General features: G+C 41.9%; 1 protein-coding gene across 6 annotated transcripts; it reads left to right on the top strand.

The window, feature by feature from the left end:
- The first annotated feature begins 22,351 nt into the window (after nt 1-22,351).
- On the top strand, nt 22,352-127,677 carry CLOCK (clock circadian regulator). 6 transcript variants are annotated; one of them, XM_090035949.1, is made up of 23 exons: nt 22,352-22,504; nt 60,525-60,583; nt 77,110-77,222; nt 81,117-81,207; nt 82,906-82,980; nt 83,201-83,349; nt 89,174-89,265; nt 91,222-91,311; nt 93,081-93,201; nt 93,845-93,958; nt 95,407-95,525; nt 102,446-102,528; nt 102,721-102,827; nt 103,784-103,931; nt 104,110-104,185; nt 104,770-104,911; nt 106,790-106,890; nt 107,912-108,001; nt 110,280-110,426; nt 115,630-115,836; nt 116,946-117,154; nt 117,553-117,814; nt 122,730-127,677. In XM_090035949.1, the coding sequence occupies exons 4-23, from the start codon at nt 81,161-81,163 to the stop codon at nt 122,928-122,930; spliced, it is 2,580 nt and encodes an 859-aa protein (XP_089892075.1). In that variant the 5' UTR covers nt 22,352-22,504; nt 60,525-60,583; nt 77,110-77,222; nt 81,117-81,160; the 3' UTR covers nt 122,931-127,677. The 6 variants fall into 6 exon arrangements, with proteins under 6 accessions (XP_089892075.1, XP_089892078.1, XP_089892073.1 ...); XM_090035952.1 differs by having other exon boundaries at nt 22,353-22,504; nt 82,921-82,980; XM_090035947.1 differs by having other exon boundaries at nt 22,353-22,504; nt 110,268-110,426.
- The last annotated feature ends 5,665 nt before the right edge of the window (nt 127,678-133,342 follow it).

Genomic DNA, 133,342 nt, shown 5'->3' with positions numbered 1-133,342 from the left:
AAAAACAAATTTGAATTGGAAATTGTAGAACAACAAATCATCCACAGAGTAGATTGTATGATCTAAATTGAGACCGGATTCTTGTTCCTTTCCCTGGATTAGCTTTGATAAACTGTATGTCCCTCAATGAGTTAACTGGGTTTTTTTTCTCTGTCCTACCCATCTTGCTTCTCTCAGCAGCACCCCACCTGGTCCTTTCTCCTGCCCCTTTCCCTACCCCTTGTATTCTAATCCCTGCTTTCTATTTAGCAGCTCTGCATCCTTCACAGCACCTGTAGAAACAAGCTTTTTGTTTATAGCATGCCTGATTTAATTAGTCTATAAGGTGCCAATCTAGCCTGCCTGACTCAGACTAACACAGCTAACTACCTTGCTATGACTAGAGAACTAATTTGTAAAAACAAATACTTCAGCTGTAGTATTCAACTAATTTAATCCTGGAGAGTGGCTGTCACTTCCATGATATTCCCAGTCTTCACTGGCTAGTCCTAGAAGTTCAGTCCTAAAACCTACATATGCTGCCTGCTGAGCCATAAATGCAGCAGTCTTGACAAGTTAATGAGTCTGCTGTCAAAATTAGTTAATAAGTATGTGTAACACTGCTGCTACTGTTCCTGTGTCCTGTGTGACAACCTCTCTGTGGAGGTTATTTGCATACCCCTATTGGTATGCAAGGCTGAATTACAGTGAACTGAGTCTCTTATCCCTTGGGGGCTGGACTAGATGACCTATCAAAGTCCTTTCCAGCGCTGCTTTGATTCTATGATCTGCATTATCTTCCGCTGGTATGCGTGGGCAAAGGAGTAAAACTCTTGTGCTTTTTTACTGTAATAACTGCATGTGTTTTAACTGCTTTTGACAATTTGAATATAAGAAGCCAAGGGAATCGAGATTATATGCAGCAGCCCTGCCTGTCAAAATTGTAAAGCCTATAAGGATACTGATGTTATAAGAGAAAGTTGGGTAAATGTTGCTGAGGCGATCCGCATTCGCAGTGACTTGCATGGGAAAGAATCACAGGAAGAGAGGGAAAGCTCTAGGTGGGAGCTCTCCTAAGGGGATGGTATTATGTCTCCCCATCCAGCCTTGCACTGTTGATATACAAATCCCTCTAGTGGGCTCAGGCTGAACCTGTTACCCACTTGTTTCTAAAAGAGCTGAAATCCTTGAGGTTGCTCAGGGTCTAAAAGAGCTGGATTGCTTCTGCAACCAGAAGGGCAGCAGTGCCCCTGGTGGTGGCGTGCAACAGCAAAGCAGCACCTGCTGGTGGTAGTGAGCAGCAGAGCAGAACCCCCAGTAGTGGCAAGCACTAGTGGGACACTGTCCAGTTTTCCCCAGTGCCCCCCCACAGTGGTGTGGTGGTGAAGCAGTGCTCCCAGTGGCAGTGACCAACAGCAGAGCGGTGTGCTCTGAGCAGTGGAGAGAAATGATAATAGCAGTGAAGCAGCACCCCCCCCCCCCCCGCAGCTGTAGTGAGGTAGGAGAAACCTTGGGCTAGCAGCTACCCTATCTACACTGTTCAGTGTCCTGTGTGGGACTAGGAGACAGCCCTGAACATACTGCTAATACTTAGTTGAGGTGGGCTGCTGATGATTAAGGTTTTCCTAAATCTGTTTGTTGTCCCATTTTTCTTCCTCCATTCAGCCCTGTTATATTTAATATTACTTGCGAGTGGGAAAGTTTGTTCACACTGGAACACTTCAGGCGGAAATTATTCTTAGGTTTCTAGGTCGGGGCTCGAGCCAGAATAATCAATTTGTGTAAAACCCCTGCATTGAACTCAGCCCTTCTTACTGCTGTCTGCTGTCTAGAGAAAGGGTTACACAGGGAACAGCTGGTTGCTGACACTTCAAAATTATTATTATTATTATCTTAGCAATCAGCATTTTCATTGTTAAAGGCCCTGGGGAATGGGATATTACTGTTTAAATTTGAGCTTAATTGTTAAAGGAATAGGAAACTCTATGTTGTTCTTCATGTGCAAAAGTATCTGCAAACAAAGGACAGTGATGTTCATCCTGCTTTTAAATTAGGTGAACATCTAATATGTATTATTGGTCCTGAACAGATGCATTTGTCAATGGAGGTCATCAGATTTTCTTTGTCATAGAGGTGTTGAAGTGTAGCATTCATTTAAATTTCAAAAAGACTGAATTTATGTTATCGGTGATAGGAAAAATCAATTTGAAGGTCTTTAATCCCTTGGAGATGCTTCTTCACATCACAAAATCATAATATCAATCAGCACAGCTGGAGGCTTTACTCAGCAGAAGCCTTGAGTTAAGTTAACATGGTTGTTTAAAACTGAGGCATGCAGAAGAAATATCTAGACATTTCTAAGCTTTCAAAGTTTTGTTCAAAACTTCATTTCCTGTAAAAATGATTGCTAAATTTAAAAATCAAATCAAACAATTTACTATGAAATACTGAAATTCTCTCTAAAGAAATAAAAAGAAGATGTTGGGTCATTTGTGAAATTGGTATTTTTTCCTATCTCAACATTGTAGATCCCATGATTGTTGGTCTGCTGTGGTCTAGTAACCCAGCTTTCTTAACACTGAGAGTTTGCTCACATACATTCCACTGTAGGTGTGCTATGTCTAGTGAACTCCTTTGGGATGATGTCCACATCCTGCTCTCTCCAGCTGAGGATGTAACCATTGCCAGTTCATTCTTAGCACTTATAGCCTAGGAGTCAGAGTTTGTAGCGTCTACCCTGGTATACAATATTCAGTCTTTTATATATATTTAACATGTTCTTATGATTTTTTGGGTTAGGTTAGTGTTAGTGGAGTGGTTTTTTTAATTTTGATTTTCTTTTCTTTGAGGAAGTTGTTTTTGTTTACTTGGAATTAACTCATAATTAGGGACCTACCAAAATCACAATTTTGCAGATTTCACAGAAATTGTGAAATATGGCATTGCCTGCAAAAGTGAGTGATGTTTGTGAAAGCTGAGAGAAAAAAGGAAGCTTACTGAAAATAAAATACTGGCCCTTAGAAGCAGCCCACTATGGGAAAAGCAGGGATGGGGGCTGCCATCATGAAGGCTGCCCACAATGGTTGCCACCGCAGCCTCTTGCTGCTGATTGGCTGAGAGGGCTCGCCACAATGGACAGCCATCACAGCCAATCAGTGGTGAGGCTACTAGGGCCCCTTGGCTGATCAGCCTGTGAGAATGGTGGCCAGCCCCACGATCACCCTGTGAAATAAGCTGGACACCTCCTTGAGTTGGGTAGATGCCTACTGATAATAAAATGTTCAGTTCACTATGTATAAACATGAACCCAGAGAGTATAGGAATAGATTTTTGTGAAAGGCTTTAATACTCTTAAAATAAGGTCACCATGTGCCTGTTCATCTGAAGGAAGGCCACATCAGATATTTAAGGCATAGGCATGTAGAAGCGTAGGGCTGCAATGGGTTTCAGGAGATAATTTTGTCTATACAAAGACAGGACCTAGACCATCCTAGACAGATGTTTGCCTGTCTTGTTCTTAAAGACCTTAAATGACAGAGATTATACAACCCCCTTAGCAGCCTGTTTCAGAGCTCCACTATCCTTATAGTTTTTCCTAATAACTAAATCTTTTTTGCTGCAAGTTAAGCTGATTATTTGTCCTTTTCCCAGTGTGCACAGAGGACAATTGATTGCTATCCTTTTATAAGTGTCTTTTTTCATATTGTAAGCCTGTAATTAGGTCCCTCCATAGCCTTATGTTTTCTAAACAAATCTTCAACTCTTCTTCATTGGACATATTTTTATAAACTTTTTCATTTTTTTTACTGTCTTCTGAACTCTCTCTAGCTTACTCACATTTGGTGCCCAGAACTTATTATGCTACTTTAACTGAGACCCTACCAGCACACAATACAATAGTGCTAGCTAGCTAGTCGACATTCTGTATTTGTTCATTTCACTTCTCAGTCTCAAGAGCTACACTTTGTGCTTGTTTTACTGAATTAAAACCTGTAAATTTCAGACATTTTTTCCAGTGTATCATAGGATCACAGGAAAGTAGGGCTGGAAGAGACCTCACAAGGTCACGTAGTCCAGCTCCCAGATCACCTTGACTAAACCATGCCAGCCAAGTGTTGGCCTGGCCCTCTTAAAAATTTTCAGGGATGGACAGTCCACAAGTTCTCTATGCTATAATGCTTGACCACCCTCATAAAAAGTTTTTCCTAGTTTCTAACCAAAGTTTCCACTGCTGCAGTTTGAAGCCATTGGTCCTAGTTCTATCCTCTACAGCCACAGAGAAAAGTCTATCTCCATCCTCTTTATAATTGCTCTTCAGGTATTTGAGGACTGTTACCAAATCTCTCCTCAGTCTTCTCTTTTCCAAACTGGACCAGTACACCAGGTAAGGCCTCATTAGTGCTGAACAGAGTGGAAGAAACATTTCTCTTGATTTGCAAGAGACACCTCTGCATTTGTGCACCCAAATATTCCATCATAAGTGGAAGACTTTGCACTTACTGAATTTCATTTGATTGATTTTCCTTTTTTTGGAATGTTTCTCCAGTTTTTCCAGATCATTCAAAATTCTAATCCTGTGCTCTAACCTGTCTTAGTTTGACCTCATCTAAACATTTTTTTAAGTATGCACCTACAGCACAATGGCATAGGCAGTCTCTGTACGTGGCACATAGAAGACTGGGGAGGTGACATGCAGCCCAGCACCAGAAAGGGTGAGAAGCAAAAAGCAGAGTAGCAGATCAGGAAGTGAGCACAGGGAACAAAAAGCAGAACAGCATATCAAGCCAGGTAAGGGAATTGGTGGCACTGTGCAGGGACTGTGCAGGCCTAATTTGTGGCATGCCTGCCAAAAAGGTTATTCCCCCATGCCCCCTTCCTTGTACTGCTCTATTTCATCATCTAAATCATCTATGAAAGATTGACTAGAACTGAGTCCAGGTTAGAATCGTTTTGAACCTATGTGCTCATAGAATCCTGTTGAAATTTTCTTCCGGTTTGGCAATGACCTTTTTACAACCACTTCTCAACAAGTGCTTTTGAAATAGCTGTGTACTCACCTTGAGATTTCATCTAAATCATATTTTGCTAACTTGCTTTTGAGAATGTCATTTGAGACAGTATCAAAAGCTTTAGAAAGGTGAAATTATAGCACATCTAATACTTCCATACTGATGATGGGTGATCTCTCGCAAACAAGTAAGATTGTCTTGCAAGGATCTTAATAGTGAGCCCGCAGGTGGCGCCGTAGCTCAATTCTAGATCCCCATCTTGTCGCAGTGAGGACAAGTGTTTTGAGAAGGAATGGTTTTGAGGAGGGATGGGCACTGTGTTGCTGTATTGGGTATTCTGACATTCTTTTCACCTGTTCCTTTTTTCCTCTTCTGCCTGTTAACAAGCTGTTTCAAAGTGTTGAGGTCCCTCCCAAAGAGCCTTCTTCCATTTTGGTCGGTCCTGAACCACGGTCTCCCAAGTGTTGATGTTGATATTACACCTCTTTATGTTTTCTTTCTGGGTATCTTTGAAGTGCATTCTTTGTCCTCCGGTAATAGCTGACCTTTCAGCTGTGAGAAAAAGATTCTCTTTGAAGGCGTGAGTCAGGCATGTGAACAGCATGACCTGTCCATGCTGCTAGATTTTGCTTCAGCCAAGACGCTGATGTTTGTGCAACTATCCTCCCAGCTAATCCAAAGGATCTTGCAAAAGCACTGTTGGTGGTACTTTTCCAAGCTCTTGAGATGTTTTCTGTATGTGGTCCACGTTTCCAAGCCTACAGCAGAGATGAAATGACAATGGCTCGATAAACCAAGAACTTTGTTTCAGCAAGGATGTCATGATTTAAGAAGACTCTCTTACTCAGGAGTCCAAAGGCTGCGCTTGCACATTTCAAGTGGTGTTGTATTTCTGTGTCAATGTCTGTCTTTGATGAAAGATGACTTCCAAGATATGTTAAGTTCTCCAGCAATTCATGTTCTTCAGCAATTCTCTGTTGATTTAAACGGAGGGGGTGTTTGTTTCTCCATTTGGAGCAGGTTGGTAAAGGACTTGCGTTTTCCTGATGTTTACAGTTAGGCCAATACCCTTGCAGACTTCCAAGAATACATTAAGAATGGTTTGGAGGTCCATTTCCGAATGAGCAACAACAGCATTGTAATCCGCATACTGGAGCTCAATTATGGAAGTTGTCGTGGTGTTCGTTTTGGACTTAAGTCTGTTGAGGTTGAAGAGTCTTCCATCCATCCTATACACAATGTCAATTCCAGGTGGGAGCTTTCTGTTGACAAGGTACATTATGCTGGGGATGAAGATGGAAAACAAAGTTGGAGTGATGACACAACCTTCCTTCACTCCGGTTTTCACCTCTAATGATTCTGTTTGATTCCCGTTGCTGAGAACCCTTGCTGAAATATCATGGAGAAGTCTCAGAACACTGATTAACTTGTTTGGGCAGCCAATTTTGGACACGATTTTCTATAGGGCTTTGTGGTTTACAGAATTGAAGGCTTAAGAGAGCTTGATGAAGGCCAAGTAGAGAGGTCAATTTTTCTCACAACACTTCTTCTGGATTTGACATACCATAAAGATCATGTCTGCAGTTCCTCGAGATGGGCTGAAGGTGCTTTGAGATTCTGGAAGAATTTCTTCCGCATGGGGGAGAAGGCAGTTAGCAAGGATATGGGCGATGACTTTCTCAGCAGTGCCCAACATTGAGATACCTCAGTAGTTTCTGCAATCAGCTCTGTCCCCCTTCTTGAAGATGGTAACAATAAAGGTATCGTTTAGGTTGGCTGGGATTTCTTCCTTGTTTCAGATTTTAAGGATGAGGACGTGAAGCTGACACGTAAGTTTTTCTTCCCCTCCTTTGAAAATGTCTGCAGGTATTATTCCATCAACACTGGCTGCCTTGTTATTCTTCCTTTTCCCAATGGCACTCCCAATCTCTGCCAGAGTAGGCAGCAAACCAAGGTCTTTTCTGATTGCTTTTTGCAAAAAGTTTCATAGTTTCATAGTTTGTAGGGTCGGAAGGGACCTGAGCAGATCATCTAGTTTGACCCCCTGCCATGGCAGGAAAGAATACTGGAGTCAAATGACCCCAGCAAGATGTTCATCTAACCTCCTCTTAAACACCCCCAGGGTAGGAGCCTGCACCACTTCTCTTGGAAGCTGGTTCCAGACCCTAGCCGCCCTGACTGTGAAGTAGCGCCTCCTGATATCTAACCTAAATCTACCCTCTGCCAGTTTGTGACCGTTATTCCTGGTCACTCCTGGCGGTGCTCGGGGAAACAGTGACTTCCCCAATGCCTGCTGATCCCCCCTGACTAGTTTATAACAGGCCACAAGATCCCCCCTCAGTCTTCTCTTTTGGAGGCTGAACAGGTTCAGGTCCTGCAGCCTGTCCTCATAGGGCCTGCCCTGTTGTCCCCTGATCATACGAGTGGCCCTCCTCTGGACCCTCTCCATGCTGTCCACATCCCTCTTGAAGTGCGGCACCCAGAATTGGACACAGTACTCCAGCTGTGGCCTGACCAATGTCACATAGAGGGGGAGGATCACCTCCTTGGACCTGCTCGAGATGCATCTGTGGATGCATGCCAAGATGCGGTTGGCCTTCCTGACTGCCTCTCCACACTGCCGGGCCATGTTCATCTTGGAGTCAATGATGACCCCCAGATCCCTTTCCGCCTCCGTGCTGATAAGAGGGGAGTTCCCCAACCTATAGGTATGGTGCCGGTTGTTCCTCCCGAGGTGCATCACCTTGCACTTGTCTGTGTTGAAACCCATCCTATTCTCGTCCGCCCACCCTTGTAACCTGTCGAGGTCTGATTGTAGCCTGTTGCATCCTTCCAATGTTCCCACATCCCCCCACATCTTAGTGTCATCAGCAAATTTGAACAGGGTGCTTTTTACCCCCTCATCCAAATCGCTGATGAAGATGTTGAACAGTGCGGGCCCGAGGACCGAGCCCTGCGGAACCCCACTGCCCACGTCCTTCCAGGTTGAGAAGGACCCATCTACTACCACCCTCTGGGTGCGGCCCTCCAGCCAGTTGGCGACCCATTTGACTGTGTGGGTGTCTACACCACAGTCCCCCAGTTTCTTAATGAGAACAGGGTGAGAGACAGTGTCAAAAGCCTTCCGGAAGTCCAGGAAGATTATATCCACTGCTACCCCTGCATCTAACGATCTGGTGATCTGATCGTAAAAGGCCACCAGGTTGGTCTGACAGGACCTTCCACTGATGAACCCATGTTGGTTGCCCCTAAGCATGCAGTCTCCTGCTGGCCCCTCCTGGATGTGTGCCAGCATAATTTTCTCGAACAGCTTGCCTAGGATCAAGGTGAGACTAACTGGCCTATAGTTTCCCGGGTCCTCCTTCCTGCCTTTTTTGAAGATGGGGACCATGTTGGCCCTCTTCCAGTCCTCCAGTACCTCTTATCTTCATCAACAGTTGAGTCATGATTCAAAAGGTCCTGGAAACGTTCTTTCCAGCGAGCACTGGTAGATTCACTGTCTTTCAGGAGTGTTGTTCCATCCTTTGATCTTAGAGGATTAAGGCCTTGGGTGCTGGGGCCGTAGAGAGCTTTGGTAGCACTGAAGAAGCCATGAGTGTCACGGATGTCAGCAAAATATTGGATTTCTTTTGATTTCTGAATCCACCACTCATTCTTCAGTTCTCGTATTCTCCTCTGCACCTCTGATTTTGCTTGTTGGTGTCCATTTTTCTTGATGCCAGAGTTGGTGTCGTTCTGCCAGGCACAGGAAGCTTTATTTTCTGTTGGTGAGACCTTGAATTTCAGTGTCATTTTCGTCAAACCAGTCTTGATATTTCCTGGTCTTGTATCCTATGATATTTTCACAGGATGAAAGAACAGCTGTTTTGAGTCCTGTCCAGTGCGCCTCGATTCCTTCTGGGTGCTCTGTTGCTAGTGTCTCATTCAGGAGTTGCTGGAATTCTCTCTGCTTGAATGGGTCCTTCAATCACTCTGTGTTTAACTTGCACCTGATCTGCTTTCTTTGTATTCTTCATTTAGGAGCAGTCCTGATGGACGTGTAGGAATGGATGAGGCGGTGGTCAGTCCAACAGTTAGCAGCGCTAGTCATAGCTCTCATAATGAAGACATCCTGGTGATCATGAGTCTGAACAATCACATAGTTGATCAAATGCCAGTGTTTCGATCTAGGGTGTTTCCAGGATGTCTTGAACTTGTTCCTTTGACAGGACAGGGTATTTGTGATGACAAGTCTGTGTTCTGCGCATTTTGCCAGGAGGACCCCATTAGCATTTGAATTTCCAATGCCTTCTTTTCCAATAGTTCCATTCCAAAGTTTTGAGTCACTTTCCACACTGGCATTAAAATCTCCAAGAAGCATGATTTTATTTTCCCTTGGGATATTTGAGAGGATGGTGTCAAGCTGTGAGTAGAAGTTCTCCTTCATGATCTCATTGGCATCAAGAGTTGGGGCATATGTACTCACAATTGTCACCTCTTGGTTTGTGGCAAGTTTCAGATGGAGAGTCATGAGGTGTTCATTGACGCCAATTGGGAGTTTTGAGAGTTGGTTCACAAGTTCATTTTTGATGGCAAAACCAACTCCTTGCGTCCATGACTCTTCTTCTGCTCTCCCTTTCCAAAAGAAGGTGTATCCTCCACCTTCTTCTTTCTCCAGCACATCAAGTATCAGATAGGGCAGCAATGTTGATGTTGAACTTCCTCAGTTCATGAGAGAAGTTGTCCTTCGCTCAGGGCAATCACTATTTGTGTAGTCCATTAAGGTTTGTACGTTCCAGGTTCCGCAATCATTTTGTTTCCTTGTGACCACATATATATAGGTGATCCCACTGGACAGCTATCCAGTCAGGAACTGATCGAGACAGACTATGTTTGGGACACCTTTTCTAGTCTCCTCCTCATGTGGGGTGAGCAAAATGGATCCTAAATGGGAACGATCAGTCGTGGGTGCAGCTGCCAAACTGTTCTTACTGCCTCTGCCCCAAACAAGACAACTGAATCTAACACCCACCACCTACATGCCAGTCCATGACTAGGAACTTCCAGATCTCACAGTCCTGTCCCTGTTGCCACTCACCAATCGCCATAGGACTTTCCTGTTGTGCAGAGATGTATGATTCTCAATAGGAAGATGCCTGTGCATGACTTCACAGCTGCTGAAAAGGGGGTTACACTTTTCTTCCACCTGGTCCACCATTGAGGTTTTCTTCTTCCATACTAGCTACTAGGCCAATTATTCTATCAGAAAATAAAATCTATGTTGTCTGTTTTTATCACTTAATTATTTTCCATGAACTGGTAGTTCAGTTGTTTGTTCTAGTGCTGTTCTGGGTTCCTGTGCTGAAGTACCACAGCACAGGAACACATTGTCCCAGGTGGCAGATGGGAGAAGTCCCTCTTTGCAGGAAATGCACTGGATAATACAGAAGAAGGTGCTGTGGACCAACTGTGTCTACGAGAAGGGAAACTTGAGTCTAAACTGGGACAGGAAAGGCTCAACAACTTTTTGCCTTTTTCTGGCAAGCTCATTTAAGAGAAGTCAAACTGATTCCCACTGAAGGTTGAAAAAGTTAATTTAACCTTGGTAGGCTGCCTAGGAGGATCTCCACTTACAAACTAGGTCAGAAAGAAACTGACCTGCTTCCCATTTGATATTTCATTTATAAAGCATGATGAACAGAAGTGACAAGATATGATTCTATTGTGCCATCAGCCTTCAAAAGAAGATGGTTTACTTGTCATTACCATCATAATCTGTTCAGGTACTGAAGAGCACCCAAACTGTGACATTCTTCATACACTTGATTTTGGTCATCTTTCTTAACTAGGCAAGTATTCTGATATATTTCTGATTTTCTTGCTTCAGCACTCAAGAAAGTAAACTGTGATGAGCAGGTTCCTTCACAATCTCAGCAATTTTATCCTCAACCCACACCTAGCTCACTCAGAGCAGCAGTGGCAGAGGCACTATCATCTAATTCCCCACCACGAGAGGGAATTACTTCCTAGAATTGCAACGTCTTTAGCTCTGACATCCCATTCTTAGTTCTGAATGATTGGTACACCACACAGGCTCCAGAATGCTGGGTTTCATGTTGCAATTCATTTGGAACAAAGGCATTATTTCAGGTTCCAAGTAAACAACTGGTATTTCTGGTACAATTTCCCTTCCAACACATCAAGTTTTGTTTTTTTTTATGAAGAGACTTGAAGTTGTGGCAACTTACCTAAGGAAGCTGAGAGTTAAGTTATTTCTGTACTTATTTAAGGGAATCATAAATGACAGACTGAATTCAGCAGACTCTGTATCTATCTTCCTGATCAACCATGAAAATACAGATAAGTCAACACAGATTTTGAGACTAAAATTAGAAGTTATAGAAGCCATTCTGGATGTTACAACAGCAATAGCTTATCTACCCACAGGTACTTGCAATTCATTCTGAATGCACTACAGGTTTATCCTACGACCTCGATAAAATTTGCTTCAGATTGCTAGTCCAAGTTTGTGTCTTGCCTCTAATGACTCCAGCGTGTGAGGGTTCACCTGTGCTGCATGCAAGTGTGGTTAAAGTCAAGTAGCTAAGTAGTCATCAGTGGGCGCATCTACATGCGACATTTACTACAGTTGCCTAATTAGTTCTGCAGTAAATGTCTCAGAATCTACATGTGCAGTGCTATTAGGATGGAGTAAAGTAGTTAACTCTGCCAAGGGTACTATGTGTAAATGCAAGTACTGTTCTATGGCAGGGTTCTTTATTGTGCAGCAACACACGTGTAGATGCCGACCAGGCTGGCTGGGGCATGAGGGTGCTTCAGTGCAGGGGTATCTTCCAGCCAGCCCCGCTGCAGCACACTGAGTGGAGTCAGAGCAGCTCCAAGCTGGCAGGTTGACCCCCCAGATCTCCTGCAAGCCAGGGCTACTCCAACCCATCTCAATCTGCTGTGGTCCCAACCTCATGTTCAAACATGGTGCCTGGGAGCAATAAACTGGCACAACAGGTGCTGGAATTTATTGCTGCGCATTAATTGCACATATAGAGATAACTTGTGTCAACTAATTCGTGATTGGTCTTTTTGTTCTTAAAATAGTGGTTGGATTCCATTCTTCCCTACATTTCAATCCAGATCTCTTGTGATGGAGTAGGAAGCCTATCTGAACATCTGACAGAGGCAAGGCTTATGTAGTCGAGGCAAGGGCCATTTGTCAAACGTTCTGTCTTCCTCTCCATCAGCAAGGCTGTTTTAGTACAACTAGTGATAGACAATGCTACAGTCTTATTCCATTTAGTCAGACAGGGTGGAGCCACATCCGTCTCTATACCACAGACTTCCACATCACCAGATAAAAGCAGAAGTGTGATTTCTTTTGCTCGAGGAGTCAGAACCCTGTCACTACTTTTTGATGCATTTTCTGATCCCATTGTCTACAACAAGGGTGTTCAGCCACCAGTCCAGTCTGCGGGTCAGACCCAGACCCTGGTATCAGCTCATCTGTCCCAGGGAGCTCCCCACAGATACACAGGGAGCCCCAAGGGCTGGCCCTTCATACTAGATTAGGTGCACAGGACCGTATGGGTCCTGATACCAGCATGTGGTGCATAACAGGGATGGTGCAGGGCCTGATCCCAGGGTGCTGGGTCTGATCTAGACTGGCCCTGCATCAAAATGTTGAGCGCCACTGGTCTATGCCAAACTTGCTTTAAACATTTCTTTCAAGCTCAAGCAGGATTCGGCCAAGATTTGCCTTTCAAGTGCAACTGTCAATAAGCTATTCAATTTATCATGTGGCATTTGGATATATCGTGGAATTGCAGCCAGTTTTTAAAACCCAGTTCATGCACTCTCCATGTCATGGCATGGATACTTGGTTGACATAAGAAAGCACGTTAATAGAAAATCCAAAACATTCATCCTCATTCATAGTGGAAAAGACTACCTGGTATATCTGTTTAGACCAATGGAGAGATTAATAAGATAGGCACATGAGTACCAATTGTCACCTTCCACAATTCCATTTTCAGATGTTCAAAATCACCCTCTAAATTAACTCAGGGTTATCAGTGAACTCAAAGAGGGTTCATCTAGTAGTTATATCAGCAAATTCTGCCTCCCAGTCAACAAATATTCTGTATTTTCTTATCCAACAGTGGCTAGATTTCTAAAGGGTCTTATGAAAGTCTACTCCCAGTTCTTCTTTATTTTATACAGAGACCAATCCTGCAGACATGCATTAAGCATTGTCTGAGCACTTATAGCACACTGCGCTCACCAGGTGAACTAGATAGGGGAAAATACCTTAAGAATCCCAGTTGGTCTTGGGTATGTGCCAAGTTGCTCAACCCTGATGTGCGAAGCAGTTCTGACATAGCATATAGGAATATTTACTGGTAAAATCTTAGCTATAGAATTAAGTAGTTTGTCCCTGCCTCCCTTTAGAGATCAGGCCCTTAATGCTTTACATTTTCAAAGAACTATAGAAAATATTCTTTTGGTCGGGCAATAGCTATTGGTGAAAATACAAAAACATATTATTGTGCAACTGTACTGCCTTGATTTGATCTTGTCAGATCTCAAAAAAAAGGTGAAAGGTATTCAAGGAATGCTTGGGCACTGAAAGAAATTTCATTGTGATTCAGTAAGTGTAGCTGTTCTCTTTAGGTCATACCTCAATGATACATATGCACAGTATGCTACTACTACAAAAATGTCATTTGTAATACTGATTACTCCTGGTTATTAGATCTTAAAGGAAATACGTGTATGGGTTAGTTTTAACCTTGGTTTCTTGGACATAGTTCAGTTCAAATTAATTACATATTTATGTCTTAAGTTCTTGCAGCATCTCCTAGATTTTCTATTTCCTGCTGTGTAGGATATCCACTACCACAGAAGTTTACTGATCTTTTGTTATCTCCTACCTACTTTGCATTAGGAAGGTATTTAATTAATGTTTATAAAATTCTCTCCTCAGGTGAAAGCCATGGTGCAAAGTATTGTACATACTTCAGTAACATCAAGTAGACTCCTTATATACTACCTATCCCGAGTAGCAAGCTTTAGGTTCAGCTAAAAGCACCAAATGAAAGATATATCGATCTTAAGGATATAAGTTTTTCTCAATACCGATCAACGACACCGACAAAGTTCTAAATATGTGTGTGGGAGGACGAATGTTCAAGTGTGCCCACAGGGATACTGCAATGCACCTGCGTTAGCCACTAGTGCCATAAATGATAGCCTCCAAAAGTTCTATGAGAAAAGTCCAGAGAATAAAAAAGTGAGAATCTGGATCTATGCCATTATGGGTCGAGAAAAAACAACAGTGAAAAAGGCAACCGAAGACCTGGTACAACACCTCTCCAACGACGGTTGGATCGTAAATACGAAGAAATCTTGCCTTGAACCATCTAATAGTTTCAAATTCCTTGGAATGACTTTCACCAGGACTATCTGCCACGGAATGACTCATGACCAACCTGACACCACCATGTGGAAGGACCGAACACCATCAACCAAAGCTGAGTTTCAGTCCCTTCTCGGATGTTTAAACTGGCTCTACTATTATATCACAGCGAAGCACTTGCCAGGTACTTGCCCGAGTCCAGAAGCAAATTCGAGATAAAACTCACCAGAAGGTCCCATGGACATCAAAGGATACCCAGGCACTACATTAACTCCTGACTGCTGTGAGGGATACACCGTTACATGGTACTGACTTGTCGACAACGGTAACCATTTTAGTTGTTACACTGACGAACACCTGTTTGCTACAGCTAAAAATTCCGACGAAAATCTAATCTACATCGCTCATCGTACGATCCAAGCCGCTCAACATCGGTACGGTCCAGTGGGAAAAGTCCTCTTGGCAGCACAACTAGCCGAACCACTGGCGATCGGAAAGGGAAAACTCCGGGCTATAGGTGCGACTTTATTACCACAACTGATGTACGACCGACCGGATCCCAATTTTCAGGGAGAGCCTGCAACATGGAGTACGCTAGTTCTGAATCATCTGTATCATTGGCATGGCTGGCAGCATGAGAACCTTGCCCTGGTAGAGATCACATCAGTAAATCCCATCCTGTACGGAACCACGACCCCTGCCTGGATGGTGTCGGACGGAACGACTGGAAATGGGGGAGGCTTTGGATGCTATTGCAGGCCTTGTCATGATATACAGACGTGGGCAGGATGTGCTTTCACATAGAAAAATGAACTCCTCGGATTTGAAAGTATGATCCAACATTGCCTTTTGAACCATGACAGAACCCTCCCTGTTCCGGTCTTAGCAGTGGATTCCCAGTTCATTTATAACGTAGCAACAGGTACCGCCTCACCCACAGAGCACGTAAACATCTGGGAACGAATATGGGGGATGTTGTCCACCTTTACCGTACTACCTCTTATTAAGCACACTAGATCCCACATCTCTTCAACAGATTCGGTCCATGAGACCATTGACAAATTTCTGGAAGACCCACATCGCACTGACTGCATTCTTACCGCTGAAGGCATCAATTCTGGAGTGTGTGTCGACCCCTATTTCTCTTGGCTTCATGAGAATTGGAGCCACCCGGGCCCCTGAGCCAGTTACTTACGATGGCGCCAAGAATCAATAGACAAACCAAGGCACGAATCTCGTGCGGATTGGAAAAGAGTAACGCAAGCCTGCGAAGCTTGTGTGAAAGAGAGATGTCATCTCACAAGCAGTCTCCGAGGTGCACTGGACCCGAAAACTTTTAGTCCTGGGAAACCTGGCAAGTAGACCTGTTGGGACCCTTACCCAGGGCAGCACCACCAAACAAGGGGTTAATTGTCGTCAACCTCGGCACTCGCCAACTCACCCTGATACCCTTGAGAAAGACTCACGCTGCCGCCATAATAGATGCTTTATTAAGCATAATCGCTGTATGGCAAGTTCCAAACATGATCAAATCTGATGGTGGACCACCCTTTACATCTATAGCTGTGGATAAATTTGCGAGGCTACATAACATCGATTGGCATCACCATCTTCCATATCATCCACAGTCAAACGGAGTCGTGGAAAGGGCAGTCATATTGTATAAAGAAGCCCTCCGTTTGAAGGGAAATGGAAGTTACAAAAACTGGACGAAGTTGAATCACGAAATCCTGACGGCCCTTAATTCGGGAAAGGAACTCTGGGTTGAAAGAGACGTAAAAGCCACAACACCATGGAGACCAAAATTCCAACTGGCAGAACTTGTCTGGGTCACTTTGCCCAGTCCAAAAAATCGCCATCCAAAAGTGATGGAGTGATCCAAACTGCTGAGCACTATCCAAACACGTATTTAGCAACTTTAGAAGATAGTGGACAGAGCATCCTAGTCCATCACAACTGGTTGGCTAGATGATCCATCGTAACTACTGCTCAATAGGCACTTAGAGTAGACATGTAAATAGTTATAGCGCAGTGTCCGTTCTGTCCTGTTATTATTTTGTTTTTCAGCCCTGCACCTACGCCTTTATCGCGTCCCACCCAAAGCGACGAGAGACACTGATCAACCCCAAACAGGGACTACAGCAGGCCCAAGAAAAGACTACAATGATGTTGACTGAGAATCAAGTGACTATAACTTTGTATTGTATATATATTATGGTTGTTTTACCCTTGCAATCCACCAAACAGGTTACTGAGCCCGATCATTCCACCAACACGGTTTTACACCTGCTGTCACTCTGGGCTAATGCCACGGGCCATGGAGAGAAGGGAGATGGTTTAACAGCATGCCTAAAGATTCCTCTGTCTGTTGAGGACCCGGTCCTCACCCCTTTTCTTTCACCATTTAATGTGTCAGACTGGTTCAACCAAGTCTTTAAGGGTCCGAGAACCTCCATCAGTGTCTCCACAGGAGGGGGTTCTACCATTATTGATTTTTCCTGGCCCTGTAATTTCTCCCATAGAGATCTTTCCACCTACCTCCCTACACTTGCTCGGCCATTCCCTGGGGGATACATCCCCAAGGCGACAATTGATTTCGGCCCAACAGGTCATTCACTTGGGACCCAAAATCGATCAGCCTGCCTTAGCACCTCTCCCTCACACCCCATAGTAGAAAGACCATACCTATAGTCACTCCGACCCCACTAATCAGGCCAATTCCTTTAGTCACATGGAATGATTCTCTGGCCATCGACTTAACCCGACCAGGTCCACTAGGGAACGACTCTTGGTTTGCGTTTTACTATCCCGTATTACGAGCGGCATTATTGAGTGCTGCCTGTCATGGTGTTACACCCCGCATCAGGCAATCCGGTCCGCCTGAACGAGTGAGGAATGCTTTTCCATTCCCCGGTGTATGCTTTGAGTTAATCACTCCAGCACCATTTGGCCTCGTTTGGGCGTGTTCAGATGGGCGACTATACACTGCCCTGCCTGCCACACTCTCCGGGATACAATGTTTTCTAAGTTCCGTTGCGTTTTGCCTGCCGTTACAGGCCTTGACAGCACACCGAGTTTGGCTTTACATTGCCATACTCACTCCACCACTCCGGTATGGAGCTCACTCACACATGGGGAGCAGACCACACAAGGCCTTAGCTGGGGCTTCGAAGGATTTTTCCTTTGGGGCTATGCGATAGCTAAAGCCCGGATAGCCCTTGCCGAGCTATCCGAGCAGGTCGAGCTATTGGCAAACCGTACCGCGACCAGGTTTGAATTGTGGATAGACAACGGCAAGCAACCTCCCAGGTGACGATGCAAAACCATTTAGCCTTGGATACCCTACTCATCCAGCATGGAGGTCTTTGCCAATACCTGAACTTATCACGAGATATGTGCTGTCTGGCTATCCCCAATGTTTCTCTTCCCCTAAAAGACCAGGTGATAGAAATCCGAAGAATTGTGAAAGATGTTAATACCGTTTCTGGCATTGGGAAGGGTTGGTTATCCCGGATATTTAATTGGTTAGGATGGGATGCCTCATCCTGGTTACTGAATTTGTTGACCCCTTTATTGTCTTTCTTATTTGTTTTAGTCATAGTAATTACTATAGTGTTGTGTTTTCCAGTTTTTAAAACAAAAGTTACAAAGTTTATCTGTTGCTGTATATACAAGTATACCTATTCACATTGATCTAAGAGATGAAGACGAATGTTAAATGTTAACACCTGTGTTACAAGCAAGGGGGCATGTCAGAACAAAATTTGAATGAGGTGCTGGCTAGCACAGGGTTAAGCACAGACATACGCGGGCAAGTGAATGGAAAACCCCCAGAGGGCTATAAAGCATACCCCCTGCGTGACCTTTACAGCGAGGTAATCTAAATTGGCACTTTGCACATGCCCAGTCTTGTTGCAGCATGATGCAACTTGACTAGAAGCTTCCATGGGAAACGCTGCATGATTGGCCACTCAGATCATACTTAAGGCTAGTAAGTTTCCGCCCAGAGGGATGTCACAGAAAAATCTTAAGTGTATGCTGACAACACAGAAGAGCAGGAACTGACATGCGCATTTAACTCTGTGAACGGAAAATTCCAAGGCTCACCCAGCACGTGCCCCCTGGGTGACCTGAGGGCCTGTCAGTCATTGCTGACCTACTTTCCCCGCAGACACATGCTCAGTGACAGCTAAAGCATGAGGTAATCAGACCAGAAAATTCCATAGAGAGAGTGTTTTGATTGGCCACCAAATTCATATAAAAGATTAGTGAGCCCCTCCTTAGGGGGGAGACCCATTCAACTGAGGACTGAGGCTGGTCTCCAGGGACTGTCACTCAGTTAGGCTCTGTGGCCTATCGGTCTCCTCCAGCGTGGGCTCTCGCTGCGTTTCTATTTCTGATCTTACCTCATTCGTGCTGTATTGTTTTTCTGGCTTTCGGACTGTTTTGGCTTTCCATCTCAACCATGACTCTGCGCAACCTGACGTACATCTGATCACGATTTCATCGCCTATCTGGCTTTCGACCTCGGCATTGTCTCCGATCCGCTCGTTGTCCTGTTGGATTGGCGTCATGACTCCGTTCTTCATCTCGACGCGTTACAGTTTCATTTGTTTATTTGTTTATCCTTACATGAGCTGTTGACCAGCCCTGGGACTTAAGGAGCGGGCAGCCGCCCCTATCCCTCACGGGGTAGAAAGCAAGGGCTCACTCTGGAACCCCGTGGTCCAACAGACCCCTTTGTTGTCGTTTGTTCACTTGTTAACTTGTTATTGCTGTGCCAACTGTAACTGAAGAGCAACTTTACCTACGCCTTCAAAAGCATAAGTGGAATAAACCCAGTTTGTTTTTGAAACCACACGCTTCCGTGCCACTCAGACTCCATCGCCGCGAATCCCACCTGTCCGTGTCCAACTGCCACCACCTGGCCGCCCACCATGACACTGGGGCTTGGTTCATCCCCCCAGGACAAGGGAGAGACCAGACAAAACCTGAGCGGAGACTGCCGCAGCGGAGACCGCCTTAGGAGCCGCTTAGAACCCTGGTTCACTTAGGCCCAGGGCCCGCTGGCCTCTCCATGGCTGTCATATCTCGGTGTACCTAACGTTCACCTCATCTCGATCACTCGTTATTGATTATTGATTCCGGTCTTCGATTACTCACTTGTCACGCCTCTCTACCACTCGTTACCGATTTACTCGTTCCTCGACCACATTCCGGCTTCATTTCACGCCTCAGCTACTCATTCACGTTCTTCATTCCGGTTACTTCGTTCATCACCTCCGCCACTGTTACTGACTCGGCCTCGTTCACATCTCTTCATCATTCTTGTCATCGACCGTTCATTGTTCTCATTCTTCGTTGTAACATTATCATACTGTTGTAACCAAGCCTAAGATTGACCTACACTACAATACCATTAGTGGCATAAGTAAGACAACTACAATAAAAAGCATTACCTTTTGTAACCACACGCTTGTCTGACCGCTCTGACTCCTCGCCGCTAATCCCACCTGTTCGATCCATACTCGGGCCACCGTGGCACCGGGGCTCTCAGCTCCGACAGTACTCAGCAAAGTAAAGGGTACAATCTCTCAATCTGAGCATAGAAAATCCCCCACTTATATCTATCTACCAGTCATAGTGATATCCTTTTTGTACTAGAACAACATATTTTTTTGCAATGGATCTGTTTTCCATCACAAAAACCCCAAACCATCAAACAAAAGTTCTTCAAACTCATACTGGTTTATTAAACTGACAAAGTTGTCTTTTGTATTTTTCTTATATTTGTAATTGCAGCACAAAAAGCTCTAAGGCCTGGCTGATAAAGAAAAAAGGGAAGATTTGATTTAAAATATAAATTTTAAATCAGCAAGAAATCTTGATTAAAATCATTTTCTATTTTGGTTTGTACTTTAGTAGTTTTCTATATTACTGGTAAAACTTCATTCTTCCTTTGTCTAATTAGGAAGAGACACTGTGTCTATTAATATTAGCTCAACATCCTTTTAGTCAAAGTCCTACTTTTTACATTTTTAATGCTCAGAAATAGTGATTGATGCGTTTCTATTTACTAGTGATGACTGAATTCCCCCCAGCCCCCCAACCACTTGTCATTAAGCTGTATCTAGATGCAGCCTGGAAGTCAACATAAAATGCACAAAAACATAATTTTAGGGATATTTCTTATGCTTCTGGGCTTTGCTGGTTGCCCTTGCCATGCCCTCCCCTCCACACTTTTTGCTACGTGTCAGGGAATTTTTAAGCCTTCCCAGAGGCACCAGGTGCTGGCTACAGCCCAGGCTGGGGACCTTGACTCAGGCCAATGCTCCTGCTGGGAGCCAAGCCAGAGGTTCCTGGGTAGAGGGTCTTGCCCCTTCCCTCAGGGTCAGACTGATGGTCATATATGAGGTCAGGGGGGAATGCTTCCCCATGGTCAGACTGGTGTGGACTTGTTGGGGAGGCTTGCTTTTTGCTGTAGTAGGGGCCTGGCCCTTGAAGCAGAATCTTTTGAACATATATTGAAAAGTGTTTCCTGGAAACAACACTGGCTGCTATGGTTTTCCTGCTTTAGCTGTGGCAGGTTAAGGGGTTAAGTCTGTGTTGTGTCAGGACAAATAGTATAGTCTTATGTAGCGTTTAGATTATGATTTGTATGGGGTGGTTTGGATAGAGATGATCCTGCCTCAGGCAGGGCTGGACTAGGTGACCTCTAGAAGGCCCTTCCAGCCCTACTGCTCTATAATCGGAATTGGTTTTCCTGGGTTTTTTTCCTACTCGTGTTTTTTTTTCCAACTTTGAATGAGCTAAGCACTGAAACAAATTAGCAAAATAAAAATGTTCTCTCCCAAGCTACTGCCACAAAAGGCTAGTTTCATGCTTCCACAGGCCACATTTCCAGGTATTTAAGCAGCAACTTCCAGATTCACAGAAGTTTAGGGCTGGAAGGGACAGCAGGAGATCATCAGGTCCAGCCCCCCTGCTCTGGGCAGGAAAGATGGTCAGGGTCAAATAACCTCAGCAAAGTGGCTATCCAGTCTCCTTTTGAAGTTCTCCAGGGTAGGTGCTTGCACCACCACTGGGGGTCTGTTCCAGAGGCTGGTTACACAAACCATGAAGTTTTTCCTTATATCCAGACCTGTCCAATCCTTTTTCTTTTTTTTTTAAACATCAGGAGCAAATCCCATTTACATTTAAAATGTGACACATTTAAACCTATGGTATTTGAAAATTAAGAGGGTATCTGGGAGGCTGGGGAACCATTCCCTCCTGCAGTGAATGGTTTCATGGGTGAAAGTAGATCTAGACCCTAATCAAGCCCCAATCCTGCTACGGACTCTGGTGAAGTGGGGCAACCGACTGCCTCCTTTCCCGGCCCACGTCCCCTGGGCTGCCATAGCCCCGCCGGGCTCCCTCCTGCTGGCCCGAGCCAACCACGTCCGCACGACGCCCCGGAGCCCGGGGGGAGGGGGCCGATGTCCGCAGCCGCCCCGTGCAGAGCGAGGGGGTACCCGGGGGCTGCCGCCGTCCCGGCCGCTCCCGAGGAAGAAGCCGCGGGCGAACCCTCCCGCCTGCCGGGAGAGTCCCCGGGCGGGGCGGGACGCGGCCGCGGGACTGCCCCGCCAGCATCCAGGCCCGGTCTGGGGCAGCGCGAAGCCCCAGCGCAGCCCCACGACCAACTGCGCCAGAACCGCCCAACCGAGGCAGGGAGCGGCCGACGCCATTTTCCCCTCTCAGAGCCTCTCGCGCCTCCACCGGGGTAATCCGAGGTCAGGGCTCCGCGGCGCTCCACTGCGCCTGCGTGCGGGGCTCGCCGGGAGGGAAGCCCTGGCTGCGCCTGCGCGGCTGCGCCCCTCGAGACAGGGAATCACGGGGCAGGCGGCCGCTGTGCGCGGCGGTCGGTTGCGCCTGCGCACTGGTGGCGGCCAGGGCGCGCGGGCCCGGCCGCGGCCGCTTGCAGTGCGCGCGGGCGCACGCGCGGTGGCGCGAGGCTTCTGTGGCGGCGGCCGCTGTTTGCCGGCAGCTTGGGCGGCGCATGCGCTCTGCGGGCGGCTGAGGGACTGGCAGGCCCGGCTGCTGCTGCTGCGAGAGGAGGCTCCGGCTGCTGGTGGGTCGGCGCGGCGCGGCGCGGCAAGCCGCTGCTCTGCGGGGGGCGGGTGTGCGGCGGGGCCGCCCCGCGTGGCGGCTCCTTTGGTCCCGGCCCGCGCTGAGGAGCCATTAAAGTTTAACAGCCCAGCGGCGGGAGCGGGGGCGGCGGGTGGGGAGCACCGCGCCTGTCCCCGGGGCCGAAGGGCTTCCCCGGGCGACCCGCTAGGCCCCGCGACCCCACGGCTCGTGTCCCTGCTGCCCGGCCGGCCCGCGCGCCTCGTCCCGCTGTTTGTGGCCGGGTGCGGCCGCTATCTTGGGCCGGGGCCGCTCGAACCGAGGCGCTGGGCCGGGGCGGCAGCGGCTGAGGTGAAGCGCGTCTAGCTGCCGGCGGCCGCAGCTTCGTCCTGCGGGGCGGAGTCGCCCGGGGCCACCTGCGCTGCTTCCCGCTCCCGCCGCCTGGGGTATAGGGCTTGGGGGTCAGGTCCTGCCGGCGGTCCGCCCGGGCGAGGACTCTGTGCAGCTTGTGTGTGACGGGCCCCTGGGGTTCGAACGGGCTATGGCGGGGTGGCAGGACCCGGACCCTTTGCTGGGTAGCCGCGCACACTCCTCGCGTGACGGGATACGCCAGTCGGCAAAGCGAGGCATGTATGCCGCGCTTCACTTCAAAGCACTCTTCTTGTATTTTTGCGTCTGTTGGAGGGTTTTTAGCCTCATCTAGAGACTGCTTCAGAAGGTTGAAAGGTGACTTCAGAGCATCTTTGTTGGGTTCTTTAACTTTTCAGACTGAGATGCGCTGGTGGGCATGGTGATGCGGTGTTTCCTGGGGAGGGGGAACTGCTTTGCCTTGTTTTAGATTGGCATGAACAACAAGCACTTACTTCTAATAGCCGGAATGAATCTTCCTGCAGCTGAGCCTCATTCACTGCTCCTTTCTGCTGCCTTACCCACGTGTGCCAAGAAGAATAAGTCCCCGTGTTAAGTTCTTCCATTATGCATAGTTTGTTTATATTTTCCTCATTGTAAATTATATTCTTAGGACTGCTTAATCTCCCTCTGGTGGCTGATTGAAAATTTACAGCTCTAAAATGTAAATAAAGACTATGGGAGGTTGGTTATCATTTCAAACTTTGCTCTAGGTTGATGTTTTGCCTCTGGCACTGCTTCCTTAAGGTCTGTGGGGTTCTGTGCAGAGACCCACTGCGTGTGGGAAACAGTGCTCATCCTGTTAACATTTCTGAGAATTTGAATTTTCTTCCTGCTCTGAAATGAGACAAAAAAATCCACTTCAATTTTTTGCAAAAAGAGAGGGGGGGAAAAAAAGAGGCCAGATTCAGTTCAGGGACATTCAGTCAAAATGGGACATTTTAGAAAAAATGCTTTGAAATTGTCAGAATTTTTTAAGTGGAGACAGGTCTTTTCATGTGAATAGTTTTGGCCTTGATGAATTGACATTGCCAGATGAGAAATGTTTTTTCTGAATTTCTAGTTGCAGGGTTAGTACCTTGCATTGTATAACCTTACCTTTTGAATTCTTTTTTTCTAGGTAAAGAGTGAGTGATGTGTAAGCCCATATCCTTCATGTATATATTCATAAAGCACAGATTTTTTTTCAAAAGGGTTTTAAGAAGCAATTAAAATAATGAATACACTTCAGCAAAGTCTGCCTTGAGAAATCTAAGTATTCTTAATATGCAAATATGTTGCCACTGGAGTGTTGACCATGGGGCTCTTCTGTTCCTTGTACAGCTTTGAGAGAAGCATGACTGTGTTGTGCCAGTTGTCATAGGTGCCCTTGTATCTGGCTGATCAAGAGCAAATCTGCATAGGTTGCAGTCAGGATAGAATTCTGCTTTGGCTTGAAAATGCAGGCATTCTCTTTCAAATGCCATATTACAGCATTCAGTAGCGAGGGGCAGAAGCAAATTTAGATCATTGGTTTAGTAACATCAGGGTCAGACATTAGAAGTGTTGGAGTAAAGAAGAATATGTGGTTAGTGCTCCAGCTTAGCTTAACATTTTGAATTTGATTCCAAATGGGACCCTTTGATTCAGGGAAAGTGAATGGCTAAATCATTAAATTCTCCCTAATACAGAACTGCATCTGTATTTCAGTGACATACAGCTTTCTTATGTTTTAGTTTGAATTTTAAAATATTTCGAAGCACAAAGGTATAAGGTGGTTTTTAGTGATGTCAGATAAAGAGTTTTGCTTGTGAGGCTTTATATTTGCCTCGTTTGGTGGTGATTCATATTCCCGTTGGCTAGGCAAAGTTTATTTATTTTTTTGTTATGTTATCACCATAGTAAGTGAGAGTAATTTGGTGATAAATGCAGTTACACACTTTAGGTTTCAGATCACTTTGATATCTATAGTTTCACTGCTTGTTTGTATTCATTTAGATATGAAAAATAAATATTGATTCATTTTTTTCTGTTGTTTAAATTTAGCAGCTTCAGTATACATGCTAGTAGGCAGGATATGGTAACTCTGACAAATTACTCAACAAAGGTGTTTTAATAAACATTCAAAACACCAACTTGGTCTGATTACATTTGCTTGTGATTGTAGAATGATATTTAAACAGGTTATTTTCCTTGGAATTTGGAATATGCTTCTATTTTTAAATAACTGTTGCCTGTTTCTCATAACTTGATTTTTCTGTAATAGAGATTAAAAAGACTTTATTGGAAATGTAACCCCTTTTTGTATTAGAGCCGTGTATCTCTCTGAAACCTCAGGTATTTGGAAGACTTTAGGCTTTAAAAACTGCCATAGTGTAGGTGGGGTGGGAAGCACCAGAAATTACTAAGGTTGCCCAGCATTTCCTGGTATAAGTCTCTGTTTTCATTTGTTCTTAACTTTGCCAAACTTTAGCTGTCTGGGTTGAAATTTTCCATGTTGGATGTCTGACTCAGATTGATCTTTATTTTTTTTTTTACAGCCAACATGGCTTAGCTATTTCTAACATCAAGCCTAGGACAAAAAAGCATTTTTCAAAACTAAGAAATTGCTCCTTTGGAACAATCCATGTTCCTTAGGAACTTGAAATTGAGCAGAAGCATTACATTTGTATTAGGAGTGTGACATTGGTTATCCTTGTGAATATCCATCCAAATTTGGTTCACTTGCAAGCCTTTGAAAAATAGCAGGTTTCACTTTTTTAGTAGAGTTAATAAAGCTAAAATCTGCAAAGATTTCACACACTGAGCATATTTGAGCCCCTTGCAGTTTCAGGTGTTGAGCGCACTGCTTAGACAGCGTCTCCTAAGAGCTTATACATGTGACTGGACTGCACATGTGCCATTCCCAGCAGAGTGATTGAGTATGCTGCATCCCTTCACAGCTAGTCTAAATAAAGTGGATTGTGTACACAATACCTAAAGGGCTGAACCCTAGACCAGAGGGCAGAGAACCTCATTCAGTGCACATGTTATACCATATTCTGGGCTGGATCAGGATTTTGTAGTGAAGGAGAATGTTATCCAATTCATTTGGTGCAGGATTTGAAAGTGTGTGGTGGGAAAAACCTTGGATTTCAGGAAGAGAGAGGATGTTTTGTGATCAAAGCAGTTGAATTCTGCCCTGGAGAATTGCATTGGACTCTGTGCCTCTGCTCTAGAATTCATTTGTGATGTACAGGCAAGCTTAATTCTATGATATATCTTATCTTTGAGTATTTAACTGTGATTGCAATACTTTTTATGTGTATTACCATATTTACTTGAATACAGGATGAGGTTCCCCCTCCCAATTAACATGAAGGAAAAAGCCCTTTGTCTTATTTGCATACAAAGAAACCTCGTTAAATACATTGTTCATCATGAAACTGCTGCCAAAAGTAGCATGTGCTCAGTAATAGAAATCAACTATGAAGCTAATCAAGTGCAGTCAACACTGAGCATGACTATAAAATACTTGGCCCATATTGGGCAAACATGCTCATGGGAGCCTACCACAAGGATAGCTTAGTGCAGCCTATCTGAATAAGATGTATGCAAGTGTCTGTTGAGCACAGTTCCCCCTCAGTGCTGACTTTTTCAGATCATGGTGATCCACTACATTACATACATTTCTATTTCCTCTTTACCCCCACAGCTGAGCTGAGGCTTTCTTTCCTTTTTCCAGTGATTCCTGTTTCTTCATCAACCTTAAGAGTATTTTTACACATGCTGTGGGATGCAGTGCCAGGTGCTTTAAATAGTGAACTGCGCTAATTAAAAGTGCCTGCATGTCACATGTATCAGTGTCCCTGCACGTCCCTGCACTGAAGAACTGGCAGTGGGTTGCTTTGAACTAAAGCTCATCGAATGTGATTTATTTCAAAGTGTGCTGCCACCATTTTTTCACCATGCAGACATGCAGCGATGCTGATACATGTGACATGGAAGGCTGCCAGAGTGCATCAATTTCTGTTCTCCAGCAGACTCGATTAATTGAGTCTGCTTCGACACACTGGATTTCTAGTATGTCGGAGCAGGCTCTGGGCATGTGTATTGGAGCCTTAAAGGTCTGGCAGATCTCATCAGATGGGGCCTCAGACAGTTCACCCAGAACCCCTCTGTCGTCCCCTCTCTCAGCCTGTTGATATGGTTAGTATGCCCCTGCCCTCCACGAGCTGAATCTAGACAAAGCTGCCCTGTGCCTTATCTGCATATACATTTTTGGAGGATCCCAGGACTTATGACACGAACACCACATTCATGGTGAGAGTTATGAGTGAGAGACTAATTAGTATGTGGCTCCTTTGTGAGGGGTATCTGGAGTTAAACACACACATAATGAGCAATGCTGAGCTGTAGGGTCACCATGGCTTGAAATGATGTTGACTCTGCTGGTGCCCAGCCTAATGAACTACGTTGTAAATCATGAGTTTTTTGGCTTTGGACCAATATCATGGTAGTCCTTTGTGTAATTGCCATGATTTGAAGGGGACAGTGATGAATGCATGAGCATGTGGGAGCGTGGGTGCACAGTGTGATCTTTATAATAGGACTAAGAATGATGTAACTATAAAAGTGTGTTTTTGGACTATCAAGTGAACCATAGTGGTCACAAGACAGGTTGTTAGAGGTGCAGTTATATATAAAATACATATTTTTGCAAAAAAAAAAGTTTGTAACAGAGTAGGACTGAGGCAGAATTTAGGTGTCCAAATCAGGGACTGTAATCCTCATAACTCTGTTATGAGGTTTCTGTTCCCACAGGGACCTAAGTTTTCATCAGTAAAGTTTTCTAAGCAACTAAAGCTTCCCCTCTACACATGCAGTCATGTCAGATTTCCATTTTCCACTTGTCTTTTTCAGGGGCTCTGTCTGGTACAGTTGTCTGGTACAGTTGGATGTGCTCACAACACAGCTAATGAATGCTTACAGGCTCTGTACAAATTAGTGCAGTGGCTGTTGCGTTTATTAAAAAATAGGATCTCAGGAAGAAGTTGTAGTGATGCCTCTCCTTCTTATACAGTAGTTTATTGGTTCTTTTGAAGAAGTTCCATTGTGTAGAAAAGAATTAAAGATTCATTGGATGAGCAAGTGAGGGTGCAAAAATTGTTGAACTGTTTAACAATAAGGAGGGGCCCTGCCTTGACCACTGTTGCTGTATTTTATCCCCTGGTTGTTTTAATGCAAAGTATATAAGCAGTCTTTGGAGCCTGTATATTGAAACTGGAACCTAGAACTTCCCTCTCCCTAACACTAGAGAGTTATGAAATCACTCTTAGTGCTTTGTGACAGAGCTGTCTGACTGGTGGCGCATGGACCACGTGCATACTGTGAGGAGTTAGTATGTGGTTCCCAAGTTCCTACCTGATTGCACCTTTCCCTGTAGCTCTGGCTGTGGCAGCTGCTAGATTTTCCTGGTTTCCCCTCCCTCTCTTGTCTTCCACTTCTTGTAATTGGGACAGTCTGAGGGGTTGGGGGAGTTTGCAGCTGAAACACCCATGGTACTGCAGGGGCACCTGCAGTCAGGGAGTTGAGAGCGAAGGATGAGGTACTTGTGTGTGTACTTAAAAGTTGGATATCTCTGCTCTTTGTTATGGTGCCTAAGCCTTGGTGGGATAGGAGATGCATTCCTTGCTTAAGGATTTCTGATTGCCTACTTTAAATGGCTCCCTGGTATTGTGAACCCCATGTTGGTGTACCTCTTTTTCATTAAATAGGGAGTTTAGTCTCTCAATTCAGAACTCCGTGGTTTTAAAACTTTCTTTAGTTTTGTCCATTCTTAAGTTTGATATATAACTATGTATTCACAGACATTTTGTTCAATATCTTCATCAATGACCTGGAAGATGGCATAGAACACACCCTCAGCAAGTTTGCAGATGACACCAGACTGGGGCGGGGGGAGTAGTAGATACACTGGAGGGTAGGGCTACGATTCAGAGTGACCTAGGTGAATTGGAGGATTGGACCAGAAGGAATCTCAGGAGGTTCAACAAGGACAAGTGCAAAGTCATGCACTTAGGACAGAGCAATCCCATGCACTGGTACAGGCTGGGGGCTGACTTGCTGGGCAGGAGCTCTGCAGGAAAGGACCCAAGGGTTACAGTGGATAATAAGCTGAATATGAGCCAGCAGTGTGCCCTTGTTACCAAGAAGGCTAATGGCATACTGGGCTGCATTGGTAGGTGTGTTGTCAGCAAGTCAAGAGAAGTGATTATTCCCCTCTCTTCAGCACTGATGAGGTCACGTCTGGAGTATTGTGTTCAGTTTTGGACCCCCTGCTACAGAAAGGATGTGGGAAAATTGGATAGCATTCAGGAGAGGATGACAAAAATGGTGAGGCGGGGGGCAAGGAACATGACTTATGAGAGGCTGAGTGAACTGGGCTCATTTAGTTTAGAGAAGAGGAGACTGAGAGGGAATTTAATAGCAACCTTCAACTACCTGAAGGGGGGTTTGAAAGAGGATGGAACTAGACTGTTCTCAGTGGTGGCAGATGACAGAACAAGGAGCAATGGTCTCAAGTAGCAGTAAGGGAAGCTTAGGTTAAATATTAGTAAGAATTTTTTCATTAGGAGCATAGTAAAACACTGGAACAGGTTATCCAGAGAGGTGGTGGAAGCTCCATCGTTGGAGGTTTTCAAGAACAGGCTAGACTAAGGTTTGACTGGGATGATTGAATTGGGGATGGTCCTGTTTTGAGGTCCCTTCCAACCCTAACTTTCTATGATTCTATTCCTGTGAGACAATGTTATGAATAATAAAAAGAACTCTATAACAGCACTGTAATTTTTCCAGCAACCTCAGAGATATTGTACTTGTGCATCATTTCTTCTTTTTCCTCCATTTATATTTTCCCTTTCTCATTTTTTCCTCTTGTGTATCCTCTAGACGTTTGCTGCATATCCTCATATGAGTGCACCCTCAGCAACTTTGCAGATGACACCAGGCTGGCAGGGTAGTAGATACACTGGAGGATAGGGCTGGGATTCAGAGTGACCTAGATAAATTGGACAATTGGAACAGATGGAATCTCAGGAGGTTCAACAAGGACAAGTATACCCCACATGGGTATACCAGCCACAATTTGGGAAAAAACTAAATTAGCCTTTAGTCACCATCCAAGAAAGCATATGTTATAAAAAAACTGATTTAGCACACATGCTTTCTCAAGTAGTTTTATTATTGAAATAGTCCTGTTGCCTTCAGTGTGAGTACAGTGCCTGAATAGGATTCTCTGCATGAGAATTAACATTAGTATTCAGAAGATGAAGGTCCTCCAGCATCAGGCTTCTAATGAGCAGTCCCCTGCTCCAGTAATCCAGATCCACAGTGAAATGAGTATGATGAGTATTGCCTGTACCTCAGAAGCCATCTCTCACAGAAGGGTGACATTGACAAAGAAATCCAACATCACCTCAAATGTGCAAGTGCAGCCTTTGAACACCTCAAGAAATGGGTGTTTGAAGATCATGACTTCAGATCCGAAACCAAGCTCATGGTTTATCAAGTAGTCATGATCCACACCTTACTGTACAGAGCTGAGACATGGACAGCGTACAGGTTAGGAAACATCTAAAGTTGTTGGAAAAATACCATAAATGCTAGGGGTGTGTGAAGCGCACTACTATTTGATTTGGATTTGGCCTGAATCAGGGACAGTGATTCGATTAATTGATTCAGATCACTGTCCCTGATTCGATTTGGCCAAATCTGAATCTGATAACTCGATGCTTATTCAGAGAATCAGTGATTCAGACATAGACACAGCTTTAAAAGCTATTTCTACATACCTTGAAGTAGCAGGCATGGCTTGTGATCACTGCAATGCTGGGGTGCATGGACCATCCCACAGGAGTGCAGGGGGGCCCTTCATGTGCTCAGTGGTGAACCTGGAAGTGTACCAGAAGTACTTCCGGTCCACTTCCTGGTCTGTTGGGGGGCCCTCCCACAGCTCCACAGCTTAGCCATTGGCCGTAGGGGGACCCCGAGTGCCCCCACCAGACCCAGGAGGCACCAGTCACTGAGCTGGGGTGGGGGGAGAGCTCAGGGGGACCCCCCAGCTCCGTAGCAGACCCGGAAGTGGACCGGGCATGCTTCTGGTCCACTTCTGGGTCTGCTGATGAATGCACTGGGGAGCCCCCTGTACTTCTGTGGGACACTCCATGTGACCCAGCATTGCCACACTCATGAGCCCCTGCTACCTAGAGGTATGTAGAAAAAACATTTAAAGCTGTCTCTACGTCCGAATCGCCGAATCTCGCCAAATTGAATTGGAACCCTCTGAATCGATTCAGAGAGATTAAAGGGTCCTCTGATTTGATTTGAATTTGGAAATTCAGCCATTGAATCAGGCCAAATTTCTGCTGAATTGAATCAGGGACCAAAGCTTTGCACAGCAGAAGATCCTTCAAATCCAGTGTGAAGACAGATGCACTGGTATGAGCTTTCTCCTGCAAGCAAACACCACAAGTATTTAGGCAATGATCATCTGACATCAGCTTCATTGGGCTGGCCATGTTATCTGGATGTCTGACTCCAGATCCCTGAAGCAAGTTTTATTCTCCTTGCTCAGTCAAGGCGTTTGCTCAAGAGGAGGGCAAAGAAAGTGATTCAGGGACATCCTCAAGGCCAGCTTCATGACAACAAAAGATGGAAAGGCGGGAGAAGCAGAAATAGTGTTGTGGACCAAATCAAGAATCTAGCACTGCCCACCCCACATGGGATCATGTGTCTGAACTACAGTAGTCTGTTGATCCTGGATAGGCCTCATCAGCCATTTTTGGACACACAGATAAAACAGTCATTTTCAACTGTGAGGGATTGCTGAAAAAAAGACTCTGTGCTTGTATAGAACTCTTTGTGTGAATTTGTAGGATTGGACCTGATTGAAGTTTACACAAAAAATGATAGGTACCAAAGCAGGGAAGAGAGTGGGTGGGAACAAGGATTCAGAGGTTTAGCTTAGTTTATGACTGTGGTTGCTCTTACCACTAATATTTTCCTAGTGTTTGTTCTTAATATTTTTAGTAAATTGTTTTGTCCATGTTTTTAATACAAAAGTGATGGAGAAGAGTGGGGATAAGATGAACAGTGTTGACCAATGCAGAAGTGAAGTGTTAGAATAGTAGTAGGTATGGTGAAGTTGGGCCTGCAGTTTGTGAACACGGAAAGTGCTTGGAGTAATGCAAAGTATTGGTCATTCTAAAGCTGGTGGAGTTTGTCAAAACAGCAACAGTAAATAAGTTTACTTGAACAAGGTAAATAGCAGCAGCACTGCAATATAACAGTTGATTAAATGGCACTAATGTATATTTTATGAAAGTTTCTGAATAGCTGTAATGGGTCAAATAAAGACAGTATTACCAATAATGAAAACAGTAAAGCCATGACTTAAAAGGCAAGTTTTCTGTGGTTTCAGTTAACTACAGAGTAAAATTGCCAATGATATGTAAAAGTGAAAGAAACTAAGTTTTAATGAGTGAGTCAAGTTTATAACCCCCAATTCAGTGAATGAAAGTAATGCCTATTATCAGGTACAAACCTGAAAGCTTGCAAAGAACATTTTTTCCAACTATTTAGTTGGTCTAATAAAAGATAGCACATTCACCGAAAGAACCTTCTCTGCCTATGTCCTTAGACCAACATGGCTACAACCAACAGCCCTAATGTCTATTATCTTGTGTTCTATTATTTATAATGGTGGCATTCCCAAAATTGGAAGTATAGAAACTTGAGGTCAACTATAGTCACATAAAAATTACTCTCAACTTTTACATTTTTTCCACATTCCTAACATTAATTTCTTATTTCATGTAGAAATATTAAATATTTGTCTTGCAGAAAGATGCATGGACATCTGTAAGATCTCTGTATAGTGGTATTTTTATTTGTATTTGCCATCTCTTTAAAAATATCTGAAAATGTACATAGCTTTCAGTCACAGCTATGACTTTTGCCTGCCTGATCATTTCATAGGGAATATTTGTTGCTTTGGTGCATGAATTGGCTCAGCAGTTTGTAAGATGGACCAGCTGCAATCAAGTGACTTATCTTGTGATATATTTGGGAGCTGTTGTTTGCAAGCTGAAAGCTGTTCTTTTTATCTAGTTTAAAAAGTGTTACTATTGCCAATACCACTGTAAGCTACTATGGGAGTTGAGTGTCACATATGCCTATAGTGGGTGACTAGAGTATTACAGAAATAAGGGGCTTATGTCCATTTGAAGAAGGAAGACTAGACAGTTTTTGTTGGGGCGATTTGCTGCTTTTGGATACCAGTCAGTTTGCCTAAAATAATTTTCACGCTTAATTATCTATTCATTCCAGTTTTTCCCGCTTTTGGGGAAAAACGCATTTTTTACTAATTTATTTATCTGCCTGCACACATCCTCCATCTTTCTTATTTGTGCAAGGGTTAAATTATTCCATACTTGTTTCCCCTCCCCACACGCACACCTTTTTTTTTGTCCTCTTCCAGCAAACTCCTTGGGCATCTGCCCGTTTCCTTTCTTGCAGTCCGGTTTGGGGTATTATAGCTTAAAACATTTCTTTTTAGCTGAGACTAATCTTTATGAGCTGCAAGAAAGGATGATGAATAGATTACTTTAAGTGTCCTGATTACAAAAGTATTATCTTATATGTTAATATGAACTTTATGTCAAGGTGCTTTAGCTATATTATTAGTACTAGATTTAATATTGTACGTTCAGCCTATCTAGGCATATTGGTAAAGTAGTTTATATAATGGCTAATAATGTTTTGGCTTGAGGTGGTTAAGCAGGGATCCAGGATTGTCCAAAAGTATAGGGACACATGCATTTCTAGTTGAAATTAAATGTGAGGAGCAAAAATGTTTCCTCATAATTCGTTTCACAAAGGATAGTTGTTTGTGTAAACAGGATATTTCCTTGTGTTAATAAGCATCTTATTTTTCTAGCTCAGAAAAGATTGTTCAACCTGTTATGATTCTGTATTTATTTATTGGGTTCTTAAAATCAAAGTCCTGAATATAATTACTTTGAATCATAATGCGAGAGAAGGATGTCTGCATATGAATCCCAATTGCTTGGATTAACTCGTGATCTACGTAATTATTGTGGAAAGTCTGTACAAAAACTTTTCTTGAGAAATGATATTATGCTATGGGGAAAGGGGCTTCAGGGGCCCTTGATAAATAAGCAAGAAAATTTGAGAGATCAGAGAAATCAGAAAATGTATTTCACCAAAACTTTCTAGCGTCTCTTAATTCTGAAGACAGTTGAAAATCTTTCCTCATCAAGAGCTGTAGGGGTAGAAAGTGAGTCTTTTAATGATGAAGTTGTATGTGACGTTACTGTTGAACTACGCAACGTCCTTTTATTACCAGACACGATGGTTGTTTCTCTAACTCAGAGGCTAGGCTAACATATGACATCTACCTGAAACACATTAAATCTCTATGTTCTGATTTGTATATTCTGTCTTTCTAACCTGCATCCTTTTTCCAGTGCTTTGGGATAGATTCAAAGTTGACAACATCGATTTATAATTTAAATTTGACACATGACTTTCAACAGTAACAGTGGCATTAAGTAGTCACTGTTATATTAAGGACTCATAGAGATCCCTGACAGTTTATCAGACATTAATGGCTACAGGGCATGTAGCTTTTTGAGGGGTTTTTTGCTAGTCAGATGGCAGATGTTAAAGTGTTAAAAGATGACTCCTAAAAAGATGCTGTAGTATAGGCTCCTGGAAGCCTGGTGCTTCCAGACTCTGGTTGTTGTAGTGCATGCCATGTGCTATAAAATATACATGGCTCCCTGTGTACTATAAGATGAGGGAGGGGGAGCCTGGATTTTTTTATGGAATATAGTTCCCTAGTCATGAAAGATATTGGGATTCTCCTTTCTTCTTCTTTCTTGCTTGTGTTGGTGTTACCCATATCTTCTGTCTTGTATAAATCTCGCGCTGAAATTTATCTTACTGCGGTCAGCTACTAGATAATTTTAAATTGTAATGGAGGATGCTAGTCCAAGTTTCTGTTTAGCTGGCAAAAATAGTGTCAGGCAGTTTCAAGGAATACACTCCAGCAAATATTGCTCTTTTATTACCTCTCATTAATTTTCCAGATATTCCATGCTCATCATTTGCCAATATATTTTTAAGCCATCCGTAAACAATGACATATTTAAGTTAAATGATGTGCTGAAATCAAATCCATTAACTTCAAACCAGACTTTGGAAATTCTATTTTAAAATATTGTGAGTCTACAAAATTGTATTGTGGCTTTACGTTCTGTTTTTTTTTAAATAGGTTTCCATTGTAACAACTACTACTCTAAAAGAAACAAGATTTTCCTCTTTCTGCATCAGCCGCAGAGCAAGTAGCTACATGAATTACAGTCGAATTATCAAGACCTGCCAGATGAAAGGAAAAAAAAAGATTTTTCCCCCCCCTTCCTATGCTGTCAGTTTTCATAGAATGATTCAGTTTGATAAAGCTTGTTTTTTGGCTATCCAAAGCAAACCTTTTTTGCATATGTATAACTGAGCTACATATAGCAGTATCATGGTTGAGCCTGAAACTAGGATAACATAACAAGCAGTACACATAACCAGCATGTTTTCCAGTAATTTTGCTTACATGTTCTTTTAGCCTGAAAATTTCATGCTTATTGCTGTTGGGGCCAGGGAGATTTTTTTTTTTAAAAAACAATTGAATGTAGTATTTTTTTCTATAATAAGCATGGTCTTTTAAAGTGGTGTCTTTTTCTTTTTTCTGTCTCCCACCTCAGAAGCAGAATGTCTATTAAACATTTATATGTTGCTTAATGTTGCATGGTGCTTCAGAGATTCAAAAGACATGGTTCCTGTCTTGAAGAGCTTGCAATCTACCTTTGACTAATATAGAATGCGAAGAAAAAAGGACATGTATTAAAATGAATAAATGAGTCATCATGAGTGAATCATGCAAGTTGACATTTGTAAGCAGAGAATGAGAGAGGGAGGAGCAGAGAATGTAGAAGGAGAAAATAATGAAAAGCAAGGCCAAAGGAGTGGAGGGGTGTGATGTCTGGGGCCTTACGTGTTGCACAGCATGTCGTGTGCATAGCCCTGCCCTTCAACTCGCTTGCGCCTGCTCCTGCCATGACTTTGATAATAAACTATTAAGAGAGGGGGTTCAGTGGAGAGCTTTCTGGGAGGGCCTCCCGACAAATGGCAGTACTCATGATTTTGTTTGGTGCGATGTTCCACGGGGCTCCGCCTCCCCTACACCCTATCCACTCACCAACCGGATGAATATTTGTAGAGAGGGGATTTCGGTCCGGTGGGGTTGCCAGCAGCTTGCCTCGGGTGTGGTCCCACATTGATGTGGATGCAGATGACTCTTTTCCCACTGACCTTGAAGCACAGCCCACCTTCTCTAAGTTCCTTGATTTCCCTTTTCCTTTTTTTCTCTCTCTCTCTTTTTTTTAAGAATACTCCCTGGAGGAGGAGAGGGCTGTAGAGCTGCCTCCTTGGCCCCAGCCTCCTCCAGGGGCCTTAAATGCATCCTCTGCCTTGCTCCCTACAGGGAGCTTCAGTGCTTCCTGCAGCTTGTCTTCAGTGGGAAGCTGGAGGACTTCCCCTGCTCTGCCTCTTGCCAGGGGGCTCAGAAGTTTCCCCTGTGTAGCCTCAGTGTGTCTAATGAGCTGCCCACCAGCACTCTCTCTCCCCAGCTCTCACCTGGTTTCAGCAGGGCTTTTCAACTCTCCTGTGGCGGCTGGTACAGCCGCCGCGATTGGTCCAGCTGTTCCCCGCACAGGAAATAGCTGATTAAACAGCCAGCATAACGCCGGCTTGTGTGGCTGCAGCTGTGGTCCCGGCTCCTGCTCTGGCTGCCTGGCAGGGGGTAAGTCACCCCTGCCGGGATTCTATTTCTGGGCTTTGGGGCCCGTGGGGATTACCGTCTCCCCTTTGGGAGCCTGTGGTGGTGCCTCGCCGCCACAAGGGGTTTGAAGAAGTGTGGATGCCTGGCAGGTAGGAAGCAAGATGTTGTTTTAGATGTAGAAATGTGAAAAGTCACGAGTTGGTGAAAGCAATAAAGAAAGAAATTGGGAGATTATGGGAGATATAGAAAGGACAAGAGTTATGATGTTAGAAATTATGCTGAAGAGTTTTATATATGTGAAAAGAGACACTAGGAGACAATAAAGTGTCTTGAGGGTATAAGAGGGTTAATGTGTCAAGAAAGGAAGCACAGGGTTAGTATTGTGTTAAGACCTGTTTTAACTTTTTTAAAAACCTAGAAAGTTCAGATGCCAACATATATTGTCTAAAAGACTAATTGTGAAACAAGGGGGCAGAGATTTTGTTGGTGATATCTTTTATTGGACCAGCTGTATAGCTGAGATAGATGTTAGACAGGTGTTAGAGCACAGGATGCCCTTCCTCATGTATTGTGTTTGAACTATAAAATAAGGCATCTATGACTAGAAATTCAGTTCAGGGTTAACTCTTGTCTTGTATCTAGCTCATCATTTACATAAACCTGAGACCATTTTACTGATTTATCTCGCCTTACCTACATTACCTATATTTTAGTACAATTCATACATTTATACATCACAGTGACATGCTGACACTACCAATATTTAATACAAGTCAGAGTTTTAAGAGATGGTCTCTCACTACCTTAAATGAAACTGGCTTTTAATTATGTGGGTTAAACTGTGGTTTCCTTTCCATACACAAGCTTAAAATAGTTTATAGTTGTCTTATTTATTTAGTTTAATGTCTTCACATTGTTGACTTCATCAAAAATTAGAAAAGGATCATATGTCAAACCTGCACAGACCAGCTTAAAATAAGTACCAGAACTTTCCCTTATCCCACAGACTATTATTAGGTATGTGGTTTTGTCCTACATTATAGTGTGATTTATAATGCAAAAGTAAAGCCATTTTTTTTATTTGAAGAAGTGTTTGTCTGTATTATGCCAATGTGAAAACAAGTAGATGAGTAAGTGACAGTGGCCTGTCTGTAATCTGTTTAGACATATCCAGTCTATGTGCACTATGTTTTCCCAAGCATTGTGATTTCCATCTGCTCCTCTCCTGGTCCTTTGGTTTTTGGGGTTTTTTTATTTATGATTTGGGTAGCAGGGAGAAAAGGGGGCTCTAGGGATTACCTGTGGACAAACTTCTTCAAGCTATCAACTACCTGAGGGAATCTATTGATTTAATACGTAGAGATCACTAATAGTGTAATGGGTTTTTATAAAGTAAAAAAACCCATGGTGTATTGCCCTGAAGATTGCACATAAGTGGAATTAGGGTTGGATAGAAGTGATCATTTTATATGATAAAATTAGACCAAATTTATATGCAGGTATGGGTACCATCTGCCTCTGCGTGTTTTCAGGTGCAATGTAAAAATTATTTTAAAAAAATCAAATGTTGTACATAGGAGCAAATATTAGCTATGCAAAATATGTAGCTGATACCATTGGGTCCAGAAACACTAAGGGACAGACTTCTTGTTTTCTCTGTTAGTGCAAAGCTGAGTAACATCAGGATAGCCATAAACTTTCCTTAGGGTAAGAGCACCATTTTAGTCTAGGTCCTGGTAATGTTACTTTGTGGCACTTCCCTTTAGTTTTGAGATTTTTTTTCTTTCAATAATTGTGGTTAAAAAGACAAACATTTAAAAAATGGTCAAGTCTGTTTTTGTGTCCCTTTGGGAAGCAGAAATCTTTCTCATATTTTGTTTTTTTCAAGGATGCATAAAAAGGGGTTATCTGAAACCCTCACTAAGAAAATAAGTGCAAGTGAAAAGTTAGCCAAAACTTTGTAAACAACTTATTATGTAGATAATAAAACATGATGGAACAGAACCATGGTGCATTTACATCAAATATGCCAGTTCCAATTGATTTTCATTTGTGGATAAGATTGATACAGGTTTGCTCAGAACGCAGGCCCTAGTTTCTCAGTAATGCTTTTCTCACAGTACAAAAGTTTTCTTGTATAGATCTCATTGCAGGTTCAGTGCCACCATCATAAGTAAGCTCTAACTTATTTCGGTGTGCCCCACTTATGTGGCACCCATGAAATGTTTGTATAAAAACCAAGCACACACCAGTGACACTTTTAAAAAGGAAAACAGAATTTCATTAAATATATAATAGACTTTAAAAAGTTGGTTATGTCCAACTCTCAGTAGAAGTATTTTAAGATCATTTTTTAGTTTGTATCTTTACTTTTACCCCATTGTTGGGAATGCCAGCATCTTCATTTCAGAAGTTTTGCACATCTACATTATCCTTTAATTTCAGCTGGAGCTATGGGTGCTGGGTGCTTCTGAGAAATCAGGTTCTGCAAGTATGTGAGAACTAGAGATAAGATGGCCAACTGGGTGATGGAAAGGTAAACAAAGAAACTGCTCCACAAGATGCCTTAGTTCCAGACCATTCTCAAGTCTTGTTTCAAGCTTTGAGGAGAGATGGTTGAGATTTCAAGTGACAGTAATTGTGTGTTTTTTGTTACCACTTGCTGGTGGAGTTGTGGAGTATCACTAGTATCAGAGAGAGCCACAGCCAGTAAGGGAAAGGGCACCCTTGCTTTGTAAATGAAATAGAAAGGGTTAAAGAATGTATTGTAAAATTGGACGATTATGGAATACCTGGAAACCCCATTTAAGTGATTGCCAAGTGAGGCTGAGTACTTTGTCCTTGAATAACTGTGCTAGAACAGGAAGAAAGAGGTTATTGAATTGTTTTGCTAACTTAAAAATGAATTGCGTGCTAGGAAACCTCTGGATGTTGCAATAAGGATCTGCAGATATTAGTTCTTTTAAAGTAATAATGGGGTTGGTTCAGGGTAAATACAATTAATTAAATAATAGTTTCAGTATTTCCGGTGATACATTTCCAGTATCTTCTAATAGGTTTTAGAAGATGAAAACCAACAGGATAGCGATATATATAATAAGAATCTTAAATGAAGAATGCATTAATAAAATGGGTAAAAATTTAAGAAAATGCTTAACTGATCTTCTTTTTATTCCCTGTTAAGATTTTTTCAATAAGCTAGAGAAGTTTGGAACTTCAAGTAAGGATTATAGAAAACCTTGTCTTCCTTACCTCAGCACTTGTACTAGCTCCAATTCTAAACCCTCTGGTTCTATTTGTTTTTAATTTGTCTTTCTGCTCACAAATTTAAGACTAAAATAATTATGGCAACCTTAAAATATACCTCATTATACCGAAAAAATCCTAATTAAGTAAGTAAAAGTTGGTCATATTTTACTGAGCTTCTCCAGCTGATAATTCTAAGTATGCCATTTGCTGAGCAGAGTACCATTTTACTCTTAATTTTGAGGGGCTTGCATATAGATCCTGGCTCTTGCAAAGATTTAGGCATGTGCTTACTGTATGGATTGTCAATAGTTCTTTCAACTTCAGTTGAACAAGGGCATGTTTGCACTAGCTTCAGGCTGAGCCTGGGAATGCTGCTGGCATGCAAGCCCTACCCACTTGCTCTGCTTTGTGGGCACCAAATCCCAGAAATTAGGCAATGTAGCTGCTTTTGTGCAGCCCCAAATGTGCACCAGTGAGCATGCCTGAGACATGGAGTCTGAGAGTGGCTCTGAGTGCTCTTCTTCTGGAGCCTCTTCAAAATCCTATTGATTTTAGTGGTCTTTGGCTGAGGTCCCAAAAACTTGAGGACCTTTCATCTCAATCATTCTGTAAATCTTACGGTTTGTTTGTTTTTTCAACAGAGCATGGGGTAGACAACTTTTAAACACACAAGACTTGCCATTAGCCTTACATGCCTAATATGAAAAATCAACTTACATTGGAGCTAAAATATACATAATTATACCATAAAACCAAATTTTAATTGAATATTTTAAAGCTAAAATGCAAACTTAAGAGATGTGTGATATAGACAGTTAATTTCTCAGGTTTCTACCTATGGAATTAGATGCATCACAGCATTATTAATTAAATAAATCATTTGACAAATAATTGAAATATTATTAAATAATAATTTTAAATACTATTCAGCGAGTCCTGATAATAGTGCTTATGTTCATGTGTTTTCCTTCTTTCTCTCTCTTTGGCTTCATGCCTTGTTTTCTTTTCAGATCCTGTGGTGTATCTTTTTCCAGAGTTTTCATTGCGTTTCCTTTCAGTTTCCTTCAGATTGCCCTTCCTTTCCTCTGTGTTGTTCTCTGTTTTGCTCTCATCTTTCATGCTATCTTACTTTATTTATTAACTAATTTCATATTTAGTGTATTACATCCAAGTGGAAGCCCAATCATTTTTTAAGCTATGATTTCAAAACTACGGTCGTAATAGCCAAGTCTTTGTATCCATTACAAATAATGTGGTTATGTGAAATGAAGCGACTCTTCTGGGGCTACGTAGGAGGTCAGCTACAGAACTCAGAATATATCACAAGTCCCTTCTTGGTTTTGTTTTCTAGTGCAGTAGGGCCATGATCCTCATTTGAGGCATTAGCATGCTACTACTGTATTACAAATAATAATACCTTTTCTGAACTTATCCAACTCTACTTCTCTCTTCTCTACATTTACTCCAAAATCTGCACTTAGCAGTTGGAAATTTCACTACAGCCAGGAAAAAAATCTGGGTTTTTAAAATCTGGTGGGAGGGTATGTCCATGAAAGTGTGATAAACTTGTTGTATCAAATGTGTAACATTATATGTATGCTACTTTTTCATAAATTGTAATTGGTGCAGAACCTGGGAGAATGAGCTGTGCTGTGGTGGTTTTCTATTTTGCATGTATAATAATTAGGCCAAGCCAAAATTCAGGTCCAGAACAAAGGCCACAACATGTAGTTACTACTCTCCCCCTCAAGCTGGCACCTGTGGTGGTCGCCCCTCCCCTCCCCACGCCCAAGCCTTTCCTCCCCAGTTATACCGCTGTTTACAGTAGCCATATTGTCAAGCATCTTATGTATGGTTCTTGAAGCATTTGTCTCTGGATATATTAGAAATGCAATAGGTATACAATAGGATTTTTCTTTGTGTCTTTAAGGAGCAGTAATCCTACCGTCTGTTTCTTCCCCTTCATGCACGTTGTCCACTTCTGTCCTTTTTTTCTTCTCACCTGTCTTCTATTTCCCTGCTACATGGCAGATTGCAATGTGAAGGTTGGAAATTACCCTCCTATTAATAGATAGAAGGAGGAAAGTTTCTAAAACATTTTCTGTTTTAAAATGGAGTCACAATATACACACATTTTATAATCTCTGTTTTGGGAATAAAGGAACTGAAAGAAATCTCCTGGGCCACAGAGTCCAGATGTTGGTATGAAGTAGACCGCACTGGGAAGAGACAGTTTTATATCCATTCCCAGAGTTTGGCAAATGCATCTTTTCAGAGAGCTTTGTGTGGTGCTTCCATATGCGTATAAAGTACTACATGGCTGTATTTGTGACCATTGTGAAAGTGAGGAGCCAAATATGGTTTACACCTTAATTTTAGAAAAAGCTTAATGGCCCAAGATGATAATCTGAAAAATAAGTAGATGTTCCTAGGCAAGGAATAGGAGGGAGAGACAGACAAAGGGAGTGGAAGGGAGAGAGGTGGAAAAAGCGCAAAGTAACTGTGATCTGATTGTCATTCCCTCTTTTTTGAATGAGAAGCAACACTTCTGTATTCGTACCCCTGCTAATATGGCAGTGTAATGATTCATAATGTATGGTTGTCAGTGTTTTGGAAGCTGTTGAGTAAATAGTTTCCCAGATAACCTCTTACATCTTTTCAGTCCATGAACTGAGTGAGTGAGTGGTCATGATTGAGTGGTCTCATTGCTAAGTTATTTGGAGAGGCCCCCAGTTAAATATTAATCAGGACAGGTTTAAAATGGTATTTCTTTAAGATTGTCTGACAAAAACTGCATTAGTGCAGGCTTAAGGTTGTCCAATTGTATTTCCTGCCCCTCTTTAAAGGGTGAGTAGAACACAAATCAAAACTGCAGACCAATGTACAGAATTGGTCCTTTGGTCCTAGAGATGATGGTTGCTCCTGGGTATATCTTGATGCACTCTAGCTGTGTCCACTGTTTCGGCATTGGTGATTTAAATAGTGGATTGGCAGAGCTGTCAGTTGATCTGCAGGCCCCTGTCCTCACAGGTCTGCATAGCTCTGCCCCTCATGTTACATTATTGGAATATACCCATATATTTCCTGCTGGGGTTCAGTTTGTTTCATTTCAGTGATACAGTATGTACAATGTGTCATTAGCAGTGCTTCAGGGATCTTTTTGCCGTTGGGACTGGCAGCAGTGAAATGGGTTGTGAAAATGGCTTTTGGGTGGATTAGATGGCCTCCTTTGTGTAAGGATAAAGGGTTTATAAAATGTATTGTATGGGGAGTTGTATTTATAGAGTGTGCTTAATGTTTGTACAATAAATAGCACCTGTTTAGCGCAGCTCATTTAAACATTTTCCACTAGGAAAGAAAAAGCATTAAGCTTTGTTTCATGGTGGTTACATGCCCTTACTCTCTGAGTGCTCTGTACAGTCTGTAAGGCAGCGTGCCGGTATGTGTGTTATGGGAGTACCGGGTCACCACTCAAAGAAGATAGAGTTAAAGTTATGCTGGCCTCTACTTGGATTTCCTTGTTTTCAGATATTTGAATTTTTTGCTGAACTTAGTGATCTGGAAGGGCATGATACAACCATGGAATCTTTACTCTGTATTCATGAAGAAGTTTTAGCACTGAATTTTCAGCTTTTTAAAAATGAAAAGAGATTTTTTTAGGAGCAAGCAGTTAGGATGCTTGTAGAGAGTGCCTGCATCTACATGAGACACTGACTGCACAGTAGTTTGTTACTACTGTGCAATAGCATTGTGTGGCATGAAGCATGATGCGACTTTGCAGTCAGCATCATGAGAAAGCTGTTTGGAAATGCTACTGCACTGTAACTCTGGTTACTGCAGTCATTTAGTACTTGTGTATATGAGTAATGACTTTGCGGTCAGCAGCTCACATAGACATGGCCAGTTGTTAGTTATCTTACAAGTTTATAGTTGATGCAGTACTGTGCTTAGTTACAGGAATGGGAGCTATGTGATAAGCAGTCCTCCTTTGAATCTGAGGTAGTGGATGCTGCTGCTTTAACCATAGTGATAGTACTAAGGTGCCCCTTAGTGTCACTGCCATTTTTTCAGAAGAAGGAGTTTTTCTATCACTAGAGCTATTTGCACAATTCTGAATGGCATAAGTCATTCATATCTGCCGTTCCTTCAGAAATCACCTTTTGCCTGCAGAGCTATCCAGATCAGGGATTGTGCCAATTGAAGATGCAATGGATATGCAGTGCAATTCATAGTGTAGATAAGACATTAGTTTGGGGAAGGGGCCCTACATATGTTAAATTTCAGTTAAAAAGGTTTAGCTTGTCCTGAGCATGAAGTAAGTGTTTTTTTTCCAGGGCATCGAGGGGCAAGCTGTCTCACCATTCCTATGAAAATTCTTCCAAACTTGGTCAAGAGATAAAGTTGTAAAAACGTTGTTTGCCCAAGCTGAGAGGTTTCTGAGAGTTTGGCAGCTAAAATCTCAGAAGAGTCTCTTTGTGGAGTGTAATTCATTTCCACCTGTGTATAACCAGACTGGATGTGCACCGTTTCTAAAGAATGATTACATATGCTCTAGCATTGGCTACTGTGAATAGGCAAAACTGTACTGCTCTGGGCCATCATGATGTCACATACATGAACTAAGTATGAAGACTCTCTCCTGTGCTCTCCTGCTGTTGACTAGTCAAGTGGATGGGAAGGAGGATAAGAACAAAAAGGTGGCAGGGAGAAAACAGAAACTTATGGAGGTGAGGGGGGGTGAGGAATATATAAGCAGGAGTTGAGCAGAAGGAGAGAGAGAGAGAGAGAGAGACAGGAGAGCAGCATGGATGGGGACAAGAGCAGAAGGATCTGTAATAAGAATGTTGTCCCCTGCAGAACTGTAAGTGGCACTGTGTTCCTTGCTATCTAGTAAATAAATATCCATAACACTTGCAGCAGAGGCTGGGACTTTACCTCCTGTAGTGGAAGGTCTGCACCGGGGCGGGCAATTATTTTGGACAGAGCCGCTTACCCAGTTTTGGCAGGCTGTTGAGGGCTGCATGGATAGCCCCACCCAAGACAGATGCCCTGTCCCTTGACAGATGCCCTGCCCCCTGGTCACCATCTTGGGACCAACATCCCAGTGTCCCAGGGCCAGCACCAGTGGGGCCCAGAGTGGGGCACAGGCTGGCAAGGGTCTGTAGAGCTGGTCTGGGCTGCACCAGCAGGGAGGCGGGAGCTGGCCTGGCTCCATAGAGCCCCTGCCAGCTGGGACCTTGCACTCCTGCCACCCTGCTCTGGGCTCCACCGGCACTGGCCCCGGGACACTGGTGCAGGCCCGTGTTCCTGCTGGCTTCCCTCCCACTCGCACCCAGTGCCCCTGAGCCCCGCAGTACAGGTGGGGGGCAGCGCTCAGTCCCAACCCCCTGCTCACCAGCAGGGAAGAAGCTAGTGCTGAGCATGGGGAAAAGTGGCCCCTCTCCTGTCCCATGGCTGGGGCTCCCTGCTGCAGCTGCTCGTAGCCTATGTAGGGCTGTCTGGAGCAGGCACAGGCAGCCCTAGGCAGGCTGCAGGTGGCTGCAGTGTGGGTGCTGGCCATGGGATGGGCGAGGGGCCACTTTTCCCTGTGCTGAGCACAGTGGGGTGGGGAAAACAGCCCCTCCCATACCCAGTGCTCCACGCTGCAGCTGTTCACAGCCTGCCTGGGGCTGCCTGGGCCTGCTCCAGACAGCCCCGTGTGGGCTGCAAGCAGCTGTAGTGCGGGGTCCAGGCCATGGGGCAGGTAAGGGGCTGCTTTTCTCTGCGCACGGAAGGAGCCTGGGGAAAAGCTAAGCATGGAGGGGAAGTGGCCCCGCCCCATGGCCCGTGCCCCACACTTCAGGCGTTTGCAGCCCGCACGGGGCTTTCTGGAATGGGCACAGGCAGCCCCACGTGGGCTACAAGCAGCTGTGGCATGGGGTGGGGAGGGTCTGCTTTCCCCCCATCGTGCTCCTTCCCTGCCCGGGGTGTCCCCCCCCACTTACCTGAGTTTCCTGTGCCAGGGCAGCCAGGTGCTCCCAGCCCAGAAACTGTGGCTGGGGCTTCCAGATGGGAGGTGGGGCCGGGTGGGCCCCCACTGTTGTGGGAGCCCGCCAGGCTTCCCCTGGGTCCTACTGCCCTTGGTTCCTGTCATTTTTGACAGAACCATGGACAGAGAAATATTAATTTTCTACAATTTTTTTAGGGGCCCTGCAGGCTGGATAGAATGGCCTTGGGGGCTGGATGCGGCCCGCGAGCCATATTTTGCCCACCCCTGGTCTACACAGAAGGTGGGTTGGCGTGTTAGCAGCTACTTTGTTAGCTGGAGTGGTCAAAGTATGTTGTGTGCATCTCTAGATTCCAGCCCTGCTGGTGACCTGTGAGAACAGTATAGCTGCACGTGACGGAGTAGTGTTTATTCTGTTTACATGTGGTGTCTATAGGACCTTTTCCCCCTTTATTGTTTCAGTTAGAAATTTTATAAGGAATAAGGCAATGGCCGTTTAATTAATTAATTAAATAAATACAGGTGTAATTAAAGACAGAATCGGTTTACACAGTAGAGCAATTAAAATTGCATAATTAAGACTAATTCTGGCATTTCCTAACTTTTAAGTGCTTAACTTAGTACCTTTTACATTATAAATAAAGGATTTTATATAAATTAAATATGATAGACACAAGGATACATACATTCTTTAAGTAACAGCTTCTTGTGATAATTGCAATAAAACAATGGAAAGATGTGCAGAAGATAATTCTTTTGTAAGAGAAGAATGAAATACTAGCTTTTAATTATAATGTTATGGGTTAATGTATAGATGATTAATTGAAGCTAATCTTTTTAAATGGCTCTTTGATTCATTGTTGGAAAAGCTTTATTATAATCTTGTAAAAACAAACATTCATTTTAACATTTCAAAAACATTTTACACATTTTAAATATTTTATTTGCCAGTATTCAATGTTATTTTTTCCTTTGTTCTGAAGGATTTTCTTTTGCACTGTTTGTCATATCTCTATACATAGTAAACTTAACAATAGGGATCTGTTGAAAAAACCTAAAATTCTTTGATAAGATCCAAAATTCTCAGATTAAACCCCCCAAATCCATGTTTTTCTGCTATTCAAATGAAACACTACTAATATATAATATGCATCAGTTGAATATTGTTTTACTGATATATTAGCAATTTAGAAGCCTACCAGTACCTCGATTGTTATAATAAAATACATTTTAAATACCTATATATTTTGGTGTTTGATTGATTTATTATGGAAAATCAGAGCTCTCCTGCCCCCCTTTGCTCACCAGGATTTAGGTCCAGCTGCGGCTGTCCCTCCTGCTGCTTTCTGGTGCTGAGCAACCCTGATATGCTGGTGCCTTTCATTCCCAAGCCACAGTCCCCCTCAAGCTTGCCAGTGTGACCTGCACCTCCCTGCCATCGCCAGCCCTGTCGGCATGACCAGCATGCAGAGCTGGTCATAAGGGTGGGCAGTAAGGGCAACTTCCCGGAGCACCAAGGTGGGGGCATCACATTACCCCAGTGCAGGGCCCTGCCTCAGTTTAGGCAGGGGTAGAGGAGGCAGCAAGCCATGGGTGGCCCTCATTCCTGACCCCCTACCCCAGCCCCCAGTGTGTTGGCCAGTGTGCGTGTACGTGTGGGGCTGGGCGGTTGTGGGGCTTTTTGGAACTTGACTCCTACCCCAATAGCACAGGGCTGATTTGGATTCACCAGAGCTTAGCCCTTGCTAGTCTGGACTGGCCCTGTGCCATCAGGGCCATGCACCAAGCTCTAATGTATCCAGACCGCTCCTGTGCTGTTGGGGGACCCCCGTTAACACAGGGCCAGTCTGAGCCATCAAGGGGCCAAGCTTTGGCAAGCCTGAACTGGCCCTGCACCATCGGGAGGTCCCCCAATAGCACAGGGGCAGTGCAGGCATGCCCAATGGTGACGTGTCAGGGCAGGGTAATGGAGGGGGGGTGTCCCCCCTGATTGCTGTGGGGCATGGGGCTGCAGCCTGGCCACCAGCAGATGCAGTGCTGCCATCCCAACTGCTGTTGCTACTGGGAGCCCTGCACCACCATGGCCACCAAGGTGAGGTACCCCCTGGTGAGGGCACCAGTGGTGGCTGTGGCTGCAGCAGCTCTGGCTCATGCAGATGTTGGCAGAGTGAGATTGGCTCTGGCACACGCTGGAAAGAGGAGGAGAGAACACCCTGTGGCACTGCCTCGGTCTGGGGCTCCTGAGCTGCATCAGGTGGCCTGGTCATGGCACCTTCCCCCTGGCAGCATCTCCTGTCCGCCTTGCCTTGCCTTTACACTTGAGTGCACAGGCGCCAGCCCCTGGCACCACTGGGCAGGTCACACAGCTCTCTGCTGCTCCCAAAGGACCTCCCACCCCACCCCCTCCCGCTGCTGGAAGAGCAGGTGACCCCAGGCACGCTCCACTGGCAACAGCACGGACCTGGGTTTGCTGGCAGCACCAAGCATTTCCTCAGATCCCCCTGCCCTGCCACAGCTCTGGCTCCTGGACACCTTCCCCCAGTGCTGGCAGGCACCCACGCTGTCACAGACGCACACCCACAGATTTTTCCACACATATACCTCACACCCCCCTCCACATGCACATCGCCTCCACACACCTCTGCCACACATACCCTCCCCCTCTACATCCCACATAGTCCGGGGACAGTCCCCAAGCTCTGACTCTCCAACCCCACCTGGCCCTTGCATCTCATAGACTTACCTGTATTTAGCTTCTGGGGCTGCTCCCACCACCCTGCTTGGCTATATTTCCAGCCACATGCGTGTGTGTGCGCATACACGTGGTGTCCCCTGTCTCCAGTTGCTCTCCCCCCACTCCCATCAGCCCAAGCAGCGTTCTGCAGGCTGGAACTCTGCCAGCCTGCAAGGGAAAAGCTGACTCTTCCTCTGTTAAAGGGTAAGATCTGCACCTTTCTCCTGTTAAAGAGGAAAATCTATATTTTTCTTTTGGAAGTAGAAAAACCAGATCCCTGCCTATTAGGTAATGATTTTAAGTTTGCATCTCAGAATGATGGAGTGTTTTTTTTCTGTTCATTGTATATTGATTCTTTATCAAGTTCTTTCACTCTTTTCATGTATGTAGTGACTGCCTGAAGTTATTCTAAAAAGCTTTATAGGCTTTTCTATGAGCACAGATATGTTCTATGACTTCTCAACCATGGGATTTTAATCTTTTGGCATAATGGTTATACAGAATCTTAGCTTTCATTTTTTAAAAATCTAGTCCTGGAATTTATGAAGAAAAGCTTGGGAATAAAAGCAAAATATAATTGATGCAAAGATGTGTTTTGAAGTTTGCTAAGCTTGTGTAGTAATGGCACCCATTGAAGAGATATTATGTCAGTTATTTTTAAGGATTTCTGTAAACTCAGGCAGATGTCTATGCTTGGTCCTCATTTGAAGGGGTTTTTTTTTTTCCAGAACCAGTATAACTGGGGAAATCTTTGAAATAAGCTCTGTGGCTATAAAGAACAACCTGCAGGCTGGTTTGATTTATTTGTGGAGTGCACTCCACATTTTTGGAAGTGTTACCTTAAGGCTACAATAACAATACCCATTGTCATAGAAAACATTCAAGGCAGTAAAGTATTTTAAGTTTTACAGATAGAGAAAAATGAGGCACAGAGATTAAGTAGTCTGTGCAGGAAACCCTTTCCACATATTTTACTCCTACTATTACTTTTTTCTGTATTAAAAGCTAGGTCTGAAAATTTTAAAACATAGAACATTTACTTTGCTAAGTGAGCACTCACTATTTTATGACTAAAACATAGCTGAGAGCTCATATATAGAAGTCAGGATATTCAACAATAGGAATAATAGCAGTACACTGAAGCCTATCGTCTCACTCTACTAAAATATCTCTAGTGCTCAGGGACTTAAGGAAAGATCAAGATGCTTGTGCTATAGTGATCTCAAATTAGTTGAGCATCTCTTAGCACTAACCTCAATTACCTCAACAGAAGATTTAACCAAGTAGTTGTGCATAAAACAGCTGATATAATTTATGAAAATGTTATCACAATGAAATCAGAATGACATTGTCACAAGAGGAAGCCTTATATGTAGAGCTGACCCTAGGGGTGTGTGGGGCCTAGGACATATCAGTCTGTGTGGAGCCTGGTGGGGGGAACTGATGGGGTGGCGGGGGGTGGGGTGGCGAGTGGCTGAGGCGCCAAGCTGGCAACACGTGGCAGCACCCTTGGCATATGCCAGTGGTGCTGTCCACGGGGCGTGGGTCGGTGGGCCTAATTTGTCCCTCCCAAGGGACAGCTCTGCTTATACAGGACTTCTCCCATTCATCTCAAATTCGTACAGTTTTGCTCCAGTTGTACCTTTGTTCAGCGACTGATCTGTCTCCCCCCCCTCCCCCCCTTCCCTCTTCAGTCTTTGATATGTGATTTAAGGCAGATTTTCCTGTAGTGGCATTTGTGTTTCTGCAGTTACTTTGTTGTTTTCAGTTTATGAATATCTGGACTGGTACCAGTTTGCATGGTCTGTTGATTGCTTTTATGAACTATTGTCTACATGTGAGCTATTTTGAAGACTAGTTCAAACAAGCTGCTTATGTCCAAGTACAGTGAAATCTCTTATTTGGACTCATGGATTATGGCCAAGATCATTTAGCTGTGAGAGGATTAATAAGAAGCAAAACACAGTAGCCAGATAGTCTTGTACTACTTTGTAAAAGGTATATATTACAAACTATTCTGATACATTTGTCTCCTATATGAATTGATCCTAAAATTCAGTTACCATTGGAAGTTTAAATATTTATCCTTAAAGAGGAAATGGTTGGTTTTGCTACATATATCCACTGTAGACTTAAGATACTGTTTATATTAGTTCACTTAGCACTGGTGCTTCCTAAAAGCAGTGCTTTTAATAGTCTAATTGGTTAGCTAAAGTTTGTGTTGGAGGTATCAACATTAATATTTAGCAGTTCTGGCAAATGTAAAGTCTCAGAAGTTTGACTTTTATTGCAATTTACAAACATTAATTATGGCACTAAATCTTAGTGTCAGGCTGCCAAAAAAAACCCTGCTATAAGTGAAATTGTGTGCGTGTGTGGGGAGGTGGGTCCCTTCTGTTCCACTCCAGTGACTCTACACTAAGAGGGTATAAAGTAACAGAATCGGGCTCTATCTACTTTGTGACTACTGTAAGAAGCTGTAAGTTTGAATGTGTAGATCTTCAGGGTAAGGATTATCTTTTCTGTGTTTGTATAGTCTGGTGCAATGAGGCACCTGTTATTGATTGGGGTCTGTAGGTGCTGCCATAGCACAAATCATTAATTATTAAACCATGAGCCAGGATTCCAGGGTTCTAGTCCAGTCTGTGCAGGTGGCTTCCTGTACAACTCCAAGCAGATCAATTAACATCTGTGTCTCAATTTTTCTCTGTAAAATGTTTTATAAGAAGTTATCTAAAGTGTTGGTGAGGTTTGTTTGTAAAGTGTTTAGAGATCTTTGGACAAACATAACTATATAAATCTTAAGTGTTTTCTGGGACAGTGTTTTGCTTCTGGTTAATCAGTGAATTGTAGTAGTGATAGACCGTAACAAAATAAACTAAATGTCCGGTGCCTTCCACTGTTTGGAGTGAGTTGTATAGTCTTAAAATGATACAGCATCAAGAGCTTTTTTTGAAATGTATGTAAATATAAAATAACAGCAACAGTCAATACATAGCATTCTCAGTATTTTTAAAGGCTATAACAGATTATGCTTTTTTAACTCTTAGCAGAATTTCACAACTCTGGAAGCAAAATTATCTAAAACTTCATTCTTGAATAGTAAAACCAGGAAATTGGTTAACTCTGACATTTTAGATCATAAAAAGCAAATACCTTTAAAGATATCAAAGTATCCCAAATCAATGAAATGTTATGTAAGTTAGCGTTTCTGGAGAGAGTTAATGTTGTTAAATCAATACCTATTAAAAACAATTGGACTTTTATCACTTCCTTTAGACATACCATTATTAGAGAATTTTAGAGATCACTTCCTATTTTTCCCTTGTTCAGCTTTGTCCCTGGTCTAGATTCAAATCATGTAAACTTCCCTCTCCTCTCTTGCAACCATTTGTGGTGGCTCCATTTTCAGGCATTTGTACAGCAGTATAATCTACTTAATACGTTTTGCTCCAACTATGCTAAGTTCTTCTTACTTTTTCTTGTAAGTAAACCTTCAGGTCTGGTTGGCATTTGTTGTTGAGCTTTGAAATCCTTCCGATGTGCTGCTTTATGCTGTTGTGATCAGAACATGTTGTGGTGAAGTTAGGTATGTTTTCACCACTTGCATGCGTGTTGTTGTGTACAGTTCAGAACTGCAAATGGGTGAGGGGATTTTCTTATTAGTAAGCTGAAAGCTTATACCAAGAGTAAGCTTTGGTCCTACTGGGTTTGTTTTTTTATTTTTGCGTGTGTGCTTTCCTTATATTGAATACTTCTTTCTGATTATTAGTGTATATTTTCCAGATTACAGCTCAGTTTTCTTGCCCACTTCTTTAGGCTCTTTTGTTTTATTTTGTTGAACACTTGCGTTATTTGATACTTCCCCCCCTTCCCAAAATAAAGATTTGCTTATGATGTTAATCCTGAATTTAAAGCCATTGGTCCTCATTATGCTCCATTTTTGTAGATAAACCTATGCGTTTCTGCCAGGATTTTACTGGTGCTGCTGTTCATGCTGTGAGCACTTGCGCATTTCCTTGCTGTGGAAGTACAAGGAACAGGAGCACAATCTACCTCTAGGGGGTATGAAAACTGTAGGGACTACAACCCACTATTTCAAAATATGTGTAATGGGATGCAAGAAATTTGAGAACAATCTCTGAATTACTAACTGGGATTTAAGGAATAAAAAGTATAGAGTGTTTCAAAACAATCCATTCTACTTTTTATGATTGGCTGTATGTATTCACCGCAGATTTGCTGACCAAAACCAGGAAGAAATACTGGAAGAAAAAGTTGCTCTGTTTTGTAGTTTATATACCAAAAGGCATACTATGGAATGTGGCCAGAGACTTCGCTAGTCTTGAATTCTTTTGGTTGGTGAAGAGTCTTATAGGTCTGGGGGGAAGGACTGCAGAGCTTTTTGGGTTTTTTGTGCGTAGCTTAGGGCTCCTGCAAACTTTTCCTCAAAATGTTGAGATCCTAGCCAGTTACCTCATGATGGTGGGGGTTTTTTGCATATGTTAAAGAGCTAGTGGAAATGTGTTCAAGATAACTGTTTGAGATTGCAAAACTGAATAAATTCCTTGAGAATTCATTATCGCATATGTGTACCGTTCCTACAAATGGTGTAGCTAGTTATTTCACAGTGGCTTAACATTCAGAAGAAAACATGTATTTTTATTCAGTGCAAGCAAAAATACAGCTATCTGAATTGTTTTCCAATATTAAGACATAACTGCTGCCAAGCTTTGCGGCTGTTTTTCCATTGAAATCGAAGAGCAGAGGAAAGCTTCTGAAATAAGAATGCATATAATATAATTAGTCCTTTCATTTTACAGTGCATGTCAGCTTTGGTTTGGACACTGCGTCAAAGGGCTGTTTTTCTTTGCATTTGCTGCAACTCAGATGTGTAGCAGAGCCTGAACTTTCATTTTGTAAAAACCTTTCAAAAATTACTTTAATGCTGTAAATCTAATCTCAGTTACTTTAAGTGAGTCTTTGTGGACATTTTAGTTATTTTAAGTACTACATAAATATGAAGTATTGCTCATTTAACTTTCAACATTGAGAAGTAGTCCCAACAGGATGGAAAAGATGAAAGTAAAAAACTGAGGAAAAGAGGTGTCAGGGTCAGGTGAGAGAAACAGGAGCCCTAGTAATCATCATCTTCCTAATATTTATGCTTACAATATTGTTCCTCTCAGCCACGCTCACAGGGAAGCCATGTCTCTTTTGGCATGGCCACTAGACGTTATTGTAATAATAATCCCTACTAACCAAATGTTGTATGTCAGGAGATGGGTACCCCGTCTTTACGTTCCCTGAGCTTTTTATATTGTCTCTTCCATAGGTGGTGTCCAACACTTCTTTATGCTTTAATAATATTCTCTCTATGGGTTTTACCACCAATCCAATCACTTGCAGCCCCAAATAGCGTGCTTTACTGGCTTGTGGTATGGGTTTCTCATTTTGTTGGGTTCAGGTATGGGGAGACGCCAGGCTGCCTTGTTCCACTGGTTTCTGCTCAGGGCCTTGAACAGGTCTGAGGTGAAATCCAAAAAGGCTTCACTCCACTTTTAGTGCAACCCAAGTCCTTGGACTACTTAGCCCTTAAGCCCTTCTGGTGTCATATCTATCTGCTTAATAGGATTCTCTTTCACTTGTGTACACAGGCTCAAGCAACTCTGCAATCTTCAGTCCTTCATTTTTGCTATCTGGAAAATCCTTTTCACTCCCATTGGGAACTGTTCAGCACCACTTCCCTGGCTGATTTTGCCTCTAACTCCTAGTCTGAAGTTTGGCAGAGCTTAAAGTTCACAAGCTTTAACAGCCCGACTACTTGGGTGCTTCTCTCTGCACCTGTATGAGCTTCACTCCAACATACTACAATACATACATTTTGGGGAATAAGTTTTCATAAATCAATGTGGAATCTATCAGTGTTCTCTGACGTAGTCCAATATTTGACACATCTGCTTTAATTAGTTTGCTCTGGAAAGAGAAGATTAGAAGGGTATTTACTTGTCAGTGGTAGGGTATTATGCTGCAAATCCAGAACCTCTTTGCATATTTCATTATTACTATGTCCACTATTGGTTCTCTGAAGACTTTGGTTGCCTTTAGACAGCATTTCTTATTAGAGCATACCATGTTTTCTAGCATACAAAATGCACCCTCTCCCTCCAAAACAGCCTCCCAAAATTGGGGTTTGGGGGGAATGTTTGTGTGTATATTAATCAAGGAATCCAATTTTCTGCCTGGGATAGAAGCCCCCTATTTTGATTCCTGCTCCTCTGTGCAGTATCTATGGTATTAGGGCATTTATACACATACTTTTCTGTCCCGCAGCGTGCTGGAGATCTCCTGCTTCACAGCAGACTCAATTGAGTCTGCTTCGCACGCAGACTGAGGTGAACTGTGGTATGCTGCAAACAGTTGTATAAAGAGCGAAATGCACGTTAGTATGCAGGAAATGGTGGTGGTGCACCTCTGTGTTTTAGTTCAGAAGCATACCATATTCTCAGTGCTGATGAGCTCATGTGCATTTCGCCACTTATACAACTGTAAGTGTCACAGCACTGGACGCTTTTCAAAGCTGAGGGAGGATCTGCAAAGCTCCCAGCTGAGGGAGTCAGTTGACATAACGGATCGTTAATGGATGCATGTGTGTTAAAGATCGTCTGTCCTTTTTAATGGTCTTGATGTTCCACTAATCAAACTAACCTTTTGTAGGGCAATTTTGCTGTCTGCTAGCTTTTCCTGGTCTCTCTTCTCCTACTTCACTTCTATGCAGGAAAAGAAGAGCAAGATAGCTGAAGATTGGGGTCTATCCCTGCTCTACGTAGCCATAACTCTGAAAAAAAAATCTGTTTTCTTCATTTTGCCTTTCAAAAGCAAAAACAAAAGTATCTTCTGCAAGGAAATATGGTATAGTTTTTATCTTTTTTTTAAATAGGAGGAATATTCACTTGAAACCTGTTTTAATAAAAATCTGAACTGGAATAAGGATATTGAAAATGTGAGTACTAAAACCAGACAAGCCTCATGTGGAGTTTTCTACTTTTTTAGTAAAATGGGAAGAAGGGCAGCACTGGCAGCCCTAAGGATCTGTATATTTAGGGTTGAATGCATTTTACTGTATGGAGCTGAACTATGGAGTGCTGATCCCATGCTTTCCTCAAAAATAGAAAAAAAATGAATTACTGTACTTTTAAAGGCAGCTTTTCTCTCTGATCCTAATTTTATGATATGGGGCTCATGTCCTCTGAAACAGGACTGATTAACGTCAGCACCTTATCTTAATTAAACATTCTAAATTACTGGATGAAAATTAAGTCTTTAATGTCTACCAGATACCCTAAGAAGTGCGTTCAAGCCTCTCCTTTTCCAAATCAGCTTTTTTTTTGGGTGGTTAAATAACATCTCTAGTCTCCTCCAGCTAAATTGCCTGAGAAATATGCTGAGAATCACTGACCTCATGTTTCCCCTGTACTTATAACAAGACATACATTTAAGAATTAAGTATGCCAGCATGCATAGGCAGTGAGACTTTCTTTAACTTGCTTTTTTTGAGATAAAGCACTCCTTTGGCTTAGAAACCTACCTATCTATAGCACAAACTATAAACAACAAAAGGCTGTTACTAGATTGCAGTTCACTCATGAGATGTGCAGTTGTCATGGGTAGGTGTTGGATCTCATATTTGTATAGAATATGTGCTTGTGGAAGGAGTAAGATGACTTAAATCAGTATTTGTGGTCTTTCATTTTTCTTTTTTTGAAAGAAATGAGAGGAAAATTGATTGTGAAAAATGTTAAATCCTGAGCTACTGAAGAAAAAACAATTTGGCTTCTCTCTAATAACGTAATCTGTCCTATATTACCTGGGTGTATATATGCATTACAAAGAATAAGGACCAAAATCAAATAGAGCCAGCCCCTCCCCCCCCCCCCCGTTTTACTGTGTTCCCACTGCTTCATCTGGACTGAGGGAGCCTGCCGAGCTTGATGAGAAGTGTACACAGCATTCAGTGCCCCCCTCCCCACCCCCCCAGCTGCAGAAACATCACTGTAAGCTCTCTGCTCTTCAGAGCTCAGCATTTGAATGTCTGTTGTGGCATCTCCAGGCAAGTTTTTTCTAGGAGAAAAACAAACCCAGGAGAATTCTACCAGATCACTTTAATGTGTGTGTGCAGCCAATGTTGTTGAAGACAGTAAAAATGTGAAACTTTTAAATTGGTAAGTTCTGAATAGCACTGAATATCTTAAAGTAATCCTGACATGATTTTTCTACGAGCACCACAAATATTGCTCTTTTGTTTGAATTTCTATTTCATTAGTGCCCTTCGTTAATTTGTCAACATATTAGACATAGTTTCATAGTTGAAACCCTTAAACTTTATGGCTAGCCACAGTAAGTTTTCTTTCCAAAGTAGGGCATAGACACATCAGCTAATTTACATAGTTGATTTAGGATTTTCTGTTAAGGCTTTTAGTGGTTGGAGTCCTAATTTCTTGATGCCAGCATTAAGTTGAGTAGCAACAGGACCCTGCCTTTTACCGATGGCATCACTGAAACCTCATTCACAGTCTTTTGAGATTAAGGTATACTCTACTGAGCAGAAATGCATGTTCCCTTAAAAAGAAAACCTTTTGCCTATTTTATATCTGACCCACTTAAACAAGAGCCAAAAATCTGAATATCGTCTGTGTGGGTTCCTCTTTGTGGGATGTGTATGCCTGGGAATTTTTAAATAACAGTGTCCATCAGTGCAGTTTGTGAGAACCAAGCATTTTTATGGATCTCCCTTAGTGCTCTGGATTATTTGAGTCAAGTGCTGATTACCAAGAGGCAAATGAGACAGCTAGTTAGTATAAGGAATAGTTTCAGATTAATATGCCACAATAAACAGTTTTATTTGAAGTAGTCAACTATAAGTTTGTTTTAAACATATACAGACCTGGATTGGTTGTTGAGGTGTCTTGGCATTAAGTAGTTCTGATTTTAACTTGTTTGAGAGCAGTTTAGAAGGGAGAGGCTTAAACATCATGTTACTACCAAATTGGGGGCTGTTGAGAACACAAAAATGATGGAGGCTAGAGATGAACATGAATCATAGACATTAATCAGACTGGAAAAAGAGAGGTAGTATTTGTTTGGAGATGCCATGATTGTAGAAATGGCATCAGTTGCTGTTTCTGAACGAGGCCCAAAAGGGGCTGTGAATGGTCAAGTAGGCAGAACCAACACAGCCCCCAAACAGACACTATAATAAAATCAGAGGCATCAGCTTATGTAATGAGGGTGATGATGCTCTTTTTATGATGAATGCAGATAACACGTACATGCTAGAAAAAATTGAGATTAATAAAACCAGCTCATTTAGGAGACCTGAATTTGAGAAATGAAATCCCTACTCCTTCCTTCCCTCCCTCCACCCTGCCTGCTTTACTGCCTTCCAGTTCCTGCTGGGGCACTGCGTGGCTTCCTTTCCCCCTTTCCCTGCTGGACTGCGTTCAGCCCTTCACTAAACTATAACTGGTAAGCTAATCAGTTATCACTGGGCGTATCAGTTAAACCCTTCCTATCCCTATTAGGGAGCCCTGTGGGGCTTCTGCAACACTGTTTGACTAGGGACAGATGGTCAAAAAGCCTGAGGCTAAATCGATTCAGTCTTTGCAGGTTAGTCTAAACTGCACAGATTAAATTGAAACAGAAGTGAACAAACATTTACTTTTGATTCAGAAAATGCAGCCACAGGCCTGCAGTGGCTCAGGCCAGAAGCCGAGGGGCGCTCATGGCTCTCTGACTGTGTGTTCACTTCTTCCCCTGAGGTCTCTAGGATTTGCAGTTCACAATCAGAGCAGCAGGACTCTGCAGGGTTGTTCATCACTTCCTCTTCCTGCTTCCAGGTGCCTCTGAGATTTGTAGTCCACGGTTACAGCCAACAGTAAGTTTGAGTGGGGGAAAGGGTGTTTAACTCCCCTCCCTGTACCCAGCTCCTAGCCAGGGTTTGCTGCGGGGGTGGGGGAGGCAGGGAGCAGTCTCCATTCCCCCCTGACTGGGCTGCATTGCCAGCTGGGCTTGCTCCCCCCTTGTCAGCCAGCCCTCACTGCTCCAGTTAGGGAACAGAGAGACAGGCCAACCCTGCTCTCTGGAGGAGACAGCACAGCCTAACCCAGGGCTGCAAAGCATACTGGGGGACTGTGATTTAACTTGAACCATTAAGGGGCCTGGGATAGACGTTTCATAAACCGGTTTGACTCAAATCAGTTAAATCTGATACTACATTCAACCAGGTTTGTCTTAAATCAGTTTCAGCCAGTTTGCAACTGGTTTATGTGCATTTAGCTTCTGGTCTGTTACAGGTTTAAACCAGTTTTGGATTACTGAAATTGTTTTATGTGTAACTTCTCTCCCTACCCTTTGAACAGTGTGTGAAACTAATTGGCTTATATATAAATGTGACTTGAAATTGTAGGTGACTTGAAGTGAGGGCAGGATCAGTTCACATATTTGTTACTCTTTGACTGGTGAGAGTTTTTGGCAAGTCTGGATTCACAGGACAATATATGAATGTTGTGGCAGCTATATCATTACATTGAAAAGGTTAACATTTGGTTTTAAATGGGAAGCTTAGAATCTGCAGGAAGTTATAGGATTCACACCTTTGGGGAAGTCCATGCTGAAGTCATTTCTAAGAAACAAGGACAATTAAATCACACTGAGCTGCACGCTACTAGACTACATTATTACTCATACCTTAGATAACTCCTTTAAAGTTACCTTGGGTATCTCTGAGCTACACTAGCATTGTTTTGTGATCTCTCTCCTGCTGTAGTAATCTTGTTTCTGAGGAACTTTTTGTCACAGTAAGATTATAATCTTTTATCATGTCCCTTGGAAGCAATGCCCATTGTACATGGCTGACTGGATCAGAATAACATGCAGTTCTTATTGGTCCTAATAATCTTGAAAAGGTGACAGCTACTTTTGATGCGCTCTTATGGCACATAATAGTCACTCCTCGGCTATGTATATCTAATTAGTTCATCCTTCTCCCAAATTTAGTCAAGGGATGCTTTGTCATGAAAGACAAGCTATACGCAAAGTTTGTTTGTTTTCATTTGTTTTATTTCATATTGAATTGTTTCTCCCCAGATGTTCACTACAACCAAAAATATGCGCTAACACCTTCGATTTTCATTTTTGATGATTTTGTAATGCCAAAATGGTGAATTGATTTTTTTTGTTTGTTTGTTTTAACTCTAACTTCCCCAGAACCATTCCCTTCTGGCCTTAGTTCAAACATAAAGTTTCAGTCTTGGAAGAATCATAAGAGAATTATTTTAGAAAACATTATTGCATACATTTTTAAGAAACCCATGACACATGATATCTGGACATACCATGTATGACAACATTAGATGGATTGTTGAGATTTCCCGGTAAAAGGGATGAGGTATAAAAACACAGTAACTTTTTGCTGCGTATAACTTGGAAAGAATGGATCAGTTTGCAGTTGCCCTTGTATTGTGGCCACTTTGGCCAAGTTTTTTCATTAATTATTTGGAAGCAAATTCTTAAGGTGTAAACTGTATTGGAGAAGTTTATGAAGGTTTTATGTACTTGGAAACTGAATAAAATATGAAACTACTATTTTGAATGCTGTAATAAATCTCTTTCTTCTTTGTTTGGTAAGGGCAAGGAGGAGTGTAATGTAGGTGCCAAGGATTCAAATTCTGAGGTACAGAGTTGTTGTTAATTATAATTTACTGTTCCCATAACAGGCATCTGTAGTGGGAGGAAAGTGGAAGAATCCAGTGGCAGCCACCAGAACTTCAGAAAAGTAAGGTTTTTCATTTTGTTAAATGTTGTTGGTTTTATAACAATAAGGATATTGTCAGAATGGATGTCTCAATATACAATTTATTTCAATGCATCTGTTAAGTTTCTATGACCTTTTATCAATGTAAGGTAGCAAAACAGATTCAGCGTCAACCCTGCTTCATTTAGAGTCAAAATTAAAGTGCTTTAGCCAATTTGTATTAAGCAGCATCAACTTTTCTCCCACCTTTCTCTCTTAAAGCAACTAAAGTCCATATTTTAAATCGGTGGTTGCCAACCTGAGGCATACGTGTGCCATAAGTGGCATGGAAAGCCTGTATGTGTGGCACATGGCAGACCAAAGAAGGGACAGGCAGCCTAGTGGCTGATGGGGTAGAAAGCAGAAACAGTGGTAGATTGGTCAGGGAGCATAGGGCTGGAAGCTAAAATCAAAGTAACACATGAGGTAGGAACACAGGGCAGGGAGCAGAAGACAGAGCAGCCATTTGGGCAGAGGGATGGGATCGGATTGGCGTTTGGAGAGGGTGTGAAACTAATTAGTTACACCTGCCAAAAAGATGTAACCCTAAGCCATAACTAGACCAATACAGTACTGTACACTGTAACTGCAGTTAAAGTATTTTCTTTTCCTTGAGTCTGGTTTTTAAATTTGAGTCCTACAGAATTTATTCTCTCCAGTTTTTTTTTCTTCTTTCTTGTACTTTCTCTTGTTTACCACTTTCTACTTTCCAAGATTGTGTGAGGTTTTGAAGTCTTGAACACTGCTGCCATGTGGCCACTTCCATGCTAGGTCAAATTAATTGCCTCTGGCTCTCTGCTAAGAAAAAATATTTGAGATATAGAATCATAGAAAGTTGGGGTTGGTAGGGACTTCAGGAGGTCATGTAGTTAAAACGCCCACTCAGAGCAGGATCAACTCCAGCTAGATCATCCGAGCCAAGGCTTTGTTTAGCTGTGTCTTAAAAACCTCCAAGGATGGAGATATAACAGATTGTTGCTCCTTATCCTGTCATCTGCCACCACTGAGAACAATCTTTGTATCCTTCCTTCAGGTAGTTGAAGGTTGCTATTATATCCCCCCCATCTTTTCTGTAGACTAAATAAGCCCAGTTCCCTCAGCCTCTCCTGGTAAGTCATGTGCCTCAGCCCCCTCACCATTTTTGTTGCCCTCCACTGGAGTCTCTCCAATATACATCCTTTCTGTAGTGGGGGGCCCAAAACTGAACACAGTACTCCAGACGTGGCCTCACCAGTGCTGAAGAGAGGGGAATAATCACTTCCCTTGACCTGCTGACAGCACTTCTACTGATGCATCCCAATATGCCATTAGCCTTCTTTGCAACAAGAGCACACTGCTGGCGTATGTTCACTGTAACCCCCAGATCCTTTTCTGCAGAGCCATTGCCCAGCCAGTCAGCCCCAGCCTGTACTGGTACATGGGATTGTTCTGTCCTAAGTGCAGGACTTTGCATTGTCCTTATTGAACCTCATGAGATTTCTTTTGGCCCAGTTCTCCAATTTGTCTAGGTTACTCTGAATCCTAGACCTACCCTCCAGTGTATCTACTCCTCCCCCCAGCTTAGCGTCATCTGCAAACTTGCTGAGGGTGCGCTCTATGCCATCTTCCAGGTCATTGATGAAGATATTGAACAAAACCAACGCCTGGGGCACTCCACTTGATACTGGTTGCCAACTAGACATCGAGCCATTGATTATTACCCTCTGAGCCTGATGCTTCAGCCAGTTTTCTGTCTACTTTACAGTCCATTCATCCAGCCTGCACTTCCTTAGCTTGCCTGCAAGAATGTTATGAGAGACCACGGGCGACTGGTGCCGCCTTAGTCAGGGGGGCCGTATGCTCCCCGCGGTGACCAGTTCTGCTGACCCTGGGGGGGTGGGATCTCTCTGCAGCCGATCTTGGCGACTAGTAGGCGGGATGTCGCCCTGGCAATCCTGCAAACGCCAATTGCTGCAGCCGCTTCTGGGAGCAAGTGCTGGCTGATCAGTGCAGCACTGCCTCTAGCAGTTCTTCCTCCACAGTCCTGGAGGTCTCCTCCAGTATCCGACTGATGAACTCCTCATGGTAGAGGATGCTTTGGAGCCTCACCACTTCCTCCTGTAGGTCTCTTGCCTGTTCCCTGAGAGAGACCTCCCGGAGGCACCGCTTACATTGCAAGCACTCCCCCACCTGACCATCACTAGAAGGAACCTGCAAGCTGCAGTCCCCACAGCGCCAAACCTGGACCCAGGTGGAAGCCTCAATGGTGAGCAGTCCTTCCTGGACAGAAACCTCACAGGTGCAAGCAGTGGCTCTGGCATTGTGACATCCTCCAGCCATTTCCCTGAGTCTCTTAATCTGTCTCTTCTCTTACTGACCTTCTTCCAAGCGTACCTTCCCTAGCAAACTCTCCTGGAAGCTGGCCTGTTTACTGTTCCTTGGCCCCAAATGGTACCCTTTTCCCTGCTTCCTCGCACCAAGGTGAAAAGCTATCCCCTCGAAGTGGTCGGGGGTGGGGGGAACTGCAAACTGTTTGCCTTGTTTGCTGGTTCCTTGGATGCTCAGGAGGTCTTCTTTTATGCTCTGCTGGGCCTGGACTAGCTCCACTCCTCATTAGGGCTTCTGTCAGGCACAGGCAGCAATCACTCAGCTAGCAACACACCCAGCTTCTCAGAGCATAGGGCCCAAACACACACAGCCTACCAAACAAATACTCAACAAGTCAAAGGCACAGGCAGCTCTGGATCACTTACTTTCCTTGGGCAGAGTCTGGTGCCTTGTACCTGGCTTTGCTTCCCCTTCTGCTTCTTGCTACCAGCAGACTTGCCTGAAAACTGCTTGCCCTGTTTGCTGCCCCCATTTGTGTTAACCAATAGCATTTGGTTAAAAGGCATAATAAATTATCCCTTGCAAGGAAAAGGTTAAATTGCTTCAAGATATCTGTTCTGTATACATACAGCAGGAGTAGGAAGAAAAGAACTATTTTGAATACTTGAGGGAAAAATTAAGAGGTAAAGCAATAGTCTTTGCTGATTTTGGGCTGTGATGTTATAGACTGGAATCTTAGTATTCTTCCCTGCTCAAACTCTTGGGCTATAAGTGATGGTCCAAAGAGCTGGGGAGGCAGGGCAAATAGTCTTCTGTATACCAGCACTTAAATAATCATTTAGGTATGCGTGATTCACCCACATGGGGAGAGTTAAGCATCCATTTTAAAAATATACAGGTTTGGAGAAAGCTTGTCAACCATCAACTATTGTAAAAGTATCCCACTAACAGACCGTTACTTATATCTGTTTGCATTTCCACATAAGCAGAATAATTCTTTCAGAGCTTTCTGCAACACTATTTGTAGCTACAATATGTAGCCATATTTGTATATTTGAGTATTAAAATATGTTATCTGTCTGAACTTTTGTTCTTGTAGAAACTGTGAGGCCACTGTTCACAAATCTTAATACTAGCTTTGGGGTTTAATTCATCCTTTTATTTGATTTACTTAGCCTCATACTAGTGCTCTTTAGGTATATAAATACCCTGCAAAAATGTCATCAACATCTTATTGTAATATTCACAATTTAGGTTGATGTATGTTGGTAAATAAATGCATTGCTTTTTTCTTAGCAACATGTCAATATATTCACATTACCCTTGTGCTTTGCTTCCTTCATTGGCTCACCATTGCATAGAGACTTCAGTTCCAGGTTTGCCTTGGTATTCTCTTACCCTTACTTACGTAAGAGAATGCCTTGCTCCAGATACTCCATCCCATGACAGATTCCCTTGGATGATGAAATAGTCAAACAGCAGGGAAAACTTTTGTGTGGGAGGTTTTTTGTGCTTTTTTAACAGGAGCCACACCTAAATTATGGAACTGGCTTGCCCAGAAAAAAGTTAACATGGAACTAACAGATTCTGGAACTAATAACTTCCAGAACTAAATGCAAACATCATTTAACCAATTTAGTTAAAAAGAGGATGCTGGATTTCCTGCACACCAGCTACTCTGTGGTAACAGTTTTATCTGTCTTCCCTATCCTGTGCCAAATGGAAGTTAAACCACAATAAGTCAGCCTTGTTTTATTTAGGTGCTCTCTACACATGCAGGTTAAAGCATGATGGGATCTAATGTGTGATCCCAAAATTGTGCATTCTGCCATGCTTGTGTGGCATGGCAAGAGGCATGACTGTGTGGATCACACATTAGATCCAATTGCACCTTATTGCTGGTATAGGGGGAGCCCAATCAAGATTGGGCTTCCCTTGCATTGGCAAGAAGCAGGCACCTACGGCTAAGAGTCCCCTTTGCTGACAGGGCTCTCAGCTGCAGGGGGCACATGCAGTCTTGGGATCCAGAGAACCCACAGCTGATGAGTAAGATGCAGCTGGAGCCAAGAGCACCATTTGGGCCCATGGGTTTTGCACACCCCTGAGCCTTGGTGATCATGGCAGCTGCAATCCCTAGATCAGGGGTTACACCCATGTGGTTGAGTGCCCTGTTAGCTGATGTAGCTCCCAGCCACAGGACAGACCCTGCTACACATGCAAATTAAAGTTCAACAGCACCTAGCTTACATGTTTTTGAGATCTAGTTTCATAGCTGCTTGAAACTTTTTATTGTGTGATAGCTACTTTGCATGTGTAGCTGGTCTCAAGGTAATTGTGCGATACCTGTAACATGTAGAGGGGGCCTTAGTGATAATCAGTATGTATTTTATAAGGCTATCAGAGAACTTAGCTTTGTTTGGTTTGGTTTGGTTTGTTTTAGTACTGTGTATGTTCATAGCAGAGTTTGAACCAATTTTAGTTATAGTTAAGATTTCCTAGCACAGTAAATGGGGAAGGTGTTAGGAACATGGGGTGTATCTACACGTGTTTTTATGCGCACCTAAACTTAATGCACCTTTGCTTAAGGCGTATTAAGGTGATTTAGGGGCCCATCTACACATGGACGTAGTATTGCACATTAAATTTAGGTGCAAATAACCAAGTCACATTAGCGCACGTGTAGGCGCACTAATATACATTAATGCAGTGTCTATCCATTGACGCACGCTGTGTTAATGTGCATTAGCATGTCTACACTTGTGCTATTGCAACTTAACTATTTGCTCCTAAATTTCATACCTGCTTTATGCAGGTATCAAATTTAGGCTCACATAGCCTTAAGTTGCATGCCATTTTTAAGGTGCATTAAGAGTGTGTATGTGTAGACATACACCCTTAATGTGCCTTAAAAATGGCAATTTTAGGCTAAGCCCACTTAAAGGCATGTGTAGACACGCCCGTGCAGTTGGTAATCATCTGTTAAAAAAGATGGCTTTTAGTGAATGTACCAACACAACAAAGGCAGAACAGAGATAGTCAGTCACAGCTGAATCAATGACTTAGCAGCTGTCACATCCTTTTAACTTAAATGTTTTATAGGTATCATTTCCTAAGTTTAAAAAAAATACAATAAACACAGAGATTCTGTCACGTGGAACAAAACTGACCTGCAGCTTGGTTCATCAGCAGTTTTTCAACCTTTAGTTCTATAGCAGAGGCTAGAGTAATTAGTAGCAATGATAGGCAGGTCTTCTCTGTTGAATTCAAATTAAATGTATGCTTTCTCACACTTCACAGGTACTTACTGTCAGCTAAGGAATGAAAAGAGTTGAATTTCTAGGTTCAGTTATACACTCTGGAGAAATAGATACCAGTGGCCTTTTCCGCTCCTGCTCTTGCCTCTTCCATTTGTGCTTCTCCCCCACCAAACCTAATGGCTTGAGACCCTTCCCCTACTTCCTCTGTTCCTATCTAGGCTGTTCCCTACCTTTTCCTGCCAGATCCCAACACACAGTCACCACATTCTGTTTCTTTTACTCCAGCCCCTCTTCTTTTCTTGTCCTCATTTGTTAAGAACACAGGAAAAAAAAATAAAGAACACGTAAGATAGTCTTCCTGCCCTGAATCCTGGTACCTTCCATCACAATAACATGGAGCAGAAATTGTTTAGAAAGGCCCTGCCCTGTTCACTCTCTAGAGTACCTGGATGCAGCAGGCTCAGTCACTGAGGGATGGTGCATGTACTGGCTGGTTTGAAGGCTGGAGTTGGGATGAAGCATACTTAATACAGGTAGCACCTTCAGAGAATTGATTCAGAATCAGGTTGGCTTATTCTGAGTAATTTCATTGCTGTGTGATTTGTGTTTCTTTTTCGAATGCTCATAATGTAGCCACATTTGGTCATGTTTTCACAGGTACAGTAAAAGATACATAGCTGATACTAGGGTGACCAGCCTTTACAGTCATGTTCCATAGCAGGGAGGTGCAAGATGTTATCTTAACTTTTTTTGAACAACCATGCTTTTTACAATCCATTTTCTTGTAATTACTTTTTCAGACAATGTTAACCTTTTTTTTCTGAAATGTTTTTAAAAAATCATTAGAATTAACACCAAGCATAGAAAATTTTGGCACAAATGCTTAGTAGAGCAAAAACATAAGCCCCAGTTTTTCAGTTGTTTATAAATGGGAAATGATGGGCAACTTTAACTGTTAGCTACATTGCCTATACATAGTAATGTTATCACCTGTTTACAGTGTCTTATTTAACTTTCACTGGTAATTTAATTGAGAGAGAGCCTGAGGCTGGGTTTTCAGCATCCCAAGTTTCCTATTCACCAGGTTTTTAGGTGTTCTGAAGTGTGTCTCTCACCTTTTGAAGCTATTCCACTTTTTTATAAATGAAATATTAATTGAGCTACCAAAAGGATTTTGGTTGTCCTGTTTGGAATATTGGTTTATATCAATTTACCCATCTTAACCCTTCACCTGAAGTTTACCAGTAAAATGTATCAGCTTTATGCTGATGATTCCTCTTTGGTTCCAGGCCTTATATATACTGAATTGAGAGAAGTGGAAATATACAGTAGTAGGTTGTGGGGATTGCTGTTAGAGCCAATTTCATTGAATATCTTCAGTAGAAATCTGAAAGACTGCATAAACAATACATTAAATACTTGACAGTTTAGCTAATTAGTGGGGCTGTGCAAAATGGCTGTTTTGATTTGGTTTCAGATTCAGCTGTTTCAGAGGACAGAGATTCATTTTGGTGTTTCAGTTCACTGTCCTGTTTCGTTTCAGCCGCATCGCCTCTGAATCTGTTTCGAATGGGCTGCAAGGGAAGCTTTGCAGTCTTCCTGGCGCCCTGTGTGGGCTGCGCCAAGCGGCTGCTGCTAGCTCCAGACTGCAGCAGCAGCCTGCTGAAATCCTGCAAGCAGATTGGGGGGCCCGCACCTCCTAGGAAGAGCTGGGGAATTGAACTGGGAGCTAGATGTCAGTATCAGAGCAGTCTTTCCCCTCCCTCTTCTTAGTTTTTGTTTCCCTGCAAGCCAGGCTCCAAAACTCCAAAATTCTCCAAAACCTTTCCAAAATGTTCCATTTTGATTCGGATTCAGTGTTTTGGGCACTTGAAATGGCCCAAAATGCCTCCGAAACGAAGCAGCTGCCAAAATTTAACACAGCCCTAATGATTAGCAGTTGTTTAACCCAGGTGAGGAAAGAGATAGCAAAGCCGGTCTATAATCATTTAAAAAGATGATATGATTAAAAACCTGGATTGAAATATAGCATATGTAGGTTTTACTTGGATGTGTTACAGATTGCTTCTCTAACCTTGGAGAAGTATTGAAGGGCAGGTGTCTGTGGGTGCAAGGCTAAAGCTGGATCAAAATCGTACTTTTCGCATCTGAACTAATTTTTTGTACCTGAAATAGTACAAAATAACCTACCTACCTCCTGACCCACCCACTGTACCAGGATATTGTTTGTGAGAGGCCATTAGATGTTGACAAGTGATGCAGAAAATTCTGCAGACAGGAAATAAGACATTTAAAATGTTTAAGTTGAGCACAAAGGATGTAAAATCATGAATTTAAAGAAGAATAATTTCAAAAGCATAGCCATTAATTGAGAAATAAAGTACTAAAAAGCTAGTAATGTCAAAAGGATCCTAGGAGTGAATGGATAACAAACTTATAATATGCTTACAATGCAAGATGGGAGAAATGCAACTATAGACCTAAAACCATGAAAGCATATCCCAGATGAAGTAGATAATTTCTGGGAACCTCTATTAGAGAACATGACAAATTGGGAAGGTAAAACAAAATGAATAATAGATTTCTAAGACTGACAAGTATTTGAAATGCTTAAATATTGAAGAGGAGGAGGAAGAAATCTGTAAGATGTTTATTTCCTCCCATTTTTCTTGTATTAAAGGAAAATTCAGGTTAAATTCTCCACAAGAAAATCTGGTCTGTGAGACTGGAGAGCAGCGGTTGGCAAACCCTGGCATGTGTGCCAGAGTGTGGTATATGAAGGCATTTTGCTTGGCACGTGCGCCTCGGTGTGGATAGTTGGGAAGCTATGAGGGCCCGGTCCTTATTGTGGTAGTACAGCCCCTGTCTCTAGTACAGCCCCTGTCTCTTCCCTGTCATCTGCAACAAACCAGGCCAGGGCTCCATGGACCCCAGTGCAGCTGCTTCCAGCCTCCCCACCACCTGCTGCAAGCAGCCCAGGCTCTGTAGCCAGTGGCAGGGGCCTGCCCAGAGGTCTGGGCCAGCTGTGGCAGGCAGCCAGGAAGTTACAAGCAGCTTCACCAGGGTCTGCGAAGTCCCGGCTAAGCTTGTTGCTGGTGGCAGGTGCACATTCACCTCAGGGCAGATGATGAGGAAGGGGCCAGGGCTGTGCTGCCACAACAAGGATCAGGCCCCTCGTGCCTCTCCCACCCTCCACCCCTGACATGCCAATATCTTGTAAGTCTATGTTGTGGGTGTTTTTGGCACCCTGTCCAAAAACATTGTCAGCCCCTGTAGAGTGTCTTCCCTGTAGTGGAATTGGCTGGAGCTGGGAAGATCTTTCATCCTGAATGTCCTGGCTTCTGTGGGAATGTTCTTTATACTTTCTTTCACATGACTGTCTCAACAGGTTTATCAGGATTTGAGAATTTGTAAAGATTTTTCCTGTTGTCAGTACTTTTAATGATCTGTGCCTTCTGTTTTTTATTTTTAGCCTTTCTTCTTGAGTAGGTGTTAAAATAACTTTGGTGACAAAGCCTTTTAATAAGATTTTTCTTTTCATTTTATTCCCCACATGGATTTTTTTTCTTATGAAAGTATGCAGTAAGATATAAAAGCAGGAGTCTTGTCAGTCACAAATATAGAAAGAATTACATAACCAACATTATATACAAACAAATTGGTACAATTTAGGCCAGTGAAATATTAGAGAAAGGTATTGGAAACAGAACTAATTTAGTATTTGGTACAAGCGTTTAGGTATAATGATAGGAATCATACATCTGTCACTTTCACTCTTCTCCCTTACACATGGTGGCTTCCAGGCTTTTGTTGACTGCTGCCACTGGAAGGATTTTTCTTGTGACTACATGCTACAACCAAAAGGTACATAAAGTGCAACAGAGCTAATATAATTTTAAGTTTGTGTTTTGTGGGTTTCATTGGTCTTCTGCACAGTTTCATGCCTTAATTAAAATATTCTATTCTGTCCTCTTTTTTCCCCTATTGAATTTCTTTTTCTAATTTAAAAACTCATGTAGTTTATTAGCCTCAGAAATTCTATATGACTTTCTTTGTCACTTGCAAATTTTTTCTGATTAGGCTGTTTTCAGACTTTAGCTTCGCTTAGGATCTCTTGCAGCTGTTGATGTTTTCCTTACAGCTTGATCCCCTTAAATGTACTTAAAATCCATCTTCTCACCTGCTCACTGCCAGCAATACTTTCATCATCAGTAATCCCTCACATCTTTCATCCTTTGGGATGAAAGATCTTCCCTGCTTCAGCCAATTTCACTACAGGGAAGACACTCTTCAGCAGGGGTTTGTTCTTGTAGAAACTTCATCAGTTATTCTCCTTTGTCATGTCCACACTTATGGTTGTGTCTGAGTTTGTTATCACTTTTGAAAGCACCTTAATTCTTGTAGCTCCAATTCAAATAGTTTGTTCATTTATTTATTTTGCCTGGCACACTGAAAAGTTACAGGATCCCCAACATATCACTTGATGTCCATTTATTTATTTGTTTGTTTGTTTGTTTGTTTTAAAGAAAGAGGCTGGAATGTCAACTTTTAAGTTGAGAGGTCTTAATAGGTTTTGAAGGAGAGGAGAAAAAGGTCAATGATAGCAGCAGGAAGGACCCTTATTTACCTCCTACATCACTGTGCTTCTGGAGTTGCCAGTAAAGAGACAGTATGTCCTACCTATCTGCAGGCATTTGCCCAAGGTTTCAGCTTCCATGGTATTTTTGGCTCAATTCAGCCATGAAAGAGAATGTGGCCAAGCTACCTCTGACTAATATTTTTTGCAGAGGGAAGCCAAAAAAGAAAAATAGTTTAAGACATACCCAAGAAAAAGCAGGAAGGAAGAAGAAACAAAAGAGGAAGAGCTTGGCAGAAGAGATGGCAGCAATTCTTATGAGCCATGGCAAGATATGCGATTGCCCCCTCCATCCATCTGCTGCAGTGAGATACTCAATGAAAAGGTGGAATATTAGTATAAATTACAAATAATAGCCTTTTTCTCATAACTAGCAATTATAAATATATCTCTATCATAAAGATGGTTAATGCTGTTGTAGTCAGATGAAGAGTCTAGCTCTATTTCTGACTGTCACTGACTCACCGTCTGACTTCAGACAAGTGTCTTTGCATACTAATACATTTGATGTTTGCAATCCTAAGAAAGTCACTGAATAAATGCACTGAATAAATGCACAATACTATAATATACAACAAAATTGATTCTGTAAAGTCATAAGAGGATCTGTTAAATCATTAGCCTGTTTATTAAATTAAAGATGTATAATGGAGACCAGGAAGAAGCCAGGATACTAGGAATTGCTTCTGTTTTAAGACAAGAAACCTTTAAAAAAAATCAGAAAACTAGCTGGCATTCAGAATATATTAGAAACCTAAATTCTACTTTTTGTGTTCTTTCTTGGATGAGAATCTTAGACCCAGTGCTATTACAGCGAGTCACAATGGATGATTATAATTGTCCCTTCTGGCCCTAATCTTTGACAATAATGTTTTTAAATGAAGCAACTTAAAATAGATTTACAGGAGATCCCTGCAAATGGTGAAATCCACAAATACTGACGGGCCTCCCCATCATACCCCACAACTTCTCCCTGCTTCCCCTCCCCCCCAGTTGTTCACAGGGCTCCCTTACAACACCTGGGGACTGACCCCTTCCCTCTGAGCACCACTACCGCTGCTGCTAGGGGCAGAGATGTCGCTGCCACCTCCTTCCACTTTTCCAGTGCTCGCTGTCTGCCTGCCTCCTGGCTCTGCCCTCCCCCACGAATATTTGAATCTGCAAATCTAGAATTTGCAAAAAGCGAGGGTTTCCTGTTCTAAATACTTGAACAAGACCATCAATTTTAAATGTATTTTGTTATTTAATGATACAGTAAAATACCAAAGACACACTTTTCAACCCTCTTGTGAAGGAACTTTTGCTGCGAGTGATGTTATTGCTTAATCTCCAGACTGGGTCAGTTTGAATTTGATTATGAACCTTAGTAATGTCAATTTTAATGTTAATTATGGTGGTAAAACCAGACCACCATTTCCTTTGGCCTACATAACTGAACCCCATTGTCAGGTAGTAACTTTCATGTTTACCCTAAACCAGCTTTGACCGTTGATTTCTCTGAGAGACAGTTCCTTGTTTTATTCACCCAGTCATTCACTGCCTTTCTGTCCACTGCAGGTCATAGAAGTGTGTTGCAGCATTGTCAACTCTCTCAATTTTGCTGAAAGTCTGGAAATACTGCATGTTTTTCTTAGTCTAAGCTGCAGGAATCAGGAGATTGCATGAGAATCTCAGTTTTCATCAAAAAATATCATCGCTTGTGATTGCAAAAAAAACTTGAAAATCTGCCCTAATTGCACACTAAAAGCTCAGAAACTTAAGACAAATAACATCAAACTAATATAAAAAAAATCTCGAGTTTAAGCTGGTCTCATAATTTGAGACGCCACTCGCGTCTGGCAATACTGAGGTTGTGTAGGTGTCCAGCCCCTTTTGCTAGCTTTCATATGCATACCATTTCTACTGACTAGAGCTCTATGTGGTTTTGGTTTTCAAAGCTTTTCCACTGTGATTAGCTTTTCTTTGAGCTTTGTGTGTTCGGTTACCAGTTTGGTCTTTAATTCCCTCCCTTGAAATACTCTCTTCAAGTGTTCCTTTAACTACCTTTTTACATTACTTTTGTTAGACATTATGCTCTATGGCTGTGTGCTGTTTAACTTGAGTGTATTCCTGGCAGTGAAGGAGAATTCTATAAGCTGCAAATACAGGATGTAAAATGTTCCTCCTTTGAGCTGTCAGAACTTGTGTGAGGGCTGGCAGAGCTCTCATCCTCCAAACAATTTAAAAACATAGGTTTCATTTTACAGCCTCTGTAATCTAGGTTTCCACAGGGCTCTTTGTGACTATTAATGTTTACATTTGTCAAACAGAACAAAATTGTCTGAATGTGAGATGAGGGTTTAACCATCTAACAAAAAAGTAGGTCAATGGGCTAGCAGGTTATTAGGCCAGAAAAGAATGAGTGGGTTCACTGAGTCATGCTGTAGTTGTTTTTCTTCTTTTGGCAGAGCTCTCTGCTCTGCTTTAATTTAGTATGTTAATTTTTTACCAATGGTGATTAACCATTTAAAAGCTTTCAGTAGCTATAGGGAGAGCTTTTTAATGAATCTGAAATGTACTTCTTGTACTTTTTACTTGTGTAAAAATAGAAGTGCTTAAACCGTTAGCAAAACACAGGGCCAGTAAGCAAAAGTGAAGCACAGAAATTTTGAGTAATTTTTCCTTTAGAGAAAAGCAATATTTTTCTTAGTATATATTCTAGTTAAAGCATTGTACAGTGCAGTAACAGAAAAGAGTAGTGCAGTGCAACATATAATAAATAATTTAAAGCATTCTGCCCTAAAGATAATAAAATGTGAAGATATCTCAGATTTCCCCTAGGGAGCACTTGCATCAGACCCCTGACCTTGTCTAGTCTGTGTATCCCATGAAGCCAGCCCCTGAAGAAAAGTGATATTAATATAAAAACCTGGGAGACTCAAACATTAAATCATTCACAGTGGTGCAGGGATGTACAAGGCACTGATCTTTTCTAGCAGACTCATTTCACTGTGGAGGCAGATAGAGGAGAGGGACAAAAGAAAAGAACTGTCACCTGACTTCACCAGGATCTACTCCTTCCTCACAGAACTGGCAGATTGGCTCCCAGAGAGTGGTAGTAGACAGGTCTGTATCCACTTGGAAGGATGTGGACAGTGGGGTCCCACAGGGTTTGATCCTTGGACCTGTACTCTTCAATATCTTCATCAGTGACTTGGATGTGGGTGTGAGGTGTACTCTGTCCAAGTTTATGGATGATACTAAATCATGGGGTGAAGTGCACACTCCAGAGGGTAGGGAAAAATTGCAGGCAGACCTGGACAGGTTAGAAACGTAAGGTCTGTTTTCCTGACCTCTGATCATACGAGAGTCCAGAGAAGAGCCACGTGCATGATCAGAGGTCAGAAAAACAGACCTTATGATGACAGGCTGAGAGCAATGGGGCTCAGGGGTGATCTGATGGCCACCTATAAGTTTATCAGGGGTGACCACCAGGATCTGGGGGAACGTTTGTTCACCAGAGCGCCCCAAGGGATGGCGAGGTTGAACGGTCGTAAACTACTACAAGTCCGTTTCAGGCTGGACATAAGGAAGAATTTCCTTACTGTCCGAGCCCCCAAGGTCTGGAACAGTCTGCTATCGGAGGTGGTTCAAGCACCTACATTGAACACCTTCAAGAGCAAATTGAATGCTTATCTTGCTGGGATCCTATGACCCCAGCTGACTTCCTGCCCTTTGGGCGGGAGGCTGGACTCAATGATCTGACGAGGTTCCTTCCAGCCCTAATGTCTATGAAATCTATGAAAAGTGGGCAGTACACAATAGGATGCAGTACAACAAGGACAAATGCAGAGTGCTGCACCTAGGGCACAAAAATATCCAGCACACCTATTGGCTGGGAAGCGACCCTCTCAGCAGCACAGAAGCAGAAAGGGATCTCAGAGTCATAGTGGACTCCAAGATGAACTTGATTCATCAGTGTGATGAAAACAACAGCAAAGCTAACTGCACTTTATCATGCATCAATAGAAGCATGACAAATAATACTTACCCTCTATGCAGCAATGGTCACACCTCAGTTGGAGTACTGTACCCAGTTTTAATCGCTGTACTTCAAGAAGGACGTTGATAAACTTGAGGGTCCAGAGGAGGGCCACTCATATGGTTAGGGGTTTACAGGACAAGCCCTGTGAGGAGAGACTGAGGGACCTGGACCTCTTCAGCCTCTGCAAGAGAAGGTTGAGAGGTGATATTGTAACTGCCTACAAACTCATTAGGGGAATACAGCAAAGGATCAGAGATGCTCTGTTCACTAGGGCGCCTCTTGGGGTAACAAGGAACAATGGTCACAAACTAATAGAGCAGTTTTAGGCTAGATATCAGGAAAAACTTCTTCATGATAAGGGTGGCCAAAATCTGGAATGGGCATCCAAGGGATGTGGTGCTCTCCCCTACCTTGGGGGTCTTTAAGAGACGACTGGATGGGCATGTGGCTGGGGTCATCTGACCCCAACACTCTTTCCTGCCTAGACAGAGGGTCAGACTCGATGATCTGTTGAGGTCCCTTCTGACCCTAGCGTCTATGAATCCATGAAACTATTTGCCACATCTGCAGTTTGAACAAGCTGCTATCGGATTGGCTTCCTCAGTCATCTGTAGACTCACTGATGACTTTCCTGTTTACTGGAAGACTGTCCTCCTTGTATTGAGGGACTGTTGCCACTGCTGATGAAGCCAGCCCCAGGCATGGCTTCTAGAGTGGGATGAGCCCCTGGCTCTTTTCAGCTAAGAGTTGTGGCTGTTCAGTTCTTGACCCTCCCTTGTCGCACAGCATCTGTCCTCAGTTCAGCTTCTCAGAGGGGGAAACTTAACCTCTTCAAATTGGACGAGAGGCACCCCAAAGTACCAAGCAGCAAAACAGTTTCTCTTCAACAAAGACATTAATTGGGTAACTCCAGTACAGCCAGCAAAGTTCTTGCTCTCTCCAAAGGATCGAGCAGTACCTCTGTCTCTGGTTCAGTCTGCATTGCCTCTGAGCACTCAAGTTAGCTCAGCTGTCACTTTCTTGCTCTTAAGCAGAAACTCCCTAGTTCAGACCCTTCCCCTGTTGTTCTTATTTCATCCATGTTCTCCAGTCTCTACATAGAGACACCACATCATTTCCAGATGGTTGTTGATTGCTACATCAGCAAAGGCTGTTCAGCTCTGTGTTGCTGCAGATGCATCATGTCTTGTATGGCAGGTATGCAGCTGTGGGTCCTATTAACCCTTTTCCCCCTATGTACAAACTAGCTGGAGAAACCAAGGCATGCAACAGTATTGCAACATAAACACATTTTAAACCCCAAATACTACAATAAAACTAGTCTATCACAAGGGAAAGGGGAGGAAATCTAGAGAAAAGCCAGCACAGAAGGCTTGTTCAAGACTAAATGAACTCTAGAGGGGAATACATTTGAACCAAAAGAGTGATTGCATAAAGAGAATGAATGGTGGTGGTTGAGAGGTTGGTGGGAAAGGAGTAGGAGAGAGCAAAGGTAGGAGATAAGTTTCGAACAGTAACTTAAAGTAATTTTGGCCTCTAAAAGAAACGCAGACCAATAGCTGTCTGAGGTGGTAGGAGAAATATAGCAGAGAGTCTTTGCATGTCTTTGAGTAGACAGCACGTTTTATACATCAGAGAGGAACTGAGGTAATCACCAGTGAGAGAAGGATATAGAGGTCAATGAGATCTTCAAGGAGTTTTAAGTAGTGGTGGCAACAGATGCTATTTTAACTGTAGCAGTAGGCAGATTTGGAGATTGAAGTCAGGGCTCTTCAACCTGAGGCCTGCAGGTACCCACCTTACTGCTGCTCCCCCATCATTCCTGCTGCTGCTAGTGTCTCTGGGCTCCCCTTCCCTCCTCCTGCTTCCACTTCCTGTCCCCAGCCGTAGGGTCAGGTGGGATGGTCCATCGGGTCATCTGCACACTCTGCAAGGGAAAAAGGGACTACATGGCAGGTGAGCCTATGTGGCGTGCAGCCACTGGTTGCTCAGTAATTGGGCAGCCTGAGAGTTCAGAGGTAAGGATGATGATAAAGTTACAGAGAGGGGAAAATCTGAAATCTTAGGCAAAAACAGGTGTCTCTTCTTTTTCACAGTATTCCAACTGTTGAAGAAAAGCAGTAGTTCGATATATTGTCTTAGCTAAATTGATTAAAATGTTACAATTTAACAGGTAAAATGTCACATAATTATAGGTGATTAGACTAGAAGAGTATTTTGCTAGTATTCAAAATAAGTGGCTGTAGTCATTCTAACTTGCTTTTTTTGAATTCTTTACATTTAGAGTTTTAATGTTCTTCTGTACAAGACGATAAATTTTAAACCCACGTTCTTTGGAAGAATCAGTGTTTTATCCATCACATCACGGTTCAGTTTAACATCCCAAAGGTGTCAGAGGTAAAAGTGCTCTTGTAATTGAGTTCTTGTGATTGTTAACTTTCATGAGAGCATTAGAGAACTTGATTTCAAAAGGGGATCAGTAAGGGGGGGTTTTTCAGCAGGGGTTACTCTAAAGCACTTCAAATTCAATTATAGCCTTTTCAGTGGTTTTAGCAAGGTTTTGCTCAGACCCATAGACTCAGAGTTGAAGGCTCAGCATTTGGCAGATTTGAATGTAAAGAGCCTCGAACCGGAAAACAGATTTACTTCTGATCCTTAATATGACACGTCTTTTCTGTAGTCTGGGAACTTACTGTTTAGGGTACCAAATTTAGGCTGAAAATGACATAAAATCTTCATGTGATCCAAAGTCAGGTGAAGTATGCATTTTGATAATATTGAAAGCATTTTGTTATTATGGAAATATTGACTTGACTTCTTATTCTGCATATTGAAAAGATCAGTCTTGTCACAGGTAAAAAATTTTTGTGCTTTGCTATTCATGCATTAGTTTCCTTTGTAAAGCACTGGAGTATTATGTGATTTGCTAGTTTACAAAGCTGATGTAATCTTTGATCTATATAATCTTGAATATCAAATTTGTTGAAAGCTAATTGTATGATTAATTACATAATTAATGCATAGTGTTCAGACTGAGGGAACTGCATCTACCTTTCTTTAGCTGTTGACTAGTTGGTGATTAATCTGTCTTTTTTGAACCCTACATTTTAATTTCATGCTGTTACTGGAAGTAGTTTGCTTTCAGCAGTAAACAGGTTTTTTTAATATTACACTTGCATTATACACATAGTGTACATTTTTGTTATGTGCATGAGGGCAGACAAGTGGATGTGGTATACCTTAACTTCAGCAAGGCTATCAACACAGTCTCCCATGACATTCTGATTAAAACTCTAAGAAAATATAGGCTAGACAAAAGTACCTAATTGATTGGATCATTGTACTCGGTGAGTAGTCCTCAATGGCTCAATGGCTACTTGGGAGGAGGTACCAAGTGGAGTCCCCCCAGGAGTCTGTCACGGGTCTGATATTTTTCAGCATCTTCATTGATTGTTTCGATTATGGGATCCAGTGCACGCTTAGCAAGTTTGTGGATGACACCAAGTTGGGTGGGATTGCAGACACTCCAGAGGACAGGGCTGAGATCCAGAATAACCTAGATAGACTCAAGAAATGTTCCGCAGTCAAGGAGATGAGATTCAGTAAGGACAAGTTCAAAGTCCTTAACTGTAACCTCATGCACGAATACAGACTGGGGAATGACTAGCTAGGGTGCACTACAGAGAAAGATCTGGAGGTTACAGTGGCCAACTGAGCCAACAGGTTGCAAAAAAAGCCAGCAGCATCCCGTGTTGTATTTCCTTGTATTAACTTGTAAATCAAGGGAAGTGATTCTTCTGTTCTTTTCAGCACTGGTGAAGTCTCAGATGGAGTACCGTGTCTGGTTTTGGGCCCCACGTTTCAAGAAGGAAGTGGACAATTTGGAAAGAGTCCAGTGCTGAGCAGCAAAAAATGATCAGCGACCTGAGAGATGAGACTTGAAAGAACTATTTAGCCTGAAGAAGATAAGACTGAGGAGGGATTTGATAACAGTTTTCAAATACCTGAAGCATGATTACAGAAAGGACAGATCCAGGCTTTTCTCTTCGGCTATGGGAGACAGGACTAGGAGCAATGGTTTCAAGATGTACACATTTAGGCTAGAGCTTTCCTGGTAGAGGGAACATTTTTCTTCTACTAGGAAAGCTGCATTTTGTTCCCTTTTATTTAAAATAAAACAAAAGAAATGCTGCATTTTTTTGTTCACATAGGGAAGACAAAGCATTTTAAAATAAGTATAAATTTGTTATGGAAAGATTTTGCTTTCATTTCCTATCGCAGAAACCCACACAGGCAGACACTTGCAAAGGCTCTGTGGACTTCAACAAGATTATCCAACCTGAAAAATCCCACATGCATGAAGGTGGCCTAAATTACTGACTGATTACAATGGAACCAAGTTGCCTAGTTACAGGTTGAAAGCAGAGCAAAGTGGCACCTTAGAAACTAACTTCATAATATCTGACAAAGTAAGCTGTTGCCTATGAAAGCTGCTGCATTTCTGAACATTAGGTTGCTAAGGCACACTTTGCCCCCATTTCAAACTAACACAACTAACTCGTCTCCCCAAAAGTTGAAAAACAGGGTCATTTAGGAAAAACAGGGTATCTGGACATATTTGTTTAAAAGTCTCTCACTTTTGTTTTAATCTCTCAGATCTAAAGTAGCAGAAAAAGCAATTTCTCAAATTCTTTGCCTGCACTCAAATGGTCGTTACGTTTGGAATCTATTATACTTTTTCCAAAAATGGAGGAAGATTCATTTTTTAAAGCAGGGGTTAGAGTTCTGGAGAGCTGTCTGGGGCTGCGGGGAGAGTGAAGGGAGGGCAATTGAGCCTGTTCAGCCCCAGACTCATCCACCCCGCACACCCAACCAGCGACACCAGATGGAGTGGGCACAGCAGGGTCTCCATGGAAACCGGCCCAGGATCCCTGTAGGCAGAGTGCACTTGGCCAGGCAGATGGGATGGCTGGGTGGGAGGGTGGGACCATAATTGTGGGGCACTAATAGTGTGTGGCTGTGGCAGAGCCATAATCTGCTCCTTGCACATCCTTATAATGGATGCCAGTTCCATGGCCAGGGACCTACAGGGAATGGATCCCGGCTCTGCCCCAGCCCCAGCCCCATACTGCTCCTAGTTTGCACCATGGCTTCTCACAGCCCAGCAGCACATGGAGGCCCTAATGGATCACGACCAGCCCAACCTGGAAGGGTGGTAGAGTGCACATCTGTGACTTATAGTTTCATAGTTGGTAGGGTCGGAAGGGACCTGAGCAGATCCTCAAGTCTGACCCCCTGCCATGGCAGGAAAAGGTACTGGGGTCAGACAACCCCAGCAAGGTGTTTGTGTAGCCTCCTCTTAAAGACCCCCAGGGTAGGAGCCAGCACCACTTCGCTTGGAAGTTGGTTCCAGATCCTAGCCGCCCTGACCATGAAGTAGCACCTCTTGATAGCTCGTCTGAATCTACCCTCTGCCAGCTTGTGACCGTTATTCCTAGCCGCTCCTGGCAGTGCTTGGGGGAACAGGGACTCCCCCAATGCCTGCTGGTCCCCTCTGACTAGTTTGTAACAGGCCACTAGATCCCCCTCAGCCTTCTCTTGTGGAGGCTGAACACGTTCAGGTCCTGTAGCCTCTCCCCATAGGGCCTGCCCTGCTGCCCCCTGATCAGGCCCTCCTCTGGACCCTCTCCATGTTGTCCACATCCCTCTTGAAGTGCGGCGCTCAGAACTGGACACAGTACTCCAGCTGTGGCCTGACCAGTGCCGCATAGAGGGGGAGTATCACCTCCTTGGACCTGCTTGAGATGCATCTGTGGATGCATGACAAGGTGAGGTTGGCCTTCCTGACTGCATCCCCACACTGCTAGCCCATGTTCATCTTGGCATCAGTGACTCCAAGATCCTTTTCTGCCTCTGCAGAACTTATTATTTATGATAAAGAAATTACATTTAAAATAGTTAATATAGCTACTGTATAATGACTCAGAATATTTTAATACCAGAGTGAACAATGTATTATTTCCCATGTCTAATATAAACAATGTTCTCAAGGAAATTTTGCATTTTTAAAAAAAATCTCTTAAATGTTATTCCTTATCTCTGCTAATTCATAGTTCATAAACATGTGGTATTATAAGTTCAGAGATGATTGCTTTGCAGTTGATTGTGCGTCCTCTATCCTGCATTATATAACGAATAAGAAGTTATCACTGAATACAGAAGTGAATGAATTGGAAATAATATTGTTCTACAAAAGTTATATTTCCCTCTTTTTTTTCCATTTTCATGCAGGCAGTCGTACAAATGTCTACCACAAGACTAAAGTGTGATATGTTATGTTCTTTACCGTAAGCACCCATAAAATGAGCTCCATTGCAGACAGGTATTTTGTTAAATGATTTCTTTTTGAATTATTTATAGTTATAGTGTTTTTATTAATATTTTTATTTTAACCTTAAAAAAGAAGTGGATCCAAATCAGACTGGACTGTAATAGGTTTTTTTGATAAGATCAATAATAAGACCTGTGAGATACATAAATGTGTCATTACAAGTGGCAGATGTTTTTGCTTAAAATAAATATGCTTTATATTTGGAGCTATGTCTAGAAACTGCCTCATTTCAATTAATTTTCAATTATGTTTTCTGCCTATGTTTGCCTGTAAGTAAATCTTGACAGTTTATCAATTAATTTAAGAAAATTAATAAATAAGCACCTTAAGTGAAAACTACTATCTGGGGATTTATTTCTATTTTACTTGAGTTCTTGAGCTGAGTTTTTTTCCGCAACTCAAAATTTCCATTTTGTTGAGATTAGTATTTTGGATTCTACAGAAAATGAGAAAAAGTTTACTGCCCACTTTTGTGCCCTTTTTACTATAAGTTCATCAATCCAGAGAATAGAGGCAATGTTTTTAAAGCACTTATGACAGATTTTTTTAATTACTAAAAAGTTATTAAATTAAGCTCTATTAGTATTCACTAAAATTAAGTTTGTAATTTTGATCTATAAAACTCCTGCTGTGATCTATAATAAGAAAATATTAACAATACATTTTTATAATGTTGCACTCTTTGATTTCACACCTGAAAGTCAGCTACAAGTCTTGTGCCAAAGAATACCATTATTTATTGACAGCACCATTCACAGAATGTCAGTTTGCTCTATTGTGTATCAGTCATAAATTAGAGAGAGGGAAGCACTCAAGGTAAGATGGGGGAAAGCTATTAGATGCATCAGAGGAGAAGGGATACTTCTTCAAACTTTTCCAAACTTTAAAAGTTAAGAAGAGAAACAGAAGATCAGAACTGGAGGACTGTACCAAGTAGATATGGAACTAGGTAACATAAGCTAGAGAGGTATGATGGAGAAAGTTCATTAGTTGGGTGATCTTGAAAATAAAAAATGCAGTTTTGAATTTTTAAAATTTTAAATGAAATTATGAAAGCAACAAGTACCAAGTGGTAATTATTTTTAAAATGAAAGAGTATATTCTGACTTTTAATGCTTAGAGATATCTTTAGGAATACAAAAAGAAGGAAATACCGTACTTGAGATGAAGAAGTATTATGTAATGTTTTAAAGCTGTATTGGGAATATTATAGCTAATTTTGAATTGCATATTTATAAATTGCTTAAATAGGATACATTCCTCTTTCTTTCAATCTTAAAATGTAATACTTATAGAAAGAGGGTATCTTTTTATTAAAAAAAAACCTGTAAGTTAAAATGGTTAAGGGATTAAGAACAGGCAGTGAAAATACCTTAGCAAAGAGTTCCTGTCTGTTCACTTAAGAGAATACCAGCAAAGCTAATGTTCATGAAGAGCTAAAACTAAGAGGGGTGTCAGAGTAGGCATACAGATGGGGTTATTTGTGAGTTCTCACTTACTTATATTCTGAAATTAACTTAAGGCATTATGCCACATCAGATGTCCACTGTATAGGAAAAGTCAGCAAATGGTTTGCTTTCCAAAATATAGATTACCATATAACAGGATATAATCATTGAATAAGGAGATTTTTGCTTATTCATTCTCATAATGATTGCACGCTGACTGTTGCACTCTAATGTTTGTCAGTTTTTTCTCTTGTAGAGATGATAGTAGCATTTTTGATGGGCTGGTGGAAGAAGATGACAAGGATAAAGCAAAAAGGTAATCTGTTATCTAACATTTAAAAATGTGTTAATCTGAAAGTATAAATCTTGTAAATAATTAATATTTACTATCAGAAATATGCATCTTTCTAATAGTTGACTCTAGCAACTTTAATTCAGACCCGATAGATATGATTACAACTTGAAATCTGAATACTGGTGTAGTCATTAAGATCTGGTTCTTTTTATAAAATACATTGCTGTTGTATCTTTTTCAGAGTGTCTAGAAACAAGTCTGAAAAGAAACGTAGAGATCAGTTTAATGTTCTCATCAAAGAACTGGGTTCTATGCTCCCGGGCAATGCTCGAAAGATGGATAAATCCACTGTACTGCAGAAGAGTATTGACTTTTTACGGAAGCACAAAGGTAATGTTTTAGTGCAATAAGAAAGCTGTGAAATCTCCCAAGAGGAGAATTGGGACCAAGTAACTTGGGCATGTCCAAGCCCTCTATCTTCTGACTAGATCTGTTTAAAAAGTACAGAAAACTTCTGCAAAATGATGAATTTTCAAGGACTGTCCCCTGATTGATATACAAGTTAGTAGAGAAATCTTTTCAAAATCTTCAGCTGAAAATTTAGAAGCGTGAAATGTTTTGAGTCTGTTTATTTTGATTGTCTATATTGGCTGCCAAAGAGGCCTTTGCACTTTGTCATTAAAGTAGCTTACTTCAGTACAAGAAAAGGTGTTACCAGCATGCTTAGTAAGCTTACCAGCATGCTTAGATCTGGCTTTCCAACTCAAACTGTTTGTGGAGTTAAAATACATTTTTCAATTTTTTCATAGATAATTCATTTCTCAGATGGTTTTTCATTAAGGGTCTGATCCAAAGCCTATTGAACTCAATGGAAGTTCAATTCAATCCATTGTTCTCTCTAATAACATACAGAACAGCTTCCTGAACCAAGGCTGTACAGAGGGCATCTATACAGATGTCATCAATGAAAAGTGATTTTTAGTCATGCTCAGTAAGATGGACATGCCAAGAAAAGTTAATTTGGGTGGTATTTTGCTTTGTTTTTTTCCTTTCTTATTCTTTTTATTTATTTTTTTTACTTTTGATTAGAGTAGTACAGTGTAAGCCAACCAGTGTCTTCATTTATAGTTTATAAATTATTGTAGAGATAATTTTACTTTTTGATTAAGCTAAAAAGTGTTTTCACTTAATTCCCTGTCTTGTTATCTTGTTAGATTATTCTGAGGTTCTATCTGTTTTTAAAGCCACTTGGGGCAGAAAATTTTGAATGAAGTTAGGACTGTACACGTGCTTGTTTAACTCTGTGTCTCTGAGTGACTTTTTGTATGGTAGCTTTATTTCAAAGGTGTGAAGCTCATCTGGCCCCGTGGGCTGGATTAGCGGTGCAGAGCTAGATCAGGCCCGTATACTCCATACTCACATACCTAATCCAGTGCCTATGGCACCCATCCAGACTGGTCTGGGAAGCCAACCCAAGCAAGCATCACAGGCCAGCACAGACCCAAGCCCAGCGAGCGACGTAGATGGTACAGGGCCAGCCACTGCAGCATGTGGGTCAACAAGGCAGTATGGGGAACCAGATTATAGGGGTCTGCAGGCCATATCCTGCCTGTGGGCCCTATGGTTGATGCCCCCGCTTTATAACAGTACTTGTCTGAGCTCTGGGAACAAAGTGGAAGGTTAGGGCACTTTTACACATGCTCCGGGTGTGGGGGTGGTGGCGGGACTTTAATTAGAGCAGCTCTGAGAGCTGTTGTAATTAAAGTGCTGCAGCATTTCATGTATCAGTGTCCCCATGCTTCAAAATGGCCTTGGGGGTGCTTGAACTAAAGCTTGTTCAAGTGCTTCCATTGCCATTTTGAAGCGTGGGGATGCTGATACATGAGACACAGGAGGCTGCCACAGCATGATAATTATCATGCTCCAGCAGACTTGATTAATTGAGTTTGCTCCGATGCACTGTAATTACAGCACGTTGGAGCAGCATCCGTGGTCATGTACAGGCACCCCTACTGCTTATCTGCCTGTCTTAAGTTTGTTTGCACATGCTTAAACTTAGCTGAGACCCCTAGTTTTAAAGAAACTCTGAAGTTTGATAGGAGAACTTTCTCTTCAATGGAAAATTTCCTGTACTTGTTCCAGTTTCTATATCAAGGAAGCTTCTCGGTGTCCTGAAGGAGTGGAACATATATACAGATACTTCACTCTGATTCAAACATTATATATTTTATTCAATACTTTGAAAGCAAAAGTAAGGCAGTTACTGGCTTCTTTACATCTCATTTTACCTCTTGCCCTTAGCTCATATATATATATATATTTTAGACCTGGCAGTTTGTTGCCAAAAGAAGAAAATGACAAAAAGACATTTTTGTATCTTTCCAGGAAAATAAACATTTTTGTTCTTTGCCTAATACTGATTTGTTGCTTTGTAATTTTTATTTATTCAGTTGCTTCAGGTTTTTTGAAGGGGATAAGGGAGATCCAGCATTTGCTTGTGATTCTAACAATGTTGAGAGATGGCAGGTCATGAGTAAACTTTTGTTTATTTGTTTTTAATTTCCTTTGTCATTTGTAAATAAAAATGATATGGGCCTGAATAAAACATTTTTACATTGTTGCAGCTTCCTTGTTGGGCTTTCATGGAGCAACTGCATTTCTCATGCTGCATGCTTAATGATCAGATTGTATTCTGACATCCTCTCTGAGCATTTGACATGCTGGGTTGTGGAGCATCATTTGCAGAAATACTGCTTAGGAGTTCTAGGGAAAGCATTCATTGTACTTCTCCACAGCACTTCTAGTCAGCTTTCCAAAGTCCCTTTGAAGAGTGTGTCTCTATGTATGTCCTAGTCTATATGGCCACAACTTCTGGGAGTAAAAATTCTTCCATGAGTATATTTACAATAGACCCTGTTTCACTCAGAGATATGTAGGTCAGTGTTCTGTTTGGTTTCTGCACCTCCTATCCCTTCACTGGCCACATCAGGTGTTATGTTTCTACCAGGAGAATCAATGCTCTCCCAGTAGATGCTATGAGCCTACAAGTGTTCATTCAGTTTCTCCTGGGGGGAAACATCACCCTCTGGGAGAAAGGTATTCCAAGTATCAGCCTAGAAGATCTCCACTGTGAGACAGTCTTGCAAAAATGAACACCAGTACATTCTCCCCCCAGTCTGGTGCAGGAGGAGGTTGGGGTAGTAGGGGAAAGTCTCCTTCCTACCTGTTTCCCAGATTGCAGTCAGAAATTTCCACTGTTAAAAATGAATACCTGTGTGTGGTCTTTGTGACCAGATTGTATGCAGTAATAGTCTACGCTAGCAAAGAATAAACCAGGTAAAATTAAGTGTTTACTCAGAGCATATCATGAAGAGATATTGTCTGTAGGCAAGTCCTAGCTAATGTACTACTCAGAAGGAATTGGGAAGAGAAGAAACAAATGAGTAGCTTAACAGCTGAGCACTATAGTTAAGCTTCTAATAGCTGTGTATGCTATTAAAATAGTAAATGCAATGATGAAAATGGCATGAAAGAAGAAGTGAGCATGTGCTGATATATGCATTATTGTGAAACGTTTAAATATGCTGCTTTATATTAGACAAGTGTTTTAACACTTCTGAAGGCAGAGAATAAAGTTGTTATAGTATTTTAAACCTTCCTACGAGGGACATCAGTTCTTGTAGAAATCTGGAGCTTTTGTAATTCTTTCAGACAATAGGTAGTTACAATGGGCAGAATATACATGTGTTCTGTTCTGTAATTGTTTGATTGCTCGTATTTTTAATTATCAATAATATATTAAAATATAAAATTGTGTAATGAATATATATACTATTCAACCAGAAGAACATCCTACTTCCTTTTTTATGCAAAAAAGGAAAAGTATCAGAGACCCTGAAGTCTGCTAGGAACTTCCGTGTAACATCAGTATAGATTGCGAAGTGCTCAGATGCTGTTATCAGGGATAGCTGTATACAAACTCTCACATAGATGCATAGAGTCTGGAATAGGCATTCTTATGTTTGTTTAAAGTGACTAATAAACATAGTTTTTTCAGAGCTATGGATTAATGTAATTTGATGAGTCCAAATCGGAGCAATCAGTAGTTGCTGGTCATAAATAAATGTGCTCTTTATCAGAAACATGTACACAAATTAAATGTTTCACAAGTAATAAAACAGTTGGATTTTAATACCAGATTCATTTTTCATTTTCCAAAATGTCACTAACAGATATAATGGAAATATACTGCCCTCGATCCTTGAAAATATAGGTCTACCATTTGCTGTAGTTTACAATTTGAAAAACCATTAGACTCAGCTTCAACTAGGAGATCAGACAGCAGCAGCAGTAGTCAGAACAGCATTCTCTTGTGCATGCATGGCTCAGGGCTGTCCCTTTTTCTTTTGGCTATAATTTTTTTTTGTCTTTGTCATCTTAAGATTGGACTGCTGAAACTTGCTCTGCATAACCTTTAATCATGCAAAAACTGAAGCTGGCATTAAATTTGGCACCTTATTAAAATATTTTGTCCCACGTATGTTCAAACCATCCCGTGCTATGGCTTGTGCTGTCTGCCTGAAGGTATCAGGTTAACGTTCAAACTGTTTCTTTCTTTTCTACTTGCCATATTATGTCTCCTCATATAATGAAGCTGCATTAGAGAATGTCAGAGCTAAAATTTTATTTGTGTAAACAAGAAAGGATTACTTCTGATGGGTTCTCTGGGCTATCCCTCTGGGCTTGGAATTTGGCAAAATCTTCCCTGATGGTCCAGAATGGTTGAAAACGAATGACCTTTGGAATATGCTGTGCCCTTCATTCCTGACTAGTTGGAAACTAGATAGCTGTGAGAGTGATAAATTGTGGAGGATGTTTCTGATTATTATCATTCACTTGCAGTTTGCATTTGTGCATGCCACAAACCTGTGTACAGATCTTGGCAAAATTGGTCATTTCTGCTCAACTGGTCCATGATTAAATATAGGCTATCCTAAATCCAATTTGAAGGCTATCTGTGTGGAGTGGGAGAATTTACACAATGTTACTCAGTACATTGCTTGACTCAGGCTGTTACCTAGAAGTGGTTCATTTTTAAGATCTCTATGTTCAGCCGCAGTTTAAGAGTTCCTCTGTAGTCATTCAAATAAAAAGAACTATGGGTTACTACTGCTTTTGTTTTCCAGTTTCAGTTTTACAATGAGGACTTGTCCTGTTACTGAGAACCTGGAGCATACTTTATATGGGTGGTTATGTGCCTCATTAGGGTTCTTTAAATGTATGAATATAGTACCACAAACTTGTGTATCCCTTCACTTTGTTTTTAAAGTCAGTTTATTATTGAAAACAAATTGGCTTCATATTCATTATTAAAGTCATATACTTCAGCATAGAGCTTTTCATCCCAAAGGTTCTTAAATGTTTTATGATCAAAATAAGAAAGTTAATATGTAAACATCCCAGAGTGCTTTCAAATGCATAAAGAGAGCACAAGAAGCAAAATGTAGCCATTTTTCAGAACATACCATACATAATGAAGGATGCTACCACAGGCAACTGAAGCTAAGGGGAATGGAGAGTGGATTCTACTATAAAGAATTAATTAGAATTGGTCAGGATACTAGGATTAGTTGTTTATTGTTATGAAAAGTGCCAGGGGACCGTTAGTGACCAAAAATTACCAGGACTTTTGTTTTATATTTTTCTGAAAGATGACACCTTAAAAATACAGTATCTGCTAATATGATGAGACATAATATTCTTACACCTGAGATTATACTGAATGACTAATTCCACTTCCTACAGTGTGTCCAAATTCTTGATCAGTATAACACAACAGTAGCTTGGAGATCTAACATGCTCACTACACAACTATAGGATAAGTGAGCTTGTACTGTGATCTTTGTCTTTCTGCTCCATTGAAAAAAAAATGTCATGCAATGAGATAACCGATGGATGGAGTTGATTTTTCTGGGGTTTTTGTTTGTTTGTTTTTTAGGTTTTTTTTAAAATCAGAGTCCTGAAGTTTAATCTTGTATGTTGAAGGGCCTACAAATAGAAAATGAAAAAAATGGATGCTTCCCCCCCCCACAGTTCAAATTTCTGCAGAGTAAAAAGCTTTTCTACAATTTGCATAATAATTTGGTGGTTAAAAGTAACTGTTCAAGAGTTTGAATCATAATAAATGTTCATTCACATCTGTTTTTGATTACAGAAATTACTGCACAGTCAGATGCCAGTGAAATTCGACAGGACTGGAAACCAACATTCCTTAGTAATGAAGAGTTTACACAGTTAATGTTGGAGGTACATTAATATTTCTGTCTTTCTGAAATAAGAAGAATCTTTTGTAATCAAACCACCCTCATATTGTGGTAAAATCTTTACTGGCATTCCTTTCAACTTCATATTTTAATTACAACTATGTTTCCATAGATGTATGTAATTAAATGGGTTTTTTTAAATGTATAACTATAAATTGTCTGTAAATGTAATACAAATCAGTACATAATAAAAGGGGTTCTTTTAAACAGAATAAGGCATTTCTAATAGCTGTGGCCTATCCCTATACGTACAGATTTGCACACCTAGGCTGAGGTAGTGCTGAGCTGATTGATATCTTCCTGTTGATGTTAACTTAAATGTATTCTCTGTGCTTAAACTAAAAAGTTAGTTACCAAAGACATTGAGCCTATTTTATCCTGAATTAGAAGTAGGACTATAATTTGTGAAATAGGATACATGCTAAAAATGTTTCAATGTCTCTTAAAAAATTGGCATACTATTTGTATAACTTAATAGATTGATGTATTCGTACTAGAATTATATTTAAAAATGTAAACAGTTTTGGTTCCTTATGAGCGAATGAAAGCATGGTCTTCTGTTCCTTAATTTATAGAAGGGCTGTCCAACTGTTGGCCTGTGGGCTGCATGTAGCCTGCAGAGGTTAAGTTGGGACCCCTGGACTCCTGCCAGGTTGCTGCTTTTCCCATCACTCTTGCTGCAAAAGCAGCTGGAGTCTGCAGGCTTTCCATCCTTCCTCTGGCTTCTGCTTCCTGCCCCACCCCAAATAGCCGAGGCTGGGGTCACACAGATACATGGTGCAGCAGTGAAAGAGAAGGGTGGACACACAGCATAGCGAGGGAATGGTACTTGTGCAGCCCAAGAGGGCCAGTGGTCTGCATGAAAGGCAGCCCATGTTAATGTGGCCTGCAGAGAGTGTGGTCCTTGGCCACTCACAAGTTAGACAGCCCTATTGATTGTAATAGTTAATGGAATAAATGGAAGAGGTCTTTTTTTGCCTTTTCTTAATATGTAAATATTTACAAGTTACTTCAGAAGCTATAACTGCTCCATTGTTTCTGAAGACCTCTTATTATGTGTTTGTATCCACATATGATATTTGTCAAGCCCACAGCCAGTTGACATAAAAGCCAATTTCTTACCCTGTTGACAAAAGGCTGGACTGTGCTTTTGAATGACAGTTTAAAAGGTGATTCAACTTCCATTTAAAATGATGAAATGGAAAGGTCATGGTTTTTAATAAAACTTACCTGTACTTCTTTTAACATATATATTTTAAAATGTGTAATCTTAAAAATTCCTTGTTGAGAGCACATTTCTGCCATCTTTTTGCTTTCAGTTAATATCTGACTCTGATCTAAGTGGTAACACTTGCATGATAAGGTGCAACTTAAAGTGAGCAGATTTCAAGTCTACAGTTTGTAAATTAAAAAGATTATTCTTCATTCTGAGTTTCTTCGAAAAGTTTTTGAACTTCAAAGATTTTGATAATAAAAATCTATCAGTTTTTCTTCCTACCCCTTTTATTCCTTTTTCTCTTCCTTGTCTTGGGTTTATTTTGCTGCCTTTTCTTGCTTTCCTGTTTGTTCCATTCCTGTTTGGCTTTTCCTCCCACCTTTCTCAGGCCATGTTCTTTTTAAACAGTAAAAGTCTTAGTAGGCTGAAGGTAGGAGAAGAGGGAAACATGCACTGCTATAAGTTAGATCTATTTTCTGAGTTAAGTATACCTTTGTAAAGTATAGATGTTTCCTTGAGAGAAGAATAGCATGGAAATTATAATGATAATGCTGATAGAGTAGAAATGATATTCAAAAGCCTTAGTGGGAACAACAGTTACTCTTGTCAGAGTAAATTACAATTAAATCAATCTAGCCTTCATTCCTATGTTAAATATAGATTCTTTTATTTCTGTCATGTACTGTTTCTTTTCATTTAACTGCCCATTATGTTTAATTTCAGGCTCTTGATGGGTTTTTTTTAGCAATCATGACAGATGGAAGTATAATATATGTGTCTGAAAGTGTAACTCCCTTACTTGAACATTTACCAGTAAGTATAAACTGATTCCAATAAGATATCGGAATTGCCACAAGTGCCATTAACCTTCCATCTTTTAAGGCACCAGGAGCACAGACGATGTAATTCTCTGATTTTTGTCCAACAGTTCTTTCCTTTGTTGTTTACCTGTCCTCAGTTTTAACCACCCCTGTTGGAAAAGTGGAATATACAGTCCAGAACTTTTCTGAAGCTACAGTCATCAGCTGAGACCTCAGATAGAAGTATGCTAGGTCACTGGTGCCCAACTTTCTGACCCTGCAGGCCTAATGAGCATTACAAGGATTTGGTAAACTTGGGCCATGTTGTCCAGCCCATGGTGCTCCCTCTGGGTCTTGAAATTTGTCAAAAGGGGAGTGGCAATTGACGCTGCGACCAGTTTTCCACTGCCAAATTTCCAGATCTGTGGGAAACCCTGCAGCTTGGATGACATGGCTTGGAGAGCTAAATGTGACACATGGGTTGAGCACCAGATATTTTGATACGTTTGAAATTACCTCTGAAACTCATCTGTGCTTATCATTATTTCTCAGTCTCGGGCCCTATAAAGAACAAATATACTGTGGCTTATACTGCTTTTCTAGCCAGACTCATTTTTTGTATTTGTATTGCATTTCATTCTTTTTTTTTTAAATTTGTATTGTTTTACCTCATTGATATATTTAACTCTGTAGTCCGCTGTAGGCTTTGTCACTTGGTTTCAAAGACTACACCCCCAAAGCAAATAGCAAGACAGAGCTCGCTTAGGGACCTATACACGTGCAGCGAGGCTGTTCCAACGTGCTGTAATTACAGCACATTGGAGCAGACTTGTTTAATTGCGTCTACTGGTAATTATTGCGCTCCAGCAGACTCCAGCATCTCTTACATCAATGTCCTAGGGCTGAAAAATGATGGTGGGGATGCTTTAATTAAAGCTTATTCGACGAGTTTGGAAGTGCCGTCCGCCACCATTTTTCAGCACAGGAACACTGATACATGAGGCGCTCCAGGCACTTTAAGTAAAGCAGCCCTCAGAGCCACTCTAATTAGAGCGCCCCCTTCTCCCAAGCACATGTATAAACACCTCTTGTGTACAGACATTTTTAGAATGAGAACTTATCTAAAATGAAAGCATTGAAATAACTTGATTTTAAGCATAAATAGAATTAAAAAGTTGCCCTGGTTCAAAAACTTAATTATGGAGGTTCAACTTCCCTTTTCTTTTAAATTCAGTTTTTAGTTTTTAAAGTGTATTTCACACAATTTTTCCCTTGGACATTTAGTTCATGTACTTATGCACAGAAGTAGTATATGATAATTCTTTTGTTCTTGGTAACACTTTTCATACATAGGTTTTATTTGTTAAATACTTTGTACATACTTAAACACAGAAAAGGGCATACAATTGATAATATGTATTCGTATAAGTGTGTGTGTTTTTGTTCTTACGTAGTGGGTGCCACCAAGAGGTGACAATGTGTACTGGTATTTTAAATCAACAGTACATAATTAGACTTTGATTCTCCAGTATTGTAAATGATTGCAGCCAGGAAAGGTGAAGCAGGTTTCATATTTTCATATGTATAATGTTTTTACAGTAATTTTTATAATGTGACCTTTTCTTGCAAAATATTCTTCTGTCCCTCATAAGGTAGTTTTGATAATTCTGTAATGTTTTGTATATCTGTGTTCTTTCCTGAGTTGTTTAATTATTCTGCATTAAAAAGTTGTCATGTTTTGTATTATTAAAATATTTCTTATTTTTTTTCCCCCTTTCTCAGTCTGATCTTGTGGATCAGAGTATATTTAATTTTGTCCCAGAGGGAGAACACTCAGAAGTTTATAAAATACTGTCTAATCATCTGCCGGAAAGTGATTCATTGACCCCAGAATATTTAAAATGTAAGTTGTAGTGCTGAAAACATTGCTGGATGTTAAACTTGGTCCTGTTTTCTTTAGAGACACGACTTTGATTTCAATGGAAATACCTGGGTAAGGCCTCCAGAATAAATTGTGTGTCTTGAGGACAGAGACAAATTTATGTTCAGATTATTCTGTGAATTAAATCAATACTGCATTCTGAAAATCTCACACAACCAGGTTGACATTGTATATCATAAACGCTTACAATATTTTGAAGAATTATCTCTTCTCTATATAATATATATTCACTGTCCTAGATTTGGAAAGGATAAAGACCTGTTATGTTGTACTGTTTTGGACTTGTACCTCATGCACTTCCCTGAAGCAGGCTGCTGCTGAAAGCCTCTTTAAAAATTGTTCCCCTCTTTTTTGGATTCTTTGGAGAGTACAAGTATAGAGAGCTCTGTTGAGCCCTTCCACATCCAAATCCTCTAAAATCTCCTCTCCACTGTGTTGCTTAATTCCACGATGGAGAAAAATAGCAGCCTGTGGCCATTTTTCTCTATAGCAGCATTTACAGTAATGTCTATGAATCATGTATGCTAATTATTATTGCTTTCATTTGCATGCCAACTGGTGCGTGTATCATCTTGTATACAGCCTTTTCATTCTATTGTTTCAGCAAAAAATCAGCTAGAATTCTGTTGCCATATGCTACGAGGAACAATAGACCCAAAGGAGCAAACTACATATGAATATGTAAAGTTTATAGGAAATTTCAAGTGTTTGAACAATAGTAAGTAATCATAAACATGTTATTGAAATATTTTTAAAGCATTTACCAAATTTTGCGAATTAGAAACTGTTTGTGCAAGTTTGAGAATACTAAGAATACTTGGGTATTTATTTTGGAAGATTATAGATGATACAGGATAGTGTTATTTGTATACTGTATTATTGACAGAGGATAATATTTTTATATATGGGGTCTATCTAAGCAGATTGAATTTAAAGTAAAACTGCCTGGCAGCTTCATAATATCGTCTATCAGAGAGAATGTTCACTGAAGTATTTTATGAACATTTTACAGTCAAAGAAATTGGGGTAAAGTGAAATTTAGGCCAATACTTTCAAACTGGTGTGCTTGAATTTAAGTGTCTAAATTCATATTTAGGCATATAATCTAAGCAAGTTGACTTCCAGAAGTACTGAATACTTCATCAACTTCCAGTGAGTTGAGAATTGAAACATAGATCTCCTTACTCACAATGCCATGCTTTAATTAAAAACTGTCCTCTGTACAGGTCAGGCCAGAGGAGTAGGTTCTTAAAAGTTTGATAACAGAAACACAGCAAAACCAAAGCCAAAAATAGTATCTGGTAAATGGGCCTGTATTTTTTTTTGCATGGTATCAAGAGAGTAGGAGAATTTATTCCTTAGATGCAGTATTTGTCCTGCAGAATATGAAAAGTTGAGCAGGAGAGGGGACTACCAGAGCTGCTATATATTTTGTAAGTAAATGTATTCTGCATTAGAAAAATCCTGTTTTGGATAAACTTGCAAATTCTACATGACATTTAACAAAAAATATTCAATTATAGAATTAGGATATATTGTGTTACCTGCTGGTTTCAGAAAAGTATGGTATAGGAAGTGGAGGTGTAACCAGCCATAAAGAGATGTTTATTCTGCACTAGATACCCGTATTTTTCCCCATGTAGAAGGATCAGTGGGACCCTGAGCTGTTCCATTAATAAAATGGATAGTATCATCTCAGTGTGATCAATGCCTTGATAAGAAGGCTTGGTAATGGTACAAGAGAAGGGCTGTAATGATTTTACTTCAGGACTTTACTGGGGCTTATCAACATTCAGAAATATAAAAGTATTTTGAAAGTTTTAAAATAAGCTTCCCATTTAAGAAGATTACTAGTAAGAACACTGCAGCTTTCACTGGTTTGTTAAAGACATCCATTATCTATTATTTAATTTTTTGAACTCCAGTTTTAGTTTGAAGAAGCTTCTTGCTGGTTTCGGTAACATGCCACATAGTATTAAATTATATGGCATGAATATGTTTTTAGCACAGCTTTATTTATAATTCAAGGTAAACCATATAGTACCTTACAATAGATGCATTGAGATTTAACTGTTGTTGGGACTTCTGCTCTGTCACTTTGACTATATGCTGCCACATATTTTTGTAGCTAATGATGCTGATCTTTCCTATTCCATTTTCCTGCAGTGCCTAACTCAGCACACAATGGTTATGAAGGAACTATTCAGCGGTCCCATAGGCCTTCATATGAAGACAAAGTTTGCTTTGTAGCTACAGTAAGGTTAGCTACACCTCAGTTTATCAAGGTATGCACCAGTGGGGGAAAAAAGCTGTATGACTTTGACATTTACATGTAGCGCAGAAAACACTTCTTGTGGACAGAATAACTCTTACAAGAGGTCAGATTATGAAATTTTCAGTAAGAGTGACTATCACTTTAAGTACTGCTAATGCATATTCACCATGAAACTTTCTACATAAAACTGAATGTTTATCTGTTACTTGTTTAACGTTTGCACCAAGTTAGTTGTTAAGCAACTTCATTTGGCATTTCCATCAATATTAAGAATCCTATAAAATCTAATGAATTGCAAATTAGCATTTTCAAATTAAAATTAATAAATTTGTGATTGATACTGTGTGTGCCCACATACACATAACAGTATTATGTGTTATGTATATATGATAATTCAAAAATAGGAGTGGAAGGGGCTTCAAATTAATCTAGTCCCAATCCCTTGATCAGGACAGAAATACCTTGTCTAAATTATTCCAGACACATGTTTGTCTAACCCAGGGTGGGCAAAATGGTGGAACCAGCCAGTGGCTAGATTCCATTTCCCAGCAGCCCCTGCCCATGTTGCTGTGGCCACTTTCCATAAAGAGCCCAACAACAGAACTGTAACAGCACAGGGCCAGGGTTTTCATGGAGACCTGCCCCAGCAGCGCTGGCAGGGCATGTGGCTGGGTGGAGTGTGCTCCGGGGTCGGGGCTGGGATCTTGCAGTGATGACAGCATGGTCCGGAGCCAGGGCAGAGCCACAATCCTCTGCCTGTACAACCCTGCCTGAGGTGTCTGGGTAACGGATCTCTCTGCTGCTCCAGCTGTGGAGCACACTGTCACGGTCACAATATCCCAGCCCCAGAGCAGCACCCCACCCAGCCACACACCCTGCCAGCACTGTTGGGGCCAGTCTGTGGAAACCCTAGCCCTGTGCTGTCAAGGCCCTGCGGCTGCTGGAGTCTCTATGGAAACCAGCTGCAATGACGGGGGTAGGGACTGCTGGGAAATGGAGTCCACCCCAGGTCCGATCTGGCCCATAGGCCAGACTTGGCCCACCCTGGTCTAGCCTGTAGTTAAAAACTTCCAATGATGGAGTTTCCACAACCTCTAGGTAATTGGTTCCAATACTTAAGTACTTTCATAGTTAAAAAGATCTTCCTAATACCAAACCTAAATCTCCCTTCTTGCAGACTTATAGCTTATTCTGTCCCCTGTAACCTCTGAGAATAGTCTGTTGTTATCCTATCTCACCTCTCAGGTACTTAGATGGTTATCAAACCCCCCTGCTCAGTCTTCTCTATTCCACAGTCTAAATAATTTCAGTTTTTGAACCTTTCCTCATAAGTTATGTTTCCCAGATCTCTAATAATTGTTATCACTGTCTACTAGACTCTTCCTAATTTTTGTTCATGTCTTCCTTGAAGTGAAGTGCCCAAACCTAGACACAGCACTCCAGGTAATGCTAAATAAAGGGGAAAAATCTCATCCCTTGACTATCAGGGAACAGTCCTATTAATACAGCAAAATATGCTATTGTCTATTTTTTTCGGCAAGATCATAGCGTTAGCTCATATTCAGCCTATAGTCCTCTATAACCTCCAAGTTCTTTTCATGTAATATTGCAACTGTCACGTGTGTATAAGCCTGTTTTCATACTATTGAGCTATAAATGGGCCAAACTTTACTTTTGGATGGAGCAAATTCAGTAAAACCTCTTTCAAAACTGCTCCAAGTATACATTTTGTTTATACCCTCAGTTCTCTCCTCCAATCCACAAATGGAGATACTGAGCTCTACTGGACCCATGGCAGCACCTAGGGAGCCCAGCTTGATCTCTCTTCCCAGTTGGGCATTGAGCCATTGATTGTAGCATCTCACAGGCTGGATAAGTTTTGATGATAGGGATGATGGAGTAGCATTCCTACATTACAGTAGGGTTGGATCAGGTGAGACTCAAATCCCCTTCAATCCTATGGGTGTGTGTGGATGTGCAGAGCCGCTGCTGCAATGTGCTGTAATGACAGTATGGGGGCGCTGCTCTGATGCGCTGTAATTACAGTGCATCAGAGCAGACTTGATTACTCTGTGTCTCATGTGAGAATCCACATCTCTTGCATTGAACGAGCTTTAGTTAAAGTGCTCCCAATGCCGTTTTAAAGCGCAGGATGCTGAATACATGAGATGCTGCAGGCACTTTAATTAGAGTGGCTCTTGCAGCCGCTCTAATTAAAATACCGCCTATGATTCTATGCACAACTAGTGGAAACATGCTGACCCTCTCGACATAAGTGATGGAGCCACCCAACATTCCTGAGATCCTTTGTACTACACATTCTATGAATTGGAGCTCCCCAAGTTGCTTCAGACTACCCCTTGGGGCTCTTTCTATTTCATCGTGTCTGTATGGGAGCAGTTTACCTTGCTTACTAACTCCCCGGAACTTAATTGCTAAAGACCAGTGCATTCTAGGCCTTCAGTTTCATCCCCGTGCTGCCACAGCCTACCTTACCCACCTTTATTCAGGGACTTATCTTATTAGACTACATTGTTCCAAGAAGTGCAATCTGTGTTTTATCTTAATGCTGTGGAGAAAGTTCCCCTACAGCATAGAGAAAGAAGTGACTTCTATTACTTCCTTATGCCCAAAAGAAGTGAGGATCTGAGGCCTATCTTTGATTTTAAGGAAACTGAATGCTCTTAAGAAAAATTATTTATAGTTTTCCTAGTTTCTTTTATTTTTTCCTTCAGTCACAGAGACTATAAGCTGCTTTCTCTAAACAAGATGTCCATTTCCACGTAGCTGCCTTCTAAACTATGGAAAGTATCAGTTTTGTAGTTCAACCCTCATTGCCCTTATCTTGTACTATGTCTCAGAGTCTGTCAGCCCACATGATCTTAACAAAATGTATGGTATCAATGCAGCTCACCTCAGAAGAAACAGTCCAGGCATTTCTTTACCTTAAAAACTGACTGATTCAAAGATGGTCCCAACATCAACCAGGAAGCCGCACTCAGATCAAATTCAGCAGAGCAGTCATTTGTGGGGTACACCAATAAAGATTTTCTTGGCTGATACCGGTAGTCGATGGTTAACATTAATTGCTGATGCCGATCCGTTAACCAATATTTAGTAACTACTGACATAAACCTTTTTTCTGTTTGTGTCTCTGTGTGTGTTAGAAATGCAAAACACACACTTCCTGCCTGCTTCAGCCCTTGACGAGGAAGGTGGTGACCTCCTTATTCCCACACATATCTCCCTCTCACATGTGGCTCCTACCTGCAGCTGCGTTCGGAGCCCCAGAGTATGCAGCGGGCAGTGTTTGGAGTCCCAGAGCACACTGCTGCCTCAGTGTTGGTGAGCCCCGTGCAGCTGAGGTCCTGTGGCCTCTAGGGCGAAGCCGCTTTTGCAAAGGCACGTGATGGAGCAGATTGTCTCTCGTGTTACCCTGCCTGCATGCAGCCCAATGTCTCCATGCCAGTCCTGTTACTCGGCAATCCCGTGTGCACAGCGGGGGCCTATGGCAGTGGCAGCAGGAGCCAGTAATGGTCCTTTGTTGCTGAGCACAGTGTCCTGCGACCACTCCCTGGCACCCCCTCCCCCTCCTGCTGCTCGGCGGACCTGTAGTCTGCTATGGGCTTGGGCTGGCGGTGAGATGCAGGAACTGGGCTGTACTCACCAGGGTGCTCCAGGCACGCTGCCATAATTATCAGCTACAACGATGAAAAAAGCCAATAGCCGCTAATGTCATTTCTCCTTTTTTTATTGGTGCCAATCCGAGAGCCAACTGATATTGGCACACCCCTAATTATTTGTTCAAGTATAGCAACTGATTACTTATGCCAAGAGGGAATTCAGTCTATTCTAGATGCTTGTAACTACTGCTGGTCTTACCCAAGAATGAGATGTTGCCTAGACTGCAGGGACATCTGACATACTACAAATATGTGACTCAGGATACTAGATTACACACAGTGCTTGTAGGAGGACTGAGATACAAATGTTAAGCACAACTGACATCAGGAAGTCATGCTGATTCACATACATATTCAATCTCTGTTGGTCTTAGGCTTATGGAAAAGTTCACAAGGTCTTTACTCATTTTGTTTCCAACAAATCTGGTAACAGATGCATTTATGTTAGAGTGGAGAGCCAAACTGGGAGGAAGGCAGATGTAATCAGGTGTGGTAGGTATTCCGTCCCTAAAGAAAACTCCTGATGATTTGGGATTTCAAAATATGGCCATTGTATCAGTATGAATTTGTTACATCTTGGTTGGCAGCGTGGGATTGAAAGAAATAGTCTAGTTGTGGAACTTCTAAGAACCAGAAAAGTGTCTCTTTCAAAAGGTCCCACATTCTAGTAGCTTGCAATGTTCTTACAGACTTCATCAGCATGGAGAACTTTAAGAGGTTTCTGAAAAATAAGTGAGATTCATTTTCAACAAATATGAGTTCTCTGCCATTGATCTTTTTGCAACAAAAGCAAGTTTTGTTCAAAGGATGGTCAAAGCTTGGGCCTGCCTTCCGATACCATGAGATTTATGCTGTGCTATGTATTCCCACCACTTGTGCTGATCACAAAGTGTATCTTATGTCTAAAATGGGACTGTATCCACCCATCCAGAATCATCCTGGTCACCCCAGTCTGACCCAAACAGCAATGCCACTCTGCCCTTCAAATGAAGATCATTCAGCTGTCTGACAGTTGCTTATTTGGGATGTAGCTTCTACAAGATTATGAGCAGATCCTACACTCTAACCTCAGAGCCTTTGTTTCTCCGTTTTGATCTTGAGCAGCGTTTGATCTTCGAGAGGGTTGCTCTTGGAAGACAAAATGTCTTAGAATGCCAAAAAATAGGAAAAACTGTTCCAGACTGTGCTTTATGGCCAAATAAAAATTATTTAACCTTTGAATTTCTTATTGATTTTGTTCCTTCTCTTGAGGATTCATTTTAAACTCCAGAGGTCTTTAGCTCCACGAGGTTGCTTTTGGCAGGCATTTCAGCAATCCACACTCTCCAGTCCGGGAACATTCAATTTTTTTACAATCTGTGGTTTTTAGAGGTCTTATCAGAATATTCCGTTTCATGTAAGGATCCAGTCCCTGTATGAGACTTAAATCTCTTACTTGTGATCCTTTAAAACTTACGGATATCTGTATTTTTTTTCTTGGCTGCCAAACCATCACTGCAAAGGTAGCCTACTGATTGCTGCAAGTTCAGCAACAGACAAGAAAATTTTAATCTTTTGTTTTAGCTTCAGCATCTATGGAACTCTTCAAAACCTGAGACCTTCACACTACATTGTCTCCAAAGTGGTTTTGAACTTCCACCTCATTCAGACAATTCACTTAATCTCTTTCTTTTTCTTTACACATTGCATATCTGGAGGTGAGAAGATGCTATGTATATCAGATGTATGCAGAAGCCCCCTTTTTTTTACATTCACAAAATAAAGGACTTTAGAGAAAAATGGTGCCGCGGTTCATCTTCAAATAGATTTTGTTGCTCTGTCAGCAGGAATACTGCTTGCAAATCACATACAAGTGGAATCTAGATGTACACAAGCACTTGGACAAAGAAAGAAGTTCCTTATTCCTATGATAACTGTTGTTCCTCAAGAGATTTTTGTGTACTCTCTTTGATTTGTTCTCCTTTTCTGTCCTTGGGAATCCAGTGCTATAACATTTCCAGTGCAATAGAATTGGGTCGGATTGGGTGATTTATGTCCTAACAAGAGGCATGAGGTCAGGCAAAGCACCTTGAGCATCCTGGAGATATTACTACCAACAACCTTGGATTTGGGTGCCCTGGTACATGCATACTTACAAGCAGATTGTACGTGTGCACAAAACATCTTGAAAAACAAGTGAAAATAGAAGTAAATAACAATTTCTTTGTCATGCAGTTTGTTGCAGAAAACATAGCATCAGCTGTGTATAGTGCATCTCTGTGCCACTGAATCAGTTGACATTTAATATGCTATATAATATACAGTATTTACTCAAATGTAATATGAGTCTGTCCTCCCCCCAACCCCATTCCCCCAAATCAACATGGAGGAAAAAAGCCGCATGTCTTATAGCAGAAAACCCCTCCCCCCTGTTAAATACATTGTCTATCATTAAACTTCTGCTAGGTTTTATTTCAGTCATGGAAATCAAATGAGAAACTGATTGAATGTAGACCATGCTGAGCGTGCCCATAAAACACTTGGCCTACATTGGACAAGTACTCCAATAGAAACCCCTTCTTTTTTCGGTTATCTTTAAAAAAACAAAACAACAAACAGGTAGTTGCTTCCCCAGGAGGGAACTGGCACTGGGCCTGGAGGTACTGCAGTACCAGGCCTGTACCAGGAGACCAGAACAAGCCCTGACATCCTCCCCTTGGTGCCAGAAATGCTGGATCTTAGCCAAAAGGCCAGGGTGCTGATGGAAACCTCTGTGTGTGTGTGTGTGTGTGTGTGTGTGTGTGTGTGCATGCTTGCATGGCCCTTAAAAAAACAAAACAAAAAAAACCAAGTGGGTGGAATTGGACCAGGCTGTCCTGTACCTCATCTGCATATCAAAATTTGAAAGGTCCCAGAACTTGTGACAAGAACACTTAGTTCCAGTCAAAGTGGGGAGCTAATTAGCACATGGCTCCATTTTGAGGGGGGTCCTGTTGTAAGGCCATGTCCCCAGATAACTTGCTTTAATTCAATTGTTCTTTCAAACCCTGAACTTCACTTCCAGCCTGTTATGAGCAAGAATAGATTCTGGTTTTGTGTACATCTTAATGAATAAAAACAATTTTGCTGCCTGAAAATAAGAGGCACTATTTTACATTAATTTGTCTGCTGTATACTAATCTTAATTTTGAAAGAGATTTGATGTTAAAAGAGCAGTTTTAAGAAAGAGACATCACATCTTTTTCTTTTCTTTTCTTTTTTTTTTAAGGAAATGTGTACTGTTGAAGAACCCAATGAAGAATTCACATCCAGACACAGCTTAGAATGGAAGTTTCTGTTCTTGGATCACAGGTGCTATCCCTTGTGATGAATATTACATACTAACAGTCTGATTTTAATTTTTAGAGTTCACTGATTAGCATTAACTATTTAGAGTCAGGATTTAATTTTTATGAGCATTTTTTTAAGAGAACACAAACTAGATTGTAATTGGACTGAATTTTGTTTGTGTGAAAATAAAATAATAATTTCTGTATTACGTAGGGCGCCTCCAATAATAGGCTATTTACCATTTGAAGTTCTGGGGACATCAGGCTATGATTACTATCATGTGGATGACCTAGAAAATCTGGCAAAATGTCATGAACACCGTAAGTGAATGTCAAAACACTGCTACAAAAAATGTAAACATTTATGAGTTATGTGGAAGCCCTGTTTAATCATTGAGTTGAGTGGAGGGCACCAGGTGTTGTCAGAAATCCTTTATCATTCTGTCTCATGGTAAAATTAGCTGTAGCAGTAAAAATTTGTATTACAAACTTGCTTAGATTTCATTCCTGTACATTGCTAATTTTAAGATGGTAATGGACAATGCTTTTTTTTGTTTTTAAAATTATGTAACTTAAATTTAAAAATCCAACTGTGGTGTCAAGATTCCTAGTCAAAGTATTCAAATAAATTATGAAAATTTTCCTTCTACTTCTTTGAGAATTTAATTTTTAACATTTTTTTTTTCAGTTTTCCTCTCATCTGACCCTCCTTTCCCATTGTTAGCTTTATTTCTTTATTTTTTCTCTCCCACTTTTTTCAGTATCTATTCCTTTTTCTCAACATCCCTCGTCTCCTTACATTCATTGTAAAAACCCTTTTATCTACAGAATGAGTCCAACATGATTCCTAGAATCCAGAGAAAATGAGGAATGAATGAAATCTGAGTACAAGTCTGATAAGAGTACTAACAAAATTGTTTCTTGGCAGATGTCAGGATTTTCCTGTGTATAATATGAAATAAAAATGTAATAAGTGTTCAGAAAATTTGATGATGAAAATTCCTACATTTTAGCTGGAGTGTACCTTGTAAACTTAGACTTTTAAAAAATTACATTAAAATTACTTGGAGAATTCCTCTCTTACTGTTACAGATTCCCCGTTAAATTTGGTGCTGTTCGCAATGCTTATTAAAAAGAACTACTCTTTTTTCAGCTTGTTTTGAGTTATTATAATACTATTAGCCAGATATGACTGCTGTGTAATATAAATCTTTGAGTTGTTGGATCACAATTCTCATGGTATGTAAAGTAAAGATGTCTTATTTTGTATCTTTCAGTAATGCAATATGGGAAAGGAAAGTCGTGTTATTACAGGTTCCTGACAAAGGGGCAACAGTGGATTTGGCTACAAACCCATTACTATATTACTTATCATCAGTGGAATTCCAGGCCAGAGTTTATTGTCTGTACGCACACTGTAGTAAGGTAATATTTTAATTGCTAAGTAGTTCTTCTAAATAAATGGTAATTGTATTGCTGACATTTGTTAGAAATTAAGAGAACAAGATGGTATGAAACTTCCTGACCTACATTTTGTTATGGGAGAAAAGCAACGTGAACTTTTAGAGGAAATAATGTAAAAATTGTGTTTGCCTTTCTATAGCTATGCAGAAGTTCGAGCAGAAAGAAGGCGAGAACTTGGTATTGAAGAGTCTCTTCCAGAGATAACAGCAGATAAAGTGAGCTTCCCATCATCTTTTATATGCTCGCTCTCGCTGTCTCTCTCACCTCGGGTTTCTTTTTCTTTTTACTGTATATAAATATGCAGTGTGTGGGGCCTGGTTCCCAGGTCAAATTTCTACACCCCTGTGGGCCAGATCCAGTCTGCAGGGCTGTTGACTGAACATCACTGACCTAAAGACAATACTGCTTCTGCCATAAAACTCACCCAACATGATTTTTTTCTTCATCCAAAAGACATAGTATAGTTGGGTAGGAATCATTTTGTTAAAGGAGAAGGAAGTCAGTGTTGTAACACACTGACTGCTGGCATAGTACCTAGATCTTACAAGATTTGTCTTGTATGTTTTGGGGGTTTTATGGCTTTGCCTGAGATTTGCTTCACCTGGAGACAGACCCCCCAAAATGGAAATTATATGAACTTCCAGAGAATGAAAAGGATATTTCCTCTTCTACACGTTTACCTGTGAAAACTGTTGAATTTCTCCCAGATTTTCTTAAAATTTGGTAATAAGTGTTTGCTGGTTGTAATAGCTGTGTGCTGAACCACCCAATAAAACCATTGCTATTTGTACTTCTTCAGAGTCAGGACTCTGGGTCTGACAATCATATAAATACAGTAAGTCTCAAAGAAGCTTTGGAAAGATTTGATCGCAGCCCCACACCTTCTGCTTCTTCCAGGAGTTCAAGGAAATCTTCTCATACTGCAGTCTCAGATCATTCATGTAAGCATTTAACATTGAAAACAGCACTGTCTTTTTACTTCTCTACTCTTTAGGTTTTACTATTTTTATTAAATCCATATGTTGTATAGTTTCAAGCAGTTTGAATTTTGAAATTTCTCTTTTAGTAGCTCATCTGTTATTACTATGGTAGCTTGATGGCACTTCTGTACTACAAGATTGACATAGAAAATTATATTTTTATTAGAGGTGCACCAATATATTGGTGCCATATAAAATTGGCACTGATAAAAGGAAAATTAATATTATCAGCTTTTTGTGGCCAGTGTAGCCAATAATGCACTGATAAATATAATATGTCTTCCAGCCGAGGCCCCCAGACACCGTGCACATGCACACACCTGCACACATGCAGTGGCTAGGAATCCAGCTGGGTAGTATGGAGAGCAGTAGGGGTGTGCAAAAAGGGCTGTATTTGATGCGGATCCCTGTTCAGCCCGAATCGGGGACAGTGATTTGATTCGGATCACTGTCTCAATTCAATTCGGCCGAATCCAAATCTGAAGATTTGATGCGGATTCAGAGAATCAGCTATTTGGCCAGAGATACAGCTTTAAATGTTTCTTCTACATACCTTGAGGTACCAGCCATGGCTCGTGAAAGCTGCAGTGCTGGGGCAGATGGAACGTACCGCAGGAGCACGGGGGCAGTCCCTGCTTGCTTGGCAATGGCCCCCCCCCCCGCTTCCCCCCCTCCACGCCCTCCTGGCTCAACAGTTGGCTGCAGGAGGACCCTGGGTGCCCCCCTGACTCAGGAGGCACCAGTGTGGGGGGTGGGGAAGGGTCCCCCCACGCACTCCTCGGCAGACCTGGAAGTGGACCGGAATTGCTTCTGGTCTGCTTCTGGGTCCACTGCCAGGCACACTGTGGACCCCTCCCACGCTCCCATGGGATGCTCCATCCATCCTAGCATCTCATGAGCCACCTGGTACCTTAAGGCATGTAGAAAAAACATTTAAAGCTGTGTCTATGTCTGAATCATTGAATCTCTCTGAATCGATTTGGAGGATTCCAGTTTGACTCAGGGAGATTAAAGGGTCTGCTGATTCAATTCAAATTCAGAAATTCAGCTGCTGAATTTGGCTGAATCTCTGCCAAGTCAAATTAGCGACCAAAACTTTGTACAGGCCTAGAGAGCAGTGCCCTGCAGCTAAGTCTGTGGAGGGGAAGAAGCATGGGGGAGGGCAGATCGAGGTCTCCATGGTGAGGGAGGGGCTGAGGCTGGGTGGTGAATGGGACCCTGGCAGAGTAGGACAGAGCCATGGATGGCTCATCCAGGGGATCAGTGTTCTGGTGCTTAAAAATAGCAGCAGAGATGCTTGAACTAAAGCTCATTTGATAAGCTTTAGTTCAAATGTCCCGCTGCCATTTTTAAGTCCCAAAACACCATTCTCTTGGACAAACCTCCCACAGCTCCATCCCTCACCTGCCTCTGTCCTGCCCCACTCCCTCCCTCACTGTGGTGGCCTCGATCTTCCCCCCTCCATTCCTCTCCCCCTCTCCCCCCCCCAGACTTACATGCAGGGCGCTGCTCTCCACGCTGCCCAGCTGTATTCCTGTAAATTGGCTTACTGGATCGGTATCAGCCGGTATGCTGATCAGCTATCTGTATTGGCCAAGATAATCTTTATCAGTACACTCTTAATTTTTATATTTTGTACAAATAAGATGCCTTTAGAATGTCTGATATCAAAATAAAATCTTGTTTCATACTATCAGGTTATACAGTTATTTGAAATATATTTTTAAAAACTGAACCCCTTGATCTCTTGATTTGAAACTGAATTCCTTGATTTGAGAATAGAGTTGCAGGTTCAGTATGATCAACAGTGTCTCTTTGCCTTTACACTGATCATCTCAGCAACACCAACAAAGATGACAATGGACACTAGCACGCCTCCAAGACAAAATTTATCTGGCCATGAAAAGACTACACAAAGAAGATCATCACTTAGTAGCCAGGTAACTCTTTAGAGAAGCATCTCTACATTAAAATCCATTGTTTTCATTTGTTGAAGATCCTAGGTTTTGCATTAATTTTTTCTGGAGTTTGAATAGTAAGTACATGCATTTTCAGTAAGGGTATCAAAACTGTTTGTGTTTACATTAAAACGTAAGGGGACTTCACACAGGTGGGCATATGCCTAAAATGTTTTCAGGATTGAGGTCTTAATTCTGTTTTTATTCTCCTGTAACTTTTCACGCAGTAGGTATATTAAAGCTTTTAAAAAGTTACATAATTCCTGCTTCCCTGATAATAATAGAAAATGAAAACGAGCCATTTGTCATTGGCTATTTGTACCCCAATTCAGTTGCATAAGGTGGTTGTGTTTCAGGGGAACTTTTAGTATTTAAGATTTCAATTTATTTTTACAGTAATCATTATCAATTAAATATTGAAAACAAAAAGTGTCTTTGCCAGTCTTGCAAATAACATTTCTACAGCACTGCAGTTCTAAAATTCCTTCTCCCCCCTTATTTATGTTTGTTTTCTTTTGACATAGTTCTCAACACAGAAATTCATGTAATCAGTTGAACATTCATATTCATACTGCTGCATATTTCCAAACATTGCAGGGAACATTTATTTCTTAAATGATTTCCTCCTAAAATATTAAAGCATATAAATGTCCTATAGGGGTGTAGGTTGTAGCCATGTTAGTCTAAGGACATAGGCAAACAAGGTTCTTTGAGTGAATCTGATATATTTTACTAGACCAACTTAAATAGTTGGAAAAAAAATTTCTTAGCAAGCTTTTGGGTTTTTTTTAAAAACTCTTCATCAGGTTGAAGAAGTCTCTGCAGTTGGTTTGTGGTCTTCAGATTCACCCAAAGAACCTTGTCTGCCTATAAATGTCCTAAACCTTTTTTAAAAGAAAATTTACACTTTTTGCCTTCTTGAAATTGATGGTTTCCCTGAGATTATTTCCTCAAAGTGTGGCATGCACTGTACTGATTATTGTGATATACATTTAAATTGCAGTCTTTAAGCTCTCAATCCGCTGGACAACCATTAGCACAGCCAATGATGTCTCAATCTGCATCTTTACAGATCCAGCCAGGCATGTCCCAGGTATGGATTTTTATTCATATACTGACCAGCTTTTTCAGCAACAAATCAAATTTGGCTTCAGAGGATTAAAGGTCTTTCTTACTAAATTAGTTCTGATGGAAGTGTATTTTATTCAAAGCACCTTAATTTCCATTCTGTTACTTTCCTCTGTATAGGAATGATTAAATTTACCTGAAAAGAACAGATGTTCCATTGATTTTTTTTTTTTAAATGGGTACAAATAATTGTTTTTGCAGTTTGTCATTTTAACATAAAAGTACTTGATTTTTCTAAAAGATCCCTATGTCCAAATGAAAAATTACTAGTGCTAAAAAGAAGTTTTAAAAAATCTTTCCCTTAATATACCAGAGTTTAATACTCAGTTAATCCTCTTTCAGATTTGTGAGGGGGATGAGAGACTTGCAATGAAGTGGTATGATGATAGGGATCTATTCAGTAAGAAACAACTAATGTAAGGATCTTGGGCATCAGATTATGAAAACAGATTATTATAGATATCACACAGGCTTGAAAGGTATGTGCTGGTTAAATGTGATAGAAACGAAAGTGAAAGTGATGTGTTTGTTTTATATGTTGATGATTCCATAGCCTGTGGAGAAATAAGAAAGCATAATATGAATACAATCATATGAGTTCAAATCACTTTAGGGAAGGATAGGAGGCTTATCTGAGATTGAGTCTGAATGTGGATACAGGTCCCTAATGTTAGTGTGAAACTTCATGTGAGTATTTGTGGGAGACTTCAACTTCCCAGATACAGATATGATGATAGATGCTCCTAGTAATAATGATAGGATACAGTGGGGCTGAGGCTGGGGCTGGTCTGTTATTTAAAAAATAAGAACTTGTGCCATTTTAGACCAGGTTTTGGTAAATAGCAAGAATGTTAACAAAGAGGTGGTCATAAAAAAAAAAAAAAAGTGATCACAAAGTTAGTTCAATTTAAATTAAGGGTCTATAGGTCTTGAACTAAGGGTTTTGATTTCAAAATGGCACACTTAGAATTTTAGGGAACCAGGTAATGAAGCAAATAGGACTGAGAAGTGAGAGATTTAAATGTAGAAAGGGCTTGGAAGTTCTTTAACTCAAAAATGCAAAAACTATCTGCATCTTAACTCAGGAAAGTGTGGGAAGTACTTGATGAAAGGGTCTCCAAACCAAGCTGGATGAATTATTCCAAGAGGTTGTTAGGATAAGCAGAGAGCACAAAAGGAAGATGGAGAAGGGTTTGAATCAGGAAAAAATCCTGTATTTAACACATGAGAAAATGTAGGGATAATATGAAAGTAGTTATGAAGTCACAGTGAGTTAGGCCTAGCTGCATAAATTTAAATAGCAAATGGCTCTTCAACCATACAATTTAAAGGGAGAACCAGAAAAGAGCAAGTGTGGTCATTATGCAATGGTAGATTAAAGATAATATAGGTATTAATATAGAATGTAAATTAATGTTTTGCCTCACTTTTCAGTAAGGAAATGATGTGAAATGGGAGAAGGCAGATCAATAATGTGAAGCAGGGCATGGAAATGGAAAATTTCACATCCAGGGTGGAAACAAGACTCCAAATGTTCTCAAGACAAGGAAACTGAATGATGATTGATTAACTGCTTGCCCACCCTGTAGGCATTGTTGGGACAGAAACCTTGCTTATCTGTAGAGATCCTGGTTTTTTCTGATTAAAAAAAATCCCCAATTTTTGGATGAAAAAAGTAACCCAAAATCCACCTTCTCCTGTGATTAAAATGAAATGTCACTAATACATAGATGCATATATAGTGGTGTTTCATTTTAATCTTGGAAAAATATGATTTTTGGGTTACTTTTTTAAATCTGAAGATTGGGATTTATTAACAGAGAAAACCAGGATCCCTGCTTATCTGAAAGACTGCATGGTAATGCTAAAAGTCAGCTGATGCTAGCTATCTTGAAGGATGTACAATTAAGTGTTTTTTCTCATTCGGGATGCATATGGTGCCTAACTAATAATTCAGGCTTTCTTTTGTGAGGATGGGATTATTTGAGCACAAGCCAGCTTCTTTTGCTTTTGAGTTTTCCTTAGCAGGCAGTCAATCTAATATTAAATCTACAAAGTGCTTATATTTACGCATTGTTCCTTGAGCCTGCAACAGATGATGTGCCTGTAGCATGATACTAGGTGAGGCTTGGCTTTTGCTGCTGTTATGGAGGGGTTGGTTTTATCTTTTTGCAGATAAAATAGAGTATGTTTCTGATTTAAGTTTTTTAAACCTATGCCTTGCACTGCAGCCTATGTTTCAGTTTTCAGCTCAGTTAGGAGCTATGCAGCACCTGAAGGACCAATTAGAGCAAAGAACGCGAATGATAGAGGCAAATATTCATCGACAGCAAGAAGAGTTGCGGAAGATTCAAGAACAGCTTCAACTGGTCCATGGTCAAGGACTTCAGGTGGGTTACGGTTTAATTAAACATAGATCCTGAGTGAAACTCAGGCAGTTCTTAAGCATCTATATTACAGAGTTATATCCTCAAAATTCTTATTCAGTTACTGTCTAAACTTGGAGATGCACAACTTTGTAGGCAGTGAAACTTTTAACATTAAATTTCCCCATGGTTGGCACTTTCTGTAGTACTTAGGTCTGGAAAAAGCTAAAATACTAAAGCCCTGGAAATGGGTAGGACTTATTAGGCACTCATGTCCTTGGCATTTACTTCTGGCTTTTCTCCAGTTAGGGATGTTGCCTTTTGTGAATACCATTTTGGGAGGCCTAACTCTTTCCATGTCTGGTTTAGGAAACAACATGTCTAAAGCTATGTCTATGCCTTGGGGGGATGCTGCTGTTTTAACTAAGGGCATTTTTACATGTGCTCTAGGGTTGGGGGAGGGAGGAGCACTCTAATTAACACACCTGGAGGATCTCATGCATCAGTGTTTCCATGCTTCAAAATAAGCAACAGAAGCACTTTACCTAAGGCTCATCAAACAAGCTTTAGTTAAAGCACCCCTCCTGGCATTTTGAAGCATGGGTATGCTGATATACAAGACGTGGAGGCTGCTTGAGCGTAGTAATTGCCACACTCCATCAGACTTGATTAATTGAATCTGCTCCAATGCACTGTAATTATAGCGCATTGGAACAGCCTCCAGGCTCTTGTACAGGCAGACCAAGACAGCTGGAGCCCCGGGAATAGAAGCAAGCAGAGTTATTCTCATATGAGGATTTTGCTAGGAGAGCTTATATCAGCTACAGGGCACTACCTTTTCATACCATTAGCCAGCAGTCCTGCAGGGAGAGCTTTGTAATGTAGTTAAGTTCTGTGGACTCTACTGCAGAGGCCAAGCAGCTAAAAGCTAAGCACTTTGACATTGAGTGCCGTATCATTTGAGATCCCTTTCTTTTACCTAGTGGGTGCATCTACATGAGATGCTTTACTGCACAGCAGACTCATTTTCTGCGCAGTAAAGCATTGCCGTCTATACGTGCATGGCAGTTAGGGCACAGTAGACTAATGTACTGTGCTGCTGGATAGTTGCATTAGATACAAGTGGTATCTGACAGTGCAGTAAATTACTGTACTTAAATGCACGTGTAGACAGTGACATTAGGATTTGTTTACTCTGGCTCAAATTGAGCTGAAGTATATTCAGTCACATTAATTGTATATGTAGACACTGGAGGTGCACCAGTACATTGGTCTGATATCGGATTGGTCCCGATATAAAGAAAATTGTCTATGTTGGATATCAGCCTCATGGGGCCAATAATTTGGCCAGTAAATGTCCGTGCTGCACGCAGCCTCAGCACAGCACTCAAGCAGCTAGGAGCACAGCCCGGCAATGTGGAGAGCTGCCACCAGCTGGTAAGTCAGAAGGGGGAGGGGCATGGGGGGGCAAATCAGTACCCCCCCCATCGTGAGGGAGGGAATAGGCACTGCCCAGAGGGGGGAGGGGGCCCACAAGATGGAGTCATGACTTGGGTGGGGGCAGCTCCTGCTGCTGCTTGTAAGCAGGGGCAGGGGAGCATGTGCCCCTGGATCTGCGTGATGCAGGGCTGACTGCAAGCCCCACCTCCATGCAAGCACTGGAAAAAGCTGTGGCTACACCGGGTAGTGGTGCGCCTGGGAGTGGAGCTGCAGCAAAATTTGGGGTGGTTGCATCCTCCTCCCAGCGCCATGAGAGCCTGCTCCAAGTCCATCCCTTGGTGAGAAGAGCCTGCACAGTGCCAGCTCCAGCTCCACTGCACAGCTGCAGCCTGCCCCACACTGCGCAGATCCAGGGGCGCACACCCCCCTGCCTTCCCAGGGTGCAAGCAGCAGTTGGGACATCATCAAGTTGGGTGCAGTGGCAGACACTCTGGAGAGCAGGGCTAGGATGCAGAATGACTTAAATAGACTGGAAAAAGGGTCTGCAATCAGTGAGATTAAATTCAAAAGGACAAGTACAAAGTCTTGCACTTGGGACAGAATAATTGCATGCACAAGTACAAACTGGAGTATGACTGGCTAGGGTGCAGTATTGCAAAAAAGGACCTGGGTTTATAGTAGACCAGGGGTTCCCAGACTGTGGTACACATACCTGTAAGGATACACAAGTCATCTTTGGGTGGTGTGCGAGAGAAATTGTGTAATGGTGGATTTAATTTTGATTATAATAATAATTGCCATTTAAGGGGTTAAAATATAAAACATAGGCTGGTAGGGGTACACAGGCAGCTGGTAAATCTGGAAGAGGGTATGCAATGAGAAAAAGTTTGGAAACCTCTGCAGTATACCGTAAGCTGAATATGAGCTGACAATCAGTGTGCTGCTTTTGCAAAAAAAAAAAAAAGCAATAACATATTGGATTGTATTAACTGGAGTGTCGCATGCAAATCAAGGCATGTGATTCTTCTGCTCTGTTAAGCACTGATGAGGCCTTACTGGAGTATTATGTCTAGTTTTGGGCCCCCTACTTCAAGGAAGATATGGACAGATTGGAAAGAGTCTAGTGCACAGCAAAAAACCCGCACAATTAGAATCCTGTGGAGACCTAGTCAGGGAACTTCTAGAGGGGCTGGATATGTTTAAAACAGCAGGCCCAGATGATCTCCACCCCAGGGTGCTGAGGGAATTGGGAGGGTCATTGCAGGGCTCCTAGCGTGGCTTTACGAGCACTCATGGTGCTCTGGCCAGGTGCCAGACTGGAAAAAGGCTAATATAGTCTCCATTTTCAAAAAAGGGAGGAAAGAGGACCCAGGTAACTATAGGCCTGTTAGTCTTACCTCGGTCCTGGGGAAGTTCTTTGAGAAAATTATCCAGGAGCACATCTGCAAGGGACCAGCAGGGGAGATTATGCTCAGGGGCAACCAACTTGGGTTCATTAGGGACAGGTCCTGTCAGACCAACCTGGTGGCCTTTTACAATCAGGCCACAAAATCCTTGGACGCAGTTGTCACGGTGGACATAGTCTTTCTGGACTTTAGGAAGGCCTTTGACACTGTCTCTGACCTCATTCTCATTAAAAAGACTACGAGACTGGCATTGATGCCTACACAGTCAGATGGGTCACAAATTGGCTAGAGGGCCACACCCAGAAAGTGGTGGTGGACGGGTCATTTTCAACCTGGAGCTGTGGGCAGTGGAGTCCCCCAGGGCTCAGTCCTTGGTGTTTGACATCTTTATCAGCAACTTGGAGAAGGGGGTGAAAAGAACCTTGTTCAAATTCGCGGACAACACTAAGGTGGGAGAGGTGGGCCTGCTGGAAGGGAGAGACAGGCTACAACTAGATCTGGACAGGTTACAGGGGTGGGCAGATGAGAATAGGATGGGATTCAATACTGACAAGTGCAGGGTACTGCACCTAGGGAGAAAGAACCAGCAGCATACCTACAGGCTGGGGAACTCCCTTCTTGTCAGCACAGAGGTAGGAAGAGATCTTGGAGTCGCTGTTAATTCCAATATGAACGTGGGCCAATAATGCGAGAACATGGTCAGTAAGGCTAACCACACCTTGTCATGCATCCACAGATGCATCACAAACAGGTCCAAGGAGGTGATCCTCCCTCTCTGTGCGACACTGGTCAGGCCGCAGTTGGAGTACTGCGTCCAGTTCTGGGTACCACACTTCAGGAGGGATGTAGACGGCATTGAGAGGGTCTAGAGGAGGGCCACTCACATGGTCAGGGGTATCAGGGCAGGCCCTACAAGGAGAGGCTACGGGACCTGAACCTGTTCAGCCTCCACAAGAGAAGGCTAAGAGGGTATCTGGTGGCTGTCTTTTAACTTACCAGGGGGACCAGTGGGGAATGGGAGAGACCCTGTTCCCCCAAGCACTACCTGGAGTAGCTAGGAATAGCAGCCACAAGTTGATTGAGAGTAGGTTCAAGCTAAACATCAGAAGGCACTACTTCCCAGTCAGGGTGGCTACGAGGTGGAACTAACATCCAAGGGAAGTGGTGCTTGCTCCTACCTTGAGGGTCTTCAAAAGGAGGCTAGGTAATCACTTAGCTGGGGTCATATGATCCCAGCATTCATTCCTGCCCATGGCAGGGGGTCGGACTTAATGATCTGCTCAGGTCCTTTCTGACCCTAACACCTATGAAACTACTATGACTTGCAAGGAAAAGCTGAAAGAGGTAGGGTTATTTAGTCTGGAGATGAGAAGACTGGGGGGCAGATTTGATAATAATCTTCAAATACCTGAAGGGTGATTACAGAGAAGATACAGATGGACTTTTCTTTATGGCCTTAGGGGACAGGACTAAAAGAAATGGACTCAAGCTGCAACAGAGGAAATTTAAGTTGGAGGTTAGGAGGACCTTTCTGAGTATGAGGGTAATCAAGCATTAGAACAGGCTACGTAGAGAAATCGTGGAATTTCCACCCTTAAAAATTTTCAAGAACTGGCTAGACAGACTCTTTGCTGGAATGTCTTGTCAGGGATGATTAGATATGCTCAAGAGACTAGATGAACCTCCAACCCTACTTTCCTATGATCCTAAGATTCCTAAATCCAAGTTCCATTTTTTTTCTTTTTAAATGTTATACACTGCGGTTTAGCCTTTGACTGAATAACACTTTTTCTTGAAATACAAACAGTAAACCTTTGACTAAAATTATTATTTAGGCATCTCATTCTACTTGTATATGACTGGCATTATCAAAACTATTAAATATTGAAAGGAGTTATTCCAAACTGATGTGGATATGAGAGAAGGGAGAACTGGGCCCTTTAGGGTGCCTGTAGATGTGCAGGATGCTTGCTCCGATGCACTGTAGTTACAGTGTGTCTGAGCAGACTTGATTAATCGAGCAGCAGCAGTCTTGGTGTCTCATGTATTCAGCATCCCTGCACTTCAAAATGACGGCAGGGCGCTTTAATGAAAGCTCTTTAACTAAAGTGCCCCTGCCACCATTTTGAAGTGCAGGATGCTGAATACATGAGATGCTAAGGGCACTTTAATTATAGTGCCCCCCCACCTGAAGCACATGTAAAAATGCCCTTAGATTTTAACAGTATTTTCGACACTCTCTCAAAATGTTTACTGTATAGGCTTCAATCATTTTTCTGTTTTAAATTGTATTTTTAATATATCATATTAAAGATGTTTACTAATACTTCAAACCACCAGTAGATATTTTTTTTAAAACTAATTTGTGGATTTTCTTAAAGATGTTCTTGCAGCAATCGCCTCCTGGACTAAACTTTGGTTCTGTGCAACTTACTTCTGGAAACTCTTCTAACCTTCAGCAGCTTACACCAATAAATATGCAAAGTCAGGTTGTTCAAACTAATCAGATCCAAGGAGGAATGAATACTGGGCATATTAGTACTCAGCATATGATACAGCAGCAGCCTTTGCAAAATACTGTAACACAGGTAACGTTTATCATAAATGCCTAGACTGAGCAGGACTGAAACTCATAGGCCTGTCAGATCCTAGAGAGTATCATATAGAGAATTTCCATTAGTCAATGAAATAGTGTGCGCAACAAACACAGGTTTCATGTCTTCAATATTTATGGTAGAAATATTTATCCTTTTCCGTATTTTGCATTTTTCATTTTTAGTAAAATTCTGAAGTGTAAATGGTCAATAGCAACTAGCTCTCTGCATCAGTCTTCAGCTAGTCACTCTTTCTTTTTATGTGGCTTTTTCACTTAGCTTAGGAACTTGGTTTAAAATAGGAAAATATTGAAATGCCCTACGGTTTCGTAGGAGACAGTAGAGGCCGTGGGTAGTACTTGGAACTTGCTTAAAACTTTTTTTTTAAAAAGCTAGATTTAAATTTATTGGTGCCCTTTTTAATATATACTTTTAAAACTTGAAAACAAATTATAGTTAAAAAAATACTTTGAAATTTATGATTTTAGTCACTGATCATTTCAGTTTTATTGCTAGGGAGTTTTGTGTGATTCTAGAGTCCTGAGATTTACTTTCGTATCCCCACAATATCTCCACTTTCAAAGACCTTTTGGCACATGTAAAGGGTTGGAAAAGGTAGCAGGAGGTGGCAAAGGAGACATACCAGTTACCATCTCAGTAAAAAAAAAAACTTCCACCAACCAAAGTTTGTGTTAAAGTTTGTGTTGCAAGCTGGCCTCTGCTAAGCAAGAGACTGCAATTTTCCATGTGTAAGAGAGGAACCATACTTTTTAAGAAGAGCCAAGGGACTGGGAGTTAGGAACTCTTGGGTTCTACCTGACCATGCTGCTTACTGTTATAGCCTTGGAAAAGTCATTTCACCCATGCTGAGTCATCTGTGTAAAAAAAAAAAAAAAGAGAGAGAGATTAATATAGGTTTACAAAGCTGAGAGGAGGGCTATAATAATTTTTACAGTACTGCATAGGAACTTTTATCATTAACAGTTATTACTAAATTATTGTTATTGCACATGTATTTATACCTTTAAAGTAAATTATTTCTCTGTAATTTTATATTTTTACAATTGAATTAACTAATTTATAAAATTATTTTCCTTTTTTAGCATAATCAACCAAATGTGCTTAGCGGACACAATCAACAGACTTCTCTCTCCAGTCAATCACAGAATACACTTTCGGCCCCCTTGTATAACACTATGGTGATTTCCCAGCCAACGACAGGAAACGTTGTCCAGATTCCGTCAAGCTTACCACAAAACAATAACCAGAGTGCTGCAGCCGTAACCACTTTCACACAAGATAGACAGATCAGGTAACAACCAGGGAAAAGTTCATTCAAATGATTTTGCTAGAATTCCACATATTCAAAAAGAGAGAAAAGTTGCACCAAGAAGTTCATAGTTTTTTTTAGTTTTGACATGTATTTATATAAATGTAGTCAGAGAAACAAATTTAACTCAAATTATGTCCTTGTCTCCCTGTTTAAACCAATGACATTGTAGGAGGTTGTGAAGGGGTCTTTGGGATGAGCATCTAGCCTATTACATTTTGAATTTTTGGAAAGGACAGGTTCATCTTGAATGACACTTTTCAGTAGTAGAGTTGGTGCTTACATAACAAGATGAGTATCTGAAATTCACCCAGGTTAGCTGACAGTGAATTTCTGCCAGACTAAGCTAAATTCACCCTGTCATGTCTTTCCTTTAACAGGTTTTCTCAAGGTCAGCAACTTGTAACAAAATTAGTTACTGCCCCTGTAGCATGTGGAGCAGTAATGGTACCAAGCACTATGTTTATGGGACAGGTGGTGACGGCCTACCCTACTTTTGCTGCACAACAGCAACAGGCACAGACATTATCAATAACTCAACAGCACCAGCAGCAACAACAGCAAGAGCAGCAACAGCAGCTCAGTACAGTTCAGCAACAAGCTCAGACTCAGCTGGCCCAGCATCCCCAACAGTTCTTACAGGTAATGTAACACTTCAGGAATTCTTGAGGAGGCACATATCTGAAAGTTCAATGTCAACGTATATTACACGCCTATTGTCTGGAAATTGATTGTTCTAGTTGGTAGCCTTCTCTCCCAGAAGAAGTCTTATGCACAGAGTGAAGTTATTTCAAAGACCTTATTCAAAGTCATTTGTAATCTTCATGTTCAAAAGAACTAGTTTGGAAGACACTGAGTTTTTTATTAATCTACATACCACTAAGAGGGAAACAGGAGAAAAAGTATGTCAGTAAGGACAGGAAAATTGCTCTGATCATAGTAGTGATTGAGGGCTGACCAAGAGTGGGTCATGTTATTGTAGATGTAGTTAGTCCCTGCTCTTAATAGAGTATGCTCTAAATCAGAGGTCAGCAACATTTTTGAGTGGTAGGCTGCTGCTTGTGACTAAGCTGGTGCCATGGACTGCCAATCCACCTTGCTGTTTTGAGTCACCACTCCATAGTACCCAAGCTGCCTGCTGCTGCCTCCACCACCCACATTCTGCCATTTCCCATCCCCAGTGACAGTAAGGGGGAGTGGTGAATTTGGTGGTGTAGGGGGTGAGAGAGAGCAGCATGGAGGGCACTGCAAGATGGGGAGACACTGGAGAAAGGGATCAGTAGCATGGCACAGGACATAAGAGGAATGCAGGTGGAACTGAACTTTCCCAGACTGGATCCAGGTGTTAGGTGCTGACCTCTGGTCTAAGGAAGTTGGGATGAGGGTATAACCTACCATTAGAGCAAACAGTGTGGTAGCAGCAAGTGTTATATTTCATATTTTAAGTAGGCAGGTGGAGGATTACTTAGGTGGAGGTGAGGTAAATGGAAGCTGAGAGGTACAGGACAGGGGAAGGAAGTGAGTAAGAGGGACAGGTATGGAGTTGAAAAACTTCTGATGGAGAGAGTTGGGACAGCCAGCCAATCAGCACAAGGTAGAGAAAGTTTTGTCCAAGCAGTTGAGCTCTCTGCAGATCCTGCCTCTGGCTGCTTCTGCAGGTGCTCCTACTAACTTGAAGTTTCTGGCTGGAAACTCTGTACTACTTTCCTCCAATGCCACATGGTGAGACAGTGCAATGAGATGCTATCCGGGCCCTGGTGTCCCCTATACAGGTCTTGGTTCACTGTGGTGCCCATTTGCCCCTTTGGTTTCTCCTGCAGGTGCTCCACATCAACCTGTCACATGGATCCTGCTTATACTATAGTGAAAATGCTTACATGACATTAAGTAAAGAGGTGGGACATTTTGAAAACAGCCTGATTTTTCCTTCTGGTTCCTATGAGAGCCTGTAGTGCAGCTGGAGGTGAAAGAGTCATGAATACAAAAGTGCTAGATTAGGAGGCAGCACTCCAGCTTACACTTTATCCTCTCTGGTTTTGTTGAGCTGCAGGAGCACACACTGCACATTGTCTTATGACTAAAGAGAGAGGAATCACTCCTTTTCTCAGAGGAGAGGGAGAAGAGAGGCTGGTTCAAAAGGGAAAGATAATAAAATCCAAGAGCGCACAAGAACTTTATAATCAATAAACATAAAGCTTCTTCACCTCTCCCTCTTTCCCCCAAAATATGTACCAGAAATTACAGAAGCCAAAAAGAACTGAGGGCAGAGGGAGAAGATATAGAATGCATTAATACAAGGAGAGACCATGAGAACAGCAGAACTAGTGTGCTGCGAAGTATGGCAGATAGAAAGGGTAGAACAAGGTAGCAGGGAGTAGAAAAGGAGACATGTCAGTTACCATCTCAGTAAGGGAGAACCTCCTTCAAGTAAAAGTTATGTTAAAGACGTGCAAACTGGTCTTTGCTGAACCAGAGAACCTGTTTGAACCTCAAACTTTATGTTCTCTAAAGGAAGATAAATCCCTAAATAGTTTTTGTCCATAATACTACAGAATCATAGAAGATTAGGATTTGAAGGGACCTCAACCCTCTATTCAAAGCAGGACCATCCCTAACTGTCTCATCCCAGCCAAGGCTTTGTCTACCTAGGTCTTAAAAACCTCCAGAGATGAAGGCTCCACAGCCTCTCTCAGTAATCTGTTCCAGTGCTTTACTACTCTTCTAGTGAGGGTTTTTTTCTAATACCTAATCTAAAAACTTCCCTTGCTGCAGTTTGAAACTATTGCTCTTTGTTCTGTCATCTCCCACCACTGAGAACAGTCTAGCACCATCCTCTTCATAACCCCCCTTCAGGTACTTAAAGGCTATTAAATTCCCCGCTCGGTCTTCTTTTCTCCAGACTAAATAAGCCCAGTTCCCTCAGCCTGTCCCCATAAGTCATGTGTCCTGACCCTCTAACCATTTTTTTTGCCCTCTCCTGAACTCTCCAATTTGTCCACATCCATTCTATAGTGGGGGAGCCAAACTGGACACAGTACTCCAGATATGGCTTCACCAGTACTGAATAGAGGGTAAGAATCACTTCCCTCGATCTGTTGGCAATGCTCCTACCTATGCAGCCCAGTATGCTGTTAGCCTTCTTGGCAACAAGAACACACTGCTGGCTCATTCAGCTTATGATCCACTGTAACCCCCACATCCTTTTCTGCAGAGCTGCTGCTTAGGCAGTTGGCCCCCAGCCTGTACTGGTGTATAGGATTGTTCCATCTTAAGTGCAGGACTTTGCACTTGTTCTTATTGAACCTCAAGAGACTTCTTTTGGTCCAATCCTCCAATTTATCAAGGTCTCTCTGAATCCTAGCCCTACCCTCCAGTGTATCTACTACTTCCCTTATCAGTGATACAGGAATGATAAAATAAGAAATCAAGTACACAAAGCACTGGATTAAAGTTGACAAATTCTTTTAGCATCACAGTTAAAGTTATGTGTTCTTGTAAAACGCTTCATTTACTATCAGCATTTATCCCTTCAGACTACAGTCCTCATCTTTTCAATGACAGAGGCAGGAACCCTCCTCAGGGCAAATATGTATGCATTCATGTAATTCAGGAGAAGATATTTATGGCTCAGTGTAAAGCTAGTCAGAAATTTTAATTGAATAATTTTGTTATTAGAATTTTGATTTACTGAAACTTCATAGGAATGCACCAGTATCAATTCAGTGTCCAGTAGGAAAGATTTCTCAGCTACTGGGTGGGATTTCTGGTCAGAGAGAGAGAGAAAACAGCTGGTGGCCTGGTAACTACGTCCACACATAAAAAGAGAGAGCATTCTTGGTCTGAATTGAGCAGAATAGGTATTTGAACTTAGACCTTTCACCTACCAGGTATTAAACCTAGGGTGTTAAACTTATCTTGTGCCCTGGGATGGATCCAGACCATGAGATTCCTCATGGACTGAATTTGGCTTGAAGTGGCAGCAAACTGCCTAGGGAGAGGCACACAAATAGCAGTGGGCCGGGCAGCTGCAGTGCAACAGAGAACTGTATTGCACAGCCTTTCTCGCCTCTTCCAGATGGCCACACTGCCAAATTCCCTAGCCTGGTGGGACAGATGGAGCAGCTTTGCGGGCTAGATTCAGCCTGTAAGCCGTATGCTCAACATACCTGCACTACAGGGTTGGCTGGCAGGTGCTCCCCACTTCCACCTCAAAAAGAGCTGCACTGTTGAATGGGCTCCCTTGCAATTCTCCAGCCATAGCATTTTAATAAGTAGTTTACCTCTTACAGCCCAGTTGCAGTCATGAATCCAGATTTTCAAATGTCCTCACCTATGAGTGGATGTGATGTTTCATCACTTTTCTTCAATAAATATAGCACCACCTTATGTTGGGAATGCAGCAAATTATAACCAGGGTTATTTGCTACTTGAAATAAAATAATAGGAGAGCACTTTGAGGGAGACTGCACAGGATTTATTTTCCTTTCTAAAACACATTGTGTCCTGCCAGGTTAGTGTTCTACCTTTCATTTCTTAAGTTGGCTTTCTCAGTTTGGTCTGGACCAAATCCCCAAATCTTCCCATGTGCATTATTTCCAAGAACATAGGATGTGCCATACAGGGTAAAACCAATGGTACTTCTACCCTAGTATCCGATCTCTGACAACGGCAGAAGTGGATGCTGTATAGGAAGAGCATCCAACTGGGTATATCGCTGGGACAGCATTTCGCAACCTGTGGGTCGCAACCCAAAAGTGGGTCATGAGAATATATGAGAGGGTCATGAACAAACTTTAAAAATGGGTGGTCCTTTAAAGGAGAAAATGTGGGAAACCCTGGCTTTTCCCTTCCAGGTTGGCAGAGTTCCAGCCTGGAAGGGGCTGGCTGCTCTCCCCCCATGCCTTCCACCACCACCACCACCAGCCCCACACACTGCAGAGCTGAAGCCTGGGCGTACAAATAAAGGTTGAGAACCACTGCTCTAAAGCAGGGCAAAATGGCAGGTCCAGCCATTCCATTCCCCAGAAGCCACTGCCCACATCACTGTGGCTGGCTTCCGTGGAGACCCCAGGAAGGAGGGAGCTGTGACCGTATGGGGCCAGGGTTTTCATAGAGACCAGCCCCAGCAGCTCTGGCAAGGTATACAGCATGGCAGGGAGCTGCTCTAGGACTGGGATTTGGATTTTGAAGCAATGGCAGCGTGGTCTGGAGCCCAGAGCCACAGTCTACTGGCTGCATGCCCCTGCCTGGCACCCACCATTCTGAGCTACACGGACACATTAAATATTGAGCCCTAGCATTCTATGCTTCATTTTAATGCAGATGAATTGTCACTGGTATGGAGAGAAATTAAGTACAGTTGTTCCACAGGTACTCAAATCAAAATATACATATGCTTTGGAAGGTAGGTATTTTATTACAAAGGCATCTTCACTTTGTTCAGTTGTAAGTGAATATGTGGAGAGTCTGATGTTTCACCTCACGTGAGAGATTTAAAATGTAATTAGCCTTGTATTCTTGGAGCAGCAGGAAATAATGCTGTGTTTCTGTGTTTTAGACGTCCAGGTTACTTCACGGAAACCAATCAGCTCAGCTCATTCTTTCTGCTGCTTTTCCACTACAACAGAGCACTTTTACTCAGTCTCACCACCCACAGCATCAATCGCAGCAGCAGCCACCGCAGCAACAGCAGCAGCAGCAACTTTCAAGACATAGAACTGACACCATGACTGATCCTTCCAAAATTCAGCCACAGTAGCATGAGGCTCTGCTTCTTCTGGAAGCAAACTGCAGGGAGGGGCTGCTCCATAAACAGTTGCACTGATGATAGTAGAGGTAGAAGTCTGAAGGCTTTATAAAATACAGTATTGAGAGCTCTGCTTCTAACTTCTGGAACCTGTTTGCAGAAGGTAATATTGCAAGATGCTGTTGAGGTACCTTAGGTAAAAGAAGATGGCAGGGACAAGGCCAACTTTGACAGTGTTTTAGTTGCCCCAATGTCTGTGGTGTTTTAAAGGATATTCTGCCATGTTTAACTTGTCCAGATCCAGTCACAAACCCTAAGTGAACTGAAAGGGCACTAAAAATGTTGGTATTTTTTATCAGTCCTGTAAATTTATCAAGTGTTACAATGGACATGCTGTTGCTGTAGCAATTGTTTGAATTTACTTACAATAATGCTACACAAACAGTCCAAAAGACATGACATTTTTTTCAGATTATTATTGGACAGTAAATATTTTCAAAATGTTGTGTGGAATCAAATTCTCTATTGTACAGATGCTGTAAAATATTGTGTATATGTCTGCATAAAAGGAGAGAGAGCAAAATATTTTATATGATGCATGAAAAAAGTAATCTGTTATTTGTAGGTTTGAATATGTTTCCCTAAATTCTCACACCATACTCAGACTAATATTTTCCTCTGTTCTACCCCTTGTTTACAACATGATGCATCATAAGTTTCACCTGTAGTATGGGCACAAGTCTCTTGTTTGTGCTTTGTCTGTGATGTCACGGTTTGTTCGGTGCGGTATGGTGTGCTGGTTAGTTGACTTTTTGGGGTTAAATTATTGATGAAACTGTTTGAACTGACAGTCATGTTTCAGGGTTCAAAACATTCGGATCCGTAAATATCATCCATCATTTCATAATTATACATTGTTTTTATTGAAAAATAGGAATTTGCACTGCTTTACTGTGGATGGTTTGGAATTTTACTCCCCAAAGCTATCTTTTGATATAGTTCATAGTTGGAAATATTTATGTAAAAGGTTTAAAAAAAACTATATGAAAGTAATTTTCAAGAATGTTTCAGTTATAGAAGTAATTTGCACAAAAATATATTTACATTTAATAATGTTTTAGGCACTTTTTAATCACCTTCTCTGTGGTGAGAATTGTAACTTGCTAAAATATGTTGGAATCTTTTTATTCTCCTTTCAAAATTAGACCTTTCTTTAGTCAGAACTGATTCAGGGTCATTTTAAAAACAAAAAAAAACCAACAAAAAACCCATAGTGCCTTGATTTTAATTCAGGTGATAACATTGAACATCTTGATTATGTTGTCTTGAATCTGTAACCATTTACAATTTTGAAGTCTTGGTACATTGTCAACAAAACCTGTATCTGCTGCATAGCTGTTTCTCTATGGTATTAATTTATACAAGCATTTGAAGTCGTCCGAGTTGAGATCCTGAGCATTTTTTAAAAGAATGAAACACCATTCAAATGCTAATCTGGAACAGATATATGATTTACCTTGAAAGTGTTCGAGTAGTAAAGAGAATCACTCTCTAGTGCCTCCATAAGAGAGATTATTAATTTAGGGAGAACATAATCTGGGTGTTTTCAAAGAGATTATCTTTGATTGGAATTTGATAGGAAAATAGGTATTTAGGATTGCACAGGTTAATACTATCAGATTATTGATATAAAAGGGATACCACTGAACAAAGACTTCAGAAGGCAAAGCTCACTTTATAAAGATGATAAAAAGTTCCAACAAATGATGTAGTATTTTTAAATCAGCGCTCAATAGATTTTATGGTACTAGATTTTGAAAACTACAGCTGCAGAGCAAAATGAATATATACAAAGATGGACCTAGTAGTTTAAAAATAACAATTTAAAACATAATAATGAAAAGTAATATTAAAGAGGGAAAGGTTTTATAGTCAAGCTGAATTATGTCTGAGTATTAGGGAGGAGTTGTATGAATGTAACCAAATAGTGGTGAAATATTTCATATTGGGAAGTTTGATTGTATTATTGAATGAACAAATGCCACTGAAAGGTAATATGAGGCTAGCGATTATTAGCCTTCTTTCGCGAGATAGTCTTGGTTTCTCCACTGTATCCTGTTATCAGATTCTTCTTTTCTCCAGGTTCCCCCACCACAGCACAGCATCCCAAAATTACGAAGCAAGTTTAACATTGTTTCCTGGAGAACGACTGTGGAAAAGGGAGAAGAGTATAAGGAATGAATAACCAAAGAGAATTGGATTGGTTTCTGCTCCGAAAAGCTGCTTGTACCCAGGAGCAAGGAACAGATACCAATATTAAACATATCAAGGTCACTTTCTAGCTCATGCTAGCGGTTTCTGTAATTCCCTGAGCCAGCCTTGTTGTCAGAAACTTTTGGATTTTAAGTTTTAGAAAAGTAAGTCTTCACTGACTTGTATTTTTATTTCAGACTGTTTCCTTAACCCTGCTAGACCATTCCACTTGTGTCCAGAATTAGGCTTTGTTGACTAGAGGTCTCAGCTGTCAAGATTTTATGTAGTGGAAAATAGAAATCTTAGACAGGTTTTCAGTCTGACAATAATAAAATGGCACTTAAGAAGAAAACTGGGGGAGTTTGAATTGTAATGCTAAAACAAGCCGTTAAACTGCAATACTTGCAGATACAGAACACAATTAGGACAGGTGGAGTGTGTAGGTTGTATCCACATTGGTCTAAGGACAGGTAGACAAGGTTCTTTGGGTAAATGTGCTATCTTTCATTAGACCAACTAACTCATTAGAAAACTTGTTCTTTGCAAGCTTTCAGGTGCAACCACCCTTCTTCAGGCATAGGGAAAGTTTAGTATGTAGCATTTCAAATCCTCCTTCAACTCCCCAGAATTCTGTGGTGCATTAATATACATCAGATGATAAAAAGGCAACCTGAGATCTGTATGAGAGGTTGGTTATAACAAGGCTGTTGGCAGAGTATTACAAGGAAACATACTTTAATTGAGAAGCCTTCTGTAACCTCAGAGAGAGATCAACCAAAAAAACAAACCAACCAACCCTATGCTTTCCTTGTTAGTTGAAAGAGGAAGGGCCAAAAATCTAACTGGAAAATTATTGCATAAGTTTGACAAGTTCTTATCACAATTCAGGGAAACTTTAAAGACAAAGAAATGGGTATTTCACCAAGCTTGAATATGATTGATAAGGCCTGGTTTAAATTGCAGGCCCAGCTCATGGTGCAGTGGCTCCTTTAATCTTGCAGATTCCCCCCTTTCCCGCCCCCCCACCGTAGACCCTACCTCCCCCCCGTGAGCCTCCCACTTCATTGCTTGCTCTTGATGGCCGGGAGGCAAAACTGTTTTTTTTTGAATTTGCTGCAATTCTTGCCTTCTAGTCAGGAGTAAGCAGTAGGGCCAACAGGGCACATCTGCCAGTTGGAGTCCAGGATATGTGGGGGGAACTCCAAGACTAAAGGAGTTGATGCGCTGTGAGCTGGGCCTTCAATGTAAACCAGGCCCTAATGATTGTGAACAATTTATTTTGCTTCACCACTTGCTACTAAAAATTTGCACTAGAAAAAGCTTATTAGAGGCAATAGCAAAACTCCTAACAACCTGGAGAAGGGGGAGAGGTAGGGTGGGCCCTCAGCCTCTCTTTTCTAATCCAAGATCTTTTTGCCTAACTCATGCATAGTCACACGTCTATGGTTTGTGACCTCCCATTAGTTCCAGTAACAGTAAAAGGTATGATACCACAGGCTCCAGAGCATAATGTCACACAATAATTCTGGCAGGAGGGAAGAAGCTGGTTAAGAAAAGATTGTGTGTTTATGGGCAAATATCATGGTGATGTATGAGGAAGCAAGAAAATACAGCATGGTTTTTTTAATAGTATTTTGGAGTGAAATAAAATTTGCCTGGGTTGTGAGGATTCAAAGAAGTCTCAGAGAATTTCAGAGGGAAGAGAAATATAGCTATTTTTATATTATATTTAATATATATTATATTTGTATATAAATATGAAAAGATTCTAGTGAGAGCTGTCTGTATGCCTTCCATTTTACCAAGAAGTGTACCTCCTGGAGCTATGGCCCCAGGGCATCACCTTTTACAGGCTCTGTGCTTACTGCCAGTCTCCATCCAAGTTAATGTTCCAACAATTGTTCAACAGATAAGTCCCAATTCAGCAAGGTGGCTAATGCTAAGGATGTGAGTTATCCCTTTAAGTCAACATTCACGCACAGCTGCTTGTTGAATAGGATCTTGAATTCTCACCAGGGCCCATGCAAGCAATTTTTCATGGGAAAAGACTAAAAAGACTCAAGACCCAAGTTGCACATTTTGTTTTCTTTTTCTATAGTTTGGAATAATGATAAGCACTTTACTAAAAGTAACCACGTGGAAAGCAGTTTATTATTTTGGGCAATGGAGCTGTTCAGAGGTGCCCAAGGGAATCAGAATGTAGAAAATTGTCAAACTAGGGGCATTTCTGGAAAATGTTTCTCAGTAGTGATTCTTTTAGGCCCCAAGTGTAAGATTCAAGTGGCATCTAAAATTGGTTGGCTTTGTTTTAATGTGGCCAGGGGAAAGACTCCATGATTCCTAGCTTTCTTAGAAGAGATATTTTTCAAATTGCACAATTGTCTATGAGAGAGAAACCATGAGGAAACTCATTAGCCTGCTTAATAATTCTAAGTAGCCCTTAAGATTATAATTTTCATTAAAAAATGTGTAGAAGGTTTACAGGTGTGGCCTTTTTAGACTGTTGCAGTCACCAGTTCTGAACTAGTTTGTATTTATAGAGAACACAAGAATTCATGAGTGTGTCAAAGGTTATGACACTGGGTAATGTCAGCATGTTCTTGGTAGATTTGTAAGTTTCTCGATTTGAAACCAGCTTGAAACAAGCTGCACTCACTTGAGTGTTCGGGAAGATGATTATTTTCATTGAAAGACAGAGCCTAGTTTAGTACTGAATTTGCTTTATACTGACACCCAGTGGAAAAAGTTGGAGATAATTTGAAATGAGTTGGGATAAAGACTTTTGTATGCAGTTTATTTGAAGTTGAATGTTGAACAGCTCATAGTAAATAAGGCAAACATTGAGATTTTTAAATTAAATTTTGTTGTCCATAATACTGTTTTGGGTAGTTTTTTTTAATAACCTGATTTTAACACTACATTCCTTGTTTTTTCTTTAATAAACAAGTAATTTACAGGCTCTGTTTGCTATGCTTCATGCTTTGTCATCTGCATGGGTTTTGTACCTAGGAGTAAAAAAAAGAAAAAAAAACACACAAAACAAAACACTGTGTTTGAACAAAATACTGTATGGCCTAATATGGAGACCCCAGCTAAGACTGAGAGGTGCTGCACTAATAGGCAATCAATATGATGACTATTTATGAAAGACTTTTGGGAATGGTATTAAAAGAAGTAACTGCTTTGAAAGCAGTAAATGGGTTTTTTAAAATAAGAAATGGGGTAAAATATTTATTTTAAAATATATCAATTAGATTGAATTTTGAGTTTTTAAGCAGTGTTGATTTCACAGTGTCTTGGATTTTGGTTTTGTATTTTTTTAACTGGCATTAGATTTGTATATGTAGAAAACTAGTGCCGCTCATATTGACGTCAGGAAATGTAGAAACAGTTCCCTGGTGTTCATGTGACCATTACTAACTGTCATTTTTTTAACTGAATAAATGTAACTCATTTGAAATCCTGCCTCTTGTAGCTTCTGAGGTTCTCAAAACTTCTAATTTTGTTTGGTGTCATTTTTGTTTAGAGGGTTGTAGTGCTGAAGTCTTATTTCTACGGATGTACAAAGGCCCTTCCTTTTGTAATCTTTTCTTACTCATCCAGGTAGGTAACAGTGGCCCTAAATCAAATGTGTGCATTGTATGTTTCTTGCTGCTCTGTACTTCCTTGTGAAACAGTGGCCTGTCATGAAAGATAGACGCACTTCAGTGTTTCTTGCATATTCTAATGTTTTCAGCCTGTATGCTGGGGGCATCTGAACTGTCTACATTTTGATTAAAGAAACCTGATGTTTCAAATAGTGGTGCTATGGGGTCAGGCTCCGAGAAAAACGACAAATTCTGCCCTCCTGGATCTAGCTGTCTCAGTGGTTCTCAATCTTTTTTGGACTCCAAGCAACCTCCATAACTTGTGACTTGAATGGCATCCAATTTCAAAAAAATGTATACAGTACAGTGCTTTAGTTCCCTGCAGAGGAGCTGGGCAGTGGAGGTGGGGAATTATTCAAGGCAGGGACAAACCTGAGCCTGCATGTACCTACTTAGCTTATCTGTTTAACTCCTCATGTCTTGTTTATCTCCTCACACCACATGGTGCCCTTCAAAGGATCTGGCTGTACCCTGGTTGAGAAACACTGACATATATAACCCCAGTGATGTGCTGGTGTGTGTGTGTCTGCATTAGTATCTGGAAACTGATTCAGGCAGTGGTGTTTGAACAACATGCACAACATTCACTTCTATTCCAAGCATTTTTAAAGCACTCATACACTCATTTAGCTGGGGCCTTATTTAGATCTATAAATTGAAATGTATAAATGGAGATCTGGGATAAAACAGCCTGATTAATATGTTTTAACTAAACAAACAGGGCCAGATCTTGCGCTCTTGTTAAAGTAAATGCAACTTGTTTCCAAACCAACTCTGGAATTACAGGTGAATGAAAAGTGAATTTGGTCTGTCAGGTCCAATGCCAAAGTGGATTTGGTGACTGCACAGGCCCTATAATCACAGCACAGATAATAGGGGAAGTTGGTAACGATATTAAAACATGTATTAAATTTCTGGGTCAACAAGCTGTTACATTACTAATGGGATGGCACTATCAGATCTCTTCATGTTGGAAGCTAATTGTTAGAAATGAACCAATGTATCGGTCAAATATCAGATCAGCATGGATAAAAGGAAAATAAACATTATCAGCAATTGGCCGTATATTTATAAACATTATCAGCAATTGGCTGGTGTAGCCGATTAATGTCACCAATACGTGCTTTGTGCATGTGCGCAGCTGCAGTATGCATGTGGCCAGGAATGGAGCCCAGCAGCTTGGAGAGCAGCATCCAGTTGGTAAGTCTGGGGGGGCAGGGGGAGGAAGGGACTGGAGGGGACAGATGGAGGCCCCCATGGTGAGGCAAGTCATGGGGCAGGGACCGCCCAGCCAGGATGGTAAATGCTACCCCACCAGGTATGGAGCAGAGTTTAGGGTGGCTCATCTGGGGGCAGGACTAGGAGGGGGGATGGCTCCCCACCACTGCGTGCACTCCTGGGGGAGGCATGGGAGGGCATATGCTCCCCCAGATTTATGTGTGGGACAAGGGAAGAGAGCCCACTGAGGGCTCAGGGCCACGGGCTGCGCCAGTCTCTTCCTGCTGGGGGAGCTAGGCTGGGGCTGCTCTCACAGCGGGCAGGGCAAGTGACAGCGCTGAGGGAGGTCACTATGGGGTGGAGTATAGCCACCCCAAGATTTACCAGAGCCACCTCTCCCAGTGCCACTGCCACCTGCCCCACCCTTCTCTCGTTGGAGCCCTGCCCCCCTGCTGGGAAGAAGCTGGCAGAGCCCCTGGTTCCAAGCTCATAGCAGGCAGCCCGCCCTCACGTCTGCTACAGACCCCCACATCAAGGGGAAGAAATAGATTTGGGGCTCCTGAGGCAACTCTCGGAGACCATAAAAGCTAAAGAGGCGGTGGTCATGGGGGACCTAAACTACCCGGACATCTGTTGGGAGACACAGACAGCAAAGTCCCACCGCTCACGCAGGTTTCTAACCTGTGTACAGGACCTCCACCTGACGCAGGAGGTACATGGTCCCACTAGGGGGAATGCCTTACTGGATCTGGTATTGGCAACGGGGGATGACATAGTAGGGGACCTACAGATCGGTAGCCATCTGGGGGACAGTGAGCACCTAAAAATACAATTCAGCATAAGGTGTCGAGTAGGTAAGGTAACTAGTAGGGTGAACGTGCTGGACTTTAGGAAAGCTGATTTCAGTGAACTCAGGCAATTAGTGAAGGATGCACTACAGAGTAGTAGTTTTGAAATGATGGGAGCCCAAGAAGGGTGGCTGTGCCTTAAGGAAACTATCCGAGCACAAAGCGAGACGATCCCCATGAGAGGTAAAAGAGGGAAAGGGGCCAGGAGGCTTCCCTGGCTGACCAGAGAAATCCAGGGCAGACTAAGGGCCAAAAGAGGAGCACATAAAAAGTGGAAACAGGGAGAGATCACCAAAGAGGAATATACCTCTTCTGCTCGTGCTTGTAGGGAGGCAGTTAGACAGGCCAAAGCTACCATGGAGCTGAGGATGGCAACCCAAGTAAAAGACAATAAGAAATTGTTTTTTAGATATATAGGGAGTAAAAGGAAGGCCCAGGGAGGAATAGGACCCCTGCTAAATGGGCAGAAACAATTGGTGACGGACAGAGGGGACAAGGCTGAACTCCTCAATGAGTTCTTCGCCTCAGTGTTCCTAAGCGAGAGGCATGACAAGTCTCTCACTGGGAGTGTAGGGAGGCAGCAGCAAGGCACCAGACTTCCATGCATGGACCCTGAGGTGGTGCAGGGTCACTTGGAAGAACTGGATGCCTTTAAGTCGGCAGGCCTGGATGAGCTCCATCCGAGGGTACTGAAGGCACTGGCCGACATCATTGCAGAGCCACTGGCGGGAATATTTGAACGCTCGTGGCGCACGGGTCAAGTCCCAGAGGACTGGAAAAGGGCCAATGTGGTTCCCATTTTCAAGAAGGGGAGGAAGGAGGACCTGGGCAACTATAGGCCAGTTAGTCTCACCTCCATCCTTGGCAAAGTCTTTGAAAAAATTATCAAGGCTCACATTTGTGAGAGCCCGGCAGGACAAATTATGCTGAGGGGAAACCAGCATGGGTTCGTGGCAGGCAGATCGTGCCTGACCAATCTAGTCTCTTTTTATGACCAGGTTACAAAACGCCTCGATGCAGGAGGAGGGGTGGATGTCGTATACTTGGACTTCAGGAAGGCCTTTGATACGGTATCCCACCCCATACTGGTGAACAAGTTAAGGGGCTGTGACTTGGATGACTGCACAGTCCGGTGGGTGGAGAATTGGCTGGAGGGTCGCACCCAGAGAGTTGTGGTGGATGGGTTGGTTTCGACCTGGAAGGGTGTGGGCAGTGGGGTCCCGCAGGGCTCGGTCCTTGGACCGATACTCTTTAATGTCTTCATCAGCGACTTGGATGAGGGAGTGAAATGTACTCTGTCCAAGTTTGCAGATGACACTAAGCTATGGGGCGAAGTGGACATGCCGGAGGGCAGGGAGCAGCTGCAAGCAGACCTGGACAGGTTAGACAAGTGGGCAGAAAACAACAGAATGCAGTTCAACAAGGAGAAATGCAAAGTGCTGCATCTAGGGAGGAAAAATGTCCAGCACACCTACAGCCTAGGAAATGACCTGCTGGGTGGCACGGAGGTGGAAAGGGATCTTGGAGTCCTAGTGGACTCCAAGATGAACGTGAGTCGGCAGTGTGACGAAACCATCAGAAAAGCCAATGGCACTTTATCATGCATCAGCAGATGCATGACAAATAGGTCCAAGGAGGTGATACTTCCACTCTATCGCGCTCTGGTCAGACCGCAGCTGGAGTACTGCGTGCAATTCTGGGCGCCGCACTTCACGAAGGATGCGGATAATCTGGAGAGGGTCCAGAGAAGGGCCACTCATATGGTTAAGAGCCTGCAGGCCAAGCCCTACGAGGAGAGATTAGAGAAACTGGACCTTTTCAGCCTCTGCAAGAGAAGGTTGAGAGGCGACCTGGTGGCTGCCTATAAGTTCATCAGGGGGGCACAGAAGGGAATTGGTGAGTATTTATTCACCAAGGCCCCCCCGGGGGTTACAAGAAATAATGGCCACAAGCTAGAAGAGAGCAGATTTAGATTCGATATTAGGAGGAACTTCTTCACAGTTCGAGTGGCCAAGGTCTGGAACGGGCTCCCAAGGGAGGTGGTGCTCTCCCCTACCCTGGGGGTCTTCAAGCGAAGGTTAGATGTGTATCTAGCTGGGGTAATGTAGGCCCAGCACTCTTTCCTGCTTATGCAGGGGGTCGGACTCGATGATCTATTGAGGTCCCTTCCGACCCTAGTATCTATGAATCTATGAATCACCCCATGCACATATCCAGGGGGGCACATGCCCCCCATGCCTCCATGGGTGTGTGCAGCATCAGGGAGCTGCCCCCCCCCCCCCCATGCCCCCTTAGACGAGCTGCACGTGGCTCTGTCCTGCTCCCAGAGGGGTTGCATTCACTGCCCTGGCTGGGCAGCGCCTGCCCTGCCCCTACCCCACTCCCTCCCTCACTGGCGGGGGGGGGCCTCAATTTGCCCTTCCCCACTTCCCACAGACTTACCAACCAGACACTGCTC

Source organism: Crocodylus siamensis, chromosome 2 (genome assembly GCF_052110815.1).
Source record: "Crocodylus siamensis isolate JL-2025a chromosome 2, ASM5211081v1, whole genome shotgun sequence".
NCBI classification, from domain to species: Eukaryota; Metazoa; Chordata; order Crocodylia; family Crocodylidae; genus Crocodylus; species Crocodylus siamensis.
This window is presented reverse-complemented; position numbering and strand designations above follow the sequence as displayed.

Excerpts from the sequence above, each read along its gene's own strand:
- CLOCK (XM_090035948.1), top strand. The coding sequence starts at position 81,161 with ATGTTCTTTACCGTAAGCACCCATAAAATGAGCTCCATTGCAGACAG. Across the intron at positions 91,312-93,080 it reads CCTTACTTGAACATTTACCA|TCTGATCTTGTGGATCAGAG; the intron begins GTAAGTATAAAC and ends CCCCTTTCTCAG. Across the intron at positions 103,932-104,109 it reads TGTACGCACACTGTAGTAAG|CTATGCAGAAGTTCGAGCAG; the intron begins GTAATATTTTAA and ends GCCTTTCTATAG.